We start from the raw sequence: 144,179 nt of genomic DNA, 5'->3' as shown, positions 1-144,179 counted from the left end.
GTGCTGGTCTGAGGCACTCTGGCATCAACCTTCCTTTGGTGTGAACTCTACAAACATGCAACACCAAGGTCATGGCAGAATGGGTGTGCCATCTGTAATTCGAACATTAGGTACAGGGTTTTCCTACTTTGCCAATAGTCTGATTAAAATAAATATTCAGTCATCTTAAATTATACATTCTACCATTAACTGTTTTAACGGGAGTTAGCAATGTTTTTTTCTTTATGGTTTTCTTATATTCTCCAAATGCTATTTAAAAACCCTTCCCGATAATATTTAAAAATACACACTGGGGTGCCTGAGTGGCTCAAGCATCTGACTCTTGATTTGAGCTCAGGTCATGATCTCACAGTGGCGAGATCGTGCCCCACATTGGTCTCAGCACTGGGGCGTGGAGCCCACTTAAGATTCTCTCTTTCTTTCACCCTCTCCCTCTGCCCCTCCTCCACTCTCTCTCACACGCACTAAATAAGTAAAATAAAAAATAAAAATGCGCACTGCTTTTGTAATTGGAAAAAAACGTTATGATAGTAAACAACTTAAATTTGATGCTGGCAATGCTTACAAGTATGAAAAGTAACAATGAAAATAATCTGTAGCAGAGACTAGAAAACATATATCTAAAAAAACAGAAATCCACTGGGCAATCCACTGGGTGGCTCAGTCAGTTAAGTGTTTGACTCACGATCTCTTCTTTTCAGCTCACGTCATGATCTCACTGTTCATGAGCTCGAGTCCCACGATGGGCTCAGCGCTGACAGTGAGGAGCCTGGTTGGGATTCTCTGCCTCTCCTCTCTCTCTGCCCCAAAAATATATAAAAAAACTTAAAAAAAAAGAACTCCAGGCTTGCTGCTGTCATCAACACACGAAATATCAAGATGCTGTTCTCAGGAATAATTTCTTAGAGTTCAAAAAAGAAATGCAATAAAATGATGCCAAACACATCACCACCGTTAAACAGACAGACATAAAGGTGACACTTGCTTTCTTAAAAAGATTCATCACCATCAGGAAATTAATGAATTAAGGTTAAAAGCAGGCATTAGATCACCAAGCTTTACGTTAATTACTATAGTTGGGCTACAACTTGGGCCCAAGATGGATTTACCAAAAAGTAAAAACCACTGTTGAATATAAGAATTTAATGTCACTCATAGATTCTTCAAGACCCATGCTTCTTTCCTTCCTACCTTCTCTAATTTCAGAGAGCATATATATAAAGGAAGCAGCCCGGTCCTGAATGAACCCATACTCTTCCTCTTACTAGCCACCTCCTAAGCCTCCCCTCTAGCTACCCTGTTTTGCCCTAAAACCACGCATAGATAATAGCTGTTAATAATTTCCTAAAGAAACCCACGTCCCAATCACATGGTGGTGGCTTCCCCACCAGCCTGGCCCTAGACCCTGCCTTAGTGTCAGTGCCCAGGGCAACTTCTCAGGAAACAACTGCTACAGGAATTAAATGAATCATTAAAAGGAATCTTTTATCCTGAGTAGTATGACTGTTCTAGTAACTTTGTACTTTATTATCTATGTGCTGGTCTGAGGCACTCTGGCATCAACCTTCCTTTGGTATGAACTCTACAGACATGCAACACCAAGGTCATGGCAGAACGGGTGTGCCATCTGTAATTCTAACATCAGGTACAGGGTTTTCCTATTTTGCCAATAGAGTCTGATTAAAATAAATATTCAGTCATCTTAAATTATACATTCTATCTTTAACTGTTTGCTTACTTCAATTTTAATGCAGGTGTCATACCTCCATTTTGGTCCTTTTCCAAAGCAGTATGATGTATACAGAGGTACTCAGGACACAATTTTAAAAACCAATCACTATATATGAATATGTACTTTAAATTCTCAGTAAAAATTAAATTTTGGCTAAAAGGGCTCAAAATCCAAGTGGGTCCCTAGTCATCCACAATGTGTTTAGGGCACACTACAAAATGCAGCTGACCCACAACTGGTCTGCTTCAGATTACAGCAATGCTACTCAGCCATTCTCGCCACTCCACGGCTATGAGAGCAGGAAGCAGGCAAAGTAAACGGGGAAAGGCTTACGTGTGCTGGATGGACACACACTATCATCCTTACAGCTCATACCTGCTGTATTTTCAGCCCATGGATCTCATCTCAGATAATGGACAAACTCTGTATACATTCCTAACACGGTTAGTTGTGCGGACTCTAAATTCACAAAAGGTTATAAACGGCAAACCAGAAAGGAAACTGCTGGAGACAGGCAAACTGGTATCAGCAAGAAATGATAGATGACAGAGAAAAGATTCAAAATACAATAAAAGCAGATCACAATTCAACTAGTTCCACACTCTAGCCTTCTAGTGGAGGAGTAACAGTATGTACATAACGTATAAACTGGGACAAGATCATTTTAGAGCACGCTCAACTCAGAGAATGTTAAATTATGTAATACCCCAGGACCACAATACTAAAATGGTCAAAATACTCAATACTGGGATATTGAAAGGAATAAAACCTTCCCTACCCAGAAATCCTAAATATTGAGAGTTGTGGTCTCCTGGGGTTTCTGTTACCTGGTGCTTCCCTCTATCTCCTTTCAGACTGTGAGGTATCCTGTTCCAGGCAAGGAACCACATCAGATATATGTCATAGTCGTCAAAGACTGGGGACGTAAGAAAATGCAGCCATAAAATCCTCACCACCTTGCAAAACCCTTCTAGTATAGGAACTTACCTGCAGGCCTTCAGCAAACACAGAGAGAAACCACAGAGATAATGGCAAGGCACATTACTATGCAGCGATGATTTGATTATAACTTAGTTAATGAAAAATGCCCGGATAGCCTTCTCCAAGCAAGTCAGACTTTAACTCCTGACACCCCCTAGGACATGGTCTGCACCAAGTAACTTGCTTCCTCAAAGTAGAATATAGAGGGAGTATGGTGACTTTGTAGTGGAAAAACCTGGTAGACATTGCCTCAGCCAGGTGATCAAAACAGATAATCTGTGAGGTCACATTGATAGTATATAAGATAAAATGTGATGACAACAACCTTCATGATCTGGCTCTCAAAATCCCAAAACCCCATGTTTAGCATTAGAAAAACATCAGATAAACCAAAACTGAGGTACATTCTACCAAAATATCTGACCAGTATGCCTCAAAATTGTCAATGACATCAAAAACAGTACAAGTCTGAAAAACTTTCATAGCCCAGGGGACCTCGGAAGACATGACCACTAAATAATTAGAATCCAGGAATGGATCGTGGAAGAGAATTTGCAGGCTAGCAAATTAAAAGTGGTCTTGACCAAATGCCATCCCAAGCAAAATACAACTACAGATCGATGCATATTCAGGAATCATGAAAAACTCACATATAAAAATATATGGATGTATACATACACACCTTCATATATCTATATATCTAGAAAACAACCCTGTATATACACATACAGGTAATACATATTCCAATAAATATTTAAATACAAAAAATTGATTGGAGCCAGTAGCTTCCCCAACAAAAAAGTGTTCCAATATAAACTGGTGACCACTTTCTTAAGAACCGTCATAGCTGTTATTTGACCTTAGATTTCAAAGACAAAAAACTTTTCATCCCCAAGTACATTATAACCATTAACATGACACTATTTTCCCCTCTTCTAGTGAAAATGTGTTCTGACATTTTCTCACAATGGCTGTACATCTGCAAGGAACCTGTACCTCCCATGCTGAGTGCTTCACGTTACTCAGGGCAGACACATATGGGGAGGCTGGCCTTGCTCAGGGATGCTCTGTGTACCAGTTCTGTTCTTCCGTAAAAGTAATACATGGTGTTATATGTTAAATTGTGTCCCTCAAAATGCATATGGTGAATTCGTAACCCCCAGTACCTCAAAGAGTGACTTTATTTGGAAAGAGAATCACTGAAAATCTAGTCAAGATGAGGTCATAATGGAGAAGGGTGAGTGCCTAATCCAACACGACCAGTCTCCTTATAAAAAGGGGAAATTTGGACGGAGAAGGCCTTGTGAAATTGAAGGCAGAGATTAAGGTAATGGGTCTATAAGCCAAGCAATGCTAAAGACTGCCAGCAAACCACCAAGAGCCAGGAAAGAAACATGGAACAGATTCTCCCTCACAGCCCTCAAAAGGAGTCAGCCCTGATCACTAGCCTCCAGGACTGTGCAGAAACAGATTTCTGTCGTATAAGCCACTCAGTTTGTGACACTTTGTTACAGCAGCCTTCCAGAGCGAACTACTACAGTGTGTAAACTGTGTACCTTTAGGAATGATTAAAGTTTGGAATTGTAGTGGCTCCTGGGTGGCTCAGTCAGTTGAGCATCTGACTCTTGATTTCGCCTCAGGTCATGATCCCATGGTCGTGGGATTGAGCTCCACCTCAGGCTCTTTGCTGAGCAAGGAGCCTGCTTGAGATTCTATTCTCTCTCTCTGCCTCTCTCACCTGTTCTCTCAAAAAAAAAAAAAAAAAAAAAGTTTGGAATTGTAAATATGATGTGTTCAAAATTGTAGGAGTCTATTACAGTCACAAGATAGGCATGAATGATGTGCTTGGGAGAGAGTCCAAAGGGGTACAGGGTATCATTATTTCACTGAGAAGTGTTTCCAAGCAAATGTGATTACCACAGTAACAGTAAGGCCTTGCTCGAGGACTGACTCCCTGAAAACAGATTTCAGCGATGTGATCCCCCTGGGGTTACAAGGCTCCCTACACCACAGAGCTGTGGGCGTTGGAATCTGAGACCAAATCTCAATTTCACTGAACTCAATTACGTGAAATGGGACAAATCATTAACATTTTCAAACAGCAGTTTCTTAATAAAGCAACCAAACAGCATTTCCCTCAGAGGGCTACGTCAAGGATCCAATGAGCTGCATGTAATCAATCAAAAAATGCATAGTTTCCACTCTGAAACACAGAGTGTCATGAACACAGATATTTACAGGTAGCCTCCGGGGCGGGGGGGGGGGGGGGGGTGGATATACAATGCTTTGGGCAGTAATCCAAAGCATTAAATGTTAACTTTTTTGAACGTGACACACACAACCCCACTGAACCAATGGAGTAGAGGCAAACCACACCCTCAAGATCCAGCTGTTTCCCCTCAGCGCCCTGACACTGGTCACCTCCCAGAGATCTGTCAGGCCTGCTTCTCCACTGTTTCTCATCATTATCATTTTCCTGCTCCTCCTACATGCTCCCACGGTCAAGGTTTCGTTATCAAACATTGCCACCTTCAAACCAGCAAGCCCAAGGGGGTACAGCTTCTTTTCCCTCTTCTTTCCAAACCCTGCCTTCTCTCCCTTCCCACCACAAACCCTGGGGTCTCTTCTAGCTAAAAATGTCCATGCCCCCTGTTAAAAACAGTAACAGTAGCAACAAACCTCCAAGAAAGCGAAAGCTGGAGTCAAATCCCCTCCCAATTAACCATCTCAGGAAAGGTCAAAATAACCTTCCCAGGGGAAGCCCTTATCTTCTGCCCACACAAAGCTGCCAGAGCCTTCCCTCATATGTACGGAGGCAAAATGGCGTCACTGGCATCCTCCCTAAAATGTCCATTTCTTCCTCCCTTCTGTTTGGGCTCTGCTTTCCCTGGTGACAAGCTGGAAAATAAAGTGGTGGTTATATGGTATCAAATTTACAGGTATTTCCAGGGTTGAATGTTTCAATTAGTTAAAAATTGGGAAACACCTTTCAAAAAATTAAAAACTGGAAGTTATAAAAATGACCTAAATTCCCACCGTATAATCCTTTCATTTACATTTCTTCTTCTGTGTCTCAAAATTCCTCAGACTTCAAGCATTCCGACAAAGCAGAAGACACATAAACCATGCTTGAAACATGAGCAGTCTGCAGCTACCTGAGCTGTCAACGGACACTCGGTCATTTTGACAGAGTGTTTCAGAGAAGACACGCAAAGGTCCAACACTGGCAACGGCAGTCTCAAAGATCAGTCCCCACAGAATTGCTTAACCAACCAGGGTGCAGACAGTATGGCACAAGCGACCACTGTGTTTTACAAGGTCAGTAGCAGTAGCAGTCAGAACAAGCATGAAAGCAAAGTCACAACCCTATGTAAATTGAGAATAAATTCTAGAATATACAGTATGTGAGCCAGGGCCCTCGAGGCTCTAAGGTCTATGTTCAGGAAGAAAAAATAACAAGTTACATTATTTAAGCAGTACATTTGGCCAAATTTATGCTCTCTATCCCTGCTTCTGGGAGAAGGGGCCTGCCATGCCCAGTAGCAGCACCTCAATGATGGGCCATCTTGAGCCTTCCTAAGCGACAGGCATCGATAACAAAGAGCAATGAACACCAGCAAAGCAAATGATATTACAAGCTCAAGTTTGTGGCCGGTTGCTATTCAGCGTGATGCTTTCATTAAGCACAAAAAGAAAAGATGAATGCTATAGGCAGCTAAAAGGAAGGCCCTTCCCAGCTCTGCCAGCTCCACCATCACCTTGGAGTCTTGGGCAATTTCCCATCTGTTCTGCTCTTTTGCAAAGTGAGAGTTACGTTATCAGGTAAGGAACAAGAACTGGGTCTTATCCATGTTTGCTTTCATTGTGCCGGGCACTTAACGCTGCCACTCAAATGTTGGTGTCATGAACTCTATGGTCTCATTTAGCTACAAAATGTCCATGTCTTTAGATTCCTAAAACCTAAAGGTTCCTAAAACCAGCTAGGTTCCAAAACCATGTAATAAAGCGTTCATGAAAAGAAATAGCTTCCCCTTCACTTCTCTAAGTATACTCAGACATAAATACACAAAAACAGGCTTCAGAATAGGTTTATGGATATATATGAGGTGTGTGTCCTTCCACATTATTTTTAGGCTAAGGGAGGCACCCAGCGGAACAAGTCAAAGTGATGAGTACTAAAATGAGATAATATAAAAGAAAAAGATTTTTTACAACTTTGAAATATATGAAGTATTATATAACAGAGGCTTAGGAATTCTTGGACTATTTAGTGAAGTATAAATAACATTTTTAACAAGATGGAACAGAATACTGCTATTATTATAATTTTTATTTTAAACATCATCACCAAAAAAATTGTTATCTTCTGTACCAAGCAAAATACTTCAAAAGCCACAAGTGACCTAAATTATATAATGCCTTTTGAGAATGTATAGGATGTTTCTGGTATACACATGTTTAATTAAAAAGAGTTGGCATACCTGGGCATTGAATTTTTCAAAATAAAAAATCTTATCTTGGGCAGGCGGGTGGGGGGGAAGACTTACAGATGTGGGGTGGGCAGTCCCTGATTCAGCATAACATCTTATCAGGGAACTGCCCACCCTCCCTCCCAACCACTACAGGAAATGCATCACAAAGAAGTCTGCATCCTCAGGATAGCTCCATATCTCCTCAGTTAGCATTTGGATTCTGGCCTTTATTAATGGATTTGTCAAAGGGGCATCCAACTTCTTGGGTATTTTGGCAGCAATTATCTAAATACACTGACAAAGAAGGTTGCAAAGAGGTGTCAGCCACGAAAACTCTTGAAGACATAAAAATGGGGGTGTAGTAAACACCTACAAACCACAATTCCCAGCATGGACACCAGGGCAAATTCTGGGGGATCAGAGATATCCCTTTAGGATCTCCAGGAATAGACAATGGAATCTCACTGCCTTTGTCCTGTGAACCTAAGAAATTTATCCAAGTAAAAAGTACCTGCTTTGGAAGCTTCTGGCATGGGTGCTGGTGTGACAGGAAACAAGACCAATTCTGCAGCCGAATACAGCTGGAAAAAACGAATCTAGAGAATAATCTTAAGAATATGACATTTGAATATTAAAATGCCTTCTAAGCCTGAATCCCACATTTCAGTTTGGTCTTCGGAAGAAATAGCTTATCAGTTTCTCAACTAAAGAAAAAAAAATGTGGACAGTGTAGTATTTAAAATATACCTTACGTTCTTTCTTTTCAACAATATAAATCCTCCAGTTAATCTTCTGAGAGTAAAAAGGACAGGAGACAAACCCGCACAGTATTACGGCACAGCTTCAAAAAAAAAAATTTAAAGCTATAAAATAATCCTCAGGTGCATCAACTTTCTCAAGCCAGAAAATCGTGGTCTAGGAAAAGTTGGGTAATTAACAAGGTATTACAGTCCTAGAGTCAAATGACTTTTTCAACGTAGGCGACGCATATATAATCAACAGATTCAATAGCCGGATACCAGGAAAAGGCTACGCAAAGGGTTATTTCACTTAAGGTTAGGGGAAGCTTAAGCTCAAGAAACTGAAAGCTGGGGAGACGGGGGGAAAGGTCTAACTCCTGAAGTTTGTGTTTCCGCAAGTGGTAAACACAACTCCGGGTAACCCTAAGGCCAATACTCCGCATCAACTCTTTACCCCATTCGGCATGAGCCCAAAATAAAATCACAGCTAGTACCGCACAGCCCTTAGGTTACGCAGGCGGCTGGACGTGCTCCAGGCACACAAAGCTGATGCGGGAGATCGAGGACCACACACGTGGGGGCGTTCGCTCGCGCCGCGACCCGCTGGGAGGCCCCCGCCCCCGCCTCGGGGGCGGACAGCTGCTGACCGTCACCTTCCTACTGGCCCATTCTCTGGGCCGTCCCCGAGGACTGCGATCGCCCCACCGCCCTTCCAAGCCGGCGAGGCGCGCAGGGCCCGGCGCCAGGGCGGCGCGGGGCACCTGAGGAGCGCGGCGGGGGCGGAGACAGAGACGCACGGGGACCGGGAGAAGCGGCTGGGCGCGCGGCCCTCCGGCGGGACCCACCTGGATCTGCAGCGGCACGAGGCGCACCTTGCAGCGCTCGCTCACCGCGAAGCCCTTGGGCAGGTCCACGTACTGACCCCACTCTTCCGCGAAGAGCTGCACTACGAATTTGCGGTGCATGTCGATCTGGTCGCCGTACAGGCTGAGGAACTTCTGGATGAGCAGCTCGTAGCCCGCGCCGTGCGGCACGGACGAGGGCCGCGCGAAGACCGAGAAGCAGAAGAGCACGGGGACCGTGCCCGACGGCGCCCCCGCGCCGCCGCTGTTGGGGAGCGCCGGGACAGCCAGCTCTGCCGCCGCCATGTTCCCCCGAGCGTCTGCCTGCTCCGAGGCCAGCGAGGCGCAGACAGGGCCGGCCGCCGGGGCCCCGCCTCCCCGCGCCGCCCGCTTGCTCTGGAAGGCGAAGGGGCGGGCCCTGGCGGCCGCGGCTCGCGCGCCCTCCTCCGCCCCTCAGGGGGCGGACCGCGACTGAGGGCTGGGCGGTGGGGCCTGGGTGAAGGCGCTAGCTAGCGCCTGCGCCCGCTGCCGGGACCGCCCCCTCCAACCCGGACTTGTCTCGGCCGCCCGGCTGCCCGGCTGCGGGTCTAGTGCGCGGAGGAGGTTTGTGGCCCCCCTACTGCCCTCGCGCCCCGCCCACCTTCCAATGAGCGCAGTTCGCGCGGAGTTTACGTGGGACCCAGGGCTGCCCGGCTGAATCTGCTGGGACGCGTTACCTGTTGGCCTTGTGCAGAGGGTTGCAGTCTTTCCTCCTCGAGGCTGGCAGCAGTAATCGCAAAACCTGTAGGTCTGGCTGATAGCCTAAGAAGAACCGCAGGACTGTAATGTTTCCAGAGGGCCACCCGAGGCTCAAAATTTCATATTTTTTCAGTCTCATGGAATACAGTATCTCTAGCAATGAATCTGAGATCTTGGCTTCCCTTTATCTCACCTCAATTTCAGGAAGAACTTGGATTGGGGATGGCACTTGGATGGGAGTAAAAATCGAGACATTATATTCAAACTGAGGGTTTGTTTTTCAGTAAAGTGGATCACCTGCAAATAAAATAATCCTCTGCCTTATGAACACTGTCAAGCACTGTATACAATGAACCGGAATTAGAGAAGCATATACTATGAACTAAGTTTCCTTAACACCAGGTCCTGGGAAAATAGGATCAAGAGTCTAAACATTTTTTAGATAGTAGGGGTTTCCTCTTCTTAGAAGGTAATATTTTTTTTTAATTTTTTAATGTTTATTTTTGAGAGAGAGCACGCATGCAGCAGGGGAGGGACAGAGAGAGAGAGGGAGACACAGAAACTGAAGCAGGCTTCAGCTCTGAGCTGTCAGCACAGCACAGAGCCCCACAATGGGATCAAACTCACAAACCATGAGATCATTACCTGAGTGGAAGTTGGGTGCTTAACTGACCGAGCCACCCAGGTGCCCCTGAAGGTAGTAACTTTTAAGTCAGGGTTTCTCAACTGGAACTGTTGATATTTGGAAGGCATACTACTTTTTCATGGGGGAGAGTTGGTGGGAAGGGGGGCTGTGGGGAAGCAGTACCTCCTGTATATTTGTAGGATGTTTAGCAGCATCCCTGGCCTCTACCGAGTAGATGCCGGTACTCCTGGCTCCTTCCGGGTATTCATAATCAAAAGTGTTTCTAGATATTGCCAAATATCCCCCAGGGGGCAGATTTGCTTCCGATTGAGAACTACTGCTTTCAAATAATGCTAAGACCATCATTTGGCCTTTATTGCTTACTTATGCCGAAACCACTAAAAATAATGTGTTTTCTGGTTTCTCTTCAAACTTTGGGAGATTCCATTAAAAACTCTTATTATCTGAACCTGTCAAACCCAAAATAATGTTTTGGCAGCTATTACTCCATTGAAAGGTCTTCCATATGCAGATGTGAAAATCTATGCTAATAAGAGTGACAGTTGCAAAGCTCCACTGATGCCCTAGGAAAAGATAAGGAAAAGATAATTTGCAATTAAAAGCTAAATGCGAAAGCCAGAGGCCTATTTGGTAGCATTGAAAGAGGCTCTTAATTCCTGCAGTAGGAAGGCAGGGAATGCTCAGGACCAAGAGTAGGAGTTAATATTAAACGTAACAGAGCTCTAAAGAAGGTTAAACTCTTATTAAACATTACATATTTTCTATGCCAAAGCCAGAGCCCTCGTTGGAAACTGGACCATGACACATGGGATAGGGTTGATGATGCTCAAAATCATGAGTCCTCAGATTCCTTAATGACACATTCCTCCATTTTATTTATTTATTTATTTTGAAGACAGTGCAGAGGCTTTTCCTTAACAAGATGTGAACTCCCACCAGGATTTCCCTACCATCTTTTCTCCTGGTACTTAGGCCCATAACATAGCCTTAAGTAACAGCAAAACTAGGCCACAGATATACTGGGCCTAATAAGGAAGGAAAGGGACCATATCCCAAAGCAATAAGAGAATCCAAAGGAAGAGCTGAGAGATTCTCTGTAACACTGGACTACGAGGACATGTGATCAAAGATGTAGAGCAAAAATGTTATCAGTTAAGAAACACTCTACCAGCATATAAGTTTTAACACTATGGTAAAGCTTTGGAGAGATAGACTGAACACAGTGCATATAGGGTAGCTCCTACATGAGCCATACATGTACCTTTTCAACCCAAAGCTATGTTAACTGTTTTTCCCTCTGTCATAATACAGAGACAAACTGGCAGAACATCACATTTGTCCACTGTATTGTATCATCCTGTTAATTGGACAAAATGAACAAAAAGTAACTATTTGTGGAAGTCCTTGGTAAGACACAAGAACTCCAGAAGAGAGAGAACCTCTGAGAAGTTTTAGGGGCCCACAACAAGGAGATATGGGATGGTGACATGAAAATGTTTATATGGGAAGGAGCACCAAGTGTGACAATTTTCATGTTGCATGGTAATGCTCACTCAAGAGGATCCACTATAGAAGAGACACTATACCAGCAAGTGGATAGCCAGAATACAAAAAGGACTCTTTTTTTTAATGTTTTTATTTTTGAGACAGCGACAGAGTATGAGCAGGGGAGGGACAGAGAAAGAGGGAGACACAGAATCCGAAGCAGGCTCCAGGCTCTGAGCTGTCAACACAGAGCCCAACACAGGGCTTGACCTAACAAACCCTGAGATCATGACCTGAGCTGAAGTCAGACATTTAACCTACTAACCACCCAGCAGCCCAAAAAGGACTCTTTCTAATGAGTGATGAAAAGATGACCCAGTTGGGGTGCCTGGGTGGCTCAGTTGGTTAAGCCTCAACCCTTAATTTTGTCTCAGGTCATAATCTCATGGTTTATGAGATTGAGCCACTCGTCAGGCTCTGCACTGACAGTGTGGAGTCTGCTTAGGATTTTCTCTCTCCCTCTCTGCCTCTCTCTCTGTCAAAATAAATAAATAAACATTAAGAAAAAAAGACAACCCAATTAAAGTGGGAGGAAAGACTTGAACAAGCACTTGATAGAAATAGATGAACAATTGGGGTTCCTTGGGTGACTGAATCAGTTAAGCATCTGACTTTAGCTCTTGTCATGATCTCATGGTTCGTGGGTTCAAGCCCCACATTGGTCTTTGTGCTGACAGCTCAGAGCCTGGAGCCTGCTTCAAATTCTTTGTCTCCCTCTCTCTCTGTTCCTCCCTCACTCATTCTCTCTCTCTCTCTCTCTCTCTCTCTGTTTCTCTCTCTGTCTCAAAAATAAATAAACATTGAAAAAAAGAAAGAAATAGATGAACAAATATCCAACAAGGACATGAGAAAGTGCTTAATGTCACTACTTGTCAGGAAAATCCAAATTTAATCAACATAAAAATAGTATCTAACATGCACTAAAATAGTTAAAATTAAAAAGACAATAAGAACAATACAGAACTAGAATTTTTATACATTGCAGTAGGTATGTAAAATGGCAAAACCCATTTTGGAAAAATTGATATTGTAGCTATTTACATAGTTCAACATACATCTATTCTTCATCCACAAAATCTCAATCCAAAGTATTTATGCAAGAGACATGAAAACCTATGTCCACAAACACTTATACACAAATATTTATGGAAGCTCCACTTATGATACCCAGAAACCAGAAATAACCCAAATTCCAGTGAGGTTTGATAAACTGTTGGTGATACATTCCCACAGTAGAACACCACAAGAAATAAAAAAGAATGAATATCTGATACACAGAACAACATAAGTCAATCTGAAAAAACAACCACAAAAGCAAACACAGACTGTGTCTGAAGCCAGACACAAAAGAGTATATATTGTGTGATTCCATTCAAGTGAAGTTCCAAAAACAATAAAACTAATCTCTGGTTCTCAGAGATTAGAAATCAGAACAATGGTAGCCTATGGAGAGATTGCAAGGATTGGAAGGGGGTCACAAGATTTTGTGTTGGTGGAAATATTCTATATTTCGCTTGTATAATTAGGATCTGCATGCCCATTTTACCATATGTAAACTTTTACCTTATAATAATTTAAAATAAAAAGTACAACCCAATGTCTTATTTCTCTGATCCTAATTTCTGCCATTCACTCTCATTCCAGCCCCCCGACCCATTGTCATTCCATATCCTTTGTACTTGCCATTCTTTCTGACTGAGAACTCTTCTTCTCCCAGGTAGCCACATTCTATCTGGGTTTTAAATGAATCTCTATGCGTTCCTGCTGCCTCACTGAATTTAGGTCTATGTTTAAATATGTACCTCAAATCAAGGAGGTCCACCCTTTCTTTCTGACATAAGATAGATCACTTACTGTGATTACAGTAAATAAGTAAGTAAGCACCCATTTCCTGCTTCACTTCTCTTATTCTTAGCACTTATCCCCAGTTGTATGTACTGTGAGAGCAGAAACTTGTTTCTATTGTTCCGTGCTGTATGGCAAGCCCTAGAACACCGCCTGTCACACAGTAGGCTCTCCACAAGTATGATGAAGGGTTGTTACAATGAATGTATCTTTAAGCTCACTGTACTGAGAAATCAGAGGGATGCTCAATCAAAGATACTAGTATTTGGGTGAATGCTTTGTCTACATTGTAAATTAATCCTGGTACAGCTATTAGTAGAGGATCACTGGATTTCTTAGAAGGCTCCAAACAAGATTATCTGACCCCACTGGTATTTTCTGAAAACCTTGTGATAAGGAAAGCAAAGAATGTCAAGTATCAGACAGCTTTTACACCCTTCTCCACGGAAGATTCTGACAATTTTCTGCAACGGAAAGGACAAGTGTCAAGATGTCATTTCATATATAGAGGCAATGTGGTACAATCAAATGACGTGAAGAGCTACCAGGTAAATTTAAAAACCAGAGGAGGAACCTTAAGATCATCCACTAGAGATATCTAGCAGAAAATTATGGCCAGGATTTATTATTTCACTGTAACATCACCAAAGATCTTAAGTTGATTGCTGGCACATCCAGCTATGACTATCTCTCATAATGTTATTCAAACTCATATTAATATAAAATTGAATTGCTTGCATTTTCCGTCTAGTCAATCAATGAATGTTATGTACTTAGGATTCTGTAGTGAACAAGAAAGATAATATTCTACAGAGCTCCTTGCTGTTATGGAGCTGACAGTCTACTGGGGTAGGTAGACTATAAACACATAAACAAACAAATGAATGAAATAACCCTAGTTAGCAAAAACAAAGAAACTGCATTGAATGCAATAAAACCTGGTCCTTATCCCTTATATTCCCCTAGAACTGCCCTTGTCAAAATCATCAAGATACTTTCTGTCCCTTGGCAGTGGTAGGATGCAGGGTATTTTAAATAAATAGTCTGTGATCTGCTTTTTTAGAAGGCAACATTTAAGCTGTTTTCTGAGTGGTAGGAAAAAGTTTTCCAGAGGGAAGAACAAGTACAAGGGCTCTTAACGTGTGACAAGCCTGCCATGTTTGAGGAACGGTGTGGTTGGAACACAGTGAAACTTATGAGATAAGGTATGTGATGAATGGCTATAACCACATAAGGAATACGGATGTTTAAAAAAATTTTTATGTCTATTTATTTATTTTGACAGACAGCAAACACGAGCTGGGGAGGGGTAGAGAGAGAGAGGCAGAGAGAGAATCTGAAGGAGGGTCCATGCACTGTCGGCGTGGAGCCCAACATGGGGCTCGATGTCACAAATCACAAAATCATGACCTGAGCTGAAATCAAGAGTCTTCAGCTTATCTGACTGAGCCACTTAGGCCCCAAGAATTTGGTTTCATTTGAGTAAAATGTTTTAATCAGGGAAATGACATGAGATGATTTATGATTAAAAAAAACAAACAAAACAAAATACCTCATCTTAGTAGTATGTGGGAACTTGAATGTGAGTGTCAAAAGTAGAGGCAAGGAGCCCCGCTTGGTTGGCAACTACAGTCATCCAGGCAAGAGGTGAGGGCCGATTGTTCTGGACCAGGTATTCTCAGCCAGGGGTGCTTCTTCCCTGGGGGCATATTGGGCAATGTCTGGAGACATAAACAGATAGGATGGCCAACTTTGTCAAAGACTGCTGAGACATTAAACATGCTGAGAATGAGCAGAAAAAATAAGGGGACATAAAGTCTCTTGGTGATTTTGACAAAGGCAGTTCCAGTGGAACATAGGGGATAAGACCTGGTTTTACTGAGTTCAAAGAGAAAATTGGTAATGAGAAATGAGTGGACCAATTCATTAGATTGAGAGGTTCACGAGTTTAGAAGAATTTCTTCAAAGATAGGAAATGCCAGGAATATTAGATTAGCATTATACAGTGGTGAGAATTAACCAGGAGAAAGGGGGACATTAATAATACAGTAGAAGAGAGGATAATTGAAGGAGCACAGTCCTTGAAAAGGAAAGAACCCAGAGCACAGAAGCGGGGGGGGGGGCAGTGTTCATGCTTCTTATAGGAACAGAGGTCCTTGTTCTATTGAGAATGAAAGGCACAGAAATTGGGTAAACATCCAGGTAGAGTAATAACTTTGGAATAAGAAAATAAGTGAGTCTATTTTCTTTTTCATTATATATAATTTTACTTACTATTTATTCATCAATATCTATTAACCTTATTTCTTGGTATAATTTAGATATATATTATTACATTAAAGGCAGTCATAATTTTGGCCTGGTATTCCTAACTGTCTTTTCTTAGTCTCTTTTCAAAGAACATACTTTGGGAGTCACATATCTATTTTAAAACATTCATTGCCCCATGAACATCTTTGAAGGATAGAAAGGTGTTTATAATCCATTCTCTTTTGTATTTCAGAACCACCATGTATCTCATAAGGAAGCCACTGTCTCATGTGGAATCTGGTTCATTTCTCAACAAAGGGACTCCTGGACTAGAAAGGAAAAAGCCAAATTGTAAACTTGTTCTGCTCACACTGTTCTTGTCAAGATCATCAATGATCTCCTTCTTGCCAGTCTTGTGACTATGTCTATGGCTGAGGACCATGTCTGCATTCTGAACTTACTACACTTTTCAAGCATATGCAACACAGCTCTCATCACTCTGCTTTTTGAAATCTTTTTAGGTTGTAACTGCCATTACTTTACATTCTCCTGCTTTTCCTTTTTACTCACTGCTTTCGGCAGGCTTTTTTTTTTTTTTTAAACTTGTGGTTCTCTCGTTATCTGACTTCTAAATGTCAGCACACAGCAGACATCAGTCTTGAGTCCTTTTCTTCTCTCTGCACACTTTCCTTAATTGATATGATCTGGTCCCTAATTGCCATCTCTATGTTAACAACAATCAAAGTTTTATCTACGGTGTTGACTCCTCCCTGAAGTTCACACTACTATGTCACACTGCCTCCTTGACCCCTCCACCTCGTGTCTCCAGCTCTTCTCACACTGTGATCAAAACGGAACTCTTAATTCCCATCCTCTATACATCTTTATTCAAAGGCCTCCCTCATCTTAGAAAGTGCAGTCATGTCCCAGTGATCAAGCTAGAAACCTGTGAGTCCTTCTGGACTTATCCCCTCCAGCACCAACTTTTGCCAGCAAAGCCCATTGCTTCTACCAACTAATTTTGCACAAGTTGCCACCACCCTAGTGGAAGCACATCAGCTCTCTCCTGGATGGTTGCCAGGGGTTTCTCTGCTCTTGCCCCTTAGGCCATGCTTCACGCTGCAGAGTGAACTGTTAACAAAGTAAATGAGAGCATCTCACTTCTCTGCTCATAACCTCTCATTAGCTTCCAACTAGATTTAAAATGAAAGGAAATCCATTTCCTTTGCCTGGTCTGCTAGGCCTTACAGAGTCCGATGTATCCCATACATCTACTTCTCTGCTCTCAGCTCCTGTCTTCCTTTCCTCAAACTCCATGGCTCCAGCCACATCAAACTTTCTAGAATTTTGTGGCTTCAAAGCCTTGCACTTATTCTGCCTGTAAGATTGTTTCGCAAGATTTTCCCATGCTGGGCTCCTTCTCATCCTTCAAATCAGCCTACGGTAGATTACCTCAATCCTATCCCTTCACTCTTTTCATGTTATTGTCTTTATTTTTTCCTCGGCACTTGCTATTCCATATTCTTTTACATAAGTTTATTTATTGAAGTGTAGACACTGTATGAAAGCACAAACCCCACCCCTTTCTTACATCAAAGCATTCCTAGAGGCGCCTGGGTAGCTCAGTTAGTTAAGCGTCTGACTCTTGATTTCGGCTCAGTTTGTCATTTCATGGTTATGAGTTAGAGCCCCGCATTCGGCTCTCTGGACTGACAGCACTGAACTTGCTTGGGGTTCTCTGTCTTCCCTGCTCTCTGCCCCTCCCCAGCTTGTTCTCTCTCTCTCTCAAAAATAAATAAGTAAACATTTAAAAAAAAGAAAAGTATTCCCAGGAGCACAGTGCCTGTTGAATAATACAAACTCAACGAATACATGAACAAATCAATGAATAACTAAATGTAATTGATTTACCTTTTTCCTTATTTTTTTTATTCTCTGGTTGAGTAATTTGAAGTTATATCCTACCCTCTCCCTGAAGATGTTCCAGTGAATTTATGATTTATGTCTTTGTGTGCTCCAAGGTCCTTAAACCTAAATTATTGACAGCCTGCATTTATTTGTCAAGATTCTATCAATTACAAATACAGTTGTTTTCTCTTATCTGTGGTTTCATTTTCTGCCGTTTCAGTTACCAGCAATCAAGCACCTTCCAGAAGCAAATGACTCTTCTTCTCATGTATTCTCAGAAGGTTAATAGCTAATTATTCACCTTACTTCAACTTATCAGGTAGGCACTTTATCATCTCACATAAGAAGAAGTCTGACTGCAGTACAATATGATATTTTGAGAGAGAGGGAGAGAGACCACATTTACATAACTTCTCTCATATTGTTACAATTGTTCTATTTGATTATTAGTTATTGCTAATCTCTGTGTCACACCTGTGCCTAATTTAGAAGTTAAACTTCATCATAGGTATGTACGTATAGGAGTAAAACATAGTATATATTGGGTCGGTAATGCCCATGGTTTCAAGCACCAATGGGGGTCTTGGAATGCATTTGTCGCAGATAAAGAGGGGCTACTGTCCTTTTATTTTTCAAGAAACAGAATGTCTGACAAACTGTTACCTGTCGAATGTAACTAGAAGAAGGTGGTGGCGGCAGCCCAGTGAGGTCATCATTTAAAGCAGATCTCTCTCTATGGGGCGCCTGGGTGGCTCAGTCGGTTAAGCGTCCTACTTCAGCTCAGGTCACGATCTCGCGGTTCGTGAGTTCGAGCCCCGCATCAGGCTCTGGGCTGATGGCTCAGAGCCTGGAGCCTGCTTCTGATTCTGTGTCTCCCTCTCTCTCTGCCCCTCCCCAGTTCATGCTCTGTCTCTCTCTGTCCCAAAAATAAATAAATGTTAAAAAAAAAATTTTTTTTTAAATAAAATAAAAAATAAAGCAGATCTCTCTCTAATTCTCTTACTCTTCCTTTCATGGTCTCATGACTGGGACTACGTACAGTTCCAAGCATCGCACAACTATATTCAGTGGCTCAAAGCAAGGGCACCACAAGGGCACTCTCCTTCCCTTGCAATTATTAAAGAAAAAAAATATTTTCCAGAACCCCTGAGCAAACTTCTCCTGACATATCATTGGTCAGAAGTGGGTCACATGCCCACCCTTGGACTTGAAGTAGGTATTGTGCTCTTAAGGAAGAAGGAGGAAATGGCTCCTAGTGGATGAAAAGAACAAGGGGTGTGAACTATTATGAGATTAGCCAAATTCGGCCTTTCATCTCTGGCCTTGCTTCATGAAGACAGCAGGTTGCAATTGGCTCAGTTTACACTTTACTACACAGCTCACAATCTTGGGATGCTTTTCAACACGAGCATTGCCGTGGAAGCAGGCAAGGAGCTTCAGGCTTTTTCCACTTGGGTGATGCATGTCTGGCTTTTCTACATGGCCTCTGTGGCCACTTTATATTGTCGATTCTATCACCTCCATTAAAATTTAAAATCTGGCTGGGCGCCTGGGTGGCTTAGTCGGTTAAGCATCTGACTGTTGAATTTGGCTCAGGTCATGATCTCACGGGTTTGTGGGTTCGAGGCCGGCGTCAGGCTCCATGCTGACAGTGCAGGACCTGCTTAGGGTTCTCCCTCTCTCCCTCTGGGCTTTCTGCTGTCAGGGCAGAGCCCCCGCTTCGGATCCTTTGTCCCCCCACCCCACCCCCTTCGCTCCCCCTCTCTCTTTAGTGCTCACCTGCTTGCACCCTCTCTCTCTCTCAAAAATAAATAAATGTTAAAAAAAATTTTATTCTGGCTATGATGAAGTTAAGTGATTTCTCATAACCTCCTTTCTGGAGCTAAAACTTGGCAAAAATAGGATTTCTATAATTATTATTGCTTTAATGCCAGAATCTACTTTCACTGGCAGGGTTTTTCCCCACTTTAAGTTTATTGAAAAGTTGGACTATTCTCCTATTGCTTTTCTTTTCAGGAATAACCTCTCCAGTCCTAATATGCTACCCCCAAACATTGTGCCACCAGACTTTCATGCTTTAGAGAGTAAGGCAAAGAATTTTTGGGGCTAACCCAAAAAACATGGTGGGATCTTTTGCGTACAATTTTTCGTACTTTTCCTCAGATGCACCTAAATCCATTGTCTATGTAAACTTCCATTGCTCCTGAGTGAATCTGTGCCTTGGTCTTATCTTTTCTGGTTACCGTTTATTGAATATTTACTGCTCACGAGGTCTAAGACTAAGCATTTTACATGTGGTTCTTTAATTCACACAATAATCCAATGAGAAAATGCGTCTTCACTGTCCACCCTCCTCCCCGCTTCTCAGTTTACAAAGGAGACTAAGGGCCAGAGAGGTGGAGCTGCTGCTTGGGATCCGTAACTTGTAACTACAGAGTAGGGACCCAGTAGGAGGTCAGTTTATCGGACTCCAAAGGTTCTCAGTCACTTTAGTGGACCACCTGCTCTTGCATGAGTTTCTTATTCTTTGGGAGGCAAAGTTTTAGCTCTAGATACTGCTCAGGGCCACTGTTTCAAGGCCTTAACAACTGTGTCACATCCCCTTCGACGTGATTTTACTGCATGGACCATGAGTAAGACATTATCTTAAGTAAGCAGAAGGAGAAGGCTGTGGAATGTGGCCATTGCTTCCCTCTAAGGCTCTCAAGTCCTTCTCCCTTGTTGCTTCTGATTAAAATGTTTTCTGGTGGAAGGTGGGATGCCACACAGCGGGTTCTTTTTACTTGCCTCTTCAGAATAAGCTTCTGTCTGGAAATCCCTTCAGTAGTCAAGTAAACAAAAACACACTCCTTGAAAGTATATAGTTACTAGTCTTTGAGCTGTCTAATCCTCAGTACTTCAGCGTGTGCAGTTCTGGCTATTTTCTTGGAATGCTGATAGCAAACGTTTTATAATGCTTAGCATGTTAGAAGCACAAGTCTCAGTATTTGTAGTAGTTTCCTGTGGCTGCTGTAACAAATGACCACAAACGAGGTTACTTAAAACAACACGAGTTTAGGGGCGCCTGGGTGGCTCGCTTGGTTAATTGTCCAACTCTTGGTTTCGGCTCAGGTCATGATCTCACAGTTCATGAGTTTGCGCGCAGCCTGCTTGGAATTCTGTCTTTCTCTCTCTACCCCGCCCCTGCTCTCTCTCTCTCTCTCTCTCAAAAATAAATAAACTCAAAAAAATAAAAAATAAAAACAAAAACACAATGTATTTTCTCACAATTCAAGAGGCCAGAAATCTGAGGTCAGTATCAGTATCACTGGGCTGAAATTAAGATGTCAACAGGCCCACGCTGCCTCTGGAGACAATAGAGAAGAGTGTGTTCCTTGCTTCTTCCAGCTTTTGGTGGCTGTTGGCATTCCTTGGCTTATGGTCACATCACTTCAATCCCTGCCTGCATCAACTTAGCAACTTCTTGTGGTCAAATTTCCCTCTGCCTTCTTCTTATATGGACACATGTAATTTCATTTAGGGTACCTCTAGATAATCTCCCCATCTCTACATCTTCCTTGACTTAATGACCTTTGCAAAGACTGTCTTTAGCATAGAAGGAAACACAGACGGGTTCCAGGAATTAGGACCAGATAACTTTGGGAGCCATGATTCAGTCTACTACAAATTTTATACATGTAACTCACCTAATCAACATAGACATTGAGGGAAGTATTATGATTATCCCCATTTCCTGGTGAAAGTGAAGCACAGAGAGGTCATTCAGCTTACCCAAGATCAAACAGCCATTAAGGGGCAGTGTCTGGACTTGAACACAGGTTTGTGACCTGAAAAAACTAGCTGCCATCGTAATTCCATGAAAAGAATAATTCCTATAGAAGAACCCCCCTGGGCTGAGTGTGCCAAGATTGAAGTCAAATGTACAGACGTTTCTCCTTTAAAGGCAGTACTCCTGGGTTATGGAATTTCCTCACTTTCTCCTCTTTGGCAGGACTCCTTGCTCCACTGTGTACCTTATCATCTTATACATACACAATCACTCTAAGTGCAGGGCTTTTAGAGTAATGTGAGAAAAGTGTGCTGTATAAACTGTAGGCAGAGGAGGTATCTACTAAATGAATGGACTTTTAACCGATTCATCAAAGGAACACCACGTTTGAGTTGGCAGTAAGCGATAAGCAAGCTTGATACTCCTCTTATTTTTTTGAATTTTTAAGACAGATCCTTCTAGAACAGCTTGCTAGACTCCTATATCCCCTAAATCCCAGCTTAGTTAAAGATCTTCTATAACCCCTGTATTTCAGGAAAGGCTTTTCTAGACTGAAAATCCTTTGGCATCAAACTTATGTAATTCCAGCAGACAATTCTGTAACCTGTGGACTACAGAGCATTGAAGGCTCTGTCCTTGGAAATCTCAGACCTATCCATCTCTGCCACTGGCTCAGGTCAGGCTGTTTTAATCAAGCAGCCCACTTCCGTATATATGTTCTGGAGTCTCGTCCAGAAAGCTCTGTATTTACATCCTTTCCCAAGTCTCTATTCTTTGGAGTACGCTTTCAACCAGTTAACTTTTTATTTTTCTTTTCCATACACTCAGAGTTTCACCAAAACACAATTTTTCATATCACTAGACTCTTAAGTTCAGGTCACTTGGCCTGAAGTTTAATTCCTTTCATGTGAATCTCATTCTCCTCTGACCAAACTAGCACAACAGCTCACATGCCCTTCAGTTTATAGCCTTAAGCTATCCTGTCAGTGCTGGGACACCACAGGTATGACTTTTCTACAAAATACTGGAAAGATGTATTCAACACATAACACCATATCAAATAATAAAAATGTTTTTAAAAAATATTGTATGTTGGGAGGTGAAGTAAGATAGTCCCTTATACATTTCTGGTGAACAGGTAAATTAACATAATCGTTTTAAAATGCAACTTGCCATCATCTATCAAGAACCTTGAAAATATTATCTTTGATCTATGAATTCTACTGTGTAAGTCAGTATAGGTTGAGGTGCTATATGTGAGAGATTCAAGCATGTAAACTGGTTTAAAGACAATAGACGCTTATTTTTCACTCACGTGATAGCTCCAGTTGAGTGACTTTCTTCAATACGGTGATTCGGAGATCAAGGTCCGTCCTTCCAAGGCATCGCCATACCCTAGTTCTTCATCATCTGCATCTGGCAGACCTAAGAGAAGGGAGAACATGGTATTCACTTCAAGTTTTAATGCAGAAGTGACAGCTATCACTTCCCCTCACAATCCCTGGTGAAAACCCACAAGACAACCCACTGCAGGAGAGACAACAACACAGTCTAGCATGCATGCTCAGAAACAAAAGGAATTAATATTCTGTTGCTTAGCTAACAGTCGTGGCCACATCAAGCTTTCCTAAGAAGCAAGCCTGAGTATCATACCAGAAGCATAGTGTAGTGGGAAGATTGCCCTAATACTGAGCATATACAAGCATCATGGACAGATAGGTGAGCTTAAATTTGAATGCTGGCTCTGGCCTTCATAAACTGGGGCCCTCATGTAATTTAAAACTTGTTTATTTTACACTTTGGAATATTCATTTTCATGGGGATCTGGTAAAGATTAAATGGGATACTGTATTCAAAGCACTTACAAAAGTACTTGTTACGCCGTAATCATTTAACAAATGGTGACTATTATTATAACTGCTATTTTAAAGTTATATATGAACATATCTGACAGAGATTCTTGTTGAACGAAAATAATCTATCAGTGAGTTAATCAGGGCACATACATTGAAGCAGGAGATATGTGTAAGGAATATGAATTTAATTAGGTTAAACTACTCAGCTATATTAAAATCCAAAATGCAATAAAATTTTAACCCATGTTATCTACCATTTTTCATGTTTTGTTTTGACTTTTTATTTTTTTGAATTTTTAGTGACTTTTGCTGTTTTTTTTCTTACTTTTGCTGCTTCTTATGTTAAAACTTATTTAAAGTAATAAAATACTATAGATGTATTTGAAATCCCTTTAAATTTCTCCTGATACCCCTCTCTCCCTCTAAGAGAAAATTTTTTCTTGAGTTGATGTATGTCCTTCTTGATCAAATTTAACTCTGACCATGCATATATATTCACATAAAAATATATGATAATTTGGAATGTTTAATATTACATAAATGTAATATTAAATTTTATTTATAAATTTATAATATATAAACAATAAATAAATTAATTATATTTGATTTATTTTTTCATACGATATTATGTGTCCAATATATTTCCACATTTAGTCTATAGATCTAGTTCACTTAAAATTCTAGTCTTTCATTGGATGCGCATAATACATTCATTCATTCACCGTAGATAAATAAAGATTTCCAATTTTGTGTTATTCCTAAAAATATTGCAATGAACATTCTTATATATGCTTCCTGTGAATGTGTCACAGATTTCAACTTATAATTTAGTTTTTTGCTATTTGCGATAATCTTTTACTTATTCATTTGTATGGATCTCTCTCTATATATATATTTATATATACATATATATATATTCTCAAAACTACACACATTTTACTGTATAAGTACCCCAAATGCCATTGCCTAATTGTGTGTCTTGATATATTGCTTGACAAACTTAAAACTCAAACTAAGATTTGGTAACTCTGGTGGGAAGTTGTATTTATTTTCAAGTTGTTTTTATTGTGAATAATATATGTGCTTCACTAAAGAGATTTCTGGGGACAAATGTATATTCCACACAGATCAAAGATAGACAAGCCACTGAATCTCTTGCAGTTCACCTTCCCTGTAGCCAAAGACAACAGAATCTAAAAACGTTGCCAACTGTCAAGGATTTTCATACTGCTCATCTGGGCTGAGATATCTGCTAATTTAGATAATGGCTACAGCCCATCAGCTAATAGTATTTACAACAAAAACATATGGCCAGGACTTGGAAGGCCAGTTATTAGCTAATGTGAGTCATTTCCAGATGAATTAGAGATTATTTATATTGTCAGTATGAATTCTTTTTGAGTAGTATGGCATTTACCAGGGTTGACCATAAGAATAGACATTGGTGGCTACTTACGTGTTAACCCTTGAAGGACTCTGAAAAAGACTACCTGCCCATCACAGATTAGGGATACAGACTGAAAAAAAAGCACTAAAGCTTGAGGGAGGAGGCAGCAGCGGGGGAGGGGAGGGGACGGCGGGGCAGTGGAGACATAAGAAAAAGAAACAATCAGAAAAGAGTAGGATAGAGACTGAGCAAGTTAAAGTCTATGGTAGTCAGAATCAGTGCTACATCATGCTGCAGTAACAAATTGTTCCTAATAACAATGGCTTAACCCATTAAATTTTTTTTTTCTGCTTACATACATACTCCTCAAGAAGTAGAAGTTTCTATGATCATCAGAATTTCCTCCACAAAATTGATATACAGCAAAATTGATATTCTGATCATACCTGAGCGTCTATAGCAGATCCCATGGCTACCTATAACTTCCACAGGAGCTCATATACCTTCCATGGTAGCCTGGAAGTAAATGAACTGGAAACATTTGGTAAACAGCATAGTGACTACCAAAGATCATCATTTTGGTTATCAACTGTTGGTTCAGTTGGTTCACTCTCTATTCCCAAAAAGAGAATACATCTGCCCCTACTCCTAGAAAGACAACCCCGAATCCCACCCAACGGAGCATGATATTACCAAACCCCAAGTTCAGCTGCTTGTCACTTGAAAGACCAATACTCAAGAGACAGTTTTGACTGGAAAGGAATTTGAGGTTTATTCAAGAAGCCAGCCACCTGAGGAGAAGGTAGACTCTCGTCCAAGAGCCAACTCTGAGGTTTCTGTCTGGTCCAGGGGTTTTGAAAAGGGCTTAGAGTAGTTAATCAGGAAAGGGAGTGCAGTGGTCTGCAACATTTCTTGATTGCATGCCAACTCGATGGTGCCAGCTAACAACGTTATCTCAGTGCCCCCGGGGGTTGTACAAGCAGGTTCTGTTCTTGTTCCATCATGTGCAGGAATATTCTGTTCATTCTGCAAAGGAGGGCAAGGTCTATAGATACACAAAGGGAAGTTAGTAAAATCATCTCTGTGACCTGAAAAAAGAAAAACATTTTGTTAAAAAAAAAAAATGCTAGGTTAATCAAAAAGCTGAGGTGGCTTCAAGCGGACTTGCTGGCCTCTGTGGCCTGGGAAAGTTTTGGTCCTACACTCCTCAAGGCAAGTGGCCTGCTTGCTGTGGATCAAGGGACTTATGTCAGAAAGTAAAGAGTGTGTTAGCTTGAAGCAAGTTAACTCTTAGACTAGTTACAGTGCTATTACAATGGCATTATGCTCATTATTTTAGAATTTTGCATTATATTCTTTCATATCTACCTCAAGTTTGGATGCAGCTACTGTTGAAATGGAGAACTATCAACTAAAAAGACAAGTTAACACCTTCCAACACACACACACACACACACACACACACACACACTCACACACCCCATACATTAGTGTAACAGAAACAGGTGATCATGCTAAGGCTGGAAGCATTACAAGTCCAGTACAAAAAATAGAGAACTGCTGAATACCACTAGTTTAGTGTGGTTTCTGTGAATCTTACCAATGAGCAGGATCAGGAGGCTGTCTGGCATCTTTCATCCAAAGCAAGGTTTACGGCGGTACCTGGAAAAGACAGAGACAACGAGCTTCCACTAGTCAGTACTTTGCCAAATTAATATAATGAAATAAAATTTTCTGTAGCATGTCCAAAGATGGGTAGGCACCAGGATAGGACACAGTTTACTTTTATCCCAGGCTTGTTTGTCAGCTTCTAGATGCGCAAAATTAAACTCCCTGGTGGGCTGACTAAATTTAAACCCCAGGACTCCTCTGGCAAATGCATTTCGCTTTTATTTCCACCTCACTTTCTTCCCGCCTATGCAGTCTGCAGCCCCTGAGCTCATTTAGACTGGAGTCTAATATCCGTGCTTCTGGCATCTGGTTTGTTTGGTCCCAACTGAGTCTTTCCCTTCAGAAGATAGATCTATAAAAAGAAAACGGATATTTTTAATCAGCGTGGAAAACTTTCTGGTTACAAATGTTTTCATGATGAGACCACTGGCTGAAAAATAAAATTTGAAATGAGACAGTTTGGGGGTATTTTTTAATGTGTAGATAACACTTCAAGAAGGATAACACCCTGGGGTAATAACCTGGGAGGAAGTACAGAATGCTAAACACCAAAGGGAATAAGCAATTGGAAAAAAAAAAAAAAAAAAAAAAGCCTGGGGAACTCTTAAACAGAAGTCAGGCAAGGAAGCTGACCCTTCCTGTCCAACAATGAACTGAATGCTAGAAGCATGGGTATCATCTGGGAGGTGGTGAAAAGGGCATAATCTTAGGTCCTGAACCTTACAGTGTCAGAGTCTGCATCTTAACTATATCATTTGTTGATTCAAATGCGCGCTAATGTTGGCACTCAGCAAGATTTTAATTGTTAAAAGTTGTCATAAAATAGTAAGGTATCATTGCTCCTGTATTCTTGCATTCAGAAATCAGAACCTAACACAGTTACCAAACCCAGCACAACCTAACTAGCTGGTTATCAGTAACTGTTTATTATTAAAATTAAATCACCACTTTTGTACTGAAACCATTTCTTTTGCTGTGTAGACTATCACTGCTGAGATAAAGTTTATGGCAAAGCAATAAATGTAAAATTTGAAAAAACAGCTTGAAAGGGAGGAATGCCTTATCATTTATGTATTTACATATTCCTGTGCCTGCACACATGCAAAAGTCATGTATAGAAATGTATAAAATGTGATAGGAATTAAAAATGTAATGTTTGTCATGTGTCTTTATATAATAAAGGATACCTAGATACAGAGAACTTAAATGTATCCAGTGTCATGAAACTTTTTTTTAATCTTTTTTTAAATGTTTATTTATTTACTTTTAAGAGAGAGAGCACACGTGGGGGGAAGGACAGAGAGAGAGAGAGAGAGAGAGAGGGAGAGGGAGACACAGAATCTGAAGCAGGCTCCAGGCTCTGAACTGTCAGCGCAGAGCCCAATGCAAGTCTCGAACTCACAAACTGCAAAATCATGACCTGAGTTGAAGGATGACGCTTAACTGACTAAGCCACACAGGTGTCCCCAATGTCATCCAACTTTTAAGTGGCAGAATATGGAATAGAATCTAGTTCTCCTGACCATAATATTACATTGTATCTAATAACTTTGATGCTTAAACAATTTATTAACTACAGTAGTATCTCATGATGAGTTTCAAACAAGAATCAAATTATAGCTTGAATGTTATGGACATTATGTTCATGTTTTTCTGGAATTTTAAATAAATGAAATGCTCATCTTGGAGGTAAAAATACTTCTCATTATTTATAATCAGATTTTTTAAAAAAATTTTAAATCTTTTTATTTATTTTTGAGAGACAGAGTGTTAGCAGGGGAGGGCAGAGAGAGAGGGAGACACAGAATCCAAAGCAGGCTCCAGGCTCCGAGCTGTCAGCACAGAGACTGACGTGGGGCTCGAACCCACGAACCACGAGATCATGACCCTAGCCGAAGTCAGATGTTCAACTGACTGAGCCACCCAGGCACCCCTATAATCAGATTTTTAATGTTTATGCTATTGTATTATTATGGACTTTTCTACTTTCTAAATAAGATAGGGTAAATTTAATTTGAACCTTAAGGTTTTAACTCAGAAATTTTAATTTCACTAAAGGGTATCACAAAATTTTAAATATGAAAGTGTTTCTAACACTTGATTCATTTTAATCTGTTCAATTTTTATAATGTAAACCATAAAATATATGAATAATAAAGACTATTGGGTATTTTCTGTGTGTCATGCACTTAGACCAATAAAACTTCCTTGTCTTCAAAATACTGATATATATTAGTTTCAATTTTTATTATATATAAACAATACTTTATTTATATCTATACTTTATTTATTTTTTTTTTTAATTTTTTTAACCTTTATTTATTTTTGAGACAGAGAGAGACAGAGCATGAACAGGGGAGGGTCAGAGAGAGGGAGACACAGAATCTGAAACAGGCTCCAGGCTCTGAGCTGTCAGCCCAGAGCCCGACGCGGGGCTCGAACTCACGGACCGTGAGATGATGACCTGAGCCGAAGTCGGATGCTTAACTGACTGAGCCACCCAGGCGCCCCTATATCTATACTTTAAAAATAAGGAATGTAGAAAATCAAAACACTGTGTTACAATAAAATAATCCAAAATTGCATGTACACCATGATTGTAATATAAAAATATTCATACGTATAAAGAATGAAATGCAAAAGTAAGTTTATTTGCTAATACAGACTTATAGATTTGGGCTCCTCTAGACATTTACATAATATTATATATTATTTTCAATAAAAATTGAGTGCTCTGTGTGTGTGTGTTTTCAAATGAGAAAACAAGTGTTTCCTCCTACTGTGCTTAAATTTTTATCTTCTTAGTGATCAACTTAGGGAAACAGAACTTAATTTCAATTGAATTAGAGACATTAGTCTTATTCATATGTTTTGGTTCTGTTTAAATTTTTACAGATCACAAGTTCATATTCTCTTATCTTCTAAAAATGTCATAGTTTTCTTACTTTCACATTTAAATTTGCGATTAATTTGTGATTGATTTTTGTTTGCGGCAGGATGTTGAAACAAGTTTCATTACTTTTCCACGTGGATATCCAATTTTCACAACATGGTATTTTGAAATCTGTGTCATTACCTCACCGATCTCCAGTACTATTTTTCCACAAGTCAAGTGTTCATATGCACAAGGCCATGTTTCAGGCTTCCCTGTTCTGTTCCTTTTTTAATTTTTCTACTTTGTGATACCATGATAATACCTTAATTATTTTAGCTGTATAGTAAATCTTTCATTACACATTTTATTTACTTCATAGAAGAATATTCAGATTAACAACATCTTTTTTATCGTTGTAATATGTATTTGAGAGAGAGAGAGAGAGACAGAGTGTGTGTGTGTGTGTCTGTGCACGAGTCAGGGTGAAGGACAGAGAGAGAGAGAAAATCCCAACCCCAACCCTGAGATCATGACCTGAGTCGAAATTAAGAGTAGGTTGCTCGGGGTGCCTGGACAGCTCACTTAATCTTCTCACTTAGGCTCAGGTCATGATCTCGCGGTTCGGGAAATCGAGTCCCGCATCGTGCTCTGTGCTGACAGCTTAGAACCTGGAGCCTGCTTCACATTCTGTCTCCCTTTCTCTCTGTCCCTCCCCTGCTCATTCTCTCTCTCTCTCTCTCTCTCTCTCTCAAAAATAAACATTAAAAAAAAAAGAGTGGGTTGCTCAACTGACTGAGCCCATAGAAAGTCTAACATATATGGAACTAAAGTCTCAGGAGAGAAAAAGAGAGACAGAGAATGAGACAGAAGGAATATGTGAAGTAATAACAATTAAGAATTTCCTGAAACTGGGGCGCCTGGGTGGCGCAGTCGGTTAAGCGTACGACTTCAGCCAGGTCACGATCTCGCAGTCCGTGAGTTCGAGCCCCGCGTCAGGCTCTGGGCTGATGGCTCGGAGCCTGGAGCCTGTTTCCGATTCTGTGTCTCCCTCTCTCTCTGCCCCTCCCCCATTCATGCTCTGTCTCTCTCTGTCCCAAAAATAAATAAAAAACGTTGAAAAAAGAAATTAAAAAAAAAAAAAAAAAAAGAATTTCCTGAAACTGATTAAAGACTTCAATTCATAGATTCAAGAACACTAAATTCTGATCAAAATAAAATTTTACAGGCAAATAAGTGGGAAAATGGTTAAAGAGGACACAAAAATTGAAAAAGGAACAAGAAAGAAATCACATAAAAAGCATGTAGATACATTATAGGTTTTAGCTCAGATACTATGGATGTTAGTTACAAATTCAAATACCCGTTCTATTGCATGTAACTGTAGTAAGTGCTAGGATTGGGCTATTTCAGAACCTCTCAGATGCCTTAAAGCTATTGTGCAGTCTCTGCAGGAGTCGATCGATTCCCAGTGTATCCTAACTCCTACAATATAATCTTTTGAGCCATAATGTAAAGCATTGTAGGTTTAGAAGGGTCCCCACCATAGGTGGATTCTGGAGTGCCTTTGTCCCAGATTCCCAAAGTTCTTTCGTTAGTGTGGCTGAGCTTCCCCGACACCACTTACTGCTCAACCAAAGAACCCTGGGCCAAAGCAACCCCAAAGGGACTCAGCATTTCTCTGCTTTTCTTTCAAGACTCAGTTATTTGCTTTTCTGTTTTCTCATCCAGGGACGTACTACTTTTTAGGATCCAAATCACTTTAAGGACATTTTTTTTGCAACCTAGTTTCTGCAGGTTTTCTCGTTCTCATTGAGAAGTTACCTAGTTTGCCATTACCAGTGAAGATAATTCCTCCCTTATTATTATTTTTTTTCCACAGGCATCGGGGCTGCCATTTCATCTTTCTAATCTAGTTCAAATGGCCTCTTCATTTCTTAAATTTATGAAAAATAAGGGTTTTAGTATCAAATAGCATAGAATCTCATTAAAAGTCAGAGAATCTCTGAGTTCAGTCATTAATACTATATTTAATACTTATAAGTCAAGGGTTTAACAGGTTTATTGTGTGCATTGCCCTAGTATTCAATTCCATCAAGATTCGAATGGGCCTAAGCTTTATGTACACACATTTAACATCAACTTTATTTAGCTTAGCTAATTCTAGAGAAAAACATAGTAATAATAGATATAATATTAGAGATATGGGGCAAATGGTCTCCAAATATTTATAATCTGGAAGACACTAAAGAGGTAGGGAAACCAGGAACTAAAAGCAAGGACAGAAATAAAGATAAATATGTGCAGAAGACAAATTCCATTTTTTCTCTTTTTCTAGGCTCTACTACAGTTCTCTGGAGCTGCTCGTTCACCTAGTATGCAAATAATGTGAATTGGGGGTTCGTGTGAGTATTTCTCCCATCTCATTTTCCTAGCTTTATGCTTGCTTATTCTTGATAATGAAAACAATGCCAGATGGTATGGCCAGTTAACAGGCTCTAAGAGACAGCTACCAGAACTTAAATGGGAGTTAGTCTCAAATAACTCAATTCAGTTGCTTTCCTTACTGTGAACTGGAAATGTGCAATCAGTTGGCCAGGGATAGACTGAGTTACTTTATGTTAATACTTCAAGCTTTGTTTAATGCAGTTCTGTTCAGAAACTGCTTGTGGAGTAGAAAAGATTTCTTGGTAAAGACAAACTCTGTGATGACTGTTGAATAGTGACTATGAATTACCAAGGTTGAAAAGGGTATGGGGGAAGGGTGGCTAACACGGGGATATATTTAAGAGATGTATTTTAAAATCTTATCATGGGAGAAGCAAAGGAGTAATTTCTGCCTCTAATCAGACAAAAGTTTCTGACCTGATGAATTGGGTGAAAGGATAATGGTGCAGTTTACTGTGATTAGAAATACAATCGATTGAAATCCTAAGATGCATCAAATTTAAGAAATTGGATTACAAAGAGGTGCAAGGGGCTATGAGAGGAAATGGAAGCGAATCCAGAGAAAGTAATATCCTAGAAGTCAGGAGATTTGAGAGTTTTGCAAAGAAATAAGCACCCAAAGATATCAAATGAAGCCCGGGAGTCTAAATAGAAAATAGTGAGAAGCCATTGGATTTAACAATATGTTGACTACTAAGGAATTTTTGAAAGCAATTTTGACATCATTATGGCATCAAAAATGAGATTTCAGTGAGTGAACATGCAAAGGAAGGTAAGGAAGTAGAAATAACAAGGCCTAGTAGACGTTCAAGAACCTAGGCCACAGTGACATGGCCTTGATTCCATAAAGGAATCAAGATTGAGGCAAGGTGTCCCCCCGCCCCAGCCCCAGAAGGAGTAAACTGAGAGATCAGAAAGACCCAGGGATAGGATAAGTAGAGGGGAAAAAGTACACAGCTGATAGAGAAAATACCAAATGAGAAAGAGTGGTTTGTTTGTTTTTTTAATTTTTAACTGTTTATTTATTTATTTTTGAGAGAAAGAGAGAGAACAGCAGGGAGGGGCAGAGAGAGTGAGACAAAGAATCTGAGGCAGGCTCCAGGCTTTCAGCACAGAGCCTGATGCAAGACTTAAACACGTGAACTGTGAGATCACTACCTGAGCAAAAGTCAGATGCTTAACCGACTAAGCTACTCAGGCACCCCTGACAAAGGAGGGTCTTGATGGAAAGTAATGGTAAGTGGTTGGTCATAAAACAGAAGGACATTTTGAACATCTGAGGGTAGGCAAAAATTGTTTAATGAAGATATAGATGTGAATGTGTTTGGAGAGGCTTAGCTATGTAGATGATGCATGATCACACCTTAAATGATGAAAGATACATTGATTAAGCTTTACTCTGAAAACTTAGTTGAAGTTGGTGTTTAATACAAGGGATATAATTAAGAGAAATACGACAATTTGTAATAGTCATCCACATAATAGAGACTCTAAGTAAGATGAATGATACTGTGAACCAATCCAACAAGAATATTCTAATTAAAAAATCTTGCATTCAAGACTGAGCTTGAATGACAATTATGGGATGGAAGGGAGTTGCTGATGTTGTGTAAAGGCTATGTTCTCATCAGGAAGGCTGCCCTTAGACTTCAAGGACGTCCATTCCATCAACCAAAGAAAAGGCCAGCAGTCACGATGGGGTAAAAATACCTGAGATGGCAGAAGTCAAAGAGGAGGACATGCCTAAAAATATGTAGAAAATAAGAGCTGAGGAAAGAGTTTTTGAAGCATTCACCACAATTCACTGCACCTGGTAATCTTCTATTTATATTGGCCCTTGGGATTTCGATAGAGCTCATACATCCCTGTTTGCCTGGTTTACATCTGTTGTCACAGCATCCTTTCCTATTTAACATTTGTCATGTGGTGAGCCTAGATTTAGGCACACCTGGTTGAACATTAGAACTAAGAAAGGTCATGCAGAAGTTAAGTGAATATGTCAAGTTAAGAGGGGTAAGAAAATTTTAAATTAGATCGCCATGTCCACTGGTGTTTGCCTGAAGCCACTCCCAACCAAAGCATTTTGCTTTAATGTAATTTGACCTTGATATGCTTGATTTTATAAGCTTCCCTGTTCAAACTGCAGGAGATTAGCTAAGGCTGAACTACTGACCTGATGATAAAGATCTAATCACAAGAAAAATGCCCCAGAGGCTCATAAACCTCTAGAAGTTTTCTCACTGAATCCAATGCTTTTTAAATTAAGAGCCAGGTACCTAAAAAGTAGTTATTTGTAGCCACAAGTAAAGGACTGTATTAGCATTTTTTTTTTGAGGAGACAAAAGGGGGAAAAATCAAATTAATGTCTGCTTTTCCTATTAATTTGCTTTGCCTTTCTTCTTTTCCCGCCCCATTCTGGAAAAGCAGCTTATAATTTGAATATTGTTGCTTGAATACAAAATCAATACAAAAGCCTCTATAGACAGATAAGGGATTTTATACTTCAGTGCAGGATTTTCCAACGTTGGCATTAAAGATGCTTAGGAGGCTCGTTAAAACACAGGTTGCTGGGTCCTGCCCCCAGAGTTTGTTTCAGTAAGTCTGCCACTGAGCTGGAGAGTGGAGTAAAACTCGGGGATTTCTAATGATGCTGCTGATGCTGTCCCAACCCACACCTGAGAGCCCCTGCCTTACTACAGGTAGCAACTCAAAATACTCTCTTCCTTGTGTGGTACTCAAGAAACCCTGACTCATTCTTGCCCCATCACACTGCTGCCCAGATGCGGTGAAAATTCAGGCCTGCACTGAAATCCCAGATCACTCATGATTAGTCACATGCTTCAGGAGACTCTGACCCTCAGCGGCTCATGTGAGAATTAAGTGAGAACATATAAAGTTAAATGGCTACCAAAGTAAAAGGCCTGATGAGAAATCCAAAAGTCCACTGGTTACCGACACAAAGCCTACGGGAGCCAGAGGGATTAGCTTAAATGAGCTCATTCCCGCATTTGTTAAGTGTGCTCAACATGGACGCCTGATCAGGGCAGAAATCATCCATCAGCAGTCCCTAATCAGTTTCTTTATATTTTGATATGATTGCAATCTTAGTGATAATGGGAAATTTTACAGATTTCTTTTCAGATTACTTTTTTTTAAGTAGGTTCTACACTTTTTTTTTTTAATACAGCAATTTTACAGATTACTTTTTTTTTTATTGGAGCCCAACGCAGGGCTTGAACTCATGAACCTTAACCAACTGAGCCAGGTGTCCCTCATTTTACAGATTACTTCATAAAAGTAGACAAACAGCAAGCCGTTGTTCTTATGTAGTGCTTCCTAAAGTTTTTTAGGTCCTGAACTTTGAGAAACTGAGGAAAGCTATGGACATTTTCCCCAAGTAAATACACACGGTTTGTTGGGGAAACAGTTCAAGACCTCCTGAGAGATCTGTATTCTCCAAATTCAGAACCTCTTGTTCTAAGCGCTTCAGGTTGATCCCCTGCTAGTAAATGAGCTTTCCACAAACCTAGGATCTGAAAGTCTCCCTTCTGGGAGGATTTCAGAATCAGGAAGGGCTGGGCTCCCAGCCTTGACCTGACAGTGTCTGTGTCTTTAACTCAATCTTCTTTTGTCCTAGAATTGTATTCATTTTAGCTGTTGTGAAAAATTACCACAAACTTTGCAGTTTTCGAACAAACTTATTACCTTAAAGCTCTGAAGGTCCGAAGTCCTAAAATCAGAGTGTCAGCGAGGCTCTAACAAAGAATCTGTTTTCTTGCTTTTGTTTTCTTGCCTTTGTGAGCTACAAGAGGCCTACTTGCATTTATTGGCTGGTGGTACCTGCCTCTGTCTTCAAAGCCAAGGGCCTAGCTTTCTTAAATCTCTTTTTCACCTTCGTATCTCTAGCCTTCATTCCAAGGTCTCTCTGGCTTTCCTCTTTCCCTTTGTGAGGCTTCTGTGATTACACTGGACCCACCTGAAAAATCTAGGATACTCTTCACATGTCAGTATCTTTAACTTAACGATTTCTGTAAAGGCCCTTTTGTATGTAAGGAAACACATTCCCAGGTTCTGGGAATGAGAACAAGGATCATGGGGTATGTGTGTGGGAGACATTATTCTGTCCACTAAAGCATTCATTTTATTATCATCCCTCTAACATACACTAGCTCTTGGTTGATTATCATTATTTACAATATCAGTCAAATACAATTAATAACTGCGGATTTCAGTTAAACATTTTAAACTTACTAGTAGTAAGGAAGGACACTGAGAGCTGCTCCGTGAAGTGTAAAAAACTTCTAAACTTAGATATTTATACACATAAATTAATAACGTTTTTAGTTCTCAAATCTAAAACTTGCACATTGTGGACACATGGTCAAAAGAGCCTATATTTTCAGAGCAACTGAAAAAAATAAATAGAAAAAAAACAAACTAGTTTATCTTAAAAGCACATGATGTAATCCATCGAAAATTCTTGCGCTCAAATATAGAAAAACACTATGAAATGCAGGAAGAAAGACATGATTTCACAGAAAGATTGTCAAAAATAAAATGTTATTTTTTTAATTGACTCCATGTTCAATATGATTTTTAAGATAATATGATTTTAAGCTGAATTATTAGTAGTATAATATATAGAAAAGGAGATAACATTCATTCAAAAAAGATTATTTTCATTTTTTAAAAATTTTTTAATGTTTATTTTTAAGAGAGAGAGACAGACAGACAGACTGCAAGTGGGGGAGGGGTAGAGAGCAAGGGAGACACAGAATCTGAAGCAGGTTCCAGGCTCAGAGCTGTCAACACAGAGCCGGACGTGGGGCTCGAACTCACAAACCATGTGATTATGACCTGAGCTGAAGTCAGACGCTTAACCGACTGAGCCATCCAGGCACCCCTAAAAAGATTGTTTTTAAAGCATCTATCCACCAGACACTATGCTAGATAATGAGGATACTCTCTACTTTGTACTGTTACTATGTCCTCATTTTTAAAAATTTTAGATTCATAAAACCTGAGTAAAAAAAAAAATCACATTACAATTATAGGAAAAGGCCTAAGCTTTAAACTCAATAAAATCTTGGTACAATGAATTTTTTTTTTCTGAATTATTGTATCTGATCATGCAGTTTTATTAGCAAAAATTCATTTAAAACTTTTTTTCTATTATTGGTTGCATCACGCAAGGTTTTAAACCATCTGCTTTTCAAAATGCTCAATTTAACATCACCATCTGCTGAAGGGGATTAAGAGCACAGTTACCTTGATGAGCCCTGAGTAACATACAGAGTTAGTGAATCACTATATCATACACCTGCAACTAAACACTGTTTTAACTGTAGTGGACTTTTAAAAAATTTTTAAAAGGAAGAAAATTCTGACACATGCCACAACACAGATGAACTTTGAAGACATTTCGCTAAGTGAAACAAACCCTCTGCAACATTTGAAAACTTTTTTTTTTCATTTTGCCCATATGTCTCATGAACATCTCTCATTACACACTACAGTATAACCAATTACAGAATTTACCTGCTATCATTACTTTTAGCTAAACTTTTAATAGGTTGAGATTTTAAGCTGCAAGAGTAGTAAATATGGCATTATAAAAATCTTTTAAACCAATAATTATTTACACGATATTCTAAATTGTCTCAACCTTTTCCACAGACTCATTATTGGATTTGGGATGGACACATATTTTTAAAATCCTGAGTTGACGCATACATAGGCAGATGCATAAGAGTTGTATGACAAGAAGTAATTAATTCCTCTTCTTCAATGAAGAAAACATGGAAAAAAAATAGAAAAACATGAGCGGTGACTGGTGAGATTATCAGGCTGCAGACTCAGGTGCACAGGAAGGGAACCGAGGCCTTCGTCGCTTTGATCACTTGACACTGGCATGAGCTGACCTGTCCATCATCCCACTTCCCCCATCTGGTCTGCAGATCAGGCCAGAGGCAGGCACATCAGTGGCAGCTGAGCTTCCTCCCCAACTATGAAGCTTTTTGGTCCAACTCTTTCATTATGACAATGACCCTCTAAAAGCCTTGGAACAATACTTGGCTGGGCTCCTGAACCATGCTGGCACAATTAGAATTCTCTCAGACTATCTCAGACCGCTTTTGCTTAGACACGCCACAGACAGTTCCTACCACACCACGCCATATTGGATAAAGGGGTCCTTGACGTCTTGCTGCCTCCCAGGGCTTTACTTGAACTGGGGTTCAGACTAGCCCCCTCCAACCACTGCTCCAATTAGGGTTTCTACTGTTCTTTTCTTTCCTGGTATTTGGCCTCAAACATCAGCTATTGTGATTCCCTGGGAATCACAACAATATTGAACCCTTTGGTATCCCCTACTGCCCCCCCCTCCCCAACTTCTAGTCTGGTAAACTGGAATATTATCTCCAGAGACGGGAAACAGTAGCCCTGACTGACTTTGCAGCTAACCCTTGTGAAACTCAAAAGTTATGTATTGACTTCTTTGTTCTGTGTTCTGCTGTGTTCTTCTTTGTTCTGTGTTCAGGCCAAATCTGAGGTAATGGCTGCCTGTTGCCCTAGCTGGGTAGGACGATGGTGAGGAGAGAACGGGAAGGGAGGAAAAGCTGGTTCCTGGGATAACTAGGAGGTGGATACATATTCAGAGTCTTAGTCTCAAACTTAAAAACACAAGAAAAAGGACAAATGTGTGAGTGAATATTTGGAGGGGGAGCACTTAATTTATGTGGAATTCTTGAAATTACAGGAGTTGTGAATGAAAATAGCTCCACCTGAAAGGGCATAGGATTGAGGCTAGCATAGGAACTTACCTATTCAGGTGAGAGGGAGAAAAGTGTTGGTTAGTAAACCAGCTTTTCAAGGTTTGTGTAGTTTGATTTGTTGTAATTTTTTCTGATAAAAGTTAAATTTTAGATTTTTAAAATGCTATGAGGAATGACAATGGGCTGGGCAGAAAGGAATTCACTCCCATTTTTACAAGTTCTCTTCTGGTCACATGGTGGTTGCAAAATTTTTACCTCAGGAGGGGTGCCTGGCTGGGTCAGTCAGTGGAGCATGTGACTCTTGATCTTGGGGTTATAGTTTCAGACCCGAGATGGGTGTAGAGATTACAAAAAAAAAATCTGGGGCTCCTAGGTGGCTCAGTCAGCTAAGTGTCCGACTTCGGCTGATGTCATAATCTTGCAGTTTGTGGGTTCAAGCCCCACATCAGGCTCTGTGCCACAGCTCAGATCCTGGAGCCTGCTTCGGATTCTGTGTCTCCCTCTTTCTCTGCCCCTACCCCGCTTGTGCTCTGTCTCTCAAAAATGAATAAATGTAAAAAAAATTTTTTTAAATAAAAAATAAATCTTAATTTTTTTTTATTTCTGAAAAAAATGAAAAAAAAAATAGGGAGAATTTGTCCTCATCATCGTCTCTCCTTCTTGTTGAAGACTTTCAATCCTAAACCTCAGACACTGCCAAATATTATGAGAAGTTGTCTTTCTGTTTTTCTTAAATTTATATATATTTAATTGTTACTGAAGTAATGCTTGTGTTTTGCTAGGCAATTGTATTTTTCAACGCACAATATAAATTTTATTCTATACAACAATAAGGAAAGAATCCAGGCACCAGCCCCAAAGGGCCTTATAATCTCCTGTCTAAGAAAATAATCCACTTAGTTCCATGGAGAATAAGATGCCATGATTCCATAAGGGGAATGATATGAAATTGATAACCTGGGCATAGGTCCCCCAGGGACACAGAATGACCCCAACCTATCCTGGGCACTCAGGAAGTATGCTGCCAGCTACTGATACCAGGAGAGCAGCACCCCATACAGAGATATCCTTACTCATGCAATCTATTTTGGCATTTGAAGGCTTGTTTAATCCATCTCTTAAAGAATCGTTTACAGGAGGTAATGCATGGCAATGTTTATTCTTATAAATTATTTCTTCACGATAACAGCCACATCCAATTTCATTGTCCTTTTCCCCTTCTGGTTATGGCTTAGTACTACTGCTAATAACGTCAGACTTTGTGCTTGACTTACATTTGAACCTGATTTAGCAGCTTTCCTCGAAGTCCCGGATGTGTTTCCTAGTAGATACTGAACACATCAGGATACTTTCAATGACAGGTAATAGGAATCCCAGTCAAACTAAAGGGACTTCATTGCTTCCCATAACTAAAGGTCTAGATGAAGAACAAATTACTTGAGAGGTCCAATTTGGGATTTTGCTCCATTTCTCTGCAGTGCTCAACTCCACGCTTCTGTATGTGTTTTTTTTTTTTTTTTTTCTTAGCTCAATCACACATCCTTGTTTGTTTTTTTTAATTTTATTTTTGAGAGAAAGAGAGAGAGAGTGCAAGCACGGGTAGGGGCAGAGAGAGAGAGAGGGAGACCCAGCCTGGGAACAGGGTCCATCCAGGCTCTGAGCTGTGAGCACAGAGCCCGAGGCCCGGCTAGAACTCAGGAGCCACGAGGTCATGACCTAGCCAAAGTCCGACACTTAACCAAGTGAGCCACCCAGGCATCCTGTCAATTGCCACATTAATTGTAACACAGCTGCCTTCAACAGTTAGGGCCACTCACTTACTCATTCACCTCTGGTTAGAGAGTGTGGCTTTCCATTGTTCTCTGTTAAAAGTAAGGAAGGACTTTCACAGAAACCCCCAGGAAACTTACCATGGTGTCTCATTAATGAGAATGTGAAACTCATTTCTATTCTTAACAAGCCCACTTAACAAGGGAATATCAAGAGCAACTTGTTCTACCCCATAAACTGAGGTCAATTACACAAACCTTATAATTGATAGGAGAAAATCATCATCATCACCATCATCATCACTGGCCTTCATTTATGGACTTCTTTTTCCTATTAGAGACTCCCACCCCTGCATCTTGCCAGTAATACTTTGGTGATCTATTCCCTCAGCATTGAGCTTCACATAGTCTTTTTCTGAATTTGTATGCCTAACTCCTTCATTTCCATGCTCCTCCTGCAAGCCTTCTCAATCAAGCACACTACCTCTTCCTTGGTTCTGCTAAATAAAGGTGAATGAACATCCTGTATGGCATTCATTCCTGTTTTAACTTGCTGATTGGTTGACACTTAGATAGCTTTGTGATGAACAATATGAGGGAATATTATTTGTTACTTATGATCGTTGTTGTCATGTCTGGATTATTAAGGTTTGGGAATCCACCTCTTCAGGAATGTAACCCTCTACTAAAATCTTGTTTCCATGGGAAAATGACTGCATTTTTATTATTTCCATTGCCATTAAATCCATTTATTATTTGAATTAGTATATGGCTCTAAAGTTAGATACTGGTTTTTCCAAATTAATGTGTTCATTCATTAAGAATGATATTGCATGATCTAAATCCTGTACATACGAAATAGCCATCTATGTTTTTGCAAAATGAAAATTACACACAGTTGTGTATATTCAGTAGGTAGACGCAACAAGCATTTTTTTTTATTACTGAGTGTACCCAGAACCTTCACATTTGTTGTCCATTTCATCTTCACAACATTTTTGTAAGATTTATACTTAGCGTTATGGATTTATAACTCCTATGTTACAGGTGAGGCAAATAAAGGTTAGAGAAGTGACTTCCCAAAGGTAACCCAACTAGGTAAGCACTGAGGCTGTGAGAGAAGAGAACACAGTAAACCTGACTATAATTACACTTTACTCCTGAGTGTATTTTTTATTTTTTTAATATTTATTTACTTATTTTGTTTGAGGGAGAGAGAGCTTGAGTAGGAGAGAGGCAGAGGGAGAAGGAGACAGAGAATCCCAAGCAGGCTCTGTGCTACCAGCTGGAGGCTTGAACCCCAAACTGTGAGCAAAACCAAGAGTCGAACGCTTAACCAACTGAGCCACCAAGGTGCCCCCTACTCCTGAGTTTAAATAGAAAGTCATAATGCTGGACACTGGACAGCGCAATGTCAAGGTGGCAATGCATTTCCAAGAGCCACATATTAAAAGAATATTTTGGTATGCATTAAACTTCTACATCTGCAGTGTGGGCCAGTAGATATACACCACTGTTTGGGAAATTTTTTAAGAAATAAAAATCACTACAGATTAATAATAAGAAAGATCACCATTTGCTATTCCATAGAGTTTTTAGAACTTGTTAATCTGATATCTCTCTTACACAAAGACAATAATTTTCTTAAAATTGCCCAATATTTTACATTCCGAGCCTAGACACAAGCCTATATGTCTCTGGGTCTTTACCAACCTTAAAAGTTTTGAGGAGTGCTAGTCAGGTATTTTGGAAAGTGTTCTCATTTGGCATTTTTCGGATGCTTTTTCTCACGATAAGACTGGGGTTATCTGTGGGTTACTGCCCACAGTCTTTTTTTTAGTCCAGTGTGAATGACTAAAGGCTAAGAAAAACATATGAGAAAACTGTATTATTGCTTTGTTCTTTTTATATATGAAACTTCTCCCATTTCCAAGAAAAAAATTAATTCCTTTACTACAAAACCCCATTTGATCTAAATGGCTTTTCATGTTTTCATAGCAGATGCATTGTGATAGCTTCAGATAATGTTTTCTTCTTGGGTTTAAATAGAGTATGAAGGTAATTAAATAGCAAAACCAGATATTTTGATGCAGATCAAAAACAATTGGCTATTTATAGACTTCCTTTTTATTTTTATGTATTTTTATTTTTTACATTTTTTTAAAAGCTTATTTATTTTGAGAGATGGAGAGAGTGTGAGCAGGGGAGGGGCAGAGAGGGAGAGAGAGAATCCAAGCAGGCTCTGCACTGTCAGCACAGAGCTTGATGTAGGGGTCAAATCCATGAACTGTGAGATCATGACCCAAGCTGAAATCAAGAGTTGGACACTTAACTGAGCACTCAGGAGCCCCTAGATTTCCTTTTTTTTTTTTTTTTTTTTTTTTTTTTAACATTTATTTATTTTTGAGACAGAGAGAGACAGAACATGAACAGGGGAGGGGCAGAGAGAGAGGGAGACACAGAATCTGAAACAGGCTCCAGGCTCTGAGCTGTCAGCACAGAGCCCGATGCGGGGCTCGAACTCACAGACCGTGAGATCATGACCTGGGCTGAACTCAGACGCATAACCGACCAAGCCACCCAGGTGCCCCTAGATTTCCTTTTTAAACATAATAGTTTGGCTTGCTTATCAATCGCCAAAATATTTGACTACCATAGTTTGTGCAGATTTGACCATTCTCTTTGATATGAACCAATGAGGTCATATTTTTGCCTTCTTCGTTTTCTTGGCAACATTAAGAAAGAATTACCTTTTTGTTTGTTAAATTCAGTCTGACAGAAATTTGTTCATTATGGTATTGCCTTTCTGGCATAAGCTTTCACATATTATCTTCAATATTTTTAGCTCATTTCCATGAGAATATAATATCTGGTCTCAATACTGCAACTCTTAGTATATGGAGAATTTGCTTTAATTTTCCTTTATGTCATTGACAATTTACAAAACATATGTCTGTAGAAAATGGCATTTTTTGGCTCAGATGTTCACTTATAAAAGATAGTACATTCAAGAAATAGAACAAAGAAGAGCCATAGTAAAAAAAAAATAATAAATAAATAAATAAAATAAATAGCAATGACTTACCTAATTCCATTCCCAAATCTGGCATCACGATGCCAGCATAAGTCTGTCATTGGCCCACCCATTACTGGTATGGGTATCTTCTTCCCATCCATCAGGCACATGGAAGCCAAAGTAATCCCTTGGCTGCTCTTTCTATTCCAGCCCTAATTCATAAACAGGTAGAAAGAGGCAAAATATCTGCCAATTCTAAGAGAAGTGCCTCATGAATCATACTAGAAGACCCTCAGAAGCACAATTAATGGACAATTCTCTGAGTATTTATCTGGAGAGTTCCTTTATTGCAATTTTTCTTCCATATCAAGAATTAAAAGTTATGATACTTAATATTAGTTTGAACCAGAATTTATCTAATTTACATTTTGGAAAGCAAGATGGAAGCACTTAATCTCAGGTAACTTTGGCTTCTCTTCCACCTATCATTTCCCTCAACTTTGGGTCTATGTCCTGAAAAGTATGCCGTGGACACCTGGAGAAGAGGGGGCGTATTGGGTTACGTGCCATACAGTGGTCTCTGAAAAAGCCATTGTTTTCTTTGGCTCCCAAAGATCCATGCTGTTACTCACTGAGATGCTCCTTATTTCCAGCCCCCAACCCTCTAAAAGCCCAATGTCCTTCTCACTAATCTCCTGCTAAAATGGAAGTCACGGGAACCATTCTATTTCTGAAATAGCCTCATCTCTGTGTCTCTAACATCAGAGGCTTTCCACTCCAGGTGGAAGTATCTTTTCTATATTCTCTTAAGGACTTTATTTTTTTTAATTATAATCAGAAACCTCCTTTCCCCCTGTTTCTATTCTAGCAAAGTTGGATCTTGGTAGGAGTTCCATTTCTCATACTCTCATATATATATATTTTTTGCAATTGTTCTTAACAATACATGTGGCCAACTTCCTTCCCCAAGTTTCTAGATCTTTTGTCTTACTTCCCAACTCTTTAAAAACGTAAATCCTTAGTGTCTTTTGTTTGAAAGGCATTTTGAATGTCATACAGTCTTATTTTCTTTCTTTCATGTCATGAATTATTTTACGTGCTGATGGAAATTTTTTACAATCAAGAGAAAAGCAGAGAAACTATCTCAATTTGCTACAATTACACAGAGGGCCCATCTTGGTCTTTATATGTATTTTCAATGTGGCTGGAGTTTCTTTTGCCTTTGAAGCAGTTTTCAACTGCTTAATCGTGAGGCTTCGTTTCCCCCATCCTGCTGTTGTTTCTTTGATAATCTGATCCCAGGTATTTTCCATTTTCCAGTAATTTCTGACAACGTTTTATCTACAGAAGACAGACTCTCTTGTCCCCCCCCATCTTTTAGTGGATTATTGTCTTCATAATATTCTGTCTTTTACTGTAATGGATTTGACAGGAAAGGTGTGGGTAAGGGAGTGAGATGTGTATGCTAAATTCACCATCATGATCTAATCTCCAAAGATTTTAAAGAGGAATTAGTAGAAAAGTGTTCAGATTTATTGCAGTAAAGAGCACCCATAAATTAAAAATATGTACATAAAGGCAAAGCAGTTTTTTAATGGGAAAGGTAAAGAACACCAATCACCAGTATAAAAATTAAATGCTAATTTATTCATTCACTTAATACTTTTTTAACAAACAACATTTATCCATTCTCAGATGGTGGGAGAATACACTTATTTAATTCATTCTACTTATCATTTAAAAACTTTTTTCTCTTTTAAAATTTTTTAGTTTTGCAAAATTGATTATATTTTTTTTTTTTTTCCTTATCCTAAAGTTCGGCCTCTTATTTCTATGTTACTTATGGTTAACCTTTACATTTAAAACATATTTCAACCTTATAACCTTTGTTTTTCCAACAATGACAAAAAGGAACTACAAGATCTGCAAATTCTCTTCCAATCAAAATAAGCGTTTTAGCATGGGAGGCAACCTGAGGCAAAGCCAACTTTCCTTCTGGTTGCACAGGGAGCCGGGTTTATGGGCAAAGGAGCTTCCTGCCGAGCTCCGCTCCACTTCTCAGTCCAGCTCCACACTCCCCCCTGTGGGAGAAAGCTCACTTTGCTGAGAGCTGTTCATGTGGTTCTAGCTTGAAGCAAACCTTGGAGCTTGGCACTTCCAGACTGAAAGAAGTGCAAGGGTGCTTATTACCCTGTCCTTGCAATAGTGTTCTCACTTAACAACTCACAAGTCTGCTCACACACAAAGTCTTTTCCTGCCTCCGATCTTGGGGTTCATACCTGCATTCTTGTTCTAGTCCATTCTTTCTCTGTAGCTCTGTTGGATTTTATAATGAATTTGATCCCATTTATGTATCTTTCAAAAGTTCCTAAATGTTTCGAGCTTACCAGTTTTCTTGTTTTGCTATCTCACACTTCTATGTTTCTCCTATCATCTGAATGTGAATTCAAGATAAGGGCGATAGACAGAAGTGCATATATTTTGGCCAGTCAGCTTCCTCTACTGGAAGTTTATAATTAAAAACATCAGAAAAAAAAAACACCTCAAAACACATATTAATGAAGATGATTTTATTGAGTTTTAGGACAGGGCAGATAAAAATCAAATAATGGAGTAAAAATAAACCCATTTTTCAAAACTAGAAACTAAATATTTAAAAGTACATTTTTACTAAGTGTCTAAATTGTTACCCACTTATGTATCATTTAGAATCTTCACAACTAAAGCAAATATTAGTTATGCACTAAACCCCAAAATAGGTAAAACAAATAATCAACTAGAGTTTGTTTTGAATTAAAATAAATTAGAGTTCCTACTAAAAGAAAAGCTGTTGCGTATTAAAGAAAATACAGCATATGTTGATTAATGTCCATTCCCTTCCTCCTTTAATGTTAAAGAATCACACTCTCCTCTCCTCTCACCTGTCCTAAGAAAACATATGAAAATCCAATACGTAAAAAATCTTAAAGTTTGACCTCCCCTAACATGATCTGATCATAAAGTTCTTTGGTCAAGGGAACATAAGACTTTTTCAAGTTATCCATGAAATAAAGTGGGTCAGAAATTTTCAGTGGACTAAACCCTTCTTCCACCAAGTGAAACTTCTGTAGTTTGAATGTCCCTGTTGTTTCCATCTTCTCCTGTAAAATAATTGCCAGAATTAGTGGAATCATTTAATATTGTCTAAAATATATAAACAAAATATTCAATAGACTATAACGTTTAATTATAACACTTTCATAACCATTGACCATCTCTCTATTTACTACTAATAATTCAACATTAGAAATTTTAAAATGCCCTCTAAAACACTGAAATCTTTAGCTCAATTTACCGCTGAGCTTTATTCAACCTGTAAGAATTACGGAAATTGTCGGGTCACCTGGATGGATCAGTCGGTTGAGTGTCCGAATTTGGCTCAGGTCATGATTCGTGGTTCGTGAGTTCAAGCCCCACAGTGGCTCACTGCTGTCAGTCTGTCAGCAAAGCCCACTTCAGATCCTCTGTCCCCCTTTCTCTGCCCCCCTCACTTGCAGTCTCCCCAAAATAAATAAATATTAAAAAAAAGAATTATGAAAATCGTCAAAAACTAATTACGCTTGATTATAAACCCTCTAAAACACACAGGCTTATCACTTTAATTCACTGTCAGTACATTATGTACAGAGAAAGCTATTAGACACCAAGAAGATAGAAGTTATAAAAGAGAACATTCTATTTCATAAGGCAGAATTTGATAAAAACCAGAAGGGGTAAAGGATGATCTAATACTTGGGTTGCCAAACTCTGCACTGAGGTGCTTTGCAGTATCCCTGGTGAACTTCCAGAGTGTCCAAGGGATATGTTAAATTTTCTAGGTAAACCCTGTGACATCTCAGTCACCACTTGCAAACTACTAGCTCAAGGTAGTTCACAGTTCCTATAGTAGTTTGTGATACATTCTTTCCAATGATGTCTTTATGAAACAGGGTTTTCAGTGGTTGGCATGATAAAAGGGAAGTACAGCCGAAAATCAATGTGGGACAAAGAATTAGGCTGGTTCTGTTCAGTCTGATCTAATCCCAGGGTTTGAGGAGTTGTATAATGCCCAATTTACATCTCTTTGGTACATCTGGTTATTAAAAAAAAAAAAAAAGCATTTTTTCTTTCACGTTGTATGCATTACTTTTTCAAACAGCAACTAATTTGTTAGACTTATGAATTTGTTTTGACCCAAATACTGAATAAATCAAAGTTTAGGTATTTGCTTGACTGCAGAATGCCAGGAAATATTTACTGAGACACTATAGATGCCATGAATCTAGAAAATTTCAGAAGCTCTGCTTTAAGGGATTTAAAGGAGATAAAATGGGGGCAGCTGGGTCACTCAGTCAGTTAAGTATCTGACTTTGGCTCAGGTCACAATCTCACAGTTCGTGAGTTCGGGTCCTGAGTCGGGCTCTGTGCTGACAGCTCAGAGCCTGAAGCCTGCTTCAGATTCTGTGTCTCCCTCTCTCTCTGCCCCTCCCTCAATCCAGCTCTGTCTCTCTCTCTCTCTCTCTCTCTCAAAAATAAATAAACATTAAAAAAACACAACAAAAAAAGGAGATAAAATGTAACCCTTTGTGGTTGTTTCAGGCATGGAGAAGGAGCTTGTTTTAAATCAGATGACCATGTAGAGGTCCTTATAAAGGTTCTAGGAGTAATATGGCCATTTTTATTCAACCTTCTGAACTAATTCAAGAGTCAAGTTCTCTGTGAGTCTCCTTCCCTGATCTCATCCTCACTGTCCCCACCCTTTCCCAATACTGTCATCACAGAATTAGATCTATGTAGAAACACATACTCTTTTTCTCATTTTTAGAAAATTAGAAGCTCACTGTACTTACACTATTGATGTTCAACCTTAAAAGAAAAAAAGTTTTATAATGTGCCAGGTATATTTCCCCAGATTAGGTAATTTTTCATTGGGTAATGAAAAATTATTAGGCAATGGTTTAATAAGATCTCATCTAATTATAATATTTTAATTAACATTACTCTTATTCTAACTTATAAAGAATATCAAAAGTTTTTATTGCTATAAATAATACTTTGAAGAACATCTTTATATATAACATTTTTTCATCTTTGATTATTTCCTAAGGATATATTTCAGGAAATGAAATTATTGAGTCAAAACATGTAAATTCTAAGAGTCTGATTATATATTTACCAAATTGTTTTCTAGATAGATTATAACACCTTGTGTTTCTACAAGCAGAATAAAAGGACCATTTAATTTCATTGTACCCATGCTGAGCAATACCATATAAAATTTTTTTTTGTAAATTTATTGGCCAAAAAAGTCATTTTTTAGTTTGTGCTAAACAGACTTCAATAAGATTTTATTTTGATAATATAGTTGCTTTATTCATTTTGTCAGAGGTGACCTATGCTTTTTGCTCTGCTTATATCACATCATTTATAAGAATTCATTTGTTAAATAAATATTTCGACTGCCAACTATCATGCATTGTAATAAATACTGTAATAAATACAAATACTGTAATAAATACAAACACTGTAATAAATATAATAGTCACGGCTCTAGTTCTTTGAGGTGTTTAATGACACTAGAATATTTTCTAAGTTTGTCCAAGACTGATTTAGACTCCTAGAGTAGTTCAAAGCTAAAATATTTCTTCTGCTTCATGAAAGTGAATTGTAAGGTGCCCTAGGGGAAAAATGTTTAAGATATCATTTAATCTATCAACTGTGTACTCCATTACACAATACACTATTTCTAGGGTGGTATGGGGAGGGCCAAGAGGAAGCAGGATATGGTTATAAAAGGGAAAGAGTTCTTGTGGTACCAGGAATGCTCATATCTTGACGGCAGTCAATGATGAATGAAGCAACATGGGTGATAAAAGTGTATAGGCCTTAAAACACACACACACACACACACACACACACACACGCACGCACGCACACATGCACGTGTGAATATAAGTAAAGCAGGAGATTTAAAAAGATGGATAGATTGTATCACTGTCTATGTCCAGGTTATAATAGTTTTGAAAAAATGTCACCATTGGAGGAAATCAAGTAATGAGTACACACAGGATCTTTCTGTATTATTTCTCACAGCAGCATGTAAGAATGTTATACATTGTAGATCAGTCTACAATGATCTCACTAAAAATTCCAGTTGAGAATGTGTTACTTCTGCTTTACATCCACTTACCTTTAGTATTTCAGAGGATTTTAATGAAAATAATCTGAGGCAGTGTATACAAACAGAAAAATAGAAAATTACGTAAATATGTATTTATGACAGTTAAGATGATGTGTCCCACTGGACAGTAATGACAGGCCACAAAGATGCTCAACAAATGCTTTAAAGATGAATATGAGGCCATCAATTGCTCCCCTCGGAATGTAACAGTGATACGACAAATGTATCCAGAAAAGCTCTATGTGATTGGATGTTAAGAGGTGATAAGTGTTAGCTTTGGGTTCACAATACTAAATACATGAATGGCTGAATAAATGAGCAAGCAAACTGATACAGTAGCTAAGTAAATATCCTTTTTACTGTTTTTTATTCTAATAACCTAACAAGAGAATGCCAGCTCTCAAAACAAATACATTCAGAAATCCCTAAAGGTATAAAGTCCCAGAGGGAGGGCAGACAGAAGGAGGTAAAAATTAAAAGCAGAATTGCTTAAAGCCATTTGCTTTTAGGCTCTGCACACATCCTGCAGACACCTTGAGGTCAGCTTGGTGGAACATAATTTTAGGCACAGAGCACCAAAAGTCTTCACAAGGCTTGGGTGAAACGTAGTTTTGGCTTGAAACCATCTTTGAGGTCTTGAGTGAAGAGGAACAAAACAATCCCATAATGAGGACAAAGACAAAGACATCCTAGCATTTCATCACACTCCCTTCTATAATTAGGCTTCGAATATGGCATAAATTAACATCCTAATGATTTTCAGTGTTCTTGAGATTTTCTAATAGAAATAAAGTGCTCACAATATCTAAAATATAAAATATTATTTTGTAAGTAGACCATCTCCTGGATTCCTGGTCTTGTAGTTCAGTTGAGTCTTTACCCAAGTACAATTACCTGAATTCTTAAAGGTGAAGCAGTAAGATTACCTGAATTCTTAAAAATCTTGGGCAGGCATAAGCTGGTAGAAAAGATACAACTTGTTCATAAACTTTCTCCAAGTCTAACGACTTATTTGGTTTTAAAGTAATAGAAGCCATTCCTGCTTTTCCTTCATAATCTGAAAAAAAAGTTGGAAATAGCATTAATTTTACAGGTACTAGGTGATTTTTAAAACGGTCCTGTTAATTATATACTAATTGTTGCAAATAGAGACATTAATCGTGTCACAGCAATAACAATGCAACAGTAGCATAAATGAGTGGGTCCTTCCTTGAGCATATGATTTGCTCCCCAGAAATAAGTTATAAACAGGGAACGGTAGACTCTATTCTTAATCATCCACACCACGAAAATGAAATAGATGGGGTGGAAAACACCATAAATAACCCCTAGTTTGCATCCTACAGCCATTAATGTAAAATATTAAGAGGAGACATTTATTTACTGGTGAATATATTCCAGAAATATATCCATGTTAAGAGTCAATGCAAAAAAAAAAAAAAAGACAACATTGTTTTCAAATTTAAAAACTAGACTGCCATTTCCATAACTAATTCCACAGATCACTTACTGCTGATCATGCCACCTATGGATTTTTCCAGGGAATCAGAATCTCCTATAGCTTTCCTCCAGCACCCAATGTCTGTTAGAGTAAATATCTCCTCCTCTGCCCCCCATTTAATACTCCCACCTCATGTGTCCTGGGCACCTACAAACATTAGTTGGAAAACATTGTTGTTTATCAAAACAGCACAGAAGAGCAAAGGGGCATAGCTATCCTCTAATTCCAAGTTGGTAACTTTTCTTTGCCATTTTCGCCATCATGAGAAATCCTCTTCTGCATACTTTCAAAGATAAATGAGGCCAAACAGACTTTAAAATTATTTTTGAAGAAGACTCAACTTAGCTACAAGTCAGTGTCATAAAACATTTAAACTAGAACATGTCCACGTTTAGTAGCACGTATAAACTCTAGTCATAAAGAGAACAATAATAAACTATGGAAGAGCTGTAACTATTTTCGAGCAGTGAGTCACTGACCAGAGTTTCCAAGCTTTACCTAAAAATACACACATACATTAAAATTAAGTTGGTACCTGATGGGACCATGAAATTTGTTAGCCTGGTCTAGAGTCACTTGCCAAGACAAGACTAAGCTACTTATTTTAATTGATAAAAAAAAATGAAATGTGGCATTAGTAAGATCATTGCAGAAGTGAAGAAATGTGGCACATTCTATTCGGAGAATTCCTCCCAAACCTGAATTATATTCATACCTGGCACCACCACCCCATACACGTTTGTTTCCTGTATGAAATCCAACATTCCAATAACATCAGCAACCTCTGTGGTTGCAACATTTTCTCCTTTCCATCTAAATGAAAGAAAGAAGTTCTGATTAATACACCTATATTTGAAGAAGTAGGTATCCAGTTTTAGTTTTAGTGCCTTGTACGTGGCTCCGTGCCAGTACCTAGTAACTGAACACAATGGCAGATTTCAGAACGAATGGGAGGCATTTGTAAGGGAGCACACTGTTGACAAGTCAACAAAACCAGAATCAGTGTTTTAGTGAAAATAACTTTATCTGTGTTTCATTGGTATAAACTGGTTACTGAAAAGTGTTTTTTGGTAATATGTCATAAAAGGAAAAGAATGATAAATCCCTCTTTATTTATGAGATGTATTAACGGTTCAGTACAAAACATTCCCTGTCTCCAATGACAGATAGAAAAAAATGAAAGGAAAGCTATAGTGGTCTCTCCAGTACCGACCCCCTTCAACTTCTAGGGATTAACCCCTTTGGTTCCCTGAATGCCAATGAATATTCTATTTCAATTAAAATAATTGTACGTATGGTGAGCACATAACATGGTACTAGAAGGTGAGGAAGTAAGAAGTATGACTCATTTATTCATTCAAACATGTTTTTGAATGTCTCCTGTATGTTCTTCACTGTTCTATAGTCATAGACCATGACTAATAATTTCATAAGCCCAAAATAATCTTAAGGAATTAAGAAAGAAATGTAAAAAAGATAAATTTGGCTCTTTCACTGTTTTTATCATTAGGTCAAGAATTAGACCATATTTGACCAGATTGGTTTCTGTTTCAACCCTGCCATTTAAACACCCAGAGTGGATGAGGTCAAATATAATAAAAATAAGTTCAGAGGAGATATACACACACACACACACACACACACACACACACACACACATATATAATATTTTATATATATTATATAAACATATATTTTTATATATCTTATATATTTATATATTTATATTTATATTTATTTATTTTAAATATATATTATATAAATATATAAATTTATTTATAAATATAAATATATTTTTATTTATTTATATATTAAATATTTATATATTATATATTTTTATATATTATATTATATTTTATACATATATGAATGTCTAAATATGTCTAAAATGTCTAACGTTTATTTATTTTTGAGAGAAACAGAGATAGAACGTGAGTGGGTTAGGGGCAGGAAGAGAGGAACACACAGAATCTGCAGCAGGCTCCAGGCTCCGAGCTGTCAGCACAGAGCCGGACGTGACAGCTCGACAAGCTGTGAGATCATGAAGTGAGCGGAAGTCGGACGCTCAACCGACTGAGCCACCCAGGCGCCCCTGTCTATTTTATATTCTAACGAAAGGAGCTCACTGATTTTGACCACACTGATTCATTAAAGTAATGATAAAAATTGACATCAAGATTTAACTTACGTTTCAATCTAACAACAGATGGTCCATGAATTTTTAAATGAGGAGACATTATTGAGATAAAAAGCGCTCTGTCTGCCCTGAAGGTAAAGACCAGGGCGTCTAGAATGTTTCCATACAGCCTTGCTTAGAGCACGGTTCACAGTCACAGAACCAGCAGTACAACCGATATTATTTCATACCTGAAAGTGTCTCCAATACGGTCCCAAAAATAAAGGAAATTCTCCTGATCTTGGACCATTAAGTCTCCTGTGTTAAAGTAAACATCTCCCTTCTTAAAAACATCACAAAGCAGTTTCTTTTCTGTGTGCTTCTTATTCCCAGCATAACCAAAAAAGGGATTATTCTCAGTCACTCGAGAAATGAGAAGTCCAGGTTCTCCTTGGAGAGAAAAGCATTTTTCAGTTATTGGATTAAAACGATTATTACACATATCATGCACGTACTTAAATGGTATCTGACCAACACAACCAGGGTTGCCGATCTTCCTCTGAACTTATTTTTATTATGTTTGACCTCAGGCACTCTGGGTGTCTGCATTCACAGACTGTCCTTTCACAGACTGCCACAGACACAAATTACTTTGGAAAAACTAACAAAAAAGGAAAGCGAATGTCAACAAAACCATATTAAATTTATTTTACATCCTGCATGGATGACCAAAGGCTACTTTTCTTTTATGTTAACTAGATTTTAACACTAAGAATAATGACAACCCTATAAATAACCACAATTATAATGTTAATAAGATTATGACTGTAGCAATGTTTATTGAGCATTTACTATGTAGCAAGCCCCATGAGCCCCTTGCAAACGCTAGCTTGTTTATTCTTCACAGAAATCCTTTGAAATTGACCATTAAAATTCCTATTTCACAGGGAAGAAATGGCCCAGAAGGGTGAAGTAAATTACCAAAGACCAACAGATGGACAGGAATGGACCCAGAACTCAAATGTAAGTCTAGGATTCTGTAGCAAGGTTTCTGTTCACTACTATCTCTGGTCTAGAAGTTATTAGAAGTTTAAGAAAATGTTTTATTCTTATGGGATGTTGTCTGGAAATCCTCAATGGGCAAGAGACAAGGCATAAAAGTTATTAGTATTACTTAGAAACATTATCTGAAAAAAATTTTCGATCAGATTTACTCAAATTGATCAGGATTTTGCCCAGCAAGCTGTGCGGTAAAAAACTACTTCTATGAGAATGATAGAAGACAAAGGGAAGCAGCAATCACTGCCTGAAAAAAAATTTTTTTAAATGTCTATTTAGTTTTTCAGAGAAAGAGCAGGGAAGGGGCAGAGAGAGGGAGACAGGATCCAAAGTGGGCTCTGTGCCGAGAGCAGAGAGCCCGATGCAGGGCTCAAACTCATGAACCGTGAGATCATGAGTTGAGATGTGAGAGCATGACCTGAGACATGAGATCATGACCTGAGCCGAAGTCAGACGCTTAACAGACTGAGCCACCTAGCTAGGCACCCCTGTCCCAGAACATTCTAAGGCCATTGTTGACTTCCTGTGAAGAGAGGCAACATCCACATGATTGATTAGATGGGGTTAATTCCAGCACATTGTAGAGTGATTTATATCATTTTAACATTCTCTGTTAAACTCTCATTGCTTCCACTCATTCTGGACATCCGGGCTGCCAAAGATATACACCAGTGGCAAAGCCATGCCTGCTCTACTACAGAAAAGGCTCCTGGTTGTCACTGTCATCACTGACACCTCCATCATCATCATCGTCATCATCATCATGGCCATTGCTACACTTTCTGAGCATTTTCTGGGTACCAGTCGTTATTCTGAGCACTTTATTTTATGTATCCCATTTGAGTCTCATCACAAACCTATAACACAAGCCCTCATATTATCTCCATTTTAGAGGTGAAGAAACCGAGAAAGAGAAAGTAATTTGCCCAGTGTCACATATTTGCCAAATGTTGGAGATGGTTTTTTTAACCAGGTTCATCTGACTTCTAAGCCTGTTTTCCATCACATATTCCTTCAGTCTACATATCCTCTATTTCAGAAATTTCCAAGCTTCTCTTATTTCCCTTAGAATTTATGTTCTTCTTTTTTCTTCAAGACACAGGCTTATAGTTTCTTCCCTGACAATTAATTATTACAAATGCTTAAAAAGATCATAGTGTTTCTTCTATCTGTTCTAGGCAAATGTATGCAAGGCAAAATACCATTAATAGAAAAAAATACTGAGTAATTCATAATGAGAATTGCAAAACACTAAAGCAGATGTTTGGGGACAATCTGCTTTTTAAAAAACCCTGAGTTTACATAAGCAGTTCTGGGATTCAAGTTCCAATGTCAGATATGATTGTAATTGTAATAAGTAAAATACACCAGGAGTGCTTGGCTGGCTTGGTCGGTAGAGCATGTGACTCATAATCTTGAGGTTGTGAGTTTGAGTCCCATGTTGGGTATAGAGATTACTTAAACAAAATTGTAAAATAAATAAATAAAATAAAACAAAACACACTAGTTAAGTGTGTGTATAGTTTAGAAATGGATTTTTTTCTTGGACACAGCTTATAGAGTTGAATTAGGGAAAGATATTTTATAGATGCCCTTAGGCTTGAAATTCAGAGGAGAAGGAAATTTGTGTTTTAATAGATAATGCTTATATTCTTCCCACGCTTTCAGCTACCAGAACAAACCAACCGACCAGGCTTGCAACCTTTATCTCCACATTTGAAGTAACAATTTAAATGAAATCATCTCTGAAATGTAGTCCAAGCATATTCTGAGGCGGCAAAAAGTAATTTTGGCCTGATTTATTCAGACTGAATGTCTAAACAATTCCAAATGCACATATCTACATTTAAATTCCTAGACTGATTATATGCAGCAGCAAGTTAATTGGGGCACTTGCTTTTATTAACATGTCTAACCAAAAATCATCATAAAGTCCTCCTTGGGGCAGGAGGGAAGTGAGAGGGAGAAGTGGGGAGGTAGCAAGCCACATGCCAGGCTCTCAGTAGGGTTCTACATCTATCATCTCATGTAATTATGAACAATAACCTCATAAATAAATATTGCCACCTCTACTCTACATATGAAGAAAATAATCTCAGCCTGAGTGGCCTGCCCAGAGTTGGACAGTTTCTAAGCGTGAGAGCCCATATTTAAATCGAAGTCTGCCTGACTTTCCATTATACCTAGAATGATAACTAGGGCATTGTTTTTCATATTATATCTTAGTCATATGGGACATTAGTGCCACTATTACAGCTAGACGTGGTGGACTGAGCAAAATATAAGCCCAGGAGTGCCTGCATGGCTCAGTTGGTTAAGCATCCAACTCTTGATTTCAGCTTAGGTCATGATCTCACAGTAGTAAGACTGAGCCCTTCGTCAGGCTCCACTCTCTCTCCTTCTCTCTCTGCCACTCCTCTGCTTGCTCTCTCTCTTTCTCTCAAAATAAACATTTTTTAAAAAAGGAAATATGAGCGCAAGAGTAATGTGTTCTAAATTTCAATATCTTACTGAGTGACCTATCTGGGATCCCTAACATCTAATAATTAAACTCTTCTCCCTGCACTGAAATTCCAAACAAGTCTCATCACATATTAGTAAAAGCCATTCATTCTAAATTCAGTAGTAATTAAACAGAAATTCAGAAACATTGCCTGAGGGGACGTGGTCAAACACAAGAATCTTACCTTTTTTCACAGGAGTACACCAGCCCTGTTCATTTCTAATGGGTTCATCTTTCTGAAGATCATACTTTATCAAGTCAAAAGTGAATAAAAGCTGCCAAAACAAAATTAAACACACAATAAAGACAAAAACAACAACAAAATATTCATTTGTGCAGTGACATCTACCGGTTATGGACTTTTTGTTCTGTCAGTTGAAATAAAGAATGAGAATGTAGATTTATTACTATAAGTCAACTTTACTGAAAAAAAATTAACTATGTATTTGAAACTCAAAACTGAAGGCAATAGTAAATAGCACTTGTATACTGGTATTTACTTCAATTTCATTTTATGTTGCACATTATCTTAGGAAAATTTAATTTTATTCTTTATTCCTCAATTACATATTCTACTAACTCCAGGTAAGAGGAACACTTCTTGCCTTCTCCTTCAGAAATCATTCAGAAACAGCCTTTGAAATAAAAGTTTTAATCGAACTAAAATGTCAACTATGTGAATGCAAGGATTTTGTTGTCTACTTTAAATTTACAATCCCTTGAAAAGGGAGGGATCAGATGCCTAAAAAATACTTATTTGACACGGACTTTGAACTTTTTCCCTAGGCCTTTCACCTTAATGTCCCTAAACTAACTCAGTACCTCTGTGCACTCATGTGCTATGAGATGGTAAATTGGTAGAACACACTCATCAGATTGGGAAGCAAGCTAATTGGACATCTCTCCTTGTCCCCAAATATTTCCAGCTACCCTGCTCTTGTAATGTCCATGTTACCATGCCATGCTGATTCACAATCCACTAACGTGTGACCCTGGGAGAAAACTGCAGAGTGGTTCAATCCAACTCATTTATTTTATATATAAGAAAATTGAGGTTTTCCTGATCCATTAAACAAACAATCTTATTAAGGAGAACTAGAAAATGGTAAGCTAAGATGGAGATAATAAAAGGAGGTAAGAAACAATAATAAGGAAGGACACAGAGAAGACAGAGACCAAGAGGAGGAGAAACAAAATGAACAAATATAGAACAAGTAAGTGGAAAAGATTAATAAAATTAGTGAGGTAAATGTATTATTTACAAAAAAAATTTTTTAATGTTTATTTACTTTTCAGAGAGAGAGAATATGCACACACAAGCAGGGGAGGGACAGAGAGAGACACACACAGAAGCCGAAGCAGGCTCCAGCTCTGAGCTGTCAGCACAGAGGCTGACACGGGGCTCAAACTCATAAACCATGAGATCATGACCAGAGCCGAAGTTGAACGCTTAACAGACTGAGGCACCCAGGCACCCCGAGATAAATGTATTATTTATCATTGAAGACTAGACACAAACATTTGTTTTTGTTTTTGTTTTTTAAGTTTATTTATTTATTTTGAGAGAGTGAGAAATAAAGCACATGAGCTGGGGAAAGGCAGAGAGAGAGGGAGAGAGAGAGAATCCCAAGCAGGCTCTGTGCTGCCAGCATAGAACCTGATGTAGGGCTCGAACTCATGACACCATGAGATCATGACCTAAGCCAAAGTCAGGAGCCGGAAGCTTAACTGACTGAGCCACCCAGGCACCCCTATTTTTAATGTCAGTAAAATCCACATGTAATTAGAATCACAAGTCATTACTTGTGATGAATATAACTGACACCAACTCATGTTGATTGAGTGCCTCCTGCATGTCAGACACTGCTACAAGCTTAAGAACAGCATTTAATTTAATGGGATAATTTAATTAATATTATCCCATTTTAAGATGTGGGTCAATGAGAGAGGAGGCAAAACAAAATATATTGTAATTCTAGACATAAAGATTCTTCATTAAAAGGCAAGCTTGCATCTTGTTGGTCTTCGTCCGTAATTGGGATAACAGCTTTCTGGCCACTTGCCTAATGACTGGTAAAAGGAGAGATTCCAGAAGTTCCGGAACTGCATTTATCATTTTGGTCAAACAGGAACAGCGCCCTTGTTCATTACCAATCTCCTTTAACATGTTTTATAGTTTGAAAACTTTGCTCAGGAGCTGATGATATCAGCATTAGTGTTGTTTCTTTCAGATTAATTGGTCAACCGCATTCATGGATGCGATTCATTCTACACCAAACCACTGTGCCTGTTGTCACATATAGGGGACTTGCAGGTCACAAATTGGGTAATTTTATCATACGAATGAAATTTAAATATATTGCAGCATCGTGAGATGGTCTGGGTCTGAGTATTAAGTTTCAGCTAGAGGGATTTTTATTTTTTTCTTGCCTTTGAGATTCCACACGATTACAAAAATGGCTGTGTTATAATAACACAAATAAAAGTAAATAAATCCCCACCTTTTAAAAAAATTTTTAAATTTATTTTATTTATTCACTCAGAGAGAGAGAGAGAGAGAGAGAAAGAACAGCGGGGGAGGAGCAGAGAGAGAGGGAGAGAGAATCCCAAGCAGGCTCTGCACTGTCAGCGCAAAGCCCAATGTGGGGCTGGAACTCACGAACTGCGAGAGCATGACCTGGGCTGAAGGCAGGTGCTTAACTGACTGAGCCACCCAGGCACCCCACATCCCCACTTAAATATCCCCTGACTGTATATGCGCACACACAGGTATAGGTATGCGTGTCAAGAGCAGAGCTGCACGGGATCGCATTCATAACAGACTAGGTAAACGGATCCCCAGCACTGTGAAGCACACACCTGGGGGCTGTACACAGTGCCTCAGAGTTCCCATACATGTCCGCATGCTTTTGTCTATTCACATCTGTACATTTAGAAGCTGGAAAGGAAATAGAAAACTCACTGCCTCTGTTAATCGGTTATGTTTATCTTGTTTGTTTTCTGCCTTCCCCAATAGAATGTAACCTGCACATCAACAGGAATCTATGTCCACTGTGTTCATTGGGTTCACAGGGTGAGGCGTACTGAAAAATTTTAATAGACTGTATAAAGGAGTTCATTTGATGAGCATCATTACAAATGTGTTTAAATTGATAGAGAGAAAAGTAGGAAACTGATTAATAAAATATACTCTCTGACAAATGAAACCATACCATTTTAGGAAGTGAAACCAATTTAAATTTCCTTGAGTTTAACCAATGAAAATGGAGCTCAAGTTAAATTACAGTGTTTCTTTAGTGTAAAAGATATCAGTCCCTGTGAGGTAAAGAATTTAACCTTAAACGCAGAATTTAACCGGAGGTCTGGCTTTCACTCTCAGCTTCTGGCAGATAATCTCTATGCCCCTCCAATGCCATGGCCAACAGTATGTTTGTTAGCCTCAGGCTGTTCGGCATGTGGATAGTGACAATACGAGCTAGATTTAGTGTCTGAACCACACTGATAATGTGGTGTAGGGGCGGGGCTTTGGGTCCCCTACCTTGACCTCTTGAGGGATTGGAGATGGAGGTTAGCCCCAGAAGCAGCCAACTACATTTAAATGTGGACATCAAGGCTGGTGAGTTTCCCTAGCGGCAATACTCCATGTACATTGTCACCTGTCAATTCCAGGAGAGTAATGCCATCCTGTCTCCACAGGAAAGAAGTAGAAGCCTTTGCATTTGGTGCCCTGCTGATTCTGCCCCACTGCTTCCTCCTCCGTCTGATTTTCATCTGTATCCTTTAGATCCTTTAGATGTAATAAATGGTAATTATTATGCATAACAGCTTTCTGTGAGTTTTGTGAGTACTTAGTGAATTATTGAACCCAAAGGGGGCTTTAGGGACTTCAAAACTGCAAGTGCTGTCAGAGGTAAGGGCTTGTATGGATTATTGCCTAACTTCATAGTTAGCTAAATTTCCTAGTCCATAAAAAACACCTACTTTTAGGGCACCTGGGCGGCTCAGTTGGTTAAGCAACTGACTCTTGGTTTTGGCTCAGGTCATGATTTCATAGCTCGTGGGATCAAGCCTCGCATTGGGCTCTGGGCTATCAGCACGGAGCCTGCTTGCGAGTCTCTCTCTCTGCCCCTCCCCCACTCTTCCTCTCTCTCTCTCTCTCTCTCTCTCTCTCTCTCTCAAAATAAATAAACTTAAAAAAAATGCCTACTTTTAAGATAATAAAAGTTTAAAGACATGTGAAGGAGCCTTTTATTTACACTGTACTTATGGACTTACTACTATAAGATCAAAGAATCAGCACTTGTATTTCGGCCTCTGCTCCCACCCAATTCCCATCATTGTTAGTGCTATAATTATTTTTATATTTTCAGGATTTATACTTCCATTCCATCTATAAACATAATTTGGAGCTGTTCAATCTTCTATATTTAAATGGATTCAATAAATCCTTTTAACTGAAGGTGATTCCTCCATTTCTAAGTTCTGTTTTATCTTCAGGATGACTGGACATTTTCACTAAGTGAGTTTGATAAAGTACCGCGTTCCTGTAAATACATGGGTGTTATAGTCTCTGATTTCTTAACTTTTTGGGAACACCTCTTTAGACTCAAAGAACAATGGGGTCAGAAGTAAAATTCTTCGGTGAATACATTACTTTGCTTTTTTGTTTCTTTCTGTCATTGAGTGTTTTGTCCTCATTTTGAGAGAAGCCTAAGCTGTTTCGCATCTTCAACCCACAGTTTGTACAGCCTTTGTTTTCTCTGCCTCAGCATCTCCTTAGAGATCTTTAATTCGTGTTCAGTAATTTCAACAGCATATATTTTTCTGATGATCATCCTGCATTAAGTTGTTTGTTCCTGGAACACAATGTGCTCTTTTGCTAAAGATTCAAGTCTTTAAGGAAGTTTTCCTCTATTAGGTTTCAAATAAGAGTCTTCTCTTTAATTTTCTTTTTCTGCAGGGACACCAATTAGCACATTTCAGATAACTGTCTATGTTTCCAAAATTTTTCTAATTTGTTTTGTATTCCTATTTGCTTATCCTTTTTACTGTGTTTGTGTGATGCCTTAATCCCATCTATCTTGCTCCCTAACAATGTTACAGCCTATAATGTGGTGTTCATTTGTGCAACACTTTCATCTTCCCTTTTATTTTTTTTGCTTTGAGCTGACTCTATCTACTTTCCAACTCCTTTTGTTGATTGACATTTCCCTGGAACTTTCCTCTCTTTTGAGCTCTTATTTTTATTTATTTATTTTTTAAATTTTTTTTTAATGTTTATTTATTTTTGAAGGAGACAGAGAGCATGATCAGGGGAAGGGCGGGGGGCGGGGGGGACACAGCATCCAAAGCAGTCTCCAGACCCTGAGTCTGCAGACCGTCAGCACAGAGTCCAACGCAGGGCTCAAACTCACGAGCCCTGAGACCATGACCCGAGCCGAAGTCAGACGCCCAACAGACTGAGCCACCCAGGCACCCCTGAGCTCTTATTTTTAAAGAGAGTATCATTGCAATTTTTGAAATTAAGGGGAATTAAGGGAAACATTCCCTGGTCATTTCGGAGGGCTTATTATTTTCTGTGCATCCATATTATGTTTTCAGCTACCTTTTATTAAGATTTATCTTTTCTCTTTTTTTCAAGTTTTATTTTCTCTAGGGATTTTGTGTTTGTTCCTTCCCAATTATGTTATCCCTGGGTGTAGGGATAAGGAAAAGCCAGTCTGTTGCTGTTATCAAATGCAGGTCCGTCCATCAAAGGCACTGTCACAAAATATTGGGTTTGCTCTGAGGGCACAAATGGCACACAGAGCCCTTCAGCTGTGTGCATTTAAATGGCAAATGTGGCACACAAGAAGGACACTTGGGTCACAGGAGCTCTGTGTTGATGCCTCTTCTTTTTCCTTCTCTGTTAATATCCCATCTTTGGAGGCTGATTTGTTTCTGAGACAGTAAGTGGAGAGGAGGCCTCCATGAAGTTTAAATTTGTGAGAGACAGACTTATCAAATCTCCCCACATGATCATGAAGCAATTATTGGTCCAAATTTTTCAGCTTCCCTGCTCTGTAACAAACTCCTATGCAAATGAAGTGAGAAAAGATAAGGTAGAATTCATTTGATATGAGGTACCACGTTTTTCATTTCCAAACTGAAAACATAACCGAGCCTAAGTTTAAAATCAGAAGTTTTCCAAATCAGTTGGAGACAATCATGCCTTCTTGCTTTATTGACAGTATTGCAGTCTGACAGGGAATTTAAGACATTTTAAAATTATAATGAAGTCAAGCCAGTAATGTAAAATACAAATCTTCTTCATTGTGCTCTTGTTGGATGATTACTTTGCAATGACTCAGCTTCACTAAAGAGCTTTAACATGAATACCATATTTTTAATGGAACCACTGCAATGAGTTGAGAAAATTAACTGGGAGGAGTGTAAACCTCGGTAGTGTCAGCACTTATTTTCCCAAAATTACTTTTCAGAATGTACATGCATGTCTGTGATGTCAATAAGACCCTCAAAATCCCAAAGAGCACATCATAAAAATAGTGTGTATCTTCTCAAGGTTACAAACATCAGAGCAATTTCTATCAGCTTTGAATCTATTTCTCTGCTTTTTAAAAATTATATGTTTATCTCTTTTGATGCTCCTCACTGTTTATTTTATATATATATATTTTTTTTATTTATTTTTTTTACGTTTATTTTTGAGACAGAGAGAGACAGAGCATGAATGGGGGAGGGTCAGAGAGAGGGAGACACAGAATCTGAAACAGGCTCCAGGCTCCGAGCTGTCAGCCCAGAGCCCAACGCGGGGCTCGAACTCACATAACGCGAGATCGTGACCTGAGCCGAAGTCGGCCGCTTAACCGACTGAGCCACCCAGGCGCCCCTTATTTTATATTTCTTTACTTTATATTCTTGACTACTTCCTTCTTTTTATTTCCTTTAGGTTTATTTCAGTTGCTTTTTATGTATTTAAAAAACACTTTTTAAGTGTTAATTTATTTTTGAGAGAGAGAAAGACTGTGAGCAGGGGAGAGGCAGAGAGAGAGGGACACATAGAATCCGAAGCAGGCTCTGAGCTGTCAGCACAGAACTTACAAGCCATGAGATCATGACCTGAGCTGAAGTCAGATGCTTAACTGAGCCGCCCAGGTGCCCCTCAGTTGCATTTTAATTAACCCCCAGAAATGGATATTTAGCTCACAAATTTTCAACCATTCTTATGTGAGTCCAAAAACTGTGAAATATAATGCTTTCATCTTGATTCAGCTCAAATTACTTTTTAACTTCAATTATTTGTTTTTGTTGACTCACTGGAAATTTAGTGATGTTTTATTTCCAAATATATGGGAGATGAACTAGCTGTCATTTAAAACATTTATTTCCACTTGAATTAAAATGCCTTTGGAAACATCATCTATATTCAACCCTCTGAGATTTGCTGGAATTCCCTAAGTGGCCCAGTAATCTTTGTGAATGTTTCAAAAGGGCTTGAAAAGAATGGATGTTCTGCAGTCTTTTTCAAATTATTTGTATTTATTATTATTATTGTTAATGTTGTTATTATTATTATTATTATTTGGTAGGCTCTACAACCTGTATGGAGCCCCATGCAGAGCCCAACATGGGGCTTGAACTTATGACCCTGAGATCAAGGCTTAAGCTGAGACCAAGAGCTGGACACTCAATGGACTGGGCCACCCAGGTGCCCCTATTCTGCAGTTTTTAGAGGCAGTGTCCTATATATATTCATTAGCTCAAGTCGTTTCTTTATTGCATTATTCTGTATCACTGCAGATTTTCTTTGGCTTCTTCTATCAAACATTGAAAGAGCTATAATATAATATCCTACTATGATTCCAGCCTTATTTTAGTTCCTCTTGAGGTTACATACATTTTGCTTTATAAATTTAGAGACTATTTTCTTTACTTTCACTTTTATTCCTTAAAAAATATCGATGACTATAAACTCTATTTTGACAATTACTTTCACCAAACCAGCTGAAGACATCTGTTCAATCTTTTGTCTTCCACAGTTGTTACTGAGAAATCAGCAGGAAGTTTTTTACTCCTAGATAAGTGATTTGGGGCAGCTTTTACGATTTTTAGTAGTATCTTGATTCATTAGAAGCCTGTACATAACTTTTGAGTGATATAAAAATGAAGGGTAAGCAGAAACCCTGCATTGAAAATACTCAGGCAAAATGAAAAGAGTCAAATTAACATGTATTAGAAACTTTGCTTGCTGTTTATACATTACATCATGAAATTTGAAAACAGAACAAAAGACTTAGGTATCATTATCCCTACATTATAGAGGAAAACATGTGAGATGGTTAAGATTTTCATAATCTATGTTCACCTAGAGGCCATGACTTTACAGAAGTTCTCAACTTAAAAAAAAGGAAAAAGAAAGGTGATAATATTTACCATAATTCACAAACAAAAAGTCTAGAAGAGAGGTAAGCAGATCTCAATATATTTCTTTTGTAAAGAAAATACCGTACTTACTTTGTGAAGGAAATTTGTTCTCCCAACGGATCCAATTTTCCCATTATGATTAATTAAACAAATGTTTCCTTCAGTAGCTCCATAAAACTCACAAATCTTAATATTTCCAAATCTGTCTAAAAATTCCCTCCACACATCACTCCGTAGGCCGTTTCCAACTGCCAAACGCACTTGATGATCCTTTTCTCCTTCTCTCTGTTAGAGGAAAAGATTTGACTTGTAATTGATTCATTCTAGTTCTCAGCTCTTTCTCTCATTATTATGACTTAAATGGAAATATCCAGAAGTTGGGTGCACATATGCAATAATGGAAGGGAAGTTAAAAACAAATCATGCTTAACTCTGTTGCAGAACCACATCCAATAGCTAAGGAAACTAACACTGGCCTAGAGTAATATAGCTTTTATTATCTGGTAAAAGCTCTTCCCACATTCCAGATTATGAAAGCCTTATTTTGGTAGAGATTAGGTAAGGAAGAAAGCTTATTTCAGGAAACAAGCAATAGTTTAAAAGAATTATAAAATGTACCTGAGTTTATCCTCTCAGCTCTACTACTTACTATCTGTATAACTTGGAACAAAGGGTTGAATACCACTATAATACTATAATTCTCATTTTACTCATTTGCTGAGAACTGAGAACATCTATCTCACCTATGTACTGCAGTAGTCATGTAAACCCACCACATAGCAGGTGGGAAACAATAAACTGAGGTCATCTAATCACTATAATATATGACAGTGCAAATATTACGGCAACTACTTGTAAATATTATTTTTGAATGCATAATATTCTCATATTTTACTTCTAATTTGTATTTTAGAATTGAAAGAGAAAACAGAACTATATTTTCTTCTACATTCAATACAATACAATACATTAAGTAACATGAATTATACACTGACCAAAAATGAGAACCTCATACCTGTTAGAATGGCAATTTTTTAAAAAGATAAGAAATAACAGGTATTAGTGAGGATGTAGACAAAAGGAAACATTTGTGTATTGTGGGTGGGAATGTGCATTGATACAGCCACTATGGAAAATGGAATGGAGATTTCTCCAAAAATTAAAAATAAAACTCCCATAGGATCCCATACAATTCCACATCTGTGTATTTATCTGAAGGAAATAAAAATGCTAACTGAAAAAGATATGCACCCCCATGTTCACTGCAGTGTTATTTACAGTACCCAAGACACAAAAACAACCTAAGGGCCTACTGACAGATGTTATCAGTCAATAAATAGTGGTACACACACACACAGGACTACTATTCAGCCAAGAAAAGGTAAATATTGCCATTTGCAACAACATAGATGGACTCAAGGGTGTTATGCTTAGTGGAATAAGAAGGAGAAAGACAAAGACCATGTGATCTCACTTATATGAGAAACCTAAAAACAAAAGCAAAACCCAAAAAATCCCCAAACCCAAAGCTCACAGATATAGAGAACAGAAATGGGGAATGGGGAAGGGTGAAATGGGTGAAGGGGATCAAAAGGTACAAATTTCCTAATATAAAATAGTCATGGGGATGTAATGCTCAGCATGGTGAATGGAGTTAATAATGCTGGGCTGAATATTTCAAAGTTGCCAAGAGAGTAAATCTGTTTCCATCACAAGAAAAACAAATGTGTAACTATCTGTGATGTTGGATATTAACCAGACTTATTTTGTTGATCATTTTGCAATATACACAAACACTAAATCATTATGTTGTACACCTAAAGCTTACATAGCATTAAATGTCAATTATACCTTACCAAAAAATTAGAGTCAGACTATACTATCAATGTAGTTATGGTAAATCCATGATTCCCGCTGAGCTACCTCCATCCTCACCAAAATACAAACTTAACAAGAAATAATAATACATCAACAACAGTAATAAAATAGAGAAATCAATGTCCCTGACACTTATAATTAAAAATGATCGGTTGATCACATTCTTTATCTCAGTTCCTTCTCAGTCTTAAAGGAAAGATTTCATCGATCAATTCTCAAGAACAAAGAGAATGTGAGTGAAAGGTCATTTTGGAAACCGCAAAGTAAATAGGTAACAGCCATGGGACTAAGCAGAGTGGGGAAGGCTGACATCAAAGTCCATAGGTGGGGCACAACAAATGCCCTAAGGTGTTATGGAAGCATTCTTCAAAAAGAATGAAGAAGGTAGAAGCCTGGGTGGAAAACCAGCAGCCATACCCACAGATAACGTCGGCACAGGTGATATACATCTGGGCACCTGCCCTTGCTACACATTAGGCAAATACTGGAGATTTCCCCTCTGGAAAAGTCCATCCAGACAGACACCAGTCTGGATTGAGGAATCTACTGAAAATAGTAGTGTTAAATAAAAGGTGAGATCATTAAACTCAGAGCAAAACTAATCTATAGTGATAGAAATCAGAATATTGTAGGCATTTGGTGGGACAATGACTGACTCTTAAGGACATTCAGGGGGAAGGTCTTCATGAAAAAAAATAAAATTGCTTAAAAATACTTGAAGTGTAAATCATAATGAGAAATTTCAGCTTCAATGGAGAGTTTGAGATTAATTAGTATTGCAATACTAATTCATTTAGATCCTAACTCATTAGGCATTTAGAAAGCTCAATGCCTTTTTAAAAAGGCTATTATTAGAAATAAGATGTTGCTGCATCCCAATGTTTATAGCAGCACTATCAACAATAGCCAAAGTATGGAAAGAGTCCGAATGTCCATCGATGGATGAATGGAAAGAAGGTATGGTATGTATATATATATACCATATATATATATACATATATATATATATATGTATATATATATACCATATATAATACCATATATATATAGTATATATATATATTACATATATATATTTGGTATATATATATATTACATATATATATATATGGTATATATATGGTATACCATATATATATTGTATATATATGGTATACCATATATATATTGTATATATATGGTGTATATATATGTATGTATATATATATACAATGGAGTATGACTCAGCAATCAAAAAGAATGAAATCTTGCCATTTGCAACTACGTGGATGGAACTGGAGGGTTTTATGCTAAGTGAAATTAGTCAATCAGAGAAAGACAAATATCATATGACTTCACTCATATGACGACTTTAAGATACAAAACAGATGAATATAAGGGAAGGGATGCAAAAATAGTATAAAAACAGGGAGGGGGACAAAACATAAGAGACTCTTAAATATGGAAAACAAACAGAGGGTTGCTAGAGGGGTTGTGGGAGGGGGGATGGGCTAAATGGGTAAGGGGCACCAAGGAATCTACTCCTGAAATCACTGTTGCACTATATGCTAACTAACCTGGATGTATATTAAAAAAAAAAAAAAGAGTAGAATCTAGTAATTCATCACTTACATACAATATCCAGTGTTCATCAATTTTACCTAATTTTAATGAATTGAGATTTAAATTTAAAAATCGATTCTTGGTTTGAGTCATTAGAAAAATTTTAACTGTGTTTGAAACAACTTGGTCATTCGAATCTATTTGCTTTAACTGTAAATTTTGTGACCTCTATATACACACCAGATTCAGGCTTAGTTAAAAAAAAAGGGTTATAAAATATCTCAATTTTTAAAATATCTGTTATATGTTGCAATGATATTATCTTGGATATAATGGATTAAATAAAACCTATTTTTAAAATTAAAAAAAAAAGGATATGTGTCATCATTGTACATGGCAGGGGTGAGGGGTGTGGAAATTAGGGAGTAAATCTTTTCTCCTGGGTTGTGAAGACTTCCTAGGGGAAAATGGGCAGGACAACTTATTCATATGTTAATTTTTAAAATTAATACATTTCAATTTTTATATTAGATATTTTCTGTTCATCCGTTGAATTTGCTTTATGACCTGACAGTAATTTTTGATTAAGTCTAAAGAGTCTACTCCAGACCTGGCATGCAGAAAACACTCAATAAATATTGTTGACCAATTAAAAAAAAAAAAGAAAATGTTGCAAAAGTCAAATTGTAATTATATTTTAAACACATTCTGTGCCTCAGCTATGAATAAAATTTACATATTATAATTTCTTTATAATAAAAAACGGATGATCAACATATTTTAAAATGATCACAATTATATTGGTACCAAAGAGGGAGAAGAAATGTATGTATATATGTGAGTAGGAAGTCAGGTAGATGACAATTAAAAATCAAGGGGTGCCTGGGTGGCTCAGTTGGTTAATTGTCTGACTCTTGATATTAGCCTGTGGGACTGAGCCCTGCATAGGGCTCTGTGCTGACCCTGGAGCCTGCTTGGCATTCTTTCACTCTCCCTCTCTCCCTGCCCCTCTCCATTCCCCACCCCACCCCTTTCAAAATAAACTTTAAAAAAAGGAAGGAAAAAACCTGAAAAGTCAATAGTCATAGACATATTTTATCGAGAAATACGTGACTATATAACAACCCAAAATATCTTAAAATAATTAAGAATGTTTACCTGCAGAGATCAGGTATTGATAGCAGGGGGTTACTATTTATCTTGAGAGATTGATTTTTTAAAACTACACAAGTCCTTATTTGATAAAATAAAAATTAAAGAAACTAAGTAAGAGGCAAACAAGAGTGTGGCTACATCAAAAATAAGACTCCAACTTGCTGATTTCCTTAGTCCCACATCAATAGGGTTTAAGGTAAACATTCTCCAGACAGAAAAAAACTCACTCAGACAAGAACAGCTCCTTCTTAGACAGAGGATTCTTTTCTACCACTAAATATAACCTTGAGCAGTTCTGTACTGGCTCCCAGCTCCCATGGGCATGTTGGATATTGCCTACCTGGCATGGAACTAGTTCTTAGATTTTCCACTGCCATTTTTCTAGACAAAACAGTAGTGCTGCAAATCTTAAGAGTTATTCTGCTTGAACAGAGAACAATCCTTTATATGGTAGAACTCTTGGAAGCTTTTCAGGTCAGAGATGAGTTTCAGCAAGTATCATTATTTCTAAAATGTGTTGGCACACTCCAGAAAACAATAAGTAGGTGGTTTACAAACCAAATTTCATAGACTTTAACCTGTGTGGGCCACAGCTATAGAAGTTTACTAAATAAGGACATTCATTCAAAATAATTCAATTGGTAGAAAAATCAAGTTATTAAAACTAGGATAAGGCTTTTGTCTGAAAAGATCAAATGCCCTTATCTAACTCTCAAGGTATCTTTATTCTATCTACTTCAAGCAGAGCCTGATGTAATGACTACATTAACCTGGCATCCACTGGCATGATGAACTGGGAGGTTGGTAGGGGTCAGGAAATGGAAAAAGGGGGTCAACAGAAAGGGAAATGTGAGAAAGAAAACATAATAAGGATTGGCAAAGGGAGCTTTAAAAAAGTGACCCTGGAATGTATGGAAATTGGAAGGTGGGTCTAAGGGTTGCTAATTATATTTGGTTTTATATGTGTACATTTTATAATTGCTCAGAAACTAGCCAGTACATCATCTAAAACACAACCAAAATTTCTCAACTTCCACCTACAATTAAAAAAAAAAAATCCCCTTCTCTGTCCATAAATTCCTTCAAAACTTCTTTTTTTATTAATTTTGTCTAATGTTTATTTAATTTTGAGAGAGAGAGAGAGAGAGAGAGAATGCAAGCAGGGGAGGGGCAGAGAGAGAGGGAGACACAGAATCCGAAGCAGGCTCCAGACTCTGAGCTGTCAGCACAGACACTGATGTGGGGCTTGAACCGACAAACAGTGAAATCATGACCTGAGCAGAAGTCAGGTTCTTAACTGACTGAGCCACCCAGGCACCCCCCTTCAAACCTTGTTAGAACAAATTCCTATTTCTTCTAATTCTCCCTGAGGCAGGAAGTTACTACCTAAATATCTCTAGATATCTGAGCTGCATCGGGAATGGAATGAGGAAAGCATGCATAAATGTAAGTACAATTAGATGAATGAAGGAATGCATAACACTTACATATATACGTGTGCAAGAGAAAGACACAGACTGGCAGAGAGAACAAGTAATGAGAGAGACAAAGTGATGGAGAGAGAGAGAATACATAAGGGACAAACAGAGACCCATGGAAAGCAGGAAAGACACAGTAAAAATGAAAGAGAGAGAGACCTACACAGAAGAAAGCAAGAGTGACACACAGAGCAAGGGACAGAGGACAGGGGCAGGAAAGGGTGGGTAGAGAGAGAAAGACAGAGAGAAAGGATAGAGTATAAATAAAAGAGAGAAAGGGACAAAGTGAAATAGAGATACAGAGAAACAAAAACACAGTCGGGGCACAAAGACAACAGTGCTTGCACACAAAGGGATGCCATCTCTCTCTCTCTCTCTCTCTCTCTCTCTCTCTCTCTCTCACACACACACACACACACACACACACACACACACACACTCACACACACATAGGCAGAAAGGTAGAAAAAAAAAGATAAACTAGATACAGAGAAACATATTCAAAGAGAGAGAGAAAGATGCACTCACAGAGACACAAAAATAGAGACACATGGTTGCCCAGAGAGACACAGGTACTGAGACATGCAGAAAGGGATACAAGCAAATAGAGAAACAAACAAGGAAAAACAAGTAAGGTAGAGACAGACAGAGAAAGAGGGCAAATACAGAAATCCAGAGGATGATGTTGGACAAAAAACAAAAGACATGTTTGCAGCCAAATCAGCAGAAGCAGAAAGATCGAGAATATGTTTGAGTCCCTGTGTCCAGGTTATTGTATTACCTCATTTTAATCACCATGATAACCCTATAAAATAAGATGTATTATCCCCATTTTGCACACAGGGATAATGAAGTTCAGGTCCAAGGTCATAGACATGAAATAAACAAGAGACAGAATTTGAACTCATGAAAATGAAAGCCCTGTGTGGGCAGGGCTGTTGCCTTTTCTCTCCTCCGCTGTGCTCCAATGACTAGGCCAGTGCCTGGTACATAAGAGATGTTTAAAACATATCTGTGGAAGGAAGAAAGAAAGAGAGGGAAAGCAAGTCAAAAAAGAAAGGAAGACAGGGAGGGAAGAAAGGAAAAAACAGAAGAGAAAAAAACAGCTCAAGCCCCCCAACCCCATACCCCCCAAAGCCCATGTTCTATTTTTCCCAACCTTTCCCCAGGATTTTAGTAATAGGAAGCAATCAAAACATGGGTTTCTAATTCAGTAGTTAGTGCCTAAATATTTATAGACTTGCACACATGTAGAGTAAGCCATTTTAGAACACACACAAAGTATTCATTTTATCTCCAGCCATTTAAAATCCCGTTTGAATTTTTTTTGAGAGAGAGAGAGAGTGAGAAAGAGAGAGTGTGCGAGTTGGAGAGGGGCAGAGAGAGAATCCCAAGCAGTCTCTGCCCTGTCAGTGCAAAGTCGGATGCGGGGCTCGATCCCACAACCCTGGGATCATGACCTGAGCCGACCTCAAGAGTCAGACACTCAACCCACTTGAAATTTAAAAGTGAATCTGTTGGATGAATCAGACCTTTTAGGACAGCGATCCCAAGGTCTTGGATTTCAGGAGAGCACTTTTTTCATTTGCCTTTCAGTACCATGTATCCATTCCAACTTGGACGTACAATGCCCAACAGATGTGGCCATACAGGACTCACATCAACTGGAACCAAGGCTCTTGTTTCTTCAAAGTGTTCTTGGGGAGCTGTTTTTCCAGCAGTGTCTATTGGTTGAGCTGCTACAGGGCAGTCAGTGGTTGAACTACAGCAACCTCCTACTGAGTCATTTATTTATTTATTCAACTGCTGAAGTGGGCAGGCCTCTAACAATACCCTCCTAGAAACAAAGTCTTCTTCTTCCAGAACATGTGCTTAATCCTCCTCAGAAAATCTAAAACACACCCAAGCAAAATAGCCTCTTTATGTGCCTATGAAAAATGAAACTCTGGAGGTTCTGCTTAAACACAGGTAATTTGGCATCAGCTATGATTTCTTGGGAAACAAAGGGCATCTGTTGATAGATGGAGACGCAGAAAAGAAATAGAAATTGACAGTGAAAACAAAGGGGCAAATCCTTTCCGCCTTCAGTCCCGGATAACTAGCTGCTTAGTGCATAAAAAAAGTATGGTCTAATTCCTAAAGGATCATCTAAAATCTCTAACAACACATGTTAGGGATTATGATTCTTCCATCTTGATTCTCTTTAACGTCAGACCTCTTTTTCCCAAAGCCCACTGATAATTATGCATGCATAATTGCATGTATCACATCAACGCACTCCATATAATAGGAATGAACTACATTCCAACAGTTTGCTTCCTTCACAGCCACTCCAATATTATACCTTGAAAAAATAAAGGCAGTGAGCCACATGGGTATTACAGAATGGGTACGAGAGTAACACTAAATGCAAACAGGCTGTCAGAGAATCCTGGGGCAAAAAATCCAGGCAAAAAAAAAAAAAAAAACAGAAAACCGGCAGCCTCTCTTTTACTGAAGGGGGAGAGGAATAGTGGGGGACAGAGTGGAGGCCTCTATTGAGAAGGGACCAGAGAGTACTTGAAAGGAGAGACCTGTACTGCTAACTGGGTGCGGGCTCCAGCACCCCATAAGTCTTTGCCTCCCCAGCGTGGGTTTGGGCAGGCCATAGTTTCTGAGATGCCAGGCCACAGTTCCACAAACCATTTGAAGGCATAAATAGTAGCTTGAAAAGACCTCTGTGATTTCAAGTGTTAAAGCAGAAATTTCTGCAGCCACATCGTGGGCTTATTTCACACTTTTAGATATAATATTAAGAGGGACTGCCATTTACAATCTGCTTCTGAACAGGTGTTTTCTAACCTGACAGCACTGGGGGGGGGGGAGGGGACTCAGAGCAGGGGGAGAGTCCTGCTTTAGACCGGGGACATTTCAAAGTTGCCTTGTTTGAGAAAGACTGGTTCCAAGAGTCTCTGCAAGACTTGCCTTGAAACTGAATTTTATTTCATCTAAGTACAAAAAGGGCTGTGTAAACATAGAGGGCAGGGTAGTCTTCTCTGGAAACCCAGAAAAAGGGTCACCTGAGCCACAACTACTGTGATTTATTAATGAAATGTTCTGAAAAGTGCAGGGGCCCATTACCAAGATAATTTCTGCTCTGAGCTGGATGCAGCAACGGTCTGACTTGCTCCAGGTAATGATGCAAACCTTTGATTTATCCAAACTCCCTCTGAGTTCTGTCCTCAGGAACTTGACTTTCTGATTTTTATAAAAAAATCTTTAACCTTTTATTTTATTTATTTATTTTGAGAGACAGAGCTGAGCAGGGGACAGGCAGAGAGAGACAAAGACACAGAATCCAAAGCAGGCTCTAGGCTCGGAGATGTTAGCACAGAGCCAGACGCGGGGCTCAAACTCACGAACTGTGAGATCGTGACCTGAGCCAAAGTCAGATGCTTAACCAACTGAGCCACCCAGGCACCCCTTGACTTTCTGATTTTAACTGAGCTTACCATGCAGGGCTGGGACTAGTGAAAGATCGTGCTGGTCATGAGTACGTGAGTATCCCAGCAATGAGGCTTCTTACATTGGTTACTTTATTTAACAAATAATAATAATTCAACAGGGGAACCTGGGTGACTTAGTGGGTTAAGTGTCGGACATCAGCTAAGGTCATGATCTCACAGTTCAGGAGTCTGAGCCCCGGATCAGGCTCTGTGCTGACAGCTCAGAGCCTGGAGCCTGCTTCAGATCCTGTGCCCCTCTCTTTCTCTGTCCCTCACCCATGCACACTTTGTCTTTCTCTCTCAAAAATAAATAAACATTAAAAACAATTTAAAAATAACTCAACAAATTTTTACTGAGCACCTACTATACGTCAGGTACCATTGTGAGTATGGAGGATATAATTATAGATGAAAAAGATAAAGTCCCTGCTTTCCTGGAACCTATATAATAGTAGAAAGGAGGGATTAAGAGAGGATAAAGAACAAGTACATATAAAATCTATAACAGAGTCATAAGTACCATGAAGAAAAATAAAGCAGTAAACGAAGACTATGGGATAAACATTGTAATAGAGTCTGACTCCATTCCTGGTGTATGACTACTGATAGCCTTCAAGCCCCAACACTCCCTTCTTCCCCTACCTCACATCTGGGCAAGCAGGAGAGAAAGCCCAGCTTTCCTTCCCTTGGCAGCAACAGGAAGTTCAAAGCACACAAGCAGCCCCACCTGCACAAGACCACTCACCCTACTGCCTCCTCCTCATCACAATAAAAGCTGAGCCCATCCCTTTCTTCTGCTTTCTGAAGCCATTTTTAAAACATGTTTATTTATGGTGAGACAGACAGAGAGGGTGAGTGGGGGAGGGGCAGAGAGAAAGGATCCAAAGTAGGCTCTGCACTGTCAGCACAGAGCCCCACGTGGGGCTCGAGATCATGACCTGAGCGGAAATCAACAGTTGGATGCCTAACTGACTGAGCCACCCAGGTACCCCTGAAGCCATTTTTGGATACGCTTGGGACCCTGCCCTGCTCTCCCCAGAAAGCCCCATTATGTAAGTAATAAACCGTTCACATTCTCTTGGTGCATGTGTGGTATCGTAATGTGGCCACCACACTACACATCAGTAGGACCTGTGGTCAGAGAAGCTCTCTCTGGTGAGAGGGACTGGGATGCGCTAGGCAGTGAGTCATGCAAATATTGAAGGAACATTCAAGGGGAGGGAACTGAGAGCCCCCTTTCACTGAAGGAAAAGCAAGAAGGGCAGCAAATGTGGTGGAGTGAACATGGAGAGAGAGCGGTGTGGCAGGGAATCGGGGGATGAGGGGACATCCCGGTAGCAGAAGCAGACCACATAGAGCTGTGTGGTCTGTGATAAGGGAACTGAGATTTTCTTCCAAGTGAACCATGAGAGGGATTTGCATAGTGGAGTAACACAACCTGACGTATATTTTAACGGAACCATTCCAACTGCTATGCAAGAACAGAATTTAAGGGGACAAGAGTGAAGTGAAGAAGAAGCCAGTGGTAAAATATCAGAAGGAACCAGAGCTGGCTCAGATGAGAGCAGCAGGGAGGTGTTAAACTGAGGTTTCGTTCTGGATGTATTTGAACGTCAAATCTGTAGGGTTTGCTCAAGGATTAGATGGGGTGTGAGGGAAAGAGAACTCCAAGGGAGATCCCAGGGTGTGTGTGGCTGAAGACTTGGAAGAATGGAGTTGTCATTAACTCGGAGAGTCAGGTTGGGGCAAGGAGAGCATGTCAGAGGAAGTGCTGAAAAGTTGGGCTTTGGCCACTTTCGAGATCAGGTGTCAGGAAGATTAAGGAAGATCCAGCAATGGAGACCATGTAAAGCTCTCAACTGGCATTCTTGAGCTTGGTCGATATGAGTCTAATCTAAACACATACACTGATAAAGGGCAATCTGAACCTATCACACTGGAGACTAGCTCTTCAATTTAGGCATATTCCCTAAGGTAACAAAAACTATCTCCGGAAGCCTCTTCCAGGGAGTCCCTGGCCATTGAGATCAATCTGTTTCCATTTGAATTCCTGCACTTAACTCATTAACCCTTACATCAACTCTGGACATAACTGCTATTACACTCATTTTATAGATGAAAAAACTGGGGTGTTGGCTATTCAGAAAAGCAAGATAATTTGCTCAAGATCACAGAGCTTTTGAGACATGGAAGTTAGGCTTGAATTTCAAACTCCTTGATGCCAAGGGGCAAACAAATTAAATTACTTGCCTGATGTCACATGGTGAATTAATGGAAAGGTTGGAATTAGCCCCTGACATGTTTACTCTAAATTTATTGTTATTTTTTTCCCATTGGGAATAAAATGATCATTTGGAAAATTCTAGTCATTTATCACTTGCTGAAGATTCTTGTACTTGCTCATTGCAGAGTAAAGATTGGCCATTTCTCACTTTGATTTTGTATATTCATAGCAAGGAAGTCAGGAACATACTATTAAAGGAAGAAGCAACGTGAAAAATTTCAAATAAATGATAAAATAATCTTAGATATAATTTTAATATTTTAAATCGATTTGGACTGTAGGAAAACCTCACTCACATACCATATATACAGGAAAAATAGTATATAATCCAAGAGGAAACAGGCATCATATTTTCAGGATTTCTAATTTTATATTTTTGTTTTCAGTGTTTTTAGTTGTGAAAACACAATATTATAAAATTACTAATATGTTAATATTTTAAAGTTGTACTTTAAAATTATGCTGTATTGAAACTGGCTTTTATAATTAAAGTGTGATTTTTATTGGTCATAGACCAATTATTTTCAACACTCACAAAAATTACTCTCATTTTACAATGACATATGCAGAAAACATGACTACATTCTGTTTAAAAATAAAATCCTTCCATTTGTATTGGGCTTCCCAGTTTAGATTTTTTTCACATGTATCTCATAACTGGATTATGTGAGGGACAAGTGAGGACAAGTAAGTACTGTCACCTATTTTAGATAAAGATGGCAAGTATGGCTCAAAGAGAAGTGACCAGCACAAAGTCATCCGACAAGAATTTGAAACTGAGGGGCACCGGGCTGGCTCAGCCTGTTAAGCGTCTGACTTTAGCTCAGGTCATGATCTCATAGTTCATGAGTTTCAGCCCCACTTTGGCCTCTGTGCAGACAGCTCAGAGCCCGGAGCCTGCTTCAGATTCTGTGTCTCCCTCTCTCTCTGCTCCTCCCCCATTCACACTCTGTCCCTCTCTCTTTCTCTCAAAAATAAATAAACATTAAAAAAAAAAATTTTAAAGTGGGTACCTGCGTGGCTCTACAGTAGGTTAAGAGTCCGACTTCAGCTCAGGTCATGATCTCATGGTTCATGGGTTCAAGCCCCATATCAGGCTCTGTGCTGACAGCTCAGAGCCTGGAGCCTGCTTCAGATCCTGTGTCTCCCTCTCTCTTTCTCTCTCTGCCCCTCCCCTGCTCATGCCCATGTGCGTGCTCTCTCTCTCTCTCAAAAATAAACAAACATTAAAAAAAATTTTTTTTAAAGAGTCTGAAATTGAACCTGTGTCTTTTGATTCCACAGTTAATGCACTATCTGATGACTTTGTGCATAAAGTAAATTTCTTGGGAAATTTAATAAATAAGGGATATGTGTACTCTTAACAGAAATCATAGCATGAATGGTAAAAGCAGATAGACAGAAAAAAATGTGTATTTTATATGTATCACTACTAATGAAATATGAACCATTAAATTTTAAATTAGCAATTAAAAGCTTTTAATAATTTACACAGTCTAAAACATTCTCAAAATATTCATTAATTCCCTGCTAATTCTACTAGCATTTAGGGTGCTTGTAGTTATTTCTTATCCTAGTCCTTCTGAGGACTATATTTGTATATTTGTAGTTTCTAAGCAGAAAAGAAGGTTCTGGGAACTTGCCAACTTTTCTAAATGCTTTCATAGCTAGTATGAGAATATTAAACACACCTTTGATTTACTTAAGGAAAAGTGAGTTTTAAAAGAGAGATGATTTACTCAACCATATAATAATATGTTTCAAATATCTGGGGGAAACAAATAACAAAAAATGTATAAATATCTTAAAATGCCTAGGTCTTGGAGATAAAATCAATTGTTTTGAGTGTTCCAGAGAAGAAAATGGTGATGAAACTAACTCAGGACATCTTAATAACAATTAAAGTTCACATTAATTTAAAAATATCATTCTTTAGAGGTTATTAAGTGTGATGAGAAAAGTTTCCTGACCTTCATGCTTTGATAAACTACATCTTTTACAAGAGGTGGAATAAGGAAAACATGATGATAAAACATTTGAGGTTATGTAGAAACTAAGAACATGAAAACACGATGAAAGAACAAATGTTCTTAATATACCCATTAAGGTGCATTTATTCACCTACATCAACTCAGCATCATTTAGTATCTTCTAGTGGAATCGTATCCTTTGACACTGCTATATCTTCTTCATTCCCACCTCCTACCTAAACACGACAAGGAAAAAGCTTGTCTTGTCTGGTCTTAAAGCTTGGAAGAAATGATGGGCGTTCTTCAGGGAAAAGAGGGTGGGTAGTTTTTCAAATTGAAGTCTTAAAAAAATCTCACAGTGCCAATACTTGATCACTGTTACTCAACATTTTCGTTTTGTTACACTCAGAAAAGCCCAGCAATCGCTTAAAGGTTCCCCACAGGATTGTCCAAACACTGCTAGTGAAAAAACTCAGTAAAATTTATATGGCTTTTGATGAGCAATAATTAATAAATATTTATCAGTTATCCAGGTCCTGCAAAATGTCTCTCTTTTCATAATGGGAATCGAGTGTAACCCATTTTGTCAAAGTTTTAATGCGCTTTAACCCAAGTATCTAGAATCCTAAAGATGCTTTCTAGCTGCCAGTGAATTTCTTGGCTTTTAAGAAAACAGAAGGAAGAGGGGCGCCTGGGTGGCTCAGTCGGTTGAGCGGCTGACTTCGGCTCAGGTCATGATCTCATGGTCTGTGAGTTCAAGCCCTGCGTCGGGTTCTATGCTGACAGCTCAGAGCCTGGAGCCTGCTTCGGATTCTGTGTCTCCCTCTCTCTCTGCCCCTCCCCCGCTCATGCTTTGTCTCTCTCTCTCTCTGTCAAAAATAAATAAACACTAAAAAAAAAAAAAAAGAAAAGAAAACAGAAGAAAAGGGATGTAACTTATGATGTATACACTAGAATACATATACCAAAATACATATACTAGAAAGTATAGGTAGGCTATGCCTTCAGAATGTGAAAACATAGGGGTTTTACATGAGACAAACTACATTGCCCAAATGATAAACCATAATAATAACTTGAAAAAAAAAGCATTTCATATGTGCACCATAACATAGGTCTTTGTTTTGCTAATTATATCCTGCCCCCTGTATGCTTTGGGCTCCAGATTCCCACATCCAACTGTATATTCCACTTCTTTACCTTGATGCCTCATGAACAGACCAAAATTAACAGATACAAAAGGAATTTCATTTTAATTTCTCAAATCTTGATTTTCCTCATCTCTGCAAATGGCTCCCAATTTACCTATTTCCACCAGAAACCTGAAACTCATCATTGATTTTTTTACTTCACTCCCTACCCCTGAATTAACAAATCTTATTATCATTCCCTCAAATAGGTCCCAAATCAGTATAGTTTTTTCAGTTAGCCTTCGTGTTTTTCCAAATGCTCTGATGGGAATGACATGCAAATTTCTCCTTCACGTAGACTGAGCCCTTCAAGATCTGGTCTGTCAGTGGCCTGGCCAAAACTTCCTTCTCTTTAAATACTCAGACTGTGTCCTTTATTTTATTTTGCTTTGTTGTGACTGCAACCCCCCAGCTTTTCCACGGCTGGATCCCACTTGCCATCCCAATTCCTCAGCTCATAGGTCACCATTTCAGGGAAGCCTTCCCAGACCCCTCAACCTAATTAGCAAAGTCTCACCCTCACTACCCATCATCCTCCACCACCTCACCCTCTTTTTCATCATCACACTTGTCATTGTTTGTAATGAATTTCCTTCATGTGTTGGCTGGTTTATTTTCTCTCTCCCCAAGCTAGAGTGTGAGATCCATGAGAAAAGGAGTCCTGTTTGTCTTGGGTGCCCCCGTATATGGAAACCTGCAATATTACCTGAATGAATGAGTGAGTGACAGATATGAGCCTATCCCTAGAGAAGGCTGCCTGCTGTCTTAGGCAGAATTTATTTAAATAAGATGAAATGCTGCAGGAATTCCCCCAAACGATCAGTGATATGTAGCACTCCCCTGCGTTCCTCACCAAGCAATATTAAATGCAGCATTACTGGTACAAAACCAAAGAAGTAGGTCCAGTCAGAAGTTGTATGATGGCGCTTCGGTAATGCAGAAAACGTGAAGGATGGATGTGAGGAAGAGCTGCTTTCCTACTCTCCAAGGAAAAGAATAATTACTCCATCCCTCTGAGTAAGAAGGGCCAGAACCTTGGCTGTTTTAAAAGGGCAGTGCTGCTGCCAGAAGTTTGAGGCATATCCAATATGTACGCCACAGGAACTTTTGTAATTGGACTTTTGAAATGGAGAAAAAAGACAGGGTTTAGGGGGTGGATAAATGCTTCCACCCAGGGAAAGCCAAGTCCAGGGTGTTTTTATGCAACTAAATAAAACCACATACAGCTTTGGGCAAAGCTGTATTTATTTTCCTCTCCCCTCCTCCATTTGCCTTCAGGTAATTGCTTTAAGATTATTTCACACATATTAACTTTTCCCCCAAAGAACTTTAGTTAAGAATTAAAATATATAGGAATTCTGCTTTTAAACACTCGACTCAGGTGGTGAATTCTACCTGCAGGTAAATCTCCTTTGGAATATATCACTTACCCTTGGATGGACAACAAATCCGGATGTATTTGTAGAATAGGTGATTTTGCTTTCTTTTCTTTAAGGATTTATTTTAACCAAGTGTCTAGGAGGCTTCAAACCACGGTTTATGAGACATCCACTTTTAACTCCCTGAGGATATGGACCCTATCATCTGTTCACTGTCTGGCTGTACCAGAACTCAATGCTATGCTCACAGAAGACATGGTCCCTTCTCTGCAGAAGCAATTCACTGAAAAGAATAAATACTGGACAGGGGTAAAAAAAAAAGACCTCCTTGAAGGTGTAAGATGTCATAACAGAATGACTTTCTTCTTTTCCTGATCTTTAATGCCAAGAACTGTTTGTTTCCTTCTGTGTGAAATCAGCAAAAGTGATTAGGTAATACAATGCATCTCTGCTTAAGAAAATTATTAAGTTTCTGTCTCTCTCTCTCAAAAATAAAATAAACATTAAAAAAGTCATTAAGTTTTCCTTTGGGCAAAGCTATTTTTATTTCTTTCTCTTCTCTACTTCCTTCAGGTGAATGCTTAGAGAATATTTCACAAACACTATCTTTTCTTCGAAGGACTTGAGTTAAGAATTAAAATATTTAACTAACTAAAAGAAATTGAGTGCTCTACTTTCAATTCTCAGTTCTCTCAAATTCTCTGCAGCTATAGCATTTTCTCAAAATTAGTGCATTAGCAATTCAAAGAGGTGAAAATGATATTTCATTTTATAAAAAAAATCAAAGGAAAACACTCTGAAAAAAGACTTTTAGTGAACATGACAAACTATTAATACCTTTATTATAGGAAATGATAGCTCAAACAGGTAAGAGAAAATATTATGTGCTAAAGACATAAATGAGTAAAAGGCTCAGAAGAGACATTTTGAGGTGAAATAAGATAGAAAATTATTCCACCTTGCCAGTAATCTTAACAGAAAATTTAAAAACATGTTTGTTTCTAGTCTATAAAATTATAAATAAAATTATAGTTTTCCCATTAAAAAAACAAGACATTCTTTGTGCGAACAAAATATTATTAAGAAGCCCAACCAAATTGAGTTTCATCCATCATATCTGAAAGGGTGGATCTTGAAGATTGGTCTATTTTCCCTGTTCACCTCCTTCAGGGACTTTTGAGGAACCTTGAAGGAGGCGCTGGTTCCCCATGAAGCATAATTAGAAAACCATATTTTTAATATCACACAGTACTGATAAGAGACCGTACAATATGCATCCTCCCACAATGGTCGATGAGACTCTAAATCACATTAACCATTTTGAACAGCAATTTGGAAATATGCCATAAAAATCTCCAAAATATCCACGTCCTTTGTCAGCCTTCACTTCTGAGCCCCTATACTGGCGATCTTGCATAAAGATACTAATGGCAGCATCATTTAATACAGTAAAATGTTAGAAAAAATGCATGTGTTCAACCATTCAGTGCATACTTAATGAGAAAAAAGTCTTGCAAAAAGCTAATGTTGTTACTGAAGGATAAGGAGGAAAAGGAATGGATAGGGGCACAGTTTAGAAAGTTCATGAAGAAGTACCTAATCTATCCTTTACTGAAGGTGGCTTCTATTTTACTGGAGGGCATTAATTCCCTAAATTATCTTAGTCCAGATACCACATTACCAAAGAACACAATGAAAACTAGAAGAGAAAATATGTCAGGCTGTGGCATTATACTTAATTGTTCTACCAGGTCTTTTCAGAAGACCACAACACTGACATTGGCAAAGCCTCCCGAAGAAAACAAAGGTCAAAAAAGTCTAGAACATGTCTCTGAGACTCTCTGTCTTATCGATAGATCGAGGGAATCTGTAGCTAACTGAAGCACTCCTGACCAAGGAAAGAACAAGGATGGCTTCTGGCCACAATGGGGGTGGGGGGGTGTGGGTCGGGAACTAGACGGGAGGTCTCTACATGGTAAACTATGAGCTTAAAGTGAAAGAGAGCATTTTATAAATAAGGTTATCCAGTTTCACATTCTTTTTGTGTTTTTCTGCCCTGTGTAATCCCATATCTTCAACAAAGTCTTATTTAAATGCTTCCAGCCTAGTCTCAGCTGTGCTGTGGGTAAAGAAGGATTACATGTCCATATTTTAGCCAGCCAGAGAAGACATCTGGCCCACCATCCATGCCTTAAGCTGGCATGATGATGGCAAAGGTGATGAGAAATGAACAAAGAAGTTTAGCAAGGGTCAAGGGCAGGTCATCAATTCTGCTGCCCGTCCTACACAGGGGGCATTGTCTATCACCATTATTCATGGGGCTGGTGGAGATTTGATTACAGAAGCCTACTTCTTTATAGCCTCAAGAATGTTTAGAAAACCAGACAGTTAAAAAATAAGCACCGTGAAATATAAATGAGATCAGGAAAAGGAAAATAACCTCTGAGGCAAAAAAGCAAACAAACTAATAAAGACAAACTTCAGGCTCTTGCAACTCTCTCTGCTTGTCTATTTTCAGAGAGGGGCAATTTGTCAATTGTCTGTGGAAATGATTGGTTTAGGTGGGCAGACAAACATACAACAAAGCAAAATTTCTTTTTAAGTTGAAATCAAAACCAAACAGAAAGATATCCTAAGATAATCACATATTCAAAAGAAAAGAAATAGAAAACAAGTCTAATCCATGTCATTAGTTTTGTTTTGTTTTTTCAAAGAACAGCATTTTAAAAGATTCTCTAATTCAACCTTGTAATAACTGCTTTCTGTGTGCATCATCTAATGTCATAATCAGATGTGTGCTGTGTTTACAGAAATTTTAATCAGTCTAAACACCAAGTGGACTGGATTGTGGGTCTGTCCTATCCTGCCACCATAGAGAGCACATTAGTACAATCCTGCCTAGCTGTCCTTTTATTTTTTCTGACTTGTTTTACATTCATTTCATCTTGGGGTATTGCAAACATCTGTCAGTCAGTCAAACTATGCTCTGGAAGAAGTAGAATATACACGAACAAAAATTAATTTTCTCCCCATGCTTTTTCTTTCTGAAATTACTTTTCCTTTCTGGTAATGATTATTCATACCTTAGGTTGTTTGCAAAGATAGTGACAGAGTTCTCCAATATACTGAAACACAGTCACATTGTACTTTCTACAGTCATTCCAAAACTGACTTGCTGAGAATTTCTTCTTTAATACACAAGTAGCTCCTATGAGAAAAGGCAAACAAAACAAAACAAAGCACAACACAACAACAACAAAAAAACAGGCACTAGGGGAAATATTTGAGGGCAGAATGAACAGAAAACTAAAATGATGTTGGCCTGTCTGGTGCACTTGTATTCAATTTCAAGACTTTTATAATCTATCAGTGGCCATTTATATCAAGCTCATTTGAAAACATTAATCTTACAGTCCAATAAACTTTTTAAAAATTCATGTTACAATTCTGTATTTTGACTACAAATATATTCTTTTTGGGATGAAAGAAGCAATCAAAATGCTTAGGATGTTGCAAGCGTTAGAGGATGACTACCCATAAGGGTTAGTCTTCTCCACAGGGATCAACAATATTCATTTACTTTTGACCTTGAATATGTACATCTTATTTACTTTTAAAACCTTAAAGGAGCCTTAGTATTTCTCAAGGTTGAGAGTTAGTAAGGTAGAGTTGGTAACATAGCACCAAAAACAAGTTCACTGATGGCTGCAGAATTTAACTGTAACGACCTGATTTTCACAACAATGTAAATCATATGACTTTTTTCCAAGGAAAATGCTAATGTCTTGACCCTCATCTTGATTTATTTTGGACACTGATCATAGTCTAAATATGCTCCTCCATAAAATTACTTTATTGTAGTTCAGACATATACACTGTGACATATAAACACACACATAACTATAGTTAAGTACTATTTCAGGGCCAGACACATAATCTGAGCATGTTTATGAATGAAACCTACTGAGTCACAAATTCTACCAACTGAGTTACTAGATGCCCAGGTACCTTGTCTTCAAAGACAGGCTCAACAATTCCTTCTATACACTTACCTTTCAATGTGCATTTGCCACTCTTCCCTTCAAGGGGTAGGGTCTGTTTCCCCACCTCTCAAATCTTGAATCTGGACTGGCTTTGATCATCAAAATACAGGTGAAATTATCTAAGTGATTTCTGAGGGTAAGCCTTTAAAGCAACGCAGCTTCCACATTCACCCTCGTGGAAGGCTCCTAGTACCATCTAAGGAGGCCAGGGTAGATCATCCAAGGAAGAGTGACCGCATGGAGAAGGAAGCCCACTCAACAGTCAGCTCCAACCACAAGGCCAAATTTCCAAGGCACTGGTCTTTCCAGTTTCAGGAATAGAATGCTATGCCATGAAATTATGTCCTTTTAATAAACGTTCTGTTGTAATTATATAATAAGCACACAATCACTCTGAATTCTACTGATAGAGTTTCAAACTTTAACACAAGTTACAATTAATAGGCATTCTGAAGACTTACCAGACATAAAATAAAAACTTACCTAACTCAATACATCCACCAATTCCCAGAAGAGCTCCTGAACTATGATACAGGGGAAGGGTTATATAAATGATGTCATTAGCAGTACAACCAAAAGCCCACAAGCCAGCAGAGCCCTTTAAAGTCTGCATCTGAGTGATCACGGCTGCTTTTGGTAGTCCTGGAAGAAAAGAAAAGAAATATATGTAACAGAAAGTTTATGCTGGTATCAACTACAGTGGCAACTGAGACAAAATACATCAAAATATTACATGTGCTTTATAGGGACCATGCAAATGTGAACTGCCCCTGTACTTAGTTCCTAGAATCTTGGATCTACCCAGAAGAATCAAAACTACAATTATATAGAGTTTGGGATGCCATAAACTTCAAAGAGCCACATCTGCTACAAGAATGACAAAAATGTCCCAAATCCGAAAATGTACACCCAAAATGAGGCAAATCACAACATAAATCTAAATTATACTTAAAGTAGAAATTTTCTAGTGAGCAATTCTAATTCCAAGATTCTGTCTCAAGAACCAGTAGTTTTATCATGTTTCATATGTCCTGAATTGAGATCATTATAGAATATCAGATTCAGTAATACATAATGTTGAAACAGTTCTAAACATTCATGAGCCAAACATCGATCACTTTCTTTTTCCCTTCCAGTCTTCTTCTATGTACAATGGGTTTCTTAAAAACATTTGTAGTTGTGATTAATATATAAAACGTTTTGCTTACTTTTTTTTATTTTCCATATCGTTATGGTCTTTTGGATTACAATGCCAGCATAATAAATTCATCCAGTTAGTACATAATGTAATATGAAATTGGCTTATTTGAGATTGAATATCAGCAATTTCATGTTTCAACATACAATTCCTTACCATGGGACACAACTTGTTTTCACAATGATAAGTACCCTCTCTTAAATTCATCTGTTAGATTAAATGCTACTTTAGTCCTATTTTGTCTGTCACTTCAAAGAGTTCTAATATTTTTGGAATGTCTTCACTCAGAGGGTCCCAGCCCAAATCTACCTCACCAATAAAGTTACTTCACTTCACAAAACGCAACGGTGACAAGGAGTATCATTTGTTGTTCCAGAGATGCAAGTGGAAACCAACGTCAGAAAAGCCCCAGGAATAAGCAAATAACAGGATTAAAAGTGAAGAGCAGCAGATAGTAGAGCCAGAAGTATAGCTTTTTTCTCTACCCCACATACTGATACAGTCCTACTCACTATCTGGCAAAGGCAGGTCACTAATGTCAGTGGCCCTACAAACTTATTGTTGCACCTAGGTGGACTTGATTTCCCACTTCTAGAAATGGAGTCCTAAATTTCACAATGTGTTTCCCAAACGGAAGTACTTCGTTATTATTTTCAGCTTGCCTTGAAGTCTTATAGTAAAATACACCCCTACAGTGATGTCAGCTGCGAGGCTGTGTGAGTCAGTCCTTGTTTCTCTTCCCTCTGATATACAACTAAGGGGACATGTATAATTACCTCCCTCCAAAAGTGCCGCGGCATAGCTCACGAAGACACCCCAGAGATCCATCCATCCACTGGTGGATACGATCATGGCTGAACTGGACCCCAGAGGCAATGACAGAGAGAGGGAAGTGGCACTGGAGCCGTGGAGCAGAGAATGAGGTAGCTGGCCCAAGAGCAGGCCAGCATGACCCTTGTGGCGGAGGAGATCCAAGGTGAAGGTGAATGAGTGGTGAATTGGCCTGGCCACATGTGCTGCCGCTGGAAGGACCAGTTGCTCTCTCTCAGGAGTGACCACAGTGACTGAGGGGAGGGAAAGGAAAGTCAAAGAGGCAGACAAAGAGAAGTGAAGCAAAGTGACTCCTACTGGCTGCCCCAGGACTCAAGAGGACCACCCATAGATCTCTAGGTCACCCTTCCTCCCAACGCTTGATGATTCCCCCTACAAGGGCAGAGGCACACCCAAAGCCCCAAGAGCTAAGTAGACCCCCAGGCCCCCACCACTCTGCCTTTTTTAAGTGCTGCCAGCTCCAGAAAGAGAAACCAAGAACTGGTGCTATAGCGCCACCTTCTGGAAAACAAAAGGAAGGCTCCTAACTACCTTTGTTTTCAACTGTTAGTATCAAAGAAAACAAAACCTTGTCTGGGAGACCTGGCTGGCTCAGTAGATGGAGCGTGAGACCCTTGATCTCTGGTATGTGGCTTGGAGCCCCACATTGGTGTAAAGCATTACTTAAAATATTTACTACCAAAAAACCCACCTTGCCTACATAAGAAAAGTGTTTGCCACTTTAAATACGGTGCCGGAGGTACTTTTCATCAAACATCGTGAAAAATCAGGGTAATACAGTATAACAAAAAGAAAATGACAATATTTCATAAACAGAACCTCAAAATATGGAATAATGGAATCTAACTGGTATGGAATTTAAAATATCTATCATGAAGAAATTCAATGACCTACAAGAAAACTCAGAAAGACAATATGATGATCTCAGGGATAAAATTAATGAATAGGAGTACTTTACCAGTTCTGGAGCTGAAGAATTCAATATATGAGATGAAAGATGCATTAGAATTCACTGGAAATAGACCAGATCATATGGAAGAGAAAATTAACTAGATGGAAGATAAAAGTATAGAGATGATTCAGGTGTAAGAGTAGATAAAAACTAAGATTTTTAAAAAGTGAAGAAAACCTATGAGAACTATCTCATTCCATTAGAAAAGCCAACACAAGAATAATGGGTACCCAGAAGGAGATGAGAGGGAGAAGAGGGCAGAATGAATATTTAAAGAAATAATAGCTGAGAACTTACCATACCTGGGGAAGGAACTGGGTATATACAAATCCATGAAGCTAATAGAATACCTTAGTATTTCAATGCAAAAGATCTTTTCCAAGAACAATATATTAAACTGTCAAAAGCCAATGATAATGAAAGAATGATAAAGGTAGCCAGGGGGAAAAAAAGACAACAGTCTACAAAGGTACCCCCATTAGGCTATCATCAGATTTCTCAGCAAAAATTCTACAGGCCAGGAGAGAATGGAATGAAATATTCAAATATTGGAAGATATTGGAAGATAAAAACTGCCAGCCAACAATAATCCATCTGGCAAAGTTCTTTCAGAAATTAAGCAGAAATAAAGGCTTTCCCAAACAAACAAAACTGAGGGAGTTCACCACCACACGAAATATTGAAAGGAGCTCTCTGAGCTGAAACAAAAAGACAAAAATACACAAAACTGATTAGGTCGCTAAGTAGTCAGAACTAGAATACTATAACTCTTTGTTAAAATAGTATAATAAACTCCTAATTATAACATAAAGGATAAAGGAAAATAGCATTAAAATTAGCTCCTGGGGCGCCTGGGTGGCTCGGTCAGTTAAGCATCCGACTTCAGCTCAGGTCATAATCTCGCAGTTGGTGGGTTTGAGTCCTGCATCCGGCTCTGTGCTGATGGCTCAGAGCCTAGAGCCTGATTCCGATCCTGTGTCTCCCTCTCTCGCTGCTCGTACTGTGCTCACTCTTTCTCTCTCTCAAAAATAAACATTAAAAAAATAATAACTAGCTGCTACAACTTGGTAATAAAATCACAGCATAAAAAGAGATAACTTATGACATCAAAAATATAAAAGGGTAAGAATAAAAAGACAGAAACTTTATAGGTGAATGAAGATAAATCGCTATCAGCAGAATAAGAACTATTTTATCTAAGATATTTTATGTAAATGCTTGGTAACCACAAAGCAAAAATCTAGAGCAGAGACATTAAGCATAAAAAGGGGGGAGACTGAGCAAACCAGCATGGAAAACCACCAACTTCCAAAGGAAGACATAAAGGGAAGGGAAATGAAACAATGGAAACACAAAATACCCAGAAGGCAAAAGATAAAATGACTGTAGTAAATCTTTGCATATCAATAATCACCCTGAATGTAAACAGATTGTACTGTAAGTCAAAAGGCACAGCGTGGCTGCATAGGTTAAAACAAACAAGACTCAACTATATGCTGCCTATAGGAGACTATTTCAGCTCTAAAGACACACATAGGTTCATAATCGAAGGATGAAAGATGATATTCCAAGCAAATGGAAATGAAAGGATGGCAGGCATAGCCATATTTATATAACAAAACAGACTTCAAGCCAAATGAGTAATAAGAGAGAAAAGGTCATTATACAGTAAGGGGTCAATACAGCAAGAAGATACGATGATTGTCATTATATGTTCTCCACACCTGAGTATCAAAATGTATTAAGCAACTAATAACAGATCTTAAGGGAGAAATAGACAATATAATAATTGTAGGGGACTTCACATTTGATCTTAACCAAAAGACCAAGAAGCAATTGTAGGGGACTTCAATACCCCACTATCAACAATAGGTAGATCATTCAGTAAGAAAATCAACAGGGAAACACTGGAATTGAACCACATTTTAGAACAAATGGGCCTAATAGATATAAACAGAACATTCCATCCAGCAGCAGCAAAATACACATTCTTCTCAAATGCAATGCAAAAGTCTCCAGGGTAGATCACAAAACAGATCTTAGCAAATTTAAGAAGAATGAAATCATACCAATTATCTTCTCTGACCAGAATGGTATGAAACTGGAAATCTGCAACAAGGGAAAGTGAAATCTACAAATGGTGGAGGCTAAACAACACACTTCTAAACATCCATTGAGTCAAAGAAGAAATCAAAAGGGAAATAAAAAATGTATCTCAAAACCAAAGAAAAGAAAACACAACATAACAAATATTGTGGGATGCAGCAATAGCAGTTCTTAGAAGAAAGTTTATAGCTATAAATACCTACATTAAGAAATTAGAAAGGTCTCATGTAACCTAACTTTATACCTCAAGGAGCTAGTAAAAGGAAAAAATAAGCCCAAAGTTAGCAGAAGGAAGGAAATAATGAGGATCAGAGAAATACAAACCAAAATAAACAATAAAAAAAAATCGACAAAACTAAAGGCTGGTTCTTTAAAAAGTTCAACAAAATTGGTAGACTAGAGAAGAGAGAAGAATCAAATAAATAAAATTAGAAACAAAAGAGAAGACATTACAACTGCCACTATAGAAATAAAAAGGATCATGAGACACTAATATGAACAATTATATGCCAACAAATTACATAACATAGAAGCAATGGATACATTGCTAGAAGCACACAACGTACCAAGACTCAATCAGGAAGAAATAGGAAATCGTAACAGATCAATAATGAGTAAAAAGACTGAGTATAAAAAAACCAAAAACTCCCCAAAGTGAAATCTCCAGGACCAGCTCCTTCACTGGAGACTTCTACCAAACATTTGAAGAAAATACTGACAAGGAAGCAACACTTCCAAATGCACTGTACAAGATCAGCATTACTTTGATACCAAAACCAGATAAAAATACAAGAAAAAAAAAATAGTAACCAATATCCCTGATTAAAACAGATGCAACAATTCTCAATATTAGCAAACTGAATTCTAGAACACATTAAAAGCATGATACACCATGACCAAGTGGGATTTATCCCTGGGATCCAAGGATGGTTCAACATACGCAAATCAATCAATCAGATGAAACCTAAAAATCAATCAGATGAAACCTAAAAATCACACGATCATTTCAAGAGACCTAGAAGAAAAGTGTTTGATAATAAACATCCTCTTTTAATAAAAACCTTTAACAGACTGTGTATTGAAGGAATACACCTCAACATAATAAAGGCCATATATGACAGGCTGACAGTTCAACAGAGAGAAATTGAAAACACTCCTAATAAGATCAAGGACAAGGCAAAGGATGCCCACTATTACAATTCCTATTTAATACATTACTGGAAGTCTTAGCAAGAGCAATTAGGCAAGATAAAGAAATAAACGTTCTCCAAATAGGAAAGAAAGAAGTAAAATTGTCATTATTTGCTGATGATATTATCCTATATAGAGAGAAAATCCCAAAGAATTAGGCAAAAGACTATTGGAATTGATCAACAGTTTCAGTGAAGGGTCAGGACACAAAATCAACATACAGAAATCAATTGTGTTCCTTTACACTAATGATGACTCATCTGAAAAAGAAAGAACACCATCCCATTCACAATAGCATCAAAAACAATAAAATGCATAGGAATAAATATACTCAAGGAAATAAAAGATCTGTACAATGAAAACTATAAAACTTTGCTAAAAGAAATTAAAGAAGACACAAATAGAAAGACATCCTATGTTCATGGATCAGAAGAATTAATATTATAAGAATTGCCAAACTACTTAAAGCCATCTACAGATTCAAAGCAATCACCATCAAAGTACCAAAGGCATTCTTCACAGAAATATAGGAAACAATCTGAAAATTTGTGTGGAACCACAGAAGACCCCATTTGTGTGGAACCACAGAAGATCCCAAACAGCCAATGTAATACTGAGAAAAAAAGAACAAAGACAGAGGTATCATGCTTCTGAATTTCAAACTATACTACAAAGCCACAGTAATAAACACAGTAGGCACTGGCACAAAAAGAGGCATATCTACTAATGGAACAGAATGGAGAGCCCAGAATTAAACCCTGGCATATATGGTCAACTAATATTTGACCAGGAAGCCAAGAATACCTAGTGGGTAAAAGGTAGTCTCCTCAACAAATGATGCTGGGAATACTAGAAAAACATACGTAGAACAATGAGGGGCACCGAGGTGGCTCAGTCAGTTAAGTGTCAGCCTCTTGATTTCAGTTCAGTTCATGAAGTTAAGTGTCAGCCTCTTGATTTCAGTTCAGTTCATGATCTCACAGTTCATGAGATCGAGCCCCACATCAGGCTTAGAATGTTCTCTCTCCCCTCTCTCTGTCCGTCCACATGCTTGCTCTCTCTCTCTCTCAAAATAAATAAATAAACTTAAAAAGGTGTTAACAACATATAGAACAATAAAATTGGACCTCTATCTGACACCATAAAAAAAATGAACTCACCATGTATCAAAGACTTAAACATAAAATCTAATACAATAAAACTCCTAAAAGAAAATATATGGAAGAAGCTTGTTGATATTGCTCTTGGCATTAATTTTTTTAACATGATACCAAAAGCATAAACAATAAAAGAAAATTCAACAAATGGGATTACATCAAACTCAAAAGCTTCTTTACAGCATAACAAAACAAAATAAATAAATAAATAAATAAATAAATAAATAAACAAACAAACAGCCAAATAAAAAGACAACCTATAGAATGGGAGAAAATTTCTGCAAACCATATATCAGATAAGGAGTTAATATTCAAAATATGTAAAGAAGTAAATCAACTCAGTAACAGAAAAAAAATACAATTAAAAACTGGGAAGAAAAACTAATAGACAGTTCTCCAAAATGTACATCAAAATGGCCAGATACCTGAAAAGATATGCAACATCACTAATCACCAGGGAAATGCAAATCAAAACCACAGTGAGATATCACCTCACACGTGTTAGAATGGCTACAGCCAAGAAGACAAGAGACAACAGATTCTGGCAAAGATGCAATAAAAAGGGAATATTTATACATTGCTTGTGGAGTGTAAACTGGACTCAACACTACAGAAAACAATATGGAGTTTCTTCAAAAAATTAAAGAACAGATTTACCACACAGTCCAATTCTACTTCTGGATATATACCCAAAGGAAATCAAAATGTGATTTCAATCAGATAATCTGCTCTCCCATGTTTATCACAGCATTATTCATAATAGTTAAGATAGGGAAACAACCCAAATGCCCATCAATGGATAAAAAAAGATGTGGTCCATATACACAGTGGGATATTATTCAGTCATTAAAAAGAAAGCTATTCTCCCATTTGAGACAACATGGATAGACTGTGAGCACATTATGCTACGTGAGATAAGTCAGAAAGAGAAAGACAAGTACTGTATGATGTCACTTATATATGGGATCTAAAAATGTTAAGCCTACAAAAACCAGAGAGTAAAATGTTGCCAAAGGATGGGTGTGGGGGGAGGGGGATAAAAGTGATGGTGTTTAAGGGTACAAACTTTTAAGGAATAGTCAATAAGGTGTAGAAATCTAAGGTATAGTACAAGGAATATAACAGTAAAATTGTACTATAATTATGTGATATGCTAAATATCACTATATAGAGGTATTATAATATAATAAATGTTTCAAAGTAACACATTATATACTTTAAATTTACAATGCTACACATAGAATTTATTCAATAAGTTATAAAATAAAATACACTCCCATGTCTGATGTTCGAATTTTATAGCCAAAATCTCCTACTGCCCAATACATGCTTCTCTAGGTATTCTCTGGCCCCATGTAATGCCCTATGGCTGGTACTTTCTCCTGGACCTCCTACTACTGATCATTTACCTGTTTTGGCTCAACCTCTTTGAAATGATACTTGATCTTCCAAATGAGATTTGACTCATGGTGGTATTTCTATCTATCTCCCAACATATATCTCACTGAGACAACGAGCACTACCTATTGCATACAAACTAAACTCCAGTTTGCTCTGGACATCCTACAATAGTAGGACATCATTCTTTCCTCTGATTCAACATATTCACTGATAAAAAGCCAACATTTTCATGGGGTTTTTGGTCACAGCAGCACATAGAGCTATGAACCAGAGGCTTCAATGACTCCTAGACATTTTACCCAGGTGAACCTCAAGTCCACCCTGTTGCCTCACCTGCTTTGACATTTTCTGACAAGCTTTGTGCTCCATGTCTACTAAAATGGAAGATAATTGATCTCATATGCAAAGCTGGCATTGTCTTGCATTTCATCCTAACTAAAATTTACTAATTTTTTTAAAAAGAAATCTCTCTGGCTCTTCCTGATAGCTTGGCATCTCACACCATAGAAGTTTATTGTCCTCCTCATGCATGGGGAATCTCTCCAAATTTTCTTGTTAAACCCATTGGGTAAGACTAGCTCCATCTTTGGCTTTTGGTAATTCAATGCCTTTCTCTTCTTCATCCAGAGGATCAAGCATTTATGTGTTTTCTGCTTCCAAGAAGTTCCCACCCATGGTCCTTCAGTCACTATATTCCCTACTTCCAACACTGCTCCTGATTTCATGGCAACCCAGCTTTAAAAGTAGCTTTTCACTAGGGGTTGTGACCAAAAATAAGGATGCTTTATCTAGGTGTTTCCTGTGAGCTTATGTACCTCCTTCAAAGCACACTAGTAAACTAATTAGCCATGTTTCCCTTCCTAATCTGGTTAGCTTTAAGTGATAATGACCTTGTTAATGTATTATAAGCCATCCAAAGTATTCAGTTAGATTTTTTGATAAGAGACAACAATTATGAACTTGTCCGGGAAATGAAAGTGATCAAAACTTGATGGAGGTTAAAGTTGGAAAGAAGGAAAAAAGAAATAGGAGAATACAGTTTGTTAAAACAGCATTTTAAAGTACTGCCTTTAAAGAGTTAGAAAGCACATCAACATATTAAAGCCCTTGTGGAGCCCAATGGTGCAGAAACTTTGGTATTTTTGTTATGGTGTTTCTCAAACTTATGTGGTCATAAAGTCCCTTTTCCATTTTTATTTCATTTTTTTAAAGTTGTGAAGGGATATGCTGTACAAAGACGTGGAGAAAAGATACCTAATATGGTCTCCAAAGTCCTCTGCTCTCCTAACCTTCTATGAATCCCTACCATTGGAACTCCTCATATGTCCAGGAGGAGGTCCAGGCATAAAGGTGGGAGGGAAGCTGTGTCCAGTGAGTTGAGGATTAGGAGGATAAAGAAGGGAGAGATGATCCAATTCAGAGGTAGGAATAAATAATTTAAGGAATTCTGGGATAGTTTTGGAAAAATGAAAAAATCCATAAGGTCAAGGAAAAGGAGAGACAAAGGACAGAGAGATTGAGATGGTGCTAGCCACTGGCTTCCAGGCATAGTGTGGCAGGCAGTGACCTCGTTTTCTTCTTCCCCCTCCTTCTTAGGAACGGTCAAACAAATGGCTCCTCTGTCCAGGCTTAAACAGCTTTCCTAGAGATTCCTGAAGCTACCTAACCAAGCCCAGTGAACAATAAGAGAACCAGATGTTGGCAGATAGAACACATACACTCAAGGCAAAAAGAATGGAATTACAGATGAAAACAACCAAATTTTGGAAAAGCAGAAGGACAGCTGTGTACACAGCAGACCCAAAAAGCTGACACAGGAGATAAACCTTGAGGAAAGCTGATCTGCCCCCACAGAATCCCAGAAAGGCTCAGAAATTTGATTAGCAGGCACCCTATTGAAATGGAAGATAAATATGGAACTATAAACAAGGAGCTTTATAGAAGTTCTGTTTAAGAAACCATGATGTCAATGTTATAGAAAAGGGAATCTATATAATTCTCAACCTTTGTTCATTAAAATATCACATTATCACTTATGTCAAAGAAACACGAATGCCATCAAAACTGAACTCAATCTTTTTCTCACCTGGAGACAGACTGTGTCTGCTCAGATCCAGGAATATATTATTTTGGTGACCTTGGGCAAACAGAACTTGGCAGTGGTAAGAATGGATAGGAAATGTTTAATACCAGCTGACAGGCTTCCTTATAACCTGCCAAAAGGGCTTATGAGAAGATTCTCTCTCCATCATTCACTTTTTCAAAGCCCACTTTCTTTTTTTTTTTGAAATATGAAATTTATTGTCAAATTGGTTTCCATACAACACCCAGTGCTCATCCCAACAGGTGCCCTCCACAATACCCATCACCCACCCACTCTCCCCTCCCTCCCACCCCTCATCAACCCTCAGTTTGTTCTCAGTTTTTAAGAGTCTCTTATGTTTTGGCTCCCTCCCTCTCTAACCTTTTTTTTTTTCCTTCCCCTCCGCCACGGTCTTTGTTAAGTTTCCCAGGATCCACATAAGAGTGAAAACATATGGTACCTGTCTTTCTTTGTATGACTTATTTCACTTAGCGTAACACTCTCCAGTTCCATCCATGTTGCTACAAAAGGCCCTATTTCACTCTTTCTCGTTGCCATGTAGTATTCCATTTTGTATATAAACCACAATTTCTTTATCCATTCATCAGCTGATGGACATTTAGGCTCTTTCCATAATTTGTCAAAGCCCACTTTCTATATCACTTCCTAACTTGCATCAACACCTTCTTCATTATCAACATCCTAAGACTTTATTGTGTGAGAATCAAGTGACTTTTATGGCATCAAATGGCATACTAATATAAATGATCATATTTATTACCGTTACAGTCACTTAATTCAGCACAAGATTTTGAGTTGCAAAAGCAACATTTTGTATTAGAGAGAGATGCCTTTTATAAAAAAATATTAATTAAATCTTCAAGGAGGCTCCATATGGTTTTGTCAGACTCTTCGATAGCATTATATTATTAAATCGTGATATCTGTGACCAGTTCTGTACATTGCTCTGCTCTGTTCTTTATAAGAGGACCCCACATTGCTTAGACTTTAAGTTAAAAGGGGATGACATTTGTAGAACACTTCCTGTGTATGATCATTCACAAACCAATTTTAGAAGAAGGTCAATAAATGCTTCTTGATATTTGTTTTACAATTCAAAAAATAATACAAAATTATAGCCCCAAATTGCTTCCACTATTCTGGTAGAAATTATGAGATATACCCTCCGGAAAAGAGAAGCCTCCGGAAACCTCAGGAAGAAGAAATACTGAGCAAATAAGGGGAATAAAAAAAGAAAGTCTGCCTTTGCCTTCAGCTCCCTTTCACATTTGACTCGTTTCACCCTTCAAGAATCCTGTCTGAGGAATCTGAATCGTCCACAAGTAACAAACTGAAAGACACTGACAGTCATGAATTCCCTGACAAAATGTCCTTTACGATGAAACCAAACAGTCCATAAATTCCACTCAAGCACACAGAGCCTCTAGTCAGGATTTGTTTTGGGGGGTTTTATGTGTGTTTCTTTGTATGCATTTTCAATATGAAGTGAATATTTAAGGAAATCCTCTAGGATAAAGGACAGAGACCAAAACAAACCAAAAGATAAAAGGATGTTGGCAAAAATAGAGACAAGGTAGAGAGGAGAAATTTTCAAAAAATTATTGCTAATATTCTGAGAGATACGGGATAATAAATAATAACACAAAAATAACATGGTGGAAAAAAGAGGCATTTTCAGAGAATAGAGGTTTGGAAGATAAATCTCTCAAAAAGTAGATGAAAAGTAAGAGAAGGAAAATGGGATAAAAAGATTAGAAAATTAACAACTCAGTCCAGGAGGACCAATCTTTAAGAAGTTACAGTTTCAAAGACAAAAGAATAAACAAACGAATATAATAGAAGGAGTACGTGGGCAGAAAGAATAGCAATAAAAAAGGAAAGAGAAGGGGACAGAGAACTTTTTTCTCTTTAATTTCCAAGTACCTAGACTTGTAAGACATGAGTTTCCAGACAGAAAAGGCCTATAAATTTCCCAGCAAAATGGATAAGACCAGGCCCAGTATAAGTCATCACCTCATTCAGGACCACTGAAGACTCACAGGAGATAATAAAAATCCCCTCCAAAGAGAAAAACAACACCAGCTTGGATATAATGGCAAAGAAATCAGAAAAGAAATGATGTCTCACTATGTGTCCTGGAAGTCAGAACATGGAGCCATGTCCTCAAACCCTGGCATAGAAATTTTCTTCTAACCTAGAATACTACGTGGCTAAGTAGAAGGGTAGAAAATAGACATTTCTGGTTGTGAGGACTTAACCATTCATCTCCTAAATACTCCTTAGCAGATAGCTACTGGAAGCGGAGCAGTGAACTGAGGAAACTAATTTAGGATCTAGGAATTGGGGGATCAGAAAAAAAGAACTGAAGGGAATTCCCAGGACAATGGTGAAAAATAAACCCAGGATGGTCAGAGAGCAAGGGGTTGAGACTGAAATCATAGGAAGGCTCCAGGCCAAGAACACATGCTTGACAACATACAGACTATCTTTTCAACATCAAAGGTGAGCTCTCTTTTTGACAAAGGGGTGAATATGAGTGATAGGTATATAGATAACTAAGTAAGCAAGCTAACAAAAACAATAATGTTTAAGTTCAGGTTGGGGGGAAATCTTACACAAAAGGAGATAATAGTGTTTACTAAGTTATGATACTGATACCAATCCAGTCAAAATTAATGATGACACATTAGCAGGATGTTGGGGAAAGAAAGTGTCTGCACCAGAGAGAAAGAAATAAATGGAGAGAAAGAGTGGCTGGTGATGGAAGGCAAATCCTCATTTCCATCATGGGAAATCAGTAGATACTTTTCAGTAAGAATCTACTAAATATCCAGTAAGATACCTGTTTTGTTTAGAGAAATGGAGGTGATTCCTAAAAAGAAAGATCTAAAAATACTGAATGCATTTGGTTTGGGGAAGGAGAAATTGAGGCGGCAGGGGGTGGGGGGGGTGGTGGCATGCGAGGTACTTTTCTCTAAAATTTCTTAAGCTATTAGAATTTTTCATCTCTGTGCTATAACTTTAACACAAATAAGTATCAAATAAAATAAAAATTAGTAGTACTTTTGCTTTCAGCCTGTTGTACAAATGCGTTAAACAATCTGGTTTCAATCCTGAAAAACAAAAATTGTTACTAGTGGCTTTGGCATGTTCTCTTTGGGCTGGGGGAGTGGTGAAGATTGTTTGGAAGACCAGTCACTTTCTGTTTTTAGCAAGAAAACAGCCATACAGACAGATTGGTTAAGTACCTTCTGTTGGAAGTTTTTAAAACATACCATTTCTGAAATTTTATTGTCTCTTGTAAAGTCCAAAGTCAGACTAAATGTATGCAGACAATTTGATACACATTAGCATTTTCCAGTTCATTTATCAAAGCTGTTCTAAATGAAGTTAAAAGCACAGCCTACTTTCCAGTGTAAAAGAGATCGTTAGCCTCCAAAGAGTAAATTTAAAAAAGACAGAGAGAGAGAGACAGGCACACACATACACAGAAGAGGAAAGAAAAAGAAAAATGTAAGAAAACTATTTATGCAATAATAGTTTGCTTATATTACTGCCTGTGCCCAGGAAATGAGGAACAGAGTATTTTTAATGTACTTAATTCAAACACCCAATCATCTTCACACTAACTGCAAAAGTGTATTTAGCCTACCATAAAGACCATTCAACTTTTCCTAAGAATCAACTGAGTTTCATATTTTGTTGAATTCTTAGGCAGTTTATTCTTTTTATTTTGGTGTGTTGTTATTTTTACCAAAAAAAAAAAAAAAAAAAAAAAAAAGGTGTGAATGTTTAGTTACTTGATCCTATTTTCTATCTTCTCCAAAACATGCAGGGCTTCCAAGACTTCCTATTTGTCACGTGTTCCGATCACCCTAAGGAAAAACTGGGAGAGCCCGCTACAGGTGCTTAAATTACAGCTATAGCTGGATTGTGTTTAGGATTTAACATGGTACACGAAAATAGAGAAGACCTTTAAAAGAGACTAACGGATTTTTGAATCCAGTAAGATAATTAGAAACTACTTCAGCTAATTTCTTCATTTTATGCATCAGGAATCTTAAGGAACAGAGAAGCTACCAGGTATCTTGCCAAAGAGGCTGGCCAAATTTCACACTCCGAGCAACTGGGTTGGGTCAAACTGTTCAGACATTCCAGAGTCCTTCATCGAATCAAGTTTGAAGAAAATCTTTCTAAATGAGACAGTGGCCAAGTGAACAGGGTAATTTGCCACGTTGTGGTTAGAGCAATGCACTTTTTCATCCAGGTTTGAGGGTTCTAAGATCTAAGAGCCTCAGGACTTCTTGGATGCATGCTTTTTCAGATGTTTGCTGAGTACCCATGGTGACTACGGTTGCTTTGCAAATATGTTGCTTTCTTTTTAATTCTCAAGATGAAAGGGATCATACCTGTTGTTCCAGAGGTAAAGATATAAACGTGAGTAGACCTAAGGCTTGAGGCAACAAGGTGGCTGCGTGCCACAGGCTTGTCAGATGCCGTCCTCAGTTTTTCTTTGAGTGAAATCACGCCTCGTGGAACAGAATCACTCATTGCCCAAACACTGATACCTTCTGGGATTCTCGGCAGGATTTCTTCTATAGTTCCAAGCAAATCTAAAAACCAAAGGTTTAGGAATAGATAAATAAACCATAAATCTCAAACGATTAACCTGTGTTTTCTTTTCTCTGTTGAAACAGGGATAAAATGTAAATAGAACACCGACTTCCTTTTCATTAGGATAACTATATGATTCTGATTCAACCGGACCAATTGAAAGGGAAATCCGGTTATCACCTGACTTAATAAATTCAAATAGGCTGATTCAAATTGAACTTCAGAGACAACATTATTCAGATTATGTTTTTTTCCAATTTTTAAGTGGAACTCTTTTTATATCCTGCTTTACATCTACACTCAGGATACTAAACATTTTCCGTGAAATACATCTTAGTGGCTCATTATACCCAAAAAAACCATCTGTCTGTCACTGTTTAATTCATTGTATTCTGCAATACATTCAGGAGACTCCCCTGATTCTTCTGGTATCATAAGATCATTATGGTTTAGAGACACTTTTGGAGTCAAAAGCTAAGGAAATTAGAGATGTCCTTTTCTCTGGATCAGGATAATGGAAAGTCGGCTTGGGGTCGCCTGGGTGGCTTAGTCAGTTCAGCATCCGACTTCGGCTCAGGTGGTGACCTCATGGTTCACGAGTTCAAGCGCTGCATCATGGTCACTGCTGTCAGCCTGTCAGTGCCAATCCTACTCTGGATCCTCTGTCCCCCTTTCTCTCTGCTCCTCTCTTGTTTGCACTCTCCCTCTCAAAAAAATAAATAAAACTTTTTTTTTTCTAAAGTGAAAGTCTTTGAAAGCAAAAGGAGGAAATGAATGTCTTCCAGAAAAGGTAGTAAGATCCTCGGTTCCCAGCAAGGTCCAACAATGGCAAGTAGGAGCAGGTTGATGACAGCAGCACCCTCCATCAGCAGCAATGGAATCCAAGGCTCGGCTAGAACCAAGGTCAGGCGAAAAGGGAAGCAGAGGAGTAGAAAGAAAATCCTGAAACACTGGTGTCTTCAAGCCTGAAGATCTTGACAGTCTCATAAGACAAAGAATCTGGGTTGCAATAAAGGTTTCAGAAAGGAGAAAGGGACACCTCTCTCAAGATGCATCTACCGTACAGATCACAACAAAGCACCTGGAGAGGAGAGGCTATGTTACATTAATTTGGGAGACTAAACTAAATCTTCTTAATTTGGTCATTAATGTAGAAGAAAATGTAATCTGCTCATGGGGAGAGGTGGGTAGAGAAAAAGCAAGACAGAAGGTGGGCATGAGTCCCTGAGGAGGAAATACTTATTAAGGTACCCAGCACACTGTAGGATATAAAACAAGGGTGGGGGAGGTATCTTGTTCCTGGAGAGTCTTTGCATAAGCCAGTGAGGAGGCCTTCTTTTTTTTTCCAGGGAAGAGACACAGTTATTTACATATTTTAAACTCTTTTAAAATTTGACACTTCCCTACTTTAATATGGATCTCTAACAGTGAAGTTTGACTTTTACATTCCACAAAGGTGCTCCGATTTTAGTTTGGTATTCCTATAAACTGTCCCAATTGTCGAAGATATAAGTGATTTCTGAGGGCTACATTATTTATCTTAAAATCTACATTATTGTAGTAGAGATAGAAAACACTAATACCCCACTAGCCTGTAGAGTTAATGCAAGAAATGCCAAAGATTACCAACAACCACCAGAAGCTAGGAAGAGTCAAGGGAAGATTTTTTGCTTAGATCCGTTAGAGGGAACATGGCCCTGCAGACACTTTTATTTTGGACTTCTAGCGCCAGAGATGTGAGGGAATAAATTCCTATTGTTTTAAGCAACCTAGTTTGTGATATATTACTTCAGCAGCCCCAGGAAATTAATACACCAAGGTCACAAGCTGGTGAACAGAACTGTTATTCTTTTTTTTTTAATTAATTAATTAATTTTTAAATTTACATCCAAGTTAGTTAGCATATGGTGCAATGATGATTTCAGGAGTACATTCCTTAATGCCCCTTACCCATTTAGCCCAACCCCCTCCACAACGCATCCAGCAACCTTCTGTTTGTTCTCCATATTTAAGAGTCTCTTATGTTTTGTCCTCCTCCCTGTTTTTATATTATTTTTACTTCCCTTCCTTTATGTTCATCTGTTTCGTACCTTAAATTCCTCATATGAATGAAGTCATATGATATTTTCTTTCTCTGAGTGACTAATTTCCCTTAGCACAATACCCTCTAGTTCCATCCATGTAGTTGCAAATGGCAAGATGTCATTCTTTTTGATTGCCGACTAATACTACATTGTGTGTGTGTGTTTGTGTGTGTATACCACAAATTCTTTATCCATTCATCCGTCCATGGACATTTGGGCTCTTTTTATACTTTAGCTATTGTCGATAGAGCCACTATAAACACTGGAGTGCATGTGCCCCTTTGAAACAGCATGCCCGTATCCCTTGGATAAATACCTAGTAGTGCAATTGCTGGGTCATAAGGTAGTTCTATTTTTAATTTTTTGAGGAACCTCCATACTGTTTTCCAGAGAGGCTGCACCAGTTTGCATTCCCACCAACAGTGCAAAAGAGATCCTCTTTCTCATCATCCTCGTCAATATCTGTGTTTGCTTGAGTTGTTAATGTGAGCCATTCTGACAGGTGTGAGGTGGTATCTCATTGTGGTTTTGATTTGTATTTCCCTGATGATGAGTGATGTTGAGCACTTTTTCAAATGTCTGTTAGCCATCTGGATGTCTTCTTTGGAAAAGTGTCTATTCATGTCTTTTTGCTCATTTCTTCACTGAATTATTTGCTTTTTGGGTGTTGAGTTTGCTAAGTTCTTAATATATTTTGGATACTAACCCTTTACCTAATACATCATTTGCAAATCTCTTCTTCCATTCAGTTGGTGGCCTTTTAGTTTTTCTGATTGTTTCCTTTGCTGTGCAGAATCGTTTTATCTTGATGAGGTCCCAACAGTTCATTTTTGCTTTTGTTTCCCTTGCCTCTGGAGATGTCTTGAGTAAGAAGTTGCTGCAGCCAGGCTCAAAGAGGTTTTTGCCTGCTTTCTCCTCTATGATTTTGATGGCTTTCTGTCCTTCATTTAGGGCTTTCTGTCTTACATTTAGGTCCATCCATTTTGATTTACTTTTGTGTATGGTGTAAGAAAGGTTCATTTTTCTGCATATGTCCAGTTTTCCCAGCACCATTTGCTGAAGACACTGTCTTTATTCCATTGAATATTCTTTCCTGCTTTGTCAGAGATTAGTTGGCCATATGTTTGTGGGTCCATTTCTGGGTTCTCTATTCTGTTCCATTGTTCCATTCCATCGGAGTGCCTGTTTTTGTGCCAGTACCATACTGTCTTGGTGATTACAGCTTTGTAATATATCTTCAAGTCCGGAATTGTGATGTCCCCAGCATCGGTTTTCTTTTTCAAGATTGCTTTGGCTATTCAGAGTCTTTTTCAGTTTCATACAAATTTTAGGGTCGTTTGTTCTAGCTCTGTGAAGAATGCTGGTGTTATTTTGATGGGGATTGCACTGAATATGTAGATTGCCTTGGGGAGTACCGACATTTTAACAAAGTTTGTTCTTCCAATCCAGGAGCATGGAATGTTTTTCCATTTCTTTGGGTCTTCTTCAATTTCTTTCATAAGCTTTCTATAGGTTTCAGTGTATAGATTTTTGAACTCTTTGGTTGTGTTTATTCCTAGGTATTTTATGTTTTTTGGTGCAATTGTAAATGGGATCGATTCCTTGATTTCTCTTTCTTTTGCTTCATTGGTGTATGAGTGCAACCGATTTCTGTGCATTGATTTTATACCCTGTGACTTTGCTGAATTCATGGATCAGTTCTAGCAATTTTTGGTGGAATCTTTTGGGTGTTTCATATAGAGTATCATGTCATCTGTGATGAGTGAAAGTTTGACCTCCTCCTGGCTGATTTGGATGCCTTTTATTCGTTTGTGTTGTCTGATTGCTGAGGCTAAGACTTCCAATACCATGTTGAGTAACAGTGGTGAGAGGGGACATCCCTGCAGTGTTCCTGACCTTAGGGAGAAAGTTCTCAGCTTTTTCCCAGTGAGGATGAGATTATTGGTTGGTCTTTCATATACAGCTTTTATGATCTTGAGGTATGATCCATCCATATTTTCTTGAGGGTTTTTATCAAGAAAGGATGCTATATTTTGTCAAATGCTTTCTCTGCATCTATTGAGAGGATCATGTGGTTCTTATGCTTTCTTCTCTTGATGTGATGTATCACACTGATTGTTTTGCAGATATTGAACCAGTGCCTGCATCCCAGATATAAATCCCACTTGGTCAGGGTGAATAATTCTTTTAATGTATTGTTGGATCCAGTTGGCTAGTATCTTGTTGAGGATTTTTGCATCCATGTTCATCAGGGAAATTGGTCTGTAATTCTCCTTTTTAGTGGGGTCTTTGTCTGGTTTTGGAATCAAGGTAATGCTGGCTTCATAGAATGAGTTTGGAAGTTTTCCTTACATTTCTATTTTTTGGAACAGCTTCAATAGAATAGGTGTTAACTCTTCTTTAAATGTTTCGTAGAATTCCCCTGGAAAGCCATCGGCCCTGGACTCTTGTTTTTGGGGAGATTTTTGACTACTAATTAGATTTCTTTGTTGATTATGGGTCTGTTCAAATTTTCTATTTCTTCCTGTTTCAATTTTGGTGGTTTATATGTTTCTAGGAATTTGCCCATTTCTTCCAGATTGCCCTTTTTATTGGCATATAATTACTCATAATATTCTATTATTGTTTGTATTTCTGCCATGTTGGTTGTGACCTCTCCTCTTTCATTCTTGATTTTATTGATTTGGGTCCTTTCCTTTTTCTTTTGGATCAAACTGGCTAGGGGGTTTAACAATTTTATTAATTCTTTCAAAGAATCAACTCCTGCTTTCATTGATCTGTTCTACTGGTTTTTTGGTTTCGATAACATTGATTTCTGCTCTACTCTTTAGTATTTTCTGTCTTCTGCTGGTTTGGGATTTTATTTGCTCTTGTTTTTCCAGCTCTTTAAGGTGTAAGGTTAGGTTGTGTATCTGAGACCTTTCTTCTTTCTTTATGAAGGCCTGAATTGCTATATACTTCCCTCTTATGACTGCCTTTGCTGCATCCCAGAGGTTTGGGCTGTGGTGTTATCATTTTCATTGGCTTCCATGTACTTTTTCATTTCCTCTTTGACTTCTTGGTTAGCCCATTCATTCTTTAGTAGGATGTTCTTTAGTCTCCAAGTATTTGTTACCTTTCCAAATTTTTTTTCTTGTGGTTGATTTCGAGTTTCATAACATTGTGGTCTGAAAATATGCACAGTATGATTTCAATCCTTTTGTATTTGTTGAGGGCTGATATGTGTCCCAGTATTTGATCTATTTTGGAGAACATACCATGCACACTGGAGAAGACTGTATCTTCTGCTGCTTTAGGATGGCATGTTCTGAATATATCTGTTAAGTCCATCTGGTCCAGTGTGTCATTCAAAGCCATTGTTTCCTTGTTGATTTTCTGTTTAGATGATCTGTCCTTTGTTGCTAGTGGGGTGTTGAATTCCTGTACTATTATGGTATTATTATCAATGAGTTTCTTTATGATTGTGATTAACTGATTTATATATTTGGGTGCTATCATGTTTGGAGCATAAATGTTCACAATTGTTAGGTCTTCTTGGTGGATAGACCCCTTAATTATGATAGAATGCCCTTCTTCATCTCTTGTTACAGTCTTTATTTTAAAATCTAGATTGTCTAAGTTTGGCTACTCTGGCTTTCTTTTGGCAAAAATTAGCATGATAGATGGTTCTCCACACCCTTACTTTCAATATGAAGGTGTCTTTAGGTCTAAAATGGGTCTCTTGTAAAATGCATAAAGATGGATCTTGTTTTCTTATCTGTTACCCTATGTCTTTTGATTAGAGCGTTTAGTCCATTGACCTTTAGAGTGGGTACTGAAGATATGAATTTATTGCCATTATGTTGCCTTTAGAGTTGGAGTTACTGGTGGTGTTCTCTGGTCCTTTCTAGCCTTTGTTGCTTTTGGTCTTGTTTTGTTCTTTTTTCTTTTTTCTTTTCTCCCCTCAGAGAGTCCCCCTTAAAATTTCTTGGAGGGCTGGTTCTGTAGTCATGAACTCCTTTAATTTTTGTTTGTCTGGGAAGCTTTTTATCTCTCCTTATATTTTGAATGGCAGCCTTGCTGTATAAAGAATTCTTGGCTTCATAGTTTTCTGATTCAGTTCATTGAATATATCCTGCCACTCCTTTCCGGCCTGCAAAGTTTCTGTGGATTGGTCCGCTTCAAAGTCTTATGGACTTTTTTTCCCTTGCTGCTTTCAAGATTCTTTCCTTGCCTGAGTGTTTTGTGAATTTGACTATAATATGCCTGTTGATGGTCAGTTTTTGTTGAATCTAATGGGTGTTCTCTGTGCTTCCTGGATTTTGATGTCTGTGTCTTCCCCCAGGTTAGGAAAGTTTTCTGCTATGATTTGCTCACATAAATGTTCTACCCCTTTTTCTCTCTCTTTATCTTCTGGGACCCCTATGATTCTGATGTTATTCCTTTTTAATGAGTGACTCAGTTCTTCAATTCTTATATCATGCTCTTTTGCCTTAGTCTCCATCTTTTTTTCTGCTTCATTATTCTCAATAAGTTTGTCCTCTATATCACTGATTTGATGCTCTACTTCCTCCATCCTTGCCACTGTGGCATCCATTAGAGATTGCTGCTCAGTTACAGAATTTTTTATTTCATCCTGACTAGCTTTTACTTCTTTTATCTCCGCAGAAAGGGATTCTAATCTATTTTCAACCCCAGCGAGTATTCTTATTATCATTATTCTAAATTCTGGTTCAGACATCTTGCTTGTATCTGTGTTAAGTCCCTGGCTTTCATTTCTTCCTGTTCTTTCTTTTTGGGTTTAATTCCTTCATTTCATCATTTTGAAGGAAGAAAATAAATTAATAAAGTAAAAAAAATTTAAAAATTAAAAACAACATGGGAGTGCAAGCTGGTGCAGTCACTGTGGAAAACAGTATGGAGCTTACTCAAAAAAACTAAAAATAGAACTACCCTATGACCCAGAAATTGCACTACTAGGTATTTATCCAAGGGATACAGGTGTGCTGTTTCGAAGGGACACATGCACCCCAATGTTTATAGCAGCATTATCATCAATAGCCAAAGTATGGAAAGAGCCCAAATGTCCATCGATGGATGAATGGATAAAGAAGTTATAGTATATATATATATATATATATATATATATATATATATGTATATATATACATATATATACATATATACATATATATATATATATATATATATATATATATATACACACACAAAGGAGTATTTCTCTGCAATCAAAAAGAATGAAATCTTGCCATTTACAACTATGTGGATGGAGGAACTGGAAGGTATTATGCTAAGTGAAATTTGTCAGTCAGAGAAATACAAATATCATATGACTTCACTCATATGAGGACTTTAAGAGACAAAAGAGATGAACATAAGGTAAGGGAAGTAAAAATAATATAAAAACAGGGAGGAGGACAAAACATAAGAAACTCATAAATATGGAGAACAAACAGAGGGTTACAGGACGGAGTGTAGGAGGGGGAGTGGGCTAAATGGGTAAGGGGCATTAAGGAATCTACTCCTGAAATCAGTGTTGCACTATATGCTAACTAATTTGGATGTAAATTTAAAAAGATAAATAAATAAAATTAAAAATTTAAAAAATTGAAAAAAATAAATGCCTATAAAAAAATTTAAAACAACATAAAAAAATCAAATAAGGGCTGCTAGATCCTAGGTGTGTTTTGGTCTGGTTGTTGAAAGAAGGTTGACAGATTAGAGAAAAAAGGAAAAGATAAGAAAAGAAAAAAAAGGAAAATGTTTTTAAATTAGAAAAAATGAATACAATAAAGTAGAATAAAATGAAATGATGAAAATCTAAAGAGAATTTTAAAAATTTACAAAAAAGTAAAAAATACAGTAGAAAAAATTAAAGAAAAATCTTTTTAATAAAAATGGAAAATAAAAATAAAAATTTTCCCTTTCTGTATTCAAGAATAAGAAAAGAAAAAAAATTGGATAGATGGATCAGGGAACAGAATGAAATACGATTGAAATTACATCTGGTCTCCCCTAGAAGTCAAACTATGAAGCACCTTATAGTCTGTAAACTAAGCAGGCAGAGAGACTTGTGGTGTTCCTCAAGAGCATGGTTAGCCCATTTGGGAGGGGCTTAGTGTCATGGTTCCATTCTCCACTAGATGGCACTGCTTAGCTTACCGGGGTGGATTGTTGTGGTGCTTGTAGGCATGTATGCACATGCGCAGATGAAAAAGGCATACCCAGCTACCCAGTCTCTAGTTTTAGAACTCTGTGCTCTCTCCTACTGGCAATCTACACCCCTCCTTGTCTCTGGCTTCTGTCCACTCCCTGCTTCTCCATTTTCTGTGACCAAGCCATCAGGCTGACAGGTGGCACTTCCTTTCTGAGTTTTATCTCAGATGGGGCTGTGTTTCCCACACCCCTCACTTCGGAGGGACTGTGGCTTTGACCCACTCAGACCCTCTGGGGAGGGTCTCACTGAGCAATGGCTGGGTGCTGGCCCGCCCCCAGGAACATCAGCAGGACCATGCTGCTGTCGATGACCAAAGACTGCTGCTCGGTGCCAGGCTGCCCCCAAAAAGTTTGTGCGATCGTGTAGCAGCAGCATGTCAAGGATTATGGTTAAATCACAACACATATCTGGCACCAGGCTTCACCCTTAATGTCCTTGTTTCAACACCAGTGAATGTTGTGTTCTCTGGGTTCTCCTTTGCCTGTGGAGAGGCCACACAGCCTCTACCAAATATCCTCGAAGCAAAGGAACCGCCACTCCCCATGTGACCTGAGGGCCTCCTGGACCTGGCTGTCTGCTCCTGGGGATTTGCCTTTCCCACCAGAGCACTGCCAGGCATTGATCTGCAGAGTTTTCAGACTCTGCACATCCCCTGTTTATAGAGTCTTAATGGAACTTAAACCCTCTCCTTTCTCCTTTTTCCCTTTTTTGTTCAGTCCCTTGTGGCTGTTTGCACTCTTCCACTTTCTCTCCAGCTACTTTGGGAGGGTGGTGCTCTTCCCATATTCTCCCTGCCATCTTCGTCCTCTCTCTGCAAGCAAAAACAGCTCCCTGCCCTCTGTGGTTTCTCTCTCCCCCAGTTCACCTCTCTGCACTGTGTACCTGCTGAGTTCTATGGTTCAGGTGGTGCAGATTATTGTGTTAATCCTCAAATCAGTTTTCTAGGTGTGCAGGATGGTTTAGTGTTGATCTGGCTGTATTTCATGGATGAGACACAAAAAAAAAACTTCCATGCTGTTCCACCATCTTGGCCCCTCCTCCAGAATTGTTATTCTGACCTGTGTTTGATGATCTCTAAAGTGTATACACTACCTCATAAAAAAATCAATTATAAAAAATAATATTAGGGGCACTGTGTGGCTCAGTAGGTTGAACGTCCAACACTTGACTACAGCTCAGATCATGGCCTCACAGTTTATGAGATTGGGCCCCACTTTGGGCTTTGCACTGAGCATGGAACCTGCTTGGGATTCACACTCTCTTGCTCTCTCTGCCCCTCTCACCCCCAAATAAGTAAACATTAAAAAAACATATTAAATATTAAATATACCCTGGTCAGAATGTTCAAGTACATATAGATATGAACATTTCCAATCAAACAATTATATTTTTTTTCTAAATTTTTAACAAAATTTTAAAAATAATTACAAGATATATTTGAAGCTGAACTCAGTGTGCTGCATTAAACACCTTTTTTGAAATGTAAATCAGAATCTGATTACCTCAAAAAGCCATCTGTCAGCCACTACTTAATTCTACTATAATTCAATATATTTGGGAAAAAACTCATGATTTAGTTCCTCAAAATCTATCATTCAGATTGATCACAAAGAAACAGCAAGAGAAATATGTCAAATGGGACCAGGTTGTTCACAAGTAAAACCTGCAATAATACTAGGGAAACACAGAAAATAATAAGGAGTTCATATGTAGGACGTAGGGAGGAAAACTGGGACTTGAACTTTTCTGAATTAATTTCTATTCCTATAGCAAATCCAAAGAAAATAAACTGTAAGAGTCCAGAGTTCCACTGAGCATATACAGCATGCTGCAGGTTGCTTTGGTAAGAAGAAGTGAAAAATCACAAGGAATGCTGGCTGGGGGGGAAGAACAAGCCACAAATAAATGAAAAAAATAGGACAAATCATCTAGACTTTCTATTTTCTTTTATTTTAATGACTCTCACATTTTGAACATATAAGTACAAGTCTCTTAAGTGACTTATTTCATTATCTTAATTTCAAATCGCTCACGGGGAATTGTAAATTAACAGCATAAACTTTTATATGTTCATAATGGTATGTATGTCTAAATAGAAAAAATAAGTACAAAGAAAGTTAGAGGATGATGAATTCTGGCCCAAAATCTTTGTTGGAATTGTAGAGGCTAAAGAAATACTCGGGGGCATCTGACTGGCTCAGCTGGCTAAATGATTGACTCTTGATTTCAGCTCAGGTCATGATCTCACAGTTCATGGGTTCCAGCCCAGACTCCAGCTTCATGCTGCCAGTGCAGAGCCTGCTTAGGATTCTCTCTCTTCTTCTTTCTCTGCCCCTCCCCTGCTCGCTCTCTCTCTCTCAAAATAAATAAGTAGACTTTAAATACATATATATGTATTTTAATATAGATTAATATTTACTAATATTAATATATATACTTATTTAATATATATTTTAAAAATATATATGTAAATAAATATATATTATAAAATATATATATAATAAAAAACAAACACTCAATGTTGTCAAAGAGTCATGATTTTTACAAGAAAAAGGAAGTGAGTAGATTCCTAAGAATTAGAGGAAATACAATTTCATTTCCTTCATATGTTAACATTAAACTGACTTAGCTGAAACATTTAGAATTCCACAGAACTTTCATCATACAAATTATTTCTTCAGTAGTAGTAGGAAATGTGGGTGAGGATAGTGAAAACTGAAATAAAAATTTAAAAAGTCTTGCAGAAGATAAAATATTATTTTACTCATCACGGCCAATTTATGTTAACAAAATGAAAAGTTTCAGTGTAATTTTGAAAGTAAATTCTAAACGCTAAGTCCTGACAGAAAAGAACATTTGTTCAAATGCCTCAAGGAAATTTGCCTGTTTTTCATGAAGATTTACTCTTTAGTGAAGTGTGCTACCACTGAAACCCAGAGAACTGTAAACATCTCAAGGTAATGATGTGGACCCTAATCCATACTTGAGCGGACTGTGCCTGGCACACACACGGGAGTTGCTGGACAGAGATGTGCTTACGGAACTGAGCTCTGCCCATGGGATCCACTGTGGATGCAGGTTTTGACGGAAAACTACCATAAGAAAGTGAGACAGCTGAATATTCTGTGACCTTTAATTAAGTCAACATTATAGGACAAGGCTGTAATGGAGAAGACTTTCAAAGCAATAGGTTCTTTTAAGAAACACTTATTATTGGAGCACATGGGTGGCTCAGTTGGTTAAGCATCTGACTCTTGACTCTTTCAGCTCAGGTCATGATCTCATGATTCATGAGTTCAAATCCTGGTTGTGATTTCACAGTTCAAGCCCCCGTCATGATCTCACGGCTCGTGAGTTTAAGCCCATGTCAGGACCTGAGCTGACAGCTTGGAGCCTGCTTGAGATTTTCTCTCTCTCCCTTTCTCTCTGCCTTTCCCCTGCTTGTATGCATGCATTCTCTCTCTCTTTCTCTCTCTCTCTCTCTCAAGAGAAAAAAATAAACTTAAAAAACACACATTATGTCTCAAGCATGCAAGGCATTTCATTAGGTGGTGTTGCAAGCATAAAAACAGGTAAGTTGTGATCTCTGCTTATGATCATGTAGCACTTTTTGTACCAATGAAGTTGGTTCTCCGTCAAGTCTCTTATTCCTATTTCTGATAGTACAAATGCAATTAGTAAAACTTAATATATCACTCTACTATGCCATTAACATGAATTAGGTTATTAAAAGGCTTGCAAAGGAAGAGCTTGTGGCTCTTAATATACTTGAATTCTTAGGTTAAGAAGAAAAGTTATATGAAATTCAACTACAAACGTTTAGATTGAGCTTTTCACACTCCAAAGCAATAATCACAGAGAATCCAAAGTGGAATTATAGACCTCACTTCATGCTTTAACCACCATCCTACTACTTAGGGTAGCTTTTCAGCAGCTTAGAATAGGTTTTTCATAGAAAACATGGGCAGACTCTGGTTTCTAAGAAAGTTGATATTTAGTTGATATCCTAATGAATATTAGTTTATTAATTATCATAATAACCCTAGGAAGGGCACAGAAGCACAAGACTTTCAATTGTGATAACATATTCTTCCTTGAAACGATTTTATTAGCTGCCCTGAATATATGCACATGAGTTTGTAAGGGGGTTTATGTGTTTTCACTCTTGGCCATCCCCACCCATTTTGAGGAAGAGACATCATATTCCTTATGGGTAAAATTGTGCAAAAAAAGAAAAAGTAGAACACTTCATTTGACTTTGTTTCTAGCACATCTCCTATTGCCAAGGAAAAATAATCACTCAAGTGGGACCACAACGCCACAATATATTTGGCTTACTATTTTTCAATGACAAAGTAGTATAAACCAGTAAATGCATAGAAAAGCTCTCTAGACACAGACTAAACAGTAAGTAGAGGATAAAGTGGTAAAAGGCAAATACAAGGTGGTATTTCTACAAGTTTCGGACCCCATCAGAGTTCTTTTCCACACTCCTCTTTGGTTATAAATGGAAGTATCCTCTTTTTCTCAGCCACAGAAGAGCTAACCCATTTGGCTGCTAATTTGTGCCTGACACTCTTCCAGCCCCAGCTGCTGATGACGGGGAAGTGGACATGTTTGCAATGCTACTGGGGAGGACAAAATAGATGCTTAAAACCAGTTCACATGGGCCGTGTGCCATGTGCCTGGAACTCCCTCCTGTCAGCCCTCTCCCCAACAAAGACAGAGACTCCTACTTTGTATACATGTCTCTGCTCCTCTGCAATTAAAAATAATTATAGCAACCATTTAATGGATAGATACTATGGTCCAGGGACTCTGTTGCGTTCTTTACGTTTAATTCACACAAGACCCAGTGATACTCATCGATCATCTGCTATGTGTCAGCAGTCAGTTAATGGCAGAGCTAGGATCCAAGCCCAAGTTTTCCTGGCTCCAAGATGTATACTTCTCCCATTTTACCCTGCCACTTCTCTAAGCAGTCATGATGTCCTTTTAAGTAGTTTTTGCTCCTGCCAGTATTCAAACATCATCCCCTTACAGTAAACACGTGTTCAGCAGACAGTGTAAATAAGAACCCCATTGAGTGTCCCCATGATTAGAAAAGAAAGAAAACTACAAATGTATCAGTACTTAGAACACTGTCTTTTTTAGTTAATGAATCATGAAGCCACTGAACCTTCCTATTGAAGTGAGCAATTTTCTTTTGGAATGGAGGTAATTTTTGATGGAGCGGAGTCTAAAATGGAAAAGAAAAATGCAAAACAGCCAGTCATTCTACTAAACATTAGCAAAAATATTAAAGTGCCCCCCAAATTAAAACCAATATATGTGAAGACAATTATGGCACATGGATTAAATGATAAAAGTGTACATGAGCCATGTATCTTATCTGAATATGCATTCCTTTCTATACAACTTAAAAGGCTTTTGTTTTTCTCCTAACTCTTCCTTTTGGTCTTTAAAAAGCAGTTATCTTTATGGCTGATAGTCATTGGGAGAATTACAAAGGCTTGATGACTGGAACAGTCTGAATGAGATGGTTCATGAAAACTAACGAGGCAAACCTGCATGTTACTTTAAGTTTATAGTACTGTTTCTTGGGAACAGGAACACAAAACCCTTCCAAACATGTTGAAAAACAAAATACTATTGAATCTAAAGTAAGAGTTCAGGGTAATATTAATATGTATTTTTTAGCTATCCACTGATAATAATTTGTGTATATTCAGAAGGAAGAGAGTACAAAACACACACATGCAAGTAAATCTGAAAACTTGGGGATGCCTAGTGCGTCTAAAAGACTTCGTACTTTTGGGAAGTCATGATCCTAACACTTAGCAACATTAATTACCAGATGAACAGCAGAGGGACAGTTTATTAGCAAAACTATGCAAGTAAATAAAAAGGTACTGAGTGTATATATGTACTTTGGAGTTTTTCATTAGTTCATTCATTCATTCATTCATCCATCCATCTAGACAATAAATATTTGTTGAGCATCTCCTTTGTGCTAAGTTCAGGGAATTTAGTGGTGAACCAAACCAACTTCCTCGGCTCAAAGAGCTTACATCCCCATTCGGTCTAGTCCCCAGAGAGACACAAATAGCAACTAGAACTTTACCACTCCATTGGGCGGCTGTGAATAGCCAGAGCATATGGGAGGCAGGACGGTTTAGTGGAAAAGGTACTGAAAGAAAGTAAGTGGATAGATGAAAGGTGAGAGAGAAGGAAGGGAAAGGGGGAAGGGTGGGGTGGGGGGGGGATGGAGAACAGAAAAGAAAGGAAAAGATGGAGATGGGGGAATGAACAGGAGCACGAGGACAAGGACAAAGGTGTACCCAGCAGGCCTTTGCATCAGAAAATGCAGGCTCTAGTCATATGCTTCTTCTACATATGTGAGCTTCAGGGAACAGCTTGCCCTCTCTAACCTATGCTTTCCTGATCTTTAAAACAAGGCTACTATGGCTGTGGTGAGAATCACATAAGATAATACATATAAAAACAATTTATAATTTATTAAGTACTTTAGAAAAGGGAGAGATTATTTAGTAGTAGTAGTAGTAGTAGTAAATAGGTCAAAGAATATAATTACACAGACTTTTTAAAGTGATACACAAGCATCCCAACACTTTCCTATTTATTCTAAGCAAAGAGAAAAGCATATAGACATAGAAATCATTTTGGCAACAGCCACTATTACTAATATCAAAGTTGAGATATTGTGAGGAAAGGACTAGGTTTAATCTAAGCCTATTTTTCAGTAAGCACTGACATTTTCCAGGGAAATCTGAAATGCCATTTGACACTTCTTCAAAACTACAGAGTACACACAGGAAACTTCCTAGTAAGTATTTTTGAACCTGCATACCATGAGAGAATGAAATACAAGTTTTAAAACCATTTAAATTGTTTCTAGTTATCTGTGTATGAACTACCTGGTGTTTTAATATTGGCAACTTTTATTTTACTATTTTTATATAACTGGAATGCATATTTTTTCCTAGTAGTATCACCAGGGGACTGAGATACAGAAACAATTAGGCTCTACAGTCCAGCACTGTCTTATATAGGAGACCAGGTTGGGAACGTCTGCTCTTAAACCTGAGTTGTATCAACCTGGACACCCTCAATCAATTTCTTCCCTTCGATTTCCAATATATAACTCTGTACCTGCCTCTCGGAGTCACTGGGAATATCTTTTACATAGTCAGCCTTGAGTAAAAGGCAACTGTTAACATTTTTGTTAATGCCAGTAACATTTGCCTGGTAGATTAGTTGCTCTCTTCTCCCTTTGACTTGTTCATGGAGACAGAATTATAAGACATTATCTGGCCTACCTGTAAAACCTGTTTGAAATCGATTCTAGATAACTTCTGGAAAATAAAATGTTGTTAAAACATACCAAAGTAAGGTGTTTGGGGTCCTATGCCAAACCACTTACTAGCCTTTCTTATAGCTAACACCAGTTAGATGGCAGCAGCAAAATCCAAACAAGTTTCCTTATTAAAGGCCTCAGATGACTTAATAATGATAATAATAGTAACAATTATTTCAATTCACTAAGGCTTCAGTTGGTACATACCAGGCATTCAGCTAGCCCCTTTACATAAGGTCTATCATTTAATCTCAGAATTACACTGTGAAATAGATGGTATTGTCACCATTTGCAAGTAAGTAAAACGAGAGGGAGCGAGGGAACGAGGAAGATCATCTTATCCTTAATGTCTGGCTTATCTCCATCTAAACCATCTGATTGTTCTTTCCACCTCAATACAGTTTCCCTGGGGATATAATGGTTTAATGGTACATCTCCATCAGAAACATTCCATGAGATTCTAAGAGCTCTAACATTTAAGGCTCTAAAAACCATATGTATGTTTAACTCAAGATGCCAGGAATACAGAATTTCTTGTATTTCAGGCTAAGAGCTTCATATATAGAAAGGTGCTTGTGATATAAGCCACATCTTAACAACAACAACAAAAATCTAGTAATTAAATGAAACGGAATTATCCCATAGCCGAAAAACTTATGTACTTTATATATTTTAAAGATATGCTGAAAAGAACTGTTAAAAAGATTTAAGGTTGATTTCCCCACCTATCTACTCGTAAGCAAATTGACTGCTGTTGGCTTAAAGCTCCAGCATCTCAAATAGGCTTTTATATACCAAAACTTACTGTTGGTGTTAAAAACAAGGAAACAATGCAATTAAGTTACTGGCAAGGAAAGCAAAACTCTGGCACAAGTAACACTGCAAAATTAATTGGTCCTAATTAGGCAGTCACTCAGCAAAGAGCAAAGTTGGAATGTCTATGTTGAAAGGTAATAAGCCCTATACATTTTGAGAGGAATCCCTCAGGAGACTGGCTGTAGGATGTTTCTCAGGTTGACTTTAAAAATATGGCTACAGAAACCTTTTCAGGGACACTCTGGCCCTCTTCGTTTGCTCTTGTCAAAGCAATTTATGGCTTTATCAAATTTCAGCACAATTTAATTTTGATTTGTTCTAGAAACTGTGACCTAAATTGGATTTAGTGATCTAACTGGATTGAGCAATAATAGGGGCAATGGAATAAAATGTGAAAATATATCCAAAGAAGAACTATAATATTTTTTTTCTGCTTCATTCACATTCATTCACACTTGCCCCATTCACCATGATATCAAAATTCTGTATGACTTATTTATCCTGCTTATGGTCACAGTTCAGAGAAAGTTCATCACGCTAGTTAAACTTGAACAAATGAACAACAAATGAACAAAAAATACACAGGAGAGACTATGCAGCTTCTCCACTTCTTTAGATTAAACAAGACAAAATCAATGCTTGAGAGTAAACATTTTGCTACTTTATCAGGTCCTAAGTTGAGCTGGAAGGACAATGGGAGCAAGGAGAAATCAAAGTCTTGAGTAACCTTTGTACTATATATCGCCTAACCCATGATTGTGTGATGTGCAATAATGATACAAGAAAGGTTACTAGTGAAGTTCTACACCTTCAAGATCACTTACATATCAATGTAGATAATTTTTCCAGACTGCTCTGTGAATCTAAAAACTCTGCACGAGTTGTCAGTATGCATCTATTCATCTAAAATACTTAAATACTTTAGCTAAGGTCCTTGCCATGGAGCCTCTTCATCCTCTACCTTTCTGGCTTCATGCAAGAAGAATATACATAAACCCATTACATTATACCAAGTAAGTATCACTTGTCATACTTCAATTCCACTTGGTGGTGCAACTCAACTTCCCAGGTTCTTTGTTAATGAGGTATTCAACCAAAAACTTTTCTTTGCAGTTCTGTGTCAGTATGTGTATCCAAAGCCTAACCCAAGGGAGGAGGGAGAGAAGACTAGAACATAATGGAAGCGAAGAAAAAAAATGCAGAGATGGGGGTGAGGGAAGGGAGAGCAAGAAGCCTAGACTCTGCCAAGAGCCCGCCCACTGGCTGGGAGATGGGAGCCTAACCTTGCTATGCAAGTCCCAGCTTGCAGGGATGGCAAAATAAGAGCAGACATGAAGATAAGAATTCATGCAATTCAGATTAATTTGCTCTTCAAATGTAGTCAACCTTCATATTGTTACTGTTAGAGGCAGGTAGGTATTCCACAATGAAATGAAAGTAACTTTCCTACTCATCAAATAATTTTGTCAGATCTGACAAAACTAGAACTTACCGAATTCTATCTCTCTGTGTTCTTGCATTCATGGAAGATACCAATAACCGTAAAACTGCCCCTCTTTCAAAATAGTAAGAAGCAGAGATTTCAGAAAAGTTTTCTGAACCTTTCCTGGTGGTTACTAATCTACAAAAGGGTAAGTGATTGAAATAGAACAGGGGATATTAAACCAGCAGTCACAGAACTGTAAAACTATTTTGTAGCCATACTATGCACACTTCATCACACACACCCGAAGTGTTAGTTGTGAAGTGTTGTAACCAACAGGGGCCAGGGAGCGATGACAGGCAGGGTTGCCTTTTGCCCATGGAGACCTCACCCGGACGGGCTTTTTACCTGCACCCACCACGAGGGCCCTGGGCTCACAGCTGCGGATGCAATGCAGAAGGGAGTTGGAGACAATGTTGGAATTGAGGAAGGCCACCACGCAGCCCAGCTTGGCCAGGCCGAACCACACATGGACGAAGTCAGGCTCGTTGCTCATCAGCAGAGCCACGGTGTCCCCCCTTTTCAGCGTGGAATGGTTCAGGAACACGTGAGCCACTCTGCTACTCCTTTTGTCCACATCCTGATAAGTGTAGATGTCTCCCTCATAGATGATGAAAGGTTTCTGGGGCTGCTTCTTGGCAAGACTCAGGAATTTATCCAGGACAGTGAACAGCTCCCCTTTCAGCACGTACATCTCCAGCCGAATTCCATAGCGTACCACCTTCAGCAGGTACCAGAAGTCATCCCAGAAATAAGGGAACACCAGTTTCTGCAAGAAATGCAGGAAGCCTATTCCAGCCGCTAGTCCTGTTAACCATGGCAGGAGCATGGGGGCAACCGGAACAGAGAGCAGCTTGTGATCCCAGCCTTTCTTTTCAAATGCAGCTTTCCGCAGAGACCACGGCTACCCAGAGCTGAGGGCTGGCACCTGCAGCTTGAGTCAGCCTTTCTGGGAGGAAGAGGGTGATCTTGAGAAACAGAATCAGAAGTGTGCACGGAAGAAATCGCCCCGAGGGATGCTGGGGATAAGGCTTAGGTCATCACCTATCAGGGGCCTCGCAATCTAGGAGTCCAATTCGCAAGCCCCGACGGCTGTCCGCGCCCTGCGGGGTTCTCTGGCCCTCTCAGCCCTCTCGCTGCAGGCTGGCTCAACCCCCGACGGCTTTGCGGCCCTGAGCCAACCCCACCACCCTCAGGAGAACTATGTCCAGGAGCAGACGTTCTTCTGCTGGGTGTGGGCTTTCGGGCGGCTGCAACTTGGACGCTGAATTCGAGCCTGGAGAAGCTGGAGTTGGCGAGGGCTGACAAGCGCAGCCGCTGCGGGTCTTAACCCGCCAGAAACCGCGCAGGGTCTCAGGGCCACGCCTCTGCCGGGGATGCCCCCAAGTCAGGTGGGATCCAGGCCCGAGCCCCGCCCCTGCTCCGCCCCGCGCCCCCGCCCCGCGCCCAGGAGCTCCCCCCTCCCCTCCGGGGGTACGGACACACTGGGTCCCCGCGAACTGCTCCGGGTGGCCACCATCTCCCCTGCTGGTGCTCTTGGGCTGGTGTATCTCTGCTCGGAACCGCGGCCGTGTCGTCCGCCTGTAGCCCGTCTCCAGGCTCCCGGCCAACCCCTGCTCGGGGCGCCGCCGCTGGGACGGCTCGGGCTCCGTCGCCGCCTCCTCTCTGGGCGTGCGTCCCGCCGCCCCGGCGAGTGTGCCGCTCGACCCGCCCCGGGCCTCTGGCCGGGAAAAGACGGTCCCGAATGCAGGGAAAGCCGGGGATCCTGGAAGTCGTGGCTAGAGTCAAGGGCAACCAGGCTGCTGGAATTGGGTCGAGAGAGTTCATTCACTAAACAGTAAGACCTAAAATCGCTGGAGAGGCGATTGGAAGAATTAAAAAAAAAAAAAAAAAAAAAAAAAAAAAAGTCTCGACAGAAAGAACGAAAACGACAAAAAAATATTTATGAATTGGCCACATCAAGGAATATTTGAACTTTTTCTTCAGAAAACACAAAATTGGGTTGTTCTACAAAAAGTACTTTTGAAAACTTAAAGTTTGGTATTGACATGTATGTTGAAATTCTATCCTTAGAGTGCCTAGTCATTGCTCTTTACAAAATGTTCCAAAATTACTGATTGATGTGGAAATTTAAGTCCATATCTACATCCATATTTCTTTTTAGGTGAAAAATACTATTCTCTGTCCTTAACAATAACTGTTTTTTAAATCCCCCATTTAGATCGGGAACTTGAACTAAGAATTCCCAAAATGGGAGAGGAGATGGTGAAGAAACAAGTAATTGCAAAGAATTATAAAATTTTCTGCAATGATGAAATTTTAACTGAAGGTAAAAAACTGAGGGGCATTTAGTTACACTTTTTTTTCTTGCAGACACCATCATCCCAGGCCCCTGCTTTTAAGGAGTGTGAATAAATGGTTAATTGTACATAATGAAACCATTAAGCATTGCCTCACATTTCCCTCTTTCTTCTCTTATGTTCTGCAGCTGGGTTCTAGCTAACCTCAGATTTCCTAATAAAAAAAAACCTGGTAACTCCAAGGCCGACTCTGGTTTATCAATCTGAAAATGATTACTTTGAAATCACAGCGAAGAGCCCAGGAGAAAGACAGGCTCTTTGATCTTTTTTGCGCAGATGAAGAAAATGCTTTCTCAGTTTATTCAGAAGGGATGGTCTTTTCAATTCAAAAACATCTTTTCAGTTAAAAAAAAAAAGTGTTAGTATCAAGCAGTTTACAACTTGAAAAGTCAGTTTATGACTTGAAAAGTCAGTTTATGACTTGAAAAGCACCTTTGAAATTGGATCCTTTTCTCTCCTAGCTGTAATCTGATTCAGTCACCTGGAAAAACAACTTTCAAAGCAGACCATACAGACCATGAGCAGTGGGTTCAGCTTTTGGATTTCCACTACAAGTAAAATCTGTCTTCCTCTAGTGGGAACAGAACAACTAAGGAGACACAGGTTTGCCATCCTTTAATTTGTTAAATTAAAAACATTAAGCATACGTTAAAACAATTACCTGCTACTGTCACCATTGTTTTATAAAGGGAAGGATTTATTTCAACATTAAAAGCCAAGAAAGTAATACTATTATAATAAAGGGCAGTCTTTTAAAATAAATAAAATTGGGGCGCCTGGGTGGCTTGGTCGGTTAAGCGTCCGACTTCAGCTCAGGTCATGATCTCACGGTCCGTGAGTTCGAGCCCCGCATCGGGCTCTGTGCTGACAGCTCAGAGCCTGGAGCCTGCTTCCGATTCTGTGTCTCCCTCTCTCTCTGACCCTCCCCCGCCCATGCTCTGTCTCTCTCTGTCTCAAAAATAAATAAACGTTAAAAAAAATTTTTTTTAAATAAATAAAATTAACTTCATGAAAAACTCATTGGGTTACACTTATTTTTCTCATCATTTTTTTGAATGTTCACTTATTTTGAGAGAGAGTGAGCGAATGGGGGAGGGACAGAGAGAGGGGGAGACAGAGAATCCCTAGCTGTCTCCTCAGGGTCAGCACAGAGTGTGACCCAGAGATCATGACCTGAGCTGAAATCAAGAGTTGGATGCTTAACTGATTGAGCCACCCAGGTGCCCCTTTGTTTCGTTTTGTTTTTAAAGTAGGCTCCACACCCAGCCTGGGGCTTGACCTCAAGACCTGAGATCAAGACCTGAGATCAAGAGTCAGACACTTACTTAATCAACTGAACTACCCAGGTGCCCCTCTCATCATGTTTAACATCATCCCAAGGCATGGAGATAGATTTTTATCAACTACAGATATAAGTGAGTCAAGAAAATATTTGGCACCATGAATATGAGACACTTTGATTTATTAGGAGAGCTACAAGCTACGTTGCCAAAATTTATATGGGCCAAGAACAATTCCTCACCTGAAATCTCACCATAAAAGAGTCAATGAAAATATTGGGACAGCTAAGCAGTATTGTATGTACTCTTAAATCAGCCCATGTGTCTGTTCCTGTTTTTGTTTTTGTTTTTCCATAAATTTGGTATTCACTTTCAGAAAGAACCAAAGACAGCTCAGTAAAATATATATAGTTATTTATTACAGTTGCTAATTATTGCAAAATGGAGGTAAGACACTAAGAATAACTGCAAATGAGTAAATTTATTGTTAAATTAAAATAAAAACAAACACATGGGAAGAGTCTAGACATTTCTGTTACTATTACTTTTGATTAGGGACAATGCAGTATTTCTCAGATTCCCTTTTATGGAATATAGAAATTTAATTGCTTTTAATGTTATCTGAAAATAAATATTGTGACTAAATGCAAGTCAATGCAAATAAATCCCCTTCCTTTATTTTCAGTGTATATATGATCTCCTCTCTCCCATTCCCATTTCTGGTTTGACTTTCCCCTCTAACCTGCTCCCAGTCCCCTCTGTTGCAGATTGTTTAGGCAGCAGATAGAAGTAAAACTGAACAAAAAGCATCATATGGTAGACACGGAGTCATCTTATGCCCATAGGATTTTACCACTGTAACTTAAGAATTCTGACTTTGTGTAGACAAATTACTCGTGTCTGTAAGTATTCTGACAAAATTCTACAGCAGTCATATTTTGGATTATAGGAGGTTTGGGGAAGGCAGAGGTTTAGAAAGTCAAAAATCCGCAAAAGGTGTTTGCAATGGGCAAGGAAGCTGAGTTCCTTGACTGTAGCAGAGCTTGAGGAGGTGGGTGGGAGTGGGGTGGAATGTGTGAGGGAGATGGATTGGTAAAATGAGGTAGGGAAGGGTGAATGCAAGACTTCCACTTAACACTTCCATACAGGAAGGGGGTCTCGCTCAGGTTTTAATCACTGTCTTCGTCTCTCATCATAGCTTGATTTTAATGGGAAGCCTCACTCTTCCTACCGTCAGTTGCTTTGTTTGTGTTAATGAGCCATCATTGCCCACAAGATTATTCCCCACAAGAACTCACGAAGCCAATTCAACATTAAAGATGAGAAGTGGGTTAGAAGGTTGGGTGGTATTAACATTACCATATGTCTTAGACACATCAAACACTTCTTGAAATATAAAATTTTTACAGCACCAAATAAGTGATCCTATAATAACAGTCTGGGCAGCAATTCTCAACCAAATTAAATGTTTAACTATCATTTTTGCCACAGACTACAAACCATGCCTAGAAACTTCTGCCAATCACCATCCTGCCAAGAAGATATTTTACACATGTATTTTATTCATGCATTTTAGAAACAGTTTTCCTACATCTAAGTGCGTCTGTTTGCGGCAACTTTCCCTTCCTCAGTGTTGGTGAAATATACCCTTTGGGAAGGACATTTATGCAAAGTTTTGTATGTTTATTCTGAATCCTCAGGGTAGCTTCATTTCTATTTAATAAGCCACCTACATGGAGGAAGGTCATTTGGTCATTAGTGACATAAATCAAAGAAATTCTTTGGCAACTTTTATTAGGAATTAACAATGTTCCAAATATCACAGTGAGTTCTTCCATGGGCCCCACTTTTGCAAATCCCATAGGGTCTAAGATTTAGTCTCAAAGCTCTGGGAGGGGACAGTGGGAATTCTGAGATTCAGCATGAATATTTCATTTCTTGGCACATGCTGGAAATTTACAACACTTAAAATTAAATACTTTTCCAATGGCTTAATTATAATAATTATTTCTCCCTGGGTAGACAGGTGGTCCAGTGCTGGTGGGCGGGTGCTCCAGACCTGGCACTACTCTGCCAACTTCAACTCATGCCTTCTATTTAGGGGGGTCAAGGCAGCTGCTCCAGCTCTTGCCTGCTCCCAGTCTCCAAGAGGGGGAAGGGATAGGAACTGAAGGAGTCACCTCATTTAGTGTCTTGTTGTTTTATTTTATTTTTTAGCTTTTTATCAAATAAAATTTGCAAACACGCATAAAAGTAGAAATAATATAATAATAATACCCCCTACTATATAGTCATCACCTAGAGTTCGTGATGGTTAACATTCTGGCCAGTTTGTTTAAACTATTTTTTTCTGAAGCATTTTAATCGCAGACAACATAGTATTTCTATCCTAAATATCTAGGGACATCTCTGAAAGAAGGACATTTCCCTACCTCATCACCATATCATGATCACATGTGATAAGATTAACAATAATTCTTTAATACCATCTCATACTTAGTCCATATTTAATTGCTTCCAAAATGCCTTTGGGAATTGGTTGGTCTAAAACCAGAATCAATTCAAGCTCTGAAATCTAAATTCTCTTTTAATCTAGAAGAGTCCTTATCACAACCTCTTTATCTTTTCCCCAGAAGTTTCCTTTTTAAAGACAATAGACCAGTGGTTGTGGAGAGTGTCCCACCTTCTGCTTTGATCTGATTGTTCCCCCATGACCCCTTTAAAATGTTCCTCTGTCCCCCATATTTCAAGTAAACTGAGAATTAGACCTATAGACTTAGACTCCGGTCAAGCACTTTTGGCAAGAATACTTCATAGGAGAATCTATGTATTTTATGCTGTATTACATCAAGATAAACATGATATCTAGTTGTTGTGAATCAGACTGCTCATCACTGTTGATGATGAAATGTACCTTACTGTATACACTGATGTCCACCTTGCTTTTTCCACCTAATGTACTCTGGTGACCCCAATCTATCATTATGCAGACATTCTCATCACTTCCTTTTATGGTTGTATATACTCCATCATGTGATGATATCATAACTTATTCAACTTGCTCTCCACTGATGGGCTTGTTTTTAATCTTTTGCCATTATGAATAGTGTTATAAGTAATGAATCCATGCACATGGTATATATTTTTCCCAATGTAATTTTGGGATAGCTTCCTAGAAATGGGATTTATTGCTGAGTCCAAGAGAAAACATATGTATTATTTTTCTGGATACTGTCATTTTGCCCTCCACTGGTTCAGGTTTCACAGAGAAGGAAAAGCAGATCCAGAGAAGCTGCTTAGGCATAGCCTCGCAGGGCATTCATCATCTGAAATAATTTGTAAAATTAACTTATGACTCTTCTGGAAATAGAATTTACTTCATTTTTATTTTTTTGTTTCTAAATATACTTAGATTTTGAGCTTGTCATTCCTAAACAAAGTAGCATTCAGAAATTTATGATAAAAGGAATAAGATATTAAAATCTTCACATATTTCTGTGATAACCCTCACATGATTTTTTTAATCAATTGGATCAAAAATTGAAACTATTTGCTCTTTAAAAACTTTAAGTATTTTCCTTCTCATTCTTGATTACATGAATATTTCTGAAGATACCTTATCTATCAGATTCTGGAAGTTAACATTAGCATTTAGTTTATGAGGAAGAATCATTCTTCCCAACACGTTAATACTTTATTGGAGGGGCTCCAGATTGACTCAGACGGTTAAGTGTCTGACTTCAGCTCAGGTCATGACCTCACAGTTAGTGAGTTCGAGCCCCATGTCGAGCCTGGAGCCTGCTTTGGATTCTCTGTCTCCCTCTCTCTCTCTCTGCCCCTCCTACACTGGTGCTCACTCTCTCTCTCTCTCTCTCTCTCTCTCTCTCTCTCTTTCCCTCTCTCCCTCCTTCTCTCTCTCAAAAAGAAATAAACAAACATTAAAAAATTAAAAATTAAAAAGTTGAGAAAAATACTTCATTGGATGAACTAGATGATGTCCTCAAAGGTCCTGCCCCTTCACACCTCAGACCTAAAACAAGTTCAGGCAACTCAGCCTTAATATTTTTCAAGCCTGAAACCACAGGTGACACCTTTTAATCATATATTCATACGATTCAAAATTCCTATTGCACAATAATTCATGTGAACACTATCTGTGCCCTACATCTCTATCTCATTATCAAGATGCAGATAAAGAAGAGTTCTAAGAAAAAAAAATTTCTAAGAACTATTTTTTTAATAAAAATTCATGAGATCAAACCCAGTAAATATCACCTTTCCAGATGTTTTGAACATTAAAGTTGATATTTTGATACTAAAACAAATTCATTAATTGTATCTATATGGTCACTACCTACACTAAATTAGCCAACATTTAAATGAAATTATTTATTACATCTTTTGGTGTTTTTTTGTTGTTAATTTATTATTATTTCCTGTTTATTTCACTAGTTTGCAAGTGCTTATTGCTACAAGAACATATTTCTGTTTACTTGGCTTAGCAGCAGGCAAGGAATCATCACATTCACACACTGAATTAGTCCAGTATGGATTTGGTAGGCTGGTGACACTTGGGTTGGAAGTTAAAATTTCCAACATATCTGTACTTACTGGATTTGCACACAAAGTACTTTGTCTGAAATATCTTGTGTAATGAGGTTGAGATGTCAAAACATTAATGTCCTAAAAAGAAAGGCAGCAATGGAATTGAGTGAGTGTTTGCTCCAACAAACCTGTATCTTTGGACTTGGGTACTCCTTACTCCAATCCTATTTACTAGAAACTACAGAAGTTGAGGTACCACCTTGATGACTCAAACTAGAGAATTTAAACTGGCCATCTAACCAGTATAGCCCTTGATTTCCTTGACTGGGAAGAATTAAATTGGATCTAACAGTTTGCTGACAGCAAGCAAACAATCGAGAAAGAAAGAAAGAAAGAAAGAAAGAAAGAAAGAAAGAAAGAAAGAAAGAAAAAGAAAGAACGAGGGAGGGAGGAAGGTAAGAAGGATGGAAGGAAGGAAGGAAGGGAAGGAGGAAGGGAGGGAAAGAAGGAAGGAAGAAGGGAAGGAGGGGAAGGGCGAAGGAAAGGTTGAATCAGATATTTATATTGCAGTGACTGTTCATGGGTGGTAGATGTCTTGTAGTTTCATCTATAGCCTGAGTATACTCATGTATACCCTGGACTGGCCCTCTGGAATGTGAAAAGCTATCCCAGAGAAGGACCATAATAGTTTACTTTTATTCCTCAGGCCTGCACCTTCCCTTCCCTTTCATTGCCTATGACTGCCTTCCCTATTCTCCACACACAATCTACAACCCACACCCTGAGTTTTTCATAGTAAGAAGAGAAATAACAAGGAAGCTAATTGAGAAAGGAAAGTGTAAAACCTCCAAGGTGGGTCCTCCCCTTACATACTGTCTCACCAGCAAGATGCACTGTCAGTCTCCCAATGAAGCTTTCACCTGTCAGAGTTCCCCATCCTTCTGTTCACCGGACTTCTAATGCAGATTTTGCAAGGAACTGCCAAGATAGTCATCTTTTGCATAAAGCAGAGTGAAAATCCCTAATGTTTAACTAAACCTTAGGGAAACTGATTGCAACTGATAGCAAATGAGAGAAACCAACTAACGCCATGCAGATTTAAACAGAAAAGGAAGGAGGGAGTTTGGGAAGATGGCAGCGCAGGAGGACGCTGGGCTCACCCTGTCCTGCTGATCACTTAGTTTCCACCCACACTTGCCTAAATAACCCAGGAAACTGCCAGAAGACTAGCAGAATGGATTCTCTGGAGCCAAGCACAGACGAGAGGCCCACAGAAGAGGGTAGGAAGGATGGAGAGGCGGTGCGCGCTCCAGGGACTGGTGGGAGGGAGCTCGGGAAGGGGCAGCCAGCCGGCAAAGCAAAGCCCCCGAGTCTGGCTTGCAAAAGTGGAGGGGCTGGACGGAGTGTGTTCTGAAAGCAAGTGGGACTTGACATCTGGAAGGTTGTAAGTTAACAGCTCTGCTCGGAGAGCGGGAGGGCTGGAGGACAACGGGAGGGAAAGTTGTTGAGCCCCGGACAACAGAGCTCAGCTTGGTGGGGAACAAAGGCGCTCACCAGCGCCATCTCCCTCGCCCATCCCCCAGCCAAAATCCCAAAGGGAACCAGTTCCTGTCAGGGAACTTGCTTGCACCTCGCAAACACCCATCGCTGTGCTTCTGCGGATCCATCCCTCCAGCGGCGGGTCTGACTCCCTCCCGGTGCCTCAGGGCCCCTCCCGAAGTGGATTACCGAAGGAAAAGCGAGCTAAGCCTGCCCCTCCTGCCCCTGTGCACCTTGCCTACCCACCCCAGCTAACATGCCAGATCCCCAGCACCACAAGCCTGGCAGGGTGTAAGTAGCCCAGACGGGCCACACCACCCCACAGTGAATCCCGCCCCTAGGAGAGGGGAAGAGAAGGTACACACCAGTCTGACTGTGGCCCCAGCGGTGGGCTGGGGGCAGACGTCAGGTCTGACTGCAACTCCGCCCACCAACACAAGTTATTCAAGACAGCACAGGGGAAGTGCCCCGCAGTCCCGCACCACTCCAGGGACTATCCAAAATGACGAAACGGAAGAATTCCCCTCAGAAAAACGTCCAGGAAATAACAACAGCTAACGAACTGATCAAAAATGATTTAAACAATATAACAGAAAGTGAATTTAGAATAATAGTCATAAAAATAATCGCTGGGCTTGAAAACAGTATAGAAGACAGCAGAGAATCTATTGCTACAGAGATCAAGGGACTAAGGAACAGCCAGGAGGAGCTAAAAAATGCTATTAATGAGCTGCAAAATAAAATGGAGACGACCGCAGCTCGGATTGAAAAGGCAGAGGAGAGAATAGGTGAACTAGAAGATAAAATTATGGAAAAGAAGAAGCTGAGAAAAAGAGAGATTAAAAAATCCAGGAGTATAAGGGGAAAATGAGAGAATAAGTGATGCACTAAAGAGAAATAATCTACGCATAATTGGTATCCCAGAGGAGGAAGAGAGAGGGAAAGGTGCTGAAGGTGTACTTGAAGAAATAATAGCTGAGAACTTCCCTGATCTGGGGAAGGAAAAAGGAATTGAAATCCAAGAGGCACAGAGAACTCCCTGCAGATGTAACTTGAATCGATCTTCTGCACGACATATCATAGTGAAACTGGCAAAATACAAGGATAAAAAGAGAATTCTGAAAGCAGCTAGGGATAGACGTGCTCTAACATATAAAGGGAGACCGATAAGACTCGTGACGGATCTCTCTACTGAAACTTGGCAGGCCATAAAGGAATGGCAGGAAATCTTCAATGTGATGAACAGAAAAAAATATGCAGCCGAGAATCCTTTACCAGTAAGTCTGTCATTTAGAATAGAAGGAGAGATAAAGGTCTTCCCAAACAAACAAAAACTGAAGGAATTCATCAGCACTAAACCAGCCCTACAAGAGATCCTAAGGGGGATCCTGTGAGACAAAGTACCAGAGACATCGCTACAAGCACGAAACCTACGCACATCACAATGACTCCAAACCCATATCTTTCTATAATAACACTGAACGTAAATGGACTCAATGTGCCAACCAAAAGACATAGGGTATCAGAATGGATAAAAAAACAAGACCCATCTATTTGCTGTCTACAAGAGACTCATTTTAGACCTGAAGACACCTTCAGATTGAAAGTGAGGGGATGGAAAACTATTTATCATGCTACTGGAAGTCAAAAGAAAGCTGGAGTAGCCATACTTATATCAGACAAACTAGACTTTAAATTAAAGGCTGTAACAAGAGATGAAGAAGGGCATTATATAATAATCACAGGGTCTATCCACCAGGAAGAGCTAACTATTATAAATGTCTAGGCGCCGAATATCGGAGCCCCCAAATATATAAAACAATTACTCACCTTATTGATAAGAATGTGGTAATTACAGGGGACTTTAATACCCCACTTACAGAAATGGATAGATCATCTAGACACACGGTCAATAAAGAAACAAGGGCCCTGAATGATACATTGGATCAGATGGACTTGACAGATACATTTAGAACTCTGCATCCCAAAACAAGAGAATATACTTTCTTCTCGAGTGCACATGGAACATTCTCCAAGATAGATCACATACTGGGTCACAAAACAGCCCTCAACCAGAATTGAGATCATACCGTGCATACTTTCAGACCACAATGCTATGAAGCTTGAAATCAACCATAGGAAAAAGTCTGGAAAACCTCCAAAAGCGTGGAGGTTAAAGAACACCCTACTAAAGAGTGAATGGATCAACCAGGCAATTAGAGAAGAAATTAAAAAATATATGGAAACAAACGAAAATGAAACTACAACAATCCAAATGCTTTGGGATGCAGCGAAGGCAGTCCTGAGAGGAAAATACATTGCAATCCAGGCCTATGTCCACAAACAAGAAAAATCCCAAATACAAAATCTAACAGCACACCTAAAGGAAATAGAAGCAGAACAACAAAGACACCCTAAACCCAGTAGAAGAAGAAAAATAATAAAGATCAGAGCAGAAATAAACAATATAGAATCTAAAAAAACTGTAGAGCAGATCAATGAAACCAAGAGTTGGTTTTTTGAAAAAATAAACAAAATTGATAAACCTCTAGCCAGGCTTCTCAAAAAGAAAAGGGAGATGACCCAAATAGATAAAATCATGAATGAAAATGGAATTATTACAACAATCCCTCAGAAATACAAGCAATTATTGGGGAATACTATGAAAAGTTATATGCCAACAAACTGGACAACCTGGAAGAAATGGACAAATTCCTAAACACCCACACACTTCCAAAACTCAATCAGGAGGATATAGAAAGCTTGAACAGACCCACAACCAGCGAATAAATTCAATCAGTTATCAAGAATCTCCCAAAAAATAAGAGTCCAGGACCAGATGGCTTCCCAGGGGAGTTCTACCAGACGTTTAAAGCAGAGATAATACCTATCCTTCTCAAGCTGTTCCAAAAAATAGAAAGCAAAGGAAAACTTCCAGATTCATTCTATGAAGCCAGTATTACTTTGATTCCTAAACTAGACAGAGACCCAGTAAAAAAAGAGAACTACAGGCCAATATCCCTGATGAATATGGATGCAAAAATTCTCAATAAGATACTAGCAAATCGAATTCAATAGCATATAAAAAGAATTATTCACCATGATCAAGTGGGATTCATTCCTGGGCTGCAGGGTGGTTCAACATTCACAAATCAATCAACATGATACATCACATTAATAAAAGAAAAGATAAGAATCATATGATCCTGTGAATTGATGCAGAAAAAGCATTTGACAAAATTCAGCATTCTTTCTTAATAAAAACCCTTGAGAAAGTCGGGATAGAAGGAACATACTTAAAGATCATAAAAGCCATTTATGAAAAGCCCACAGCTAACATCATCCTTAATGGGGAAAAACTGAGAGCTTTCTCCCTGAGATCAAGAACACGACAGGGATGTCCACTCTCACTGCTGTTGTTTAACATAGTGTTGGAAGTTCTAGCATCAGCAATCAGACAACAAAAGGAAATCAAAGGCATCAAAATTGGCAAAGATGAAGTCAAACTTTCACTTTTTGCAGATGACATGATATTATACATGGAAAATCCGATAGACTCCACCAAAAGTCTGCTAGAACTTATACATGAATTCAGCAAAGTTGCAGGATACAAAGTCAATGTACAAAAATCAGTTACATTCTTATACACTAATAATGAAGCAACAGAAAGACAAATAAAGAAGCACCAAGAAGCATAAATTGCACCAAGAAGCATAATTGCACAAGAAGCATAAATTGCACCAAGAAGCATAAAATACCTAGGAATTGCACCAAGAAGCATAAAATACCTAGGAATAAACCTAACAATTGCACCAAGAAGCATAAAATACCTATGAATAAACCTAACCAAAGATGTAAAAGACCTGTATGCTGAAAACTATAGAAAGCTTATGAAGGAAATTGAAGAACATATAAAGAAATGGAAAAACATTCCGTGTTCATTGGTTGGAAGAATAAATATTGTCAAAATGTCAATACTACCCAAAGCTATTTACACATTCAATTCAATCCCAATCAAAATTGCACCAGCATTCTTCTCGAAGCTAGAACAAGCAATCCTAAAATTCGTATGGAACCACAAAAGGCCCTGAATAGCCAAGGTAATTTGAAGAAGACCAAAGCAGGAGGCATCACAATCCCAGACTTTAGCCTCTACTACAAAGCTGTAATCATCAAGACAGAATGGTATTGGCACAAAAACAGACACATAGACCAATGGAATAGAATAGAAACCCCAGAACTAGACCCGCAAATGTATGGCCAACTAATCTTTGACAAAGCAGGAAAGAGTATCCAATGGAAAAAAGACAGTCTCTTTAACAAATGGTGCTGGGAGAACTGGACAGCAACATGCAGAAGGTTGAAACTAGACCACTTTCTCACACCATTCACAAAAATAAACTCAAAATGGATAAAGGACCTGAATGTGAGACAGGAAACCATCAAAACCCCAGAGGAGAAAGCAGGTAAAGACCTCTCTGACCTCAGCCATAGCAATTTCTTACTTGACACATCCCCAAAGGCAAGAGAATTAAAAGCAAAAATGAACTATTGGGACCTCATGAAGATAAAAAACTTCTGCACAGCAAAGGAAACAGTCAACAAAACTAAAAGGCAACCAACGGAATGGGGAAAGATATTTGCATTCGACATATCAGACAAAGGGCTAGTATCCAAAATCTATAAAGAGCTCACCAAACTCCACACCCAAAAAACAAATAACCCAGTGAAGAAATGGGCAGAAAACATGAATAGACACTTCTCTAAAGAAGACATCCGGATGGCCAACAGGCACATGAAAAGATGTTCAACGTCGCTCCTTATCAGGGAAATACAAATCAAAACCACACTCAGATATCACCTCACACCAGTCAGAGTGGCCAAAATGAAGAAATCAGGAGACTATAGATGCTGGAGAGGATGTGGAGAAACAGGAACCCTCTTGCACTGTTGGTGGGAATGCAAACTGGTGCAGCCGCTCTGGAAAACAGTGTGGAGGTTCCTCAAAAAATTAAAAATAGACCTACCCTATGACCCAGCAGTAGCACTGCTAGGAATTTACCCAAGGGATACAGGAGTACTGATGCATAGGGGCACTTGTACCCCAATGTTTATAGCAGCACTCTCAACAATAGCCAAATTATGGAAAGACCGAAATGTCCATCAACTGATGAATGGATAAAGAAGTTGTGGTTTATATACACGATGGAGTACTAGGTGGCAATGAGAAAGAATGAAATATGGCCCTTTGTAGCAACATGGATGGAACTGGAGAGTGTGATGCTAAGTGAAATAAGCCATACAGAGAAAGACAGATACCATATATTTTCACTCTTATGTGGATCCTGAGAAACTTAACAGAAACCCATGGGGGAGGGGAAGGAAAAAAAAAGAAAAAAAAGAGGTTAGAGTGGGAGAGAGCCAAAGCATAAGAGACTCTTAAAAACTGAGAACAAACTGAGGGCTGATGGGGGGTGGGAGGGAGGGGAGGGTGGGTGATGGGTATTGAGGAGGGCACCTGTTGGGATGAGCACTGGGTGTTGTATGGAAACCAATTTGACAATAAACTTCATATATTGAAAAAATAAATAAACAAACAGAAAAGGAATTGCCAGAAAGTCTAGAGAACTGGACAAAGCCAAGGCAAGAGCCAAAGGAGTTTAGACACGATGAGTACAGCTAAAACCACACCTTGACCAAGCACCATGTGGAGGTAGGCACTGCTATCTTTCCAAGTGTATGTGAGGTATAGTACCAGACACCCAGTTCCATGTGGCACCAGACAGGGTACATTGATGCACCAGCCAAAGGCCTTGTAAGCTGCCAGATGAATTCTTGCTCTAGACCAAGGGTCTGTAGGGTTGTACTCATCCCTCACTTCTAGGGCCTGGAGAAAGAACAGTGTTTGGACAATGGAAACTTCGTAGTAGGAGATGGGTCCTGCTTCCCCAGGCATCACGAGGTGGAGAATTCCCCAAAAGTAGGAAAGAGCTTCAATAACTGACCAGGCAGAAGTAAAGTAAAAGGCCCAGTAGAGGGACACTTTAGATGACTTGAGTTTTGTGAATTTCCCTATTTGTTAGTTTCAAGCTAATGTTTTTAGATTTATTATTAAAATGTTGGGGCACCTGGGTGGCTCAGTCAGTTAAACGTCCGACTCTTGATTTCGGCTCACATCATGATTTCTCAGGTTCGTAGGTTCGAGCCCTGTGTTGGGCAGGCTCTGTGCTGACAGTGCAGAACCTGCTTGGGATTCGCCCTCTCTCCGTCTCTCTCTTCCTCTCACGAGTGTGTGCGCATTAGCGCGCGTGTGCGCACACACACACACACACACACACACACTCTCTCTCTCTCTCTCTCTCAAAAATAAATAAATAAAAACATTAAAAAAAAGTTATAAAATGTTTTTAAAACCTTCAAATAAGGGTTCTGCATACAGTGAGATGTGACCTCTAAATCTGTCATTAAATCAATTTAGTGAGCTGATTTTTTTCAATATGCTAGAAGGAAATACAAATGGTCAACGTGCCTATCACCCAGTGTGATGAGTTTTCTTCCCTAAAACAGTTTCAGTTATGTAAATATATAGGTACATATTTATTTAATTACAATGTAAAATGCTGTGGGTCATAGTAAATAAAAGTTTGAAAACCATTGCTCCAAAGGACTGTACACTTGGGTTCAGGCATTTGGAGACTAGAGAATAACTTCAGTTTTTCACGATTGTGACCTGGGAGTGGAGACAGACTGGGGGCAGAAGGGACAGATCAGGGCAGCAGAACTGAAAACATGTGGGTCACTGTCAGGGCTCTGTAAGTAATGTAATTTGGAGATGATGCAGAACAAAGGACCTGAGAACTGTCGTTGCCCTCTTCCAACTGTCCTTTACCCAAGCCCCAGATGGCTGCAACTCTTCATCCGGGTCTCAATAATCATTCCCAGTGATTGGGGAGGCAGCGTTGGAAAGGGTTACAGCAGTGGGACGTGGTTTTTGTTATCTGAAGTTAGAATACATTATGAATTTCCCCTGGGAGAGCTTAGAGCACAATGCTAGTGTCACGTTATGGTATAATGCTGCTCTAATGAGGCGCATTATGAGTCAGGTAGGCTACACGTATTCATTATTTCTCCAATAAATATCTGCAATTTCCAAAGAACTGACAGACTTCCTAATGATTTGGCAATTTCCTCCATACTTCCAAGTGGAAGTGGAGGTTGATGAAAAGTCATGTGCACAAAAGAGGAAGTATCTCTCAGTATAAACACATGGACAGGCAGTAGAGACGTGTCAGGACCGCTTTGTCATTTGTCATTTGCACAAATTGTTATCTAGTAACACTAGACACCTTTAGTGCCGTTGTACTCTGACATTACTCATTTTTAGGTCTCCCCCAAACGGAGTTACCATTAACCTGAACACATTGAGAGATAGTCTGTTCTTCCTTTTTGTAGCGGGGATAATCTCATGATATGATCACGTTGATCTTCTTGTGGTCCACGCCAGAACATCTTTTCTTGGCATTGGAGCGCGCACTGAACTGCATGGTTCGTCTGCTGAATAAACACTGTTCTATAGCTCAGAACTGCATAGTGTGGTGCGGTTCACAGGACGCGGAACTACAAAGAGAATCATCCCTGATATGCAAACACATTTTCTCTCACAGATCACTAGACTGTAAACCTCCAGAGAGTAAGGAATGTGATGTATTTAACTCTGAGTTCCCGGGTTGAGTATAGAGCTTGATATTCAACGAACACTCGACATATCATTCTGGAAAGTGATAGCCACATTTCTCTCTGACATTTATTATTACAGGCTTTACTGATCAATCTTTACAAAAAACGTTAGGAAATAGGTTTTATCACCTTTTACACTATGCAAATGAGAAAGCTGGGGAAGGTTAAATAATTGCTCCTGTCATACAGCTCATGGGAGGTCAAGCTGGGATTTTAACCATGTAGTCTGACTCGACAGTCTGCATCGTTAATCACTGAGGAAAACTGCCTCTCTTGAAGTTGAAGTATTGTTAGAAGGCAAGAGGACCACAAGAAATACTACCAGAGGCTTTAAGAAATTATCAAAATGAGAATAGAGGTAAAATTATACAATCTCCCAATACAGTGTTACTTTCTTTGCTAAAACAACTTTCTTCTCTGCCTCCCTTTAATGAAACTGTCTACAGCTTATAGTGTTATGATCTTTAGAGACCAGAATATACCTTAACAGTAGGGGTTACATAAATATAAAGTTGATTTTATTCTCATGTAAAACAAATCTGAAGGTAGGAAGTCCGTCTTATTTTTTAATGTTTATTTATTTTTGAGAGACGGTGAAGGGAGGTGCACAGAGAGAGAAGGGGACACTGGACCCAAAGTGCACTCTGCACTGACACCAGAGAACCCACGTGGGGTTCAAGCTCACAAACTGTGAGATCATGACCTGAGCTGAAGTTGGATGCTTAACTGACTGAGCCACCCAGGTGCCCTGGTAAGAAGTCCATCCCATGTTTTCATCAGAAACCCCAACTCCTGTTGTTCTCTTCTACCAGGTTAGCATAAGGTTGCTACATTCATGACACATCGAGACCTAAAACAGTCTGTGTAACTTCAACCATTATATCTGAGTTGTGGGGCAGAAGACAAAAAGGCAGAACAATAAAAAGAAACTCCTTCCTGCAAGTCAGCTACTCTTTAAACATCCTTCGCAGAAATCATACATAACACTTCTGTGGACATCTCACCAGCCAGTGCTTGGTCACATGACTGCACCTCACTTTAAGGGAGGCTGGGAAATGTGGTCTTTCCATGCATCAACAGGCTCAGCTAAAATTCAGGATACTGAACTAAGAAGGAAGGGGGATTGTGGATATGTAGGTAGACAACTAATAGTTTCTGCCACAGAGTCCCTAAATGACATGCCACCTATCTCATGAAATCTTCCCTTTAATTTCTTTTTATTTATTTTTGAGGAGGGGGGAGAGAGACAGAAAGAGAGAGAGAGAGAGAGAGAGAGATTGAGAATGAGCAGAGGAGGGGCAGAGAGAGAGAGGGGGGGACACACAGAATCTGAAGCAGGCTCCAGGCTCTGAGATGTCAGCACAGAGCCCGAAGTGGGCTCCAACTCACAAACCATGAGATCACGACCTGAGCTGAAGTCGGACAGGCGCCCCAACTTTCCTTTAACTTGTAATCTGATGTGATGTGTCCTTACTTCAAATTCCATAGCATATTGTGTGTGCCTCCAATTACGGGTTTTATTATCTGATTTATACCGTGCTCTTGTTTTATCCTTACGATTTGATGGCCAGATCCTTGAAGTCAGACACTGCCTCGGTCCTTTATGCATTCCATGCAGCACCAAGAATACAGTCTTGAATCGAATGGAGGAGGTTCAGTGTGAATGCAAATGGCATCTTCTTTGTGCTGCAGGAAAACAAAAGAGTAGTCACACATGATGCTAATGTTAATACACAACAGGTCGGTGATTTCCAATAAAGCAATAAGACTGTACATTTTTCAGCAAATAGAATTATTTGAGGATCTACTTTAACCTAACTACGGAGCTAAATAATAGAGATAATTTTACTGCATTGTGCAGACATGTTGGAATAACACAAAACATGAACGCTGAGCTTATAATCATTGTCATTATTCTTTCATATTATCATCCAATCATCATTGCCTTCGGGGAGCTGCCTTCTACACAAACAAGGAGGTTCACTAGTATATAAATAAATATGTGCCATATGAGCAAATCCCTGGTATTATCTGAAATAGAACAATGACACTTTAAAAAGAGAAAATAGGGGCGCCTGGGCATCTGGGTCTTGATTTAGGCTCAGGTCATAATCTCTTAGTTCATGGGATCGAGCCCCATGCTGGGCTCTGAGCTGACAGTGCAGAGCTTGTTTCGGATTCTCTCTCTCCCACTCTTGCTCTCTGCCCCTCCCCCACTCACGTACTCACAATCTCTCTCTCTCTCAAATAAATAATCATTAAAAATAAAATAAAATAAAATAAAAAGATAAAATACCATAAAAATGAAGGGGAAGTTTTTCCTCAGAAAGTGATTTTAGAAAAGGTGAGGATAGTAGATCTCGCTTTTAAAAAAACTTTTTTTTTTTGAGACATAATTGACATAAAACATTACATCAGTTTTAGGTGTACTACACGAGGATTCAATATATGTATATGTATCAGAATAATCACCTCAATAAGTCTAGTTAACATTCATCACCACATAGAGTTATAAATTTTTGTCTTGTGCTGAGAACTTTTAAGATTTACCCTCCTAGCAACTTTACATATACAATATGGTATTATTACCTATGGTCATCATGTTGTACACAATGTACAGTGTACATTACTTCATCAGAAATTATTCTTTTTTAAACTGGAAGTTTATGCCTTTTGACCAAATTCGCCCATTTCACCTATCTCCTACATCCCAATATGTTCTCTGTACTTCTGAGCTCAGTTTTTGTTTTTCTTTTAGATTGCACATATAAGACAGATCATACAATATTTCTCTTTCTCTGACTTATTTCACTTAGCATAATGCCCACATATGTGTGGGTTTATTTCTGTACTGTCTTTTCTGTTCCATTGACTGATGCATCTGGTTTTTCTTTTTTTAAGTTTATTTATTTATTTTGAGAGAGAGAAAGCACAAGCAAAGGAGGGGCAGAGAAAGTGGGACAGGGAATCCCAAGCAGGCTCCAGGCTGTCAGCTGCAGAGCCCAGCATGGGGCTCGATCTCACAAACTGTGAGATCATGAGCTGAGGCAAGATCAAGAGTCACATGCTTAACTGACTGAGCCACCCAGAGGCCCGTTTTTTTTTTTTTTTTTTGGGGGGGGGGTTTGTTTTTTGGTTGTTGTTTTTCTAAGCTTATTATTTATTTAAGCAATGTCTACACCCAATGTGGGGCTTGAACTCATGACCCCGAGATCAAGAGTCACATGCTGTTCTGATGGAGCCACCCACACCTACATAACTGTTTTTATGCAAATGCCATATTGGATAGCAGAGGAGTTAGAACTGTGGTATAATATGTATGTACAACTTGTCAAGGACTTTGACGGTCAGTAACTATGTTGAGCGTGTATTCAACTATGTTCAATATGTGTATCTTCTTTGAACAACTATCTATTCGGATCTTTTGTCCTTTGGTTTTGTAGATACAAAAAGAATTATTTCAGCTTATTTATTGTACCAGTTTTATTAGGGTATAATTGACAAAACCATATATATTTCAAGTGTACAACATGATGATTTGATACATGAATACATTGTGAAATGATTGCCACAATGAAGTTCATTTTATAATGGTATTTTTTAAACTAGGCTTTTATTAACCTTATTTTATGTTTCTCGGATTTTGTTTTGGCTTTTTTCTGTTTACACTTTAAGCATTTGAGTCATGTTGCTGTATTTTATACAAGCTAACTCAATTGATTTTGAGTCAAAGATGAGTATAAATAAAGAAATAACTAATCCAGGTATGCACTGACCTAGTTGTTTGCATAGAGCGGAGAACATTTTGACTTTCCTCGTGATAATGATGTCAAAAACCGACCTCTGTGCTCCGGAGTCCAAATACGTAAGGTGAAGACAGTTTGGGTATAAAGAGGAACAAGAGCTTCATTGCTTTGTGGGGCAAAGGAGACCACAGCAGACTAAGGCCTTCAAAGCTACAAGCCCATGCCGACCAAGGGGCCGTGGGGTTTTATAGGGGGTGGAGAATCTGGCCAGTTTCAGCAGGAATTGTGTTTGTGCAGCCAGCCTCCTTGCTCTTGTTTTCAGAGTGGTACTGGGCTCCTGAAACAAAAGCCTCAGAAGGGAGGAGGGGAGGTGTGTGGCACAGAGGGAAAAAGTTACTTAGGTCAAAAATCAAGGGGCGCCTGGGTGGCTCAGTTGGTTAAGCATCCAACTTCAGTTGTATTAAGCATCCAACTTCGAGGCTTGTGAGTTTGAGCCCCGCGTCAGGCTCTGTGCTGACAGCTCAGAGCCTGGAACCTGCTTCTGATTCTGTCTCCCTCTGTCTCTGCTCCTCCCTGTTCACACACACACACTCTCTCTCAAAAATGAATAAACATTAAAAAAAAAAAAAAAGAGTCTGACTTGATTTTCGCTCAGGTCATGATTTCATGACCATGGAGCTAAGAGTGGAACCTACTTAATATTCTCAGCCCCACTATCTCTCTCCCCCGTGCCCCCCCCCCCATTCAAGCTCTTCTCCCCACTTGAGCTCTCTTGCTCTCTAAAATAAATAAATAAAAATGTTTCCAAAAATTGAGCCTCCTGGAAGCATTAATGCAGCCATTTTGATTTTTGTTCAACTTCATGCTTTTAAGTGGTTTCTATCACATCGCAAATTTTCTTTCCCTACCCACATTTAAGTCACATTTACATCTTCATGAAGACAGAGCAATTGTAAATATAATCTGCTCCAATGTGTGTATCTCATATATACTAAACTACCAACTGGCACATCTTAAAAACTTGTTTTTAGGGGCGCCTAGGTGGCTCAGTCAGTTGAGCGTCCGACTTCGGCTCAGGTCATGATCTCATAGCTCATGAGTTCGAGCCCCTTGTCGGGCTCTGTGCTGACAGCTCAGAGCCTGAAGCCTGTTTCAGATTCTCTGTCTCCCTCTCTCTGACCCTCCCCCGTTCATGCTCTGTCTCTCTCTGTCTCACAAATAAACGTTAGAAAATAAAAATAAAAAACTTGTTTTTATTTTAATAGTTCACAGTAATAGGCTTAATATCTTTTATCACTTATATCTGTTAGCCATTTGGTTATAGTAATTTTTAAAACTTTTATGACTTCAGAAATAAAGGTAATAAAATAAAAATAAACATTTGTCTGTGAGAGCAATTACATTATAGAACGACTGGTATTTTTTAATCCTTCTACACAGTGTATATTAAACATCAATTAAGGAATAGAATTCTTAGCACAAAAGGAGAATATTTCTCTACCTCAAGTACATATTTCACTTCAGTTTGATAATTCTTGATTTTTAGGAACTGAACAGATAACTTGAGACATTCTGTGTTAAACAAGGATAATTGTTAAGCATGAAATGTTTGCCTGAAGTGGTCATTTCTTTTCAAATCCACATGGAATTCACTGACACTATGTAATTAAATACCACACCTCCCATCTCTCTCTCTGCTTCTCATTTTATTCTAATTTAGGAACAACTTGCATGATTAAGAAGTTTCTTCCAGTAAGTTCTGGGATGACTACTAAAAACACAGTGACCTGATGTTTCTACAGAATGGGGAAGTTCTGCCATTAATTGTGTAACAAACCAAGGGTGAACTTGACAGGCAGGGCTCCTGAACTGGGCACAGGATACGGGGCAATGAACTCTGCTTTTCACAGACATTGGTTGTCAACCAGGGAGATTTTGCCCTGATTTTGCAATATGTTCACAACGTTCTTCATTGTTACAACTGAGGTTTCAGGTGGCCAGGAGGGGTGGAGGTGGGGGGCGGGGGATAGTGGAGGGGCAGATACACTACTAGCATCTAGTGGGCAAAGGTCAGGCATGTTGCTAAACATGCTACAATGTAAAGGACACAAAGAATTTTTGGTCTCAAAATGTCAATAGGGTCCCTCCTACTTGAGAAACTGATGCAGAGAAGAATGGCTCTATCCCCATGTCCTGTCTCTTCAGCTTCTTACTTATCAGTTGAATGCCAGACAGCACACTAGGCCTTTGACACTGCATCAGTCTCTCTTCCGACCCTATATGTATTACCTTAGCTCACTCTTACATTATCTAGGCGAGGAAGTATGATGACCACAATACACTTTTCACATGTGATTCAAATTCATTACGAACTCAAAGATGCATGACGTCTGAAATGTTGCTCAACTAAAATCAAGCAGCCCTGGTCCTTGTTTTCATGGAACATCACCTAAATACTAATGGTAAAATTTTATCTTAAAATATAAGGGTAAGAAAAAATATACCATTCTTTTCTCCCTCCACTCGTACATTTTCAATTAGCAATAATCGCACCTCGGATAAATCTCTTTGGCTACGATACTGCCACTGTGCAAAGCTTCACTTGTACATTTTCAACTAACCTGAATTTCAAGTGATTCCCTCTCTTCAATCCATCAACATTAGAGGGAAGATTGTTATTAAGCACTTTCAGTTAATCTAAAGATATTTCAGGAGACATCATTCCTATGATTGTCTTCTTTTGCAATAATATGCAAAATTAATATGAATAACAGAAAAAATAAACTATCAAAAAGAGCGTAGGGGGCACCTGGGTGGCTCAGTCGGTTGAGTGTCCAACTCTTGGTTTCTGCTCAGGTCATGAACTGATGGTTTGTGAGTTTGAGTCCTGTATCGGGCTCTGTCCTGGCAGCGGGGAGCTTCCTTGGGATCCTCTCTTACCGTCTCTCTCTGACCCTACCCTGCTCTCTTTCTCTCTCAAAATAAATAAATAAACTTTTTTTTTAATGATGTGCCTCTTTAAAAAAAAGAGAGCATAGGGAATTGAGTAATGCAGAATAAAGCAGTTATCATGAAAACAATCAGACATCTTTACTTTTAATTATATTTTCAAGCCATCCTCACTATCACTAGGTCAAGAGCACCTTTCAATTTACTCCATCAAATAGTCTCAGTTTTGCTGTGGGGCAAACAGGAATTTAGCCTAAGGTTTAGGAGAAACCTCCTATTTATATTTAATCACTGGCGAGGCAATTATAGTTTTTAAATAAAAAAAATATGAACCTGTTCCCGGAAGCACAGATATTTGAAATTTATCTTATGAATGACATTTAGTGCTTTGTGATTGGTGTGTATATTTCTTCCAGGTGCTCATTGCTCTTTGTTCTGATTAGCGGCTATTTTTGTATACTCCAAACACTTCTAATAATACATATGAGCAAATATACAAAAATCATCTATTTTTTTAATAATTTTTAATGTTTATTTACTTTTGAGACAGAGAGAGAGAGAGAGAGAGAGAGAGACAGAGCATGAGTGGAGGAGGGGAAAATCATCTATTTTGTATCCTAATCTGTAGTTTGGATCGTGTTCAGTGGGATTTCCCACAAGAATTTTTTGTATGTGAAAACTATAAAGTGCACATTTTTGTTTAAAGAAACTCATATTTTCCTTTATACCATGAACCACAATCTAGTTAACTATGGAGAAACAACTAACCATCACATGCAGGGGAAGAGGTCAAAAGCAAGAGAAGGATAAGCAAAATATAAGAATATTTCTAGTAGTTTGTTAAAAGGAAAGCTCAAGCGGAAAAGCACCCTGGAGAAAGAAAGCCTTGAGAAGGAAAGGTTCCTCCTCCAGGAACATGGCAGGGATGCTGCTACACAATCATCATCGTAAAATTGTAAATTATTCTGAATAAACACTTTGACAAAATGGATGCACTGATTATCACAACTACCACCCACGTAGCT

The 144,179-nt window shown here is 38.8% G+C and overlaps 2 protein-coding genes and 1 non-coding gene across 4 annotated transcripts in view; all 3 read right to left on the bottom strand.

Annotated features, from left to right (window-relative positions):
• Positions 1-9,446, bottom strand: part of ISOC1 (isochorismatase domain containing 1) — a 17,944-nt gene extending 8,498 nt beyond the window's left edge. Inside the window, exon 1 of the mRNA XM_042983358.1 lies at positions 8,771-9,446. Within this exon, the coding sequence (XP_042839292.1) occupies positions 8,771-9,073 (303 nt within the window). The 5' untranslated portion in view covers positions 9,074-9,446. The remainder of the gene's footprint in view (positions 1-8,770) is intronic.
• Positions 9,447-45,855: 36,409 nt separating this feature from the next.
• Positions 45,856-120,377, bottom strand: SLC27A6 (solute carrier family 27 member 6). 2 transcript variants are annotated; one of them, XM_007087797.3, is made up of 10 exons: positions 119,347-120,377; positions 100,816-101,019; positions 85,950-86,108; positions 84,507-84,631; positions 65,153-65,347; positions 56,823-56,913; positions 53,328-53,526; positions 51,676-51,773; positions 50,386-50,516; positions 45,856-46,400 (listed from the first exon to the last, which is right to left on the bottom strand). In XM_007087797.3, the coding sequence occupies exons 1-10, from the start codon at positions 119,825-119,827 to the stop codon at positions 46,224-46,226; spliced, it is 1,860 nt and encodes a 619-aa protein (XP_007087859.2). In that variant the 5' UTR covers positions 119,828-120,377; the 3' UTR covers positions 45,856-46,223. The 2 variants fall into 2 exon arrangements, with proteins under 2 accessions (XP_007087859.2, XP_042839285.1); XM_042983351.1 differs by lacking the exon at positions 100,816-101,019.
• Positions 120,378-142,668: 22,291 nt separating this feature from the next.
• LOC122231982 lies at positions 142,669-142,803 on the bottom strand. Its single transcript, XR_006209296.1, has one exon. It is a non-coding gene; the product is annotated as a U4 spliceosomal RNA (small nuclear RNA).
• Positions 142,804-144,179: the final 1,376 nt, after the last annotated feature.

Source organism: Panthera tigris, chromosome A1 (genome assembly GCF_018350195.1).
Source record: "Panthera tigris isolate Pti1 chromosome A1, P.tigris_Pti1_mat1.1, whole genome shotgun sequence".
NCBI lineage: Eukaryota > Metazoa > Chordata > Mammalia > Carnivora > Felidae > Panthera > Panthera tigris.
This window is presented reverse-complemented; position numbering and strand designations above follow the sequence as displayed.

What these genes read in the sequence shown, in the direction of transcription:
- SLC27A6 (XM_007087797.3), bottom strand. Translation starts at nt 119,827, where the DNA reads ATGCTCCTGCCATGGTTAACAGGACTAGCGGCTGGAATAGGCTTCCTG. An exon ending in CTTTACCTCTGGAACAACAG is followed by an intron (nt 86,109 to 100,815) that starts GTATGATCCCTT and finishes CTTTTCTTCCAG; the next exon opens with GACTACCAAAAGCAGCCGTG. An exon ending in TGGTGGATGTATTGAGTTAG is followed by an intron (nt 84,632 to 85,949) that starts GTAAGTTTTTAT and finishes CTTTTCTCATAG; the next exon opens with GAGCTACTTGTGTATTAAAG.